Here is a 125,025-nt window from a genome sequence, read left to right on the forward strand (position 1 = left end):
ACAACAGGAAACACGATGGAGGGATGACAGAGACACACAGAAAGAGGGGTGAGAGGAGTGGAACTGGGTGAAAAAAGAGGGAGTCACCTTGGGAGGGACAACAAGAAACATGGCTGTTCTGTCAGTCTTAAAGATGACTCAGCTGTATTATATTTAAGGCCCTGGAGTGCAGTTTATTTGCTGTGGACCTACATGTATGTGTGCATGTGATTGCGGTAGCTTGCCACTGTGGCTGGCCAGTGCAGATTTTTGTGAAAGGACAGCCGACACGCAGAGTCCAACTGAGCATATTAACGTTATAAAGCTAATGACCAAAAAACACACAGCAGTAGCACTTCCCAGTTTGATGGCTGTGTGTGTGTGTGCTCAATATAATAACACAGATTGAAGTTTCTAGAACAAAACTAAAATTGGCTCGGTCACAGCACCACCTGCTGGACAGTTAGCAGACTGCCGTTGTCATTCCCTGATTTGGCCACAGGGGGCAGCACAGCGCCACTGCAATAAACTCACTAATGTTTACTTCCGGTGGTAGCTTTACTTCGACAAACGAGGGAAAGTTCAAACAAAAAACCTTTTTCCCTAAGCAGCTATGTAATGTCTAATAAAATGTCTCACCCACTTTCTTTATCAGATAGATGGATCCAGGAAAACAACGAGTTAGTAAACAAATGGAAGGTAAGTAGTTAGCTGTTGTGTGTCTAACGTTACTCTTTTCAGCGGTTTATGTTTGCATCTGAACTTACATCATCATGAAATGCAATAACGGTAACTTAACATTATATAAATATGTTTATGCTTATGAATTGGTCAAGAGATACTGATTCCTTGTTAATGTTAAATGTATACTTTTGGAATCTAATGACATCCTGCAGAATATTATCTTATTAGAGGTCGAACAAGCATTCACATCTTTTAATCTTTCTTTAGTAACGTTAAATATGGCAATACCACACTATAAAAAAGTCCTGTTTTACTTAACTTAAATACAGAAGTACTGACAGAAAAATGTACTTCAAATATTAAAAGTAAAAGTTACGTTAAACATTATGCAGAATGGCTCCTCAACTTGGTATTATACTGGATTATTATTACAGATGCATTGACATGTAAGCAGCATTTTAATGCAGTAACTAGCTTATTTTAACTGATTGTTTTGTTTGTAATTTTTTTCAAGAGGCAACTTATACTAAACTATATCTAATAAATGCTGTAGTTTAAAAAGTACCATATATCCATATTTTAGCAATGTGAAATAGTATAAATTGTAATGTAAAAGTCCAGTACTTAAGTACTTTCCTGTTTGCTTTCACTACACTGTTTCAGCATCAAGAAGGAGGAGGAGATGCCTTGGACAGAGACCAGATCCTGACCCATCTGAGAGCGTGTTCCTCAGAGTTTCACAAACTTTTAAGGAAAATTCAAGGTGCTCCATCTCCTTCATAATACAAAGGCTTTATACATTAAGGCGAAGAGCTCAGTTATTACCTTTTATGCATCTTCTGTGTCCCTGCTTTCCTTTCCCAATGTCCTTCTCCTGCAGGTATCCCTCCTCTTGCAGACCACACACAGTTGGAGCTGACAGTGGTATACAATGCCTGTGTGTCCTCTGCAGCTCAGTCGCAGTTCTCAGAAGCTGAGCTGCTCCTCACACAAGCCACAGAGAGAGGTATGCCTACACTGGGAAATTATGAGAAAACCATAGATGTAGATGAAGATGCCATACGTCCAGTTTGAATGTTTGCTCCACTCTGACTTTTACTGCTTGCTCTTGTTCCCTGCAGTTCTACAGGTGACAGGACATGACCCTGTTGCTTCAGACCATCCTGTGTTTTGGAGAACACTTCTCAAATCAGTGGAAAGCACAGCTTTGAATTCCTGTGTACTTTACCTTCTCTGTCTGCAGTGGGCAATATGGCTTGCCACTTGCCAGCTGAAAACTATTCAGGGATTCCAGGTAATCCTGTTTGTGTGCTCCACCATATTTTAAAAGTAACTATGTTGCATCTAGTTTGTTTAGGCTAATTAGATGGCTGTTATTTAGCCTGTAGTGTGGACCAAACCAAGAGTCCTCCTAAAACAGTGGTTTGTGAACTCCACCATGGTTTGTTTGTTATGTAACCAACCAGAAGGTTACATTATAGATTAAAAAGATATTTTACTCGTCATGTTCAGGCAGTGTTATCTCCTTCATCTTCTCTCATGACCCTTCTTTGTTATTTATAAGACAAATGACTCTAAATGACATTAAATACTATCAAGTGACAAGCGACAAACTTTCTTTAAAACAATTCAAGTGCAATTTCCCCCAATATCTATTTTTCTGTCTCTGCCAGAACATTAAATGTATTTTTGCAGGCATTCTACTGTCACCAATTGTGTGGGATAGTACAGGCCTGATTTTGTGTTTGTTGTTGTTGTGGATATGACTATAAAAAAATATAAGTACACTGTAAAACTATATTGCATGTTTTCCCTCGATGCAGGATGAGTTGTTCTCTTTGTCTGAGACACTATCTGCTGGAGTTAGAGATGACATGAAGATGAAGAGCGAGGCAGGAGGAAACATTCCACTCCTGTTGATGAACCCAAGAAGGCTTGTTGAATTACTACAGATCTGTACTTTCATTGTCCAAGGTCAGCAACCTTCATGTTTTTTTGTTGATGTATGTTGAAGGACAAGTTCACCAGACTTAAATATTGTGTAAAGCTTAAGTGTAGAGTAAATGTCTTGATTATTGCTCTGTGCTTTCTATTTCACCTTGATATAATCTTTTCCTTTTTCTGCACGTGTGCCAAAAAAAGAGTACAGGAGCAGACAAACTCACTAGTACAGAAAAATATCTAAATCCAAACTGATATATTTGAATGTATTGATTTTTTAAAATAGATGTGAGTAAATTGCGGTTGCATGCTCCCAGAGTCAGTATTGGTGAGTAGGTCATAGGTTCCTAAAAAGTAAATTTAGAAATATTTATTTAAACTGAACAGAGATGTGTGGCAGTGATGTATAAACAGACTTCTGAAGCTTGTAGTATAATCCTCTGTTTGTTTCATTAAGGTGCAGAAAGCTTGAGTGAGGGTCGGAGTTCAGACGCGCTGACTGGTCTGCAGACAGCTTCTTCCCTGCCTGCTCCCAGAACTCTAATAGCATACACACACCTCCTCTCAGGCTCTTGCCTTACCCATATGGTACACATGCAGACAGAGTCTACATGTACAAACACAAAACCAGGCACAACAGCTTGGAGCATTTGCATGCAGTGAGAACATGTGTGTTTGCATTTGTCTCCAGAGCCGCCCTCAGATGGCATTGCAGTGTTACCGGAAGGCACTAGAGACAGACTCCCAGTGTGTATGTTCTCTGTATCAAAGCATGCTCATTTACAGACAGCTGGGCAACACCCAGGCTGAGATACAAGCTCTTCGTTTGCTGCACTCAGTGAGTAACACAAGTACAAGACACTATATAAAGGGAAGGAGGGAAAAATTAGCTAAATTTCTGTGATATGTGTCTTGTAGATGTAGATAAATACTTTTTATTGTTAAAACAAATCTTGTCCTTTGTTCTACTTTGTTCTAATAGAGTAGCAGGTGAGCCAAAGAGTATATTTGGGCCACACATTCATGTAAGTGTAGGCCTGCGTACTGATACATGAAACCTGTCTTGGCCCACAGACTTTGATGTTGCCCTCTGCCACAGAGCCTGCTCTGGCTACTACTGATCTCCTCTCCCCGTCCTTACTGCTCTGCAGCCAATCGCTGAGCTACCTGCTCTCAGTTCCCTCTGCCCTCTCTGTCCTTCACAATCTGGCCCTGAAGTGTGTGCTCCATGGGAGGTGAGAAGACCAGCGTAGAGCTCAAATTTTCTGTCTTTTTCCGGCACCGGACCACTACTAAAAACCCGAAAGCATAAATGGAAATGAGAATAGTACCAGACACATAGTGCACACTGTAGTTGTTAAATGGGTGCCTTCGTTGTTTCTTCAGGTTGTCAGAGGGTGTGGAATGTTATTTAGACCTGCTGGCTGCTCTTCACTCAGAGGATCAACATGGAGTAAGACTGAAAACACTGACAGACACGCAGGATAATATAACAACTCTTTGGATATATTTTTTGTGAGAAACCATGATGTGTTTGGCCCAGGGAAAAATATTTCCGTAACATGTTAATTGACATGTATTTGCTGTATGTCTCAGGTGCAAGCTGAGGTCCCTCCCCTTCCCAAATTGCCCGAGCTTTACCTGGAGGCTGGCGCTGCCTTGCTCATGGCTCGCCGGCCTGCTGACTGCATGGCGCTGTGCGATGAAGTCATCAGCACGACACTGGAGCTGCTGCCAGAGAAGTTGGTGTTGGAAGAGCCAGAGGAGAAGAGTGAGGCCGAGACCAGGGCTGTGTGTTCAGAAGGTGAAGATAGGGTGGGGATGCTGCTCTGGGTCGGGGCTGCCTACCTCCTCCAAGGTCACTGCCACACTCACCTGACGGACTGGAAACAAGCTGTGACTCATTACACAAGGTCTTTAAGATAAAATTTGCTTTGTTTCTGTCATCAGTTTTTTGTGATTATAAACAAACATATAAGATTGTACTCTGCATTACAGGTGTATCAACCTGCTGGTGAAGGTGCGCTTTAAAAAGAGAGGTGAGTACTTTTCTGACTTTTTTGATGCTTTACAGAGAAACTGTAAAGCTACTGTGACTGTGCATTATGTTCTGTGGATTGTTTGATTACAGGTTTCCCACCACAGATCCCCAGTGCAGATATGGTTAGCAAGCAGGAAACAGATGTGTATATCCTCCAGAGGCTGAAGGGACTTTCTCTAGCTGGTAGGGGCATCAGCTTCACCCAGACAGACCAACTGAGAGAGGCACTGAGAGACCTCCAGCTCAGCCTGCAGGCATTTCCAGGTATACAGACACCACAGCTGTAACGTAATGATATATAAAGCAGAGCTTGAAGCTAATTTTTCTGCAGCAGCTTGGTCATTTAAGGCAATTTAAGGTCAGTCATATGCACTTTTTGCCTGTTCTTGGGCATTATGAACAACAATGTTTGGGCAGTGTTTTTCTGTGTTTTTCCACATCTTATCTTTGAGGTTTTTACAGCCAGCACCTACAGTCTTGTTCATGTATGAGCAAAGAACGGTATCAATTTGACATGAATGTACCATAGAACTGTAGTGAATCGGTTCTTGGCTTGCATGGTCCCACTATGTCATCATGCTGAATGTGCTGTCTCAGACTGTGTGAGTGCAGGCCTGTGGTGTGGTGAAGTGCTATGGAGGCTTGGCAGGAGACGGGAGGCAGCAGCTTGTTGGGAAAAGACCTGGAGTGTCACCACACAACCCTCAGTAGAGTAAGACAATGTCATTCTTATATTCACCGTCTTCTCTGGGTTTTACAGCAGAATGCAAACATTCACTAGCCATTTGGCCGGTGCACAAAAAAAATTAATTTTGCACCCTGGTCTCAGGTGACCGTGTCACATGTGTACAGCTCTAAACCCGTGTGTGAATGTGCCCAAAACCCACTGTGGGGTAGTGGGCTTTGATTGTACAAGCCACACTCAGAGGTAGTTAGGAACCCATGTGACCATGCACTGTGTAGAGTGGGGTGAACACAGATGTATCCCCGACCACACTAAATGATTTTGTTCTCAACTTGATGTGCAAATAGCATGACACATCTCTCAAAAACAGTCGATATACCTATTCTAAAGACACTTTTCTATTAATTTAAATTACAGCTAAACAATGAAGCATCTAGTATTGCATATTGTTGTTTCACCTGATTGTTGTTGGTATGCAGGGAAAATTTCATTACCAGGTAAATCAAATATATCATTTATTTTGCCCAACCAACATTTTTAATTTATCCACCACATTCCACCTTATAGATTGATAAAATACCTACAGTATATATTAATAAGAAACCTCGAGCTATTTCAACTGTAAGCTTGCACCTGGGGCATCAACGAATGACTATTATAATATTTCTAGCTGTTTGGTCATGATGCACATGTGAAAATGTGCTTTTTTCCCCCACAGATTTACTCAAATGTAAACAGGGATGTTAAATCTTATCACACATGTTACTCAAAATGTATTCTGATGCCATGTATGACCTGCTGTCTGTCTTCATTGGATCTATACACAATCTTGGTAAATGCTAATTTAAGATACTAGGTATGAACAGGGTATTTCTCAAAGAAAATACATTTGGTCGGTTGTTGCTATTGGTGGAGCACATTTACTATGCTCTCCTTCTAACTCGAAAATGCCATCTGTGTTGCAGGAGTCTTTGTCTGTACCTGCAGGAACCACAGTCTTGCCCTTTGTTGGACTCCACTGAGCTGCGCCACAGAATACAGGAACTTGGTCCTACCATGTCAGCCTAGAGAGGGACAAAAGAAGAATACCCTATCACTTACTGAGCAGGATCAACTTTCTCTGGCTTGTGAACTGAAACCCATACCCACAACAAACATACATCTACTGGGACAGTAAAATAAAGCATCTTGAACGGGCTTACAGTGTTTGAGGCTGAGAATGAACACAGTGTGCCGGTGGTTTAGTCATTAAATGATGAAAAATTATTAAAAATAGTTAAATAATAAAGTTGCAATGAGGGTCTAAACTGGCTTATAGAAAATAAAATGTGTATTTTGGCCAGGCAAAGGTAATCAAGACGATCAAGATGCTTTTCAAAATAAAGCAAAATAAATTCTACTTCAGAAGATACACACCATCAACTGTTGCTGCCTATTTATACCGATGATGTATGGAGTGCTTTTACAAATAAATCTCAAATTAATTAGGACTTTTCTTTACACAAGTGCTGTTATTTTAAAGGGCAAAATATCAATTTCATGTTTCTGTGATTCTTCAATATCAACGCGGGACACGTTAATTGGATAGCAGAGGTTTGGTTATACGCTTAAATGACCAATAAGAGAAAAGTTGCTGAAAGTAGGAACGGCCCACTCGTGTAAATATTCTCGGTAACGTCAGACTCCAGATAATTTCATTGGTTGCCGAATTTGATGGACAACCCCCAGCCAATCAGAACGACGAATGCATCCAGCTCATGGTATAATTGTATAGAAGAGCACGGAAACCGCTGCTCTTTCGTGTGAATCACAGGCAACGTTGAGTAACGAGAACCGGTTAAGCCTATTAAACATTTAGCTAGAATTTGTTTATTTATTAATAGTAATTCAGGTGGACGACCATGGCCTCGGGAGGGGAGTAAGTAGAAATATCTTTAAGTTCTATTAAAAGGCATTTTTTACACAATGGCTATCAGCAAATGCCCTTTAACTGGCCAACGTCAGCCCAGAATACATTCGTTTACAAAAGTTAGCTTGATTGCTAATGCATTACCTAGTTTGCTAGCAGGAGCGCTAATGGGGTCAGTTACTTCAGCCTCCGCACTTCAGGCCGTTGCTTGAATAACCTAACATTGCAAATTCACTGACAATTAAGTACAATGCCGATGAATTATTGACTGTTGTCACCCACACGGTTGTCGTTGACCATATAACGGTACTGAGTTAGCTATGTGACAGCCACTTGACAAAGCGCAGTCATCGCTGTCGTGTTTCAATGCTAACGTTAGCTTAGCAACAGTGTCAAGGCCAAAACCATCCACCATCACAAGATCTTCACCATTGGCCTGTCCGCCGACATCAGCCGATCTTTAGAGTTGGCTTTAATTTTTAAAAGGAACAGAGAAACGTATACAAGTAACAAACAACATATACTTAGACAATAGGCTCACGTAACGGTTACACGAAAGAAAACTGTAACGTTCGTCACCAGGTGGCTAACTTCATGGCGAGCTGTCACCTAAGCTAGGCTAGGCTAGCAGCCTTAAGCTATTCATTCTAAACGATTGACTGTTGTGAAATAATAAATTTCCTCATCTGTTTAAGATGCAGCTCATGCGTACGTTGGCAGCTAATGTATTTAAAGTCACGATAGAAGTGTAACGTCACTATTTCGGTCGAGGATCTTAGCTAGCTAACAAAGTTTTTTTTTTTTTTTTTTTTCTAATTCTTTTGCTGTGTCATCTGGGCTCGCTTTCTTGCCTGGCAGCTAAAATGCTAGCGTTAGCATGCTAACAACATGAAAGGAAAACTACAAATCCTGCTCCAGAGTTTTCTTGAAACTTGTGGCAATTTGAATCTTAACCTTAACTACTGGTCAGTGTTTCCGTGTATGCTGAATGTACACATGATTGTTAGTATTATTTATGGGTATCGTTTAACGTCAATATAACTGGCAAACCTGTTTTCTTGTGCTGAAAACGTTACATATTTATTCTTCGAGTTAACGTTAATATTAATAATAATGTAGGCACATGAACACTAGAAAACTTGGATTCTAGAAGTGACTAATGCCCGATCATGTATGATATATAAATTCATTTGCTTTTCTTATTGCCAGATGGGCTTATATATTAACAAATGCTTACAATACTCAATCATTTTATAACTAGCAATACAAAACACAAACTGTCAATAGCAAGAGTGCTCATGGCTGAGTACTAAGTGTGCCTGATCTTTCTTCAGACACTTATCTTGGGTTATTATGTGGGTAAGGAATTCACTATATTGACCTCCTGAACACAGAAAGCTGTCCTCCAAGGGGTGTTTAATGACAGGGTGTTTTCCAGTTCCCTGAAGATGTACCAGAGAAACAAAACCAGAAACCATGAGAAATTTCACTTTGTCACAGAGCACCTCAACTGCTTGGTTTTACTTTCAGATTTAATGAAGTTAACAAACCTAACATAAATCTGCTTGTGATATGGTGAGATTTTAATGGTTTCTGTACTTATTAATTTGAGTTGCTTGGTTATTAAAGGACCTGCATGAGACCTTTTTGAAGATGGACACTAAGAAGTATTGTTTGACGTACAACTTATCTTTTTCTAAACATAGATCCAAAAATGATGATCTAGCCACTGCAATTCTGAAACAGAAGAACAGACCCAACAGACTGATTGTTGATGAATCCATCAATGAAGACAACAGCGTGGTCTCCCTCTCTCAGGTAGAGATTTATAAAGTTCATGCATGGCTGATTCTAAATTATAATCCCTGTGATCTCTTAAAAGATCAGATCTTTGGATATATTTTTCATCCTGATTATTTTAAAAGTGATAACACTGAGATTCACAATAACTTTTCCTCTTAAGACCAAGATGGACGAGCTGCAGCTCTTCCGTGGAGATACAGTACTGATGAAGGGAAAGAAGAGGCGGGAGACTGTGTGCATCGTGCTGTCTGACGACACCTGTTCCGATGAAAAGGTTCGCATGAACAGGGTGGTCCGCAACAATCTGAGGGTCCGCCTGGGTGATGTCATCAGGTAGGGAAAAGCACTCACTCATCTTAAATTCTTTCCACGGCCCTTTTGTAAAAATAAAAAGTGGTATTAAGTTTAATATCTCCTTCAGCATTCAGCCATGTCCTGATGTGAAGTATGGAAAGAGGATCCACGTCCTCCCAATAGATGACACAGTAGAGGGAATTACTGGCAACCTGTTTGAGGTCTATCTAAAGCCATACTTTCTTGAGGCTTACAGGCCAATCCGCAAAGGTGAATACAAATTTCCATTTCTGAAATATTTCATTTTGCCTGGCTGATCTTTTTCAATGTATAATGTGCAGCTCTGTTAGAGTGGTAACATTAACATTGTTTTCTTTTACCTTGTGAAGGTGATATTTTCCTCGTCAGAGGAGGCATGCGTGCTGTGGAGTTCAAGGTGGTAGAGACTGATCCCTCTCCCTACTGCATCGTTGCTCCTGATACAGTCATCCACTGTGAGGGAGAGCCAATCAGGAGAGAGGTGGGTAGCAGGTGCACACACAGTGAATGGATTAACATTCAACAAAATAAACTGCATTGAAATTTGGACATCTTGCTTTTAAACATGCAGGATGAGGAAGAGTCCCTGAACGAGGTGGGCTATGATGACATTGGAGGAGTGAGGAAGCAGTTAGCTCAGATCAAGGAGATGGTGGAGCTGCCTCTTAGACACCCTGCACTGTTCAAGGCCATAGGAGTCAAGGTAAGGCACCCTTTTTAATCGGAGTGGAGGAACAAGCAAATGTGTCAGTTTCAAGTGTTGAATCACAAGAGTAAAGCACAAAGTAAACACACTCCCTCACAACATATGTTTGCTGCTCTTGGTGGTGTTTTGACTTTCAGCTTGTGTAATGATGTAGGCTTTAATTGTGGAGGAATTCAGTCTGTCATTATTTATCTTGCTATAAATTTAAATACATTTGTAGGTTCTGATTTTTAAAAAAAAGTTTTCCCCCCATTTTTAGCCTCCACGTGGAATCTTGCTGTATGGACCTCCTGGAACCGGAAAGACCTTGATTGCTAGAGCCGTAGCCAATGAAACTGGAGCTTTCTTCTTCCTGATTAATGGTGTGAATACCATTTATATTTATCTTGTAGACACACTTATTCCATAGGCCATTTTATAATACTGGGTCCCTGATGGCATTATCTTGCATTTGCTCTTTTGTAATTCTTTTTTTTTGCGGGGGGGGGGGTTGGTTAGAAGTATTTATTAGATCAGTGGTTGCTGGGAAATACCTTGAAGAACATATTACCTTTAGTGACATGATTAGCTGAGCTAGCTAGCTGCAGGGGGTGCAGCTCACATTTTGTACAGAGATGAGAGCTGTCCCATCTCCTAGAATACAAGTTCAGTTGGTGAGATTTTAATTTATGGTTAATACACTATTTCACTTGTAGTTTTGCCATGCATGTACTTTACGCATTGGATTCAATCTCAGACATGAATGCCTCTGTTACTAGAGTGTTTAGATGGAACAGGGTTTATCTTGTGATTCATAAATTATTTGAATATAGTATATGCTGTGAGGTTATGGTTTCCTATTAAATCAAAGTGTTTGGCCCTCCCTTTTAGGTCCTGAGATAATGAGTAAGCTGGCAGGAGAGAGTGAAAGTAACCTGAGAAAGGCCTTCGAGGAAGCAGAGAAGAACGCTCCTGCCATCATCTTTATCGACGAGCTTGATGCAATCGCTCCTAAGAGAGAGAAGGTGAGTGGGAAGAGAAATAAAACTAATGGATAGTTGAGTAACAGTACAGTGTTTGTGATAAATGTCCAGACCTAGGAAAGTTTTAAAATTGCACAAAGTGTAGTCTGTGATGTATAATTTCTTAATGTTTTGGTATTTCCTTCTGAACAATACTCCTTCACACATTGATTTTAAAATATAAATCGGTAAAATTTAATCAGCTTATCGGGGCTTTGTCCAGTCATTAGATGACAGTGATATCACAAAGGACTCAAATTCAGTCAATACACTGTCAAGATAAGTGTGAAAGTGAATTGTTTTTTTATTTTTTTTTATTTTGTAGACCCATGGTGAGGTGGAGAGGCGCATTGTTTCTCAGCTGCTGACTCTTATGGATGGCCTGAAACAGAGAGCTCATGTCATTGTTATGGCTGCCACCAACAGACCCAACAGCATTGACCCAGCTCTCAGGAGATTTGGTAAGTTATCTCTTTTGTGATCAGTCACTGCAGCGGTAAGTCTATGCATTAAGTAGAAAATACTACTAGTAAACTCTTAAACCAGCAATTCACAAAATATTAAAGAAATGTAATTCATTCAACCCAGGTCTTATTGTTGTATTTGCATTGTTCCAGTTGGTTATGTTGAACGCATAAATTATTAGACAATGCCGCATCACATGTGTTCTCCTGATATTAGTTCTTTTTTAAATATTGGAGCAAACACTACCAGTAGGTAGTCAATTTTGTCTTGTGGCCTGTAATGTTTAGTATAATAATCGGAGACTATCGCTGCTCTGCTTGCATGGCTCACTAAAGCAGGTTGTCATATCACTGATTAGAAAATGCTGGCTGCTGTTTATTGTGTGGGCTCTGTGGTTCACCAGTGGGCCAGTATTGGGGCATTAAGGTTTGGTGATGGGATGTTTCTGACAGTCTGGGCTTGGAATTGGATTTCGCTTATTCATCAAATGATTTGTAAAATGTAAACTGTTACTTTTGCAACTCATATACTGGACTAGGCAAGAAGGCCCTGCCAGCTCTGCTCTTAAATTATCTAGAAGTGTGTCTTATTGCTCTTGGTTTCATTGGAACTAATAATTGTGTTTTAAACCCTCACCACCTCCAGGGCGTTTTGATAGGGAAGTTGACATCGGCATCCCTGACGCCACCGGCAGATTAGAGATTCTTCAGATTCACACCAAAAACATGAAGCTGGCTGACGATGTTGACTTGGAACAGGTCTGTACGCAATTTTCCTGCAGTCACGTGACACAACAAAGCAGTGTGTTGAGCGGTGGAGTCATGTGGTGGTGGTTTACATTTATTCATTTAGCTGATGTTTTTGTCCAAAGCGATTTTGAAATTGCTAAGTATGTCAGAGGTCGCACACCTCTGGAGCAACTAGGGGTTAAATATCTTGCTTGGGTACACATTGGTAGATGTGTCACAGTGGGGAATTGAACCCAGGTCTCTCATAACAAAGGCATGTGTCTTATCCACTGTCCCAACACCACCCCTTGTTGTTGGCTGTAACTTGAAAGTAAAACTACACAGTTTTTGCTTACATGGCGCACCTATTTTGACATTTAACATTAAATTGTTACATTCTGTCAGAATATAAAAAATGAAGGGACGTAAACTTACAGAGGACTGTCATCTTGACCATATTGTGTAGCATTTTGTTTGATTTGCAATTCTACATGGCTGAAATTCATTTATTAACTAACAGTAAATTAAGAGATATAGATATATATATTATTTATAATGCATCATATTTAGAGTTACTTCATTACAGTGTTCATGGTTATACTTAATGAAGGTGTATTGTTTGGGATACTGGACCATAAAGTATCGTTGTGCTCTCTATCGTTTATGTAGGTGGCCAATGAGACCCATGGACATGTGGGTGCTGATCTGGCTGCGCTCTGCTCTGAAGCTGCCCTGCAGGCCATCAGGAAGAAGATGGACCTGATTGACCTAGAGGATGAGACCATTGACGCTGAAGTCATGAACTCACTTGCTGTCACTATGGATGACTTCAAGGTAAGAACTGTATTATTTGGTATATTGTCTTATAATGGCCTTCTGAGCCCTTATTAACTTGGTAAACATTGTCCTGCAGTGGGCCCTGAGCCAGAGCAACCCATCTGCACTGAGAGAGACGGTGGTTGAGGTTCCCAACATCACCTGGGAGGACATTGGCGGTCTGGATGATGTCAAGAGGGAGCTGCAGGAGTTGGTGCAGGTATGAACTTCTCTCAGAACTAACATCATAATGGAAACTGATCCATCACAAATGAGTGTACTCATACTGTGCCGCCCCCCCTTAAATTCAGTACCCAGTGGAACACCCAGACAAGTTCCTGAAGTTCGGCATGACCCCATCCAAGGGTGTGCTGTTCTATGGCCCCCCTGGTTGTGGTAAGACTCTGCTGGCCAAAGCCATCGCCAATGAGTGCCAGGCAAATTTCATCTCTATCAAAGGACCTGAGCTGCTCACCATGTGGTTTGGAGAGTCTGAGGCCAATGTCAGAGAGATCTTTGACAAGGTGAGAATTTTGTGAGGGTGTCTGTCACATAACTTGGGTGCGTAGAAGACTGAACTAGAAATATTGTACATTTAATCTGCAGAACAACACATGGTTTATGTTTTGCAACTATTTTCACTCTACAGAATTAATTTCTTTGTTTTGTAAGACCCTATGTGTTGTGATTTGTATTTTTGTCTGTGTGATGTTTCCAGGCTCGTCAAGCTGCCCCATGCGTTCTCTTCTTTGACGAGCTGGACTCCATAGCCAAGGCCCGTGGCGGCAATGTGGGAGACGGTGGTGGAGCAGCCGACCGTGTCATCAACCAGATCCTGACAGAGATGGATGGAATGTCCAGCAAGAAGAACGTCTTCATCATCGGCGCCACAAACAGACCAGACATTATCGACCCTGCCATCCTGAGACCTGGCCGTCTGGATCAGCTCATCTATATCCCCCTCCCCGACGAGAAGAGCAGGATGAGCATCCTGAAAGCCAACCTCCGCAAGAGCCCCATCAGCAAGGTGACAGTGCTACTACTTGTTTTTACACTAACAGACCTACGACTTGGTCATAGTTTCTCAGTTTGTTTTTAGTTTATTTTTTTATAATGGTTTGTGTTCAAGCCTTTTACTTTCTGTTATTAGTAGTCAGATTAACTGTCCTTACGATACTCAGAGTTAAAAAATGTCAGATTTGCTTTATGTAACTTGACGATGCCCTGTAGAAGGATGGTGCAAAACAAATATTTTGTAATTTCTTTGTTGATAGGATGTGGACGTGGACTACCTGGCAAAGATGACCAATGGCTTCTCTGGAGCGGATCTTACAGAGATCTGCCAACGGGCGTGTAAGCTGGCCATCCGAGAGAGCATCGAGAATGAGATCCGCAGAGAGAGGGAGAGGCAGACCAACCCGTCAGCTATGGTCAGTGCTTGTTCTGCCCGTTTTTATTCACTTTTCCGCATCTGCGCACACCTGCTCTGCTGCTTCAGATGTTTTTCATGCTAATGACACGCTCATATTTTTTTTTTTTCCCCTCATAGGAGGTGGAAGAGGATGATCCTGTGCCAGAGATCAGGAAGGACCACTTTGAAGAGGCAATGCGATTTGCTCGCCGCTCCGTCAGTGACAATGACATTCGCAAATATGAGATGTTTGCTCAGACACTGCAGCAGAGCCGTGGCTTTGGCAGCTTCAGGTACATTTCTGACGTTTTGTATTAGCACAAGTGTGCTGTGTGGATTAGTATTCTTTCTCCATTCAGCTTCTCTGCTAATAAACTTCTGTTCTGATTGGTAGCCATACTAGAGCAGACCTATATTGGCGCTGATTGGGCAAGTCTTCTGTCTACAGACATAAGACATGATCTTCATGTTTAAAAAGATGTTTGTAGAATGCATTTTCCTAGAATCACTGACTGCAGAAGATCCAGTTATTGCTTCACACCTCAAAGTACTAAAGTTGCCAGAAGCACCAGTTGCCGTGTCATTTGAAAATACCCCCACCACCACCTTTAAAAATGGTAAAATGACTCCTTTCTCTTTCAGGTTTCCCTCTAGTGCTGCAGGTGGCAGTGGTCCAAGCCATGGCTCAGGAGGAACTGGCAGTGGTCCGGTGTTCAATGAAGATAACGATGACGACCTTTATGGATAAATGTACACTGCCCCACAGTGGTCAGTACTGGGATCACACCTGTACAAATTCTCACCAGATTCCACATTTTTAGGACTTTGTGCTTCTTTCATGTGTTCCTTTTTTTTTGTATGACTTCCCTTGGAGAAAGCATGTAGCCGCTTGGTTTGCCCTGGCTTTGATGTGGGTGGGGGTAAGGGAACTGGAAGGTGAGTGAGTGATGCAGATTGGGGGAGGGGGGGGGCATTATTGAGTGGCCTCATTCTCAGTATATCACAACCAACATGAATGGCTTTAGTGATGGGATTCTATGCTAGACTATAAGAAAGGAGAGGAAAAAAAAAAACATATTGCTAATGACTTCCTTTTTTTTTTTTTTTTTTTTTTTTTAAATAAACAGTAGCATATAATGTATTACAAATTTGTCAAGGTTATGTTGTTGAAAATAAAATCTCACGAAATTGAAATATTATTGGTGTCTGAAGCTTTATTGATACAGAGTTAATGTACATTCTGTCTGACACAGGGTATTTGTAATCCTCTAAGTGCATTTTAGGTATAGTTAAAGATGATTAACTACTCATAGAACTATTTTATTGGTGCAAGTTTGAAATTTCAGTGTGTTGCAGACAAGTTTGTGTGTGTATATAGAAATGGTCTAAGTTTGTCTAAAGAATTTAAACAAGAAAAATGTAGCTGTAGCAATATGACGAGCAACAGTCTTTTCTTTTTTTTTTTTTTTTTTTTTTTTTTTTTACAATTAGCCATTTAAATCTGTGACACTGAAAAGGGTTTTTAAAGGATAATTTGGTCTGTGTTCAGAAGTGCAACATATAAGCTCTGATGGCAGCGCTGCTGCAGTGATTCTGAGGATTTACCCCTGAAAGATTGTTCACTCTGAAATATGCAAACACCATGTAATCAAAGCTGACATTGAGAGGCAGTTCTTTTACTGACCACATGGTGTCAGTAAGAAGGAACTTTTTTCTTTTTTTCTTCAGTGTAATCTCCGTAAAGAAGGGACTCGACAAACATGTTTTAAGCAAGAAATGTAGGCGCTTTACACATTAACAATACATGTTGATCACATTTGAGTCCATTGAGGAATTTAGTTTCTTCTGGTTTATATACAACAGAGAAAATTACATCAGGACGTCCAGTCCAACTCTCCAGGAAAGCTTATCCCTTGCTCATATCAGCGATTCCTAGAGATCTAAAATGGGCTGATGTTTCATCAGTGAGTCTACAGCAGTTGAGTTAATTTTGGACTCACACGGCTGCTGTACATGTAAAAGCTCAAGTCATTGATATTATATGGGCACTGCTTGGGAAAAAAGTCCTGTTAAAATCTTGAGGCGTCATAAGATCAGTGACTCATCTCGACTGTTGGGATGATGAAGCGCTTGTTGCGGTTGAATGATTCGATCAGCTTCATGTCGTCTTCTGACAGGGAAAAATCAAATAGTTGCAAGTTCTGCTGGATCCTGGAGGGCGTCACGCTTTTCGGGATACACACAACTCCCCTCTGCACATGCCACCTGCCAAAGGGACACCAAAACAGTTATCAAAGAGGTCAGGGTTTGGTTCTGATTGTGTGCATCACTTACTTGACTGGCTGTACATTTACATTTACTCATTTGGCAGACGCTTTTATCCAAAGCGACTTACATTTGAGGAACAACATACAAGCATCAACAGAGCATCAAATACAGATCTACAACTGACAATACATACTAGTAAGAGCAGCAATAAGTACTAGTAAGAGCTCATAGTACATATCACATCAATGGGGTAAATACCTAGGGAAGGAAGTAAGAGTTAACAAAAAAGTGCAATCAATACAAGATAATTGTAGGGGACAGAAGAAGAAGAGCACAGGACGTGCATGTTAGAGGTCAGGAGTTAGAGGTGTTATAAGAGGAAGTGTTCTCGGAAGAGATGAGTTTTCAAGAGCTTCTTGAAGTTAGATTTTTAGATACATTTGAGTTTACAAATTACTTTGAAGTTGAAGGTTTTGTGTCGTACCTGAGATGATCTGGGCTGGTGTTTTCTGGTATCTCTGGGCGATACCTCCCAGTCGAGGATCCTGGAGCAGACTTGGTTCATCAGGAGAGGCCCAGGGTCTGTCCCCGCTGCCTAGAGGACTTAAGGCTGTCACACAAACTGCCACTGACCTGAGGCAGAGGTTTATGTATGGTTACTGACACAATGGCGACGATGTGTGGTGGAAATGGAAAATAAATAGCATTTGATAATGTGGTAAATTTACTTTGACCAACAGTGAGACAGGAGATCTGCTTGAGACAAATAAGGATGGCATTCCACCTGTGGCACAGTTTGAATTGAATGAAAGTTTTGCCTATTTCTGATAAACACACACTATTGTCAATAAAACCTTATTAATTGTATGTATTTTGGCCTATGAGAAAGCCACATTGTACCTGGTTCACCAGAGGTGCGTGTTTGGCCATTCTGATGATGTCATCAACCTGCCTGGCGTTGAAGTTGGACAGCCCTATCGCTTTGACCAGACCTTTGTCCACAAGGCTCTCCACAGCTGCCCAAATATCTCTGTAGTGTGTGTCAGAGTAACAAATCTTCCATCTTCCTGTCGAGGCATCAGCTCCTTTCCCCGCCTAAAACATCCACATACAGAAAGGCCGCTTCAGCTAAGTGATACAGGCCTATGTCATTTCACATTTATCCAAACTATGACAACAGCTGCTCAGTGGAATGCCATGGGCCAGTGCATAAGGTACAGGTCCAAATAGGACAGATGGACCAGGTGGACCAGGTGGACCAGACTGGTCCTGCATGCTTCCTCCACATCCTCTGGGTCATGTTTGGTGTTCCACAGTTTAGATGTTACAAAAACCTCCTTATGACGCAGAGCCTGGAGGGGAAAGGAGTATGTTCAATTTGGGAAAATACCCAACAGTTAAAGGCAGTTTGAAGTACATGCTTAAATCAGAGACAGAGCATTCCAGGTGTATCATGAAAATGTTTCAGCAATGCTAGACAGACCCGTAGGAGTGTCACCCTACACTTTACTCTCCTTCTAGATTTTGGCAACCATAACCCAGATTGTGTAATAAACAATTCCAACCTCAACCCCTTTGTTAATCCTAAACCTAAAGCTATCCATATTCCAGTTTCCAAACCAAAAATGAACCACATCTTAGATACAGAATATCTGCACTGATGTTGACTCTGTTTGAGCATTTTTTTTAATGTTTGTATTTTATAGAGTCAGTGGAGAAAAAATATATGGGAGATGCAGCAAAAGGTCCCTAGCTGGACTCAAACTGCGGATGTTGCAGTCCTTGGTGCACGGCTTAACCCCTAAACCCACAGGGGCGCCCCTGTTGACTCAGTTTGACTCTTGTGAGCTCTGAATGAAGGCTCATCTCAGTAGACTTGTTGTTGATGAGTCATAGCCAGTTATTAGTGAACTGATTATCAACATTAAGCTATGTAAATTAAGTTGGAAAAAAAAAATTAACTCAAGGTCCACTTTCTTGCTTGCTCTGGAGCATTTAACCATACAGCATGGTCTTCATCAGCAAATAAAGTTTACTCATCTCGCTACAGTTACTCAGTCATGTAACAGTAGATGTTCAAAATGCTCAGAATAAAGGAAAAGTTTGAATCTCTGCAGTTCCAGGACAACTAAGCAAATTGCATGTACTGATGAAAACTGTGTTATAGTTGAAAGCACCAGAGCAAGCAAGTAAGAGGGTCTTGAGTTAATGTTGTTTTGTCCATTGCTTGTTTCCAAAGTCAAGAATGGGCTTTCAAAATGAATGTCTAATTCAAGCTTAACCAGAGTTTCTCACCTTCCCAGGACCGACCCTGACAGCCAGAGCCTCTTCCACCTCCTGTTCATTGCCATACGCAGCACAGTCAATGTGTCTATACCTGCAGTCTAAAGCTGCCAACACTGCCTGCTTCACTTGAGGACACAGACACATCCAACCTTTTATTTATTTATTTGTTATTATTGAACAATTTCCATGAATTTTGCCTGTGTAAGGGTTCTACCTGTCCAGGAGCGCACTTCCATGTGCCTAGTCCGACCGAGGTTATCCTCTGCCCTGTCGAGAGAGAAACGAAGGTGCTCATGTTTCAACTCTGAGGACCTGACGGAGGAAAGACAGTGACAGTGAGACGTGTTTGAGATGTTCACATGTAGACTCCTATGGAACCAGAACCGGTCATCATGACTAACTAAGCCCTAATACTTTGTCACTGATTCACATTCACATCTGAATTCATTAACTCCTACACTACAGCACGGGTTGTGTGTGTATTTGGTGACCTGCTTTTTCTTACTCGTTTTTTCACTCTCTGCGAAAAGTGTTCTCAAAAAACAGTGTGTTTCAGTGGAAATATAAACCCTCTGTGAACCCAGCCTTATTGCCAGAAATAGCTGATACAGGTATATGGCATTAGTCACAGTGTGGTGCTACTGCAGCACATCTCAGAGCCTTCCCATGGTTCTCTAATTGTCTGCTATATCCTTACCATGTCATGAATGCACACACAACTCATGAAACACTGCTGTTGTTTCACACGATCTCGTAACACAGATCACCCGCCCTGACTGCCTCCTGAACCAGCAGCAGCACAGAGGGTAATTGACTAATGCTCTAACGCAGTCTGAAAATGGTACAGAGATTAAACATAAAGGGAATTAAAGTCTCTTTATCTTTCAGCCTCTTTATTTTTCTTACCTGGGATCACTCTGGTAGATGCGATCAGCTAAGGGTAGCTGTCCGTAACGACTTTGAGTTGCAAATGAAGGCAGACGTTGACCTCAGCCTGTCAGTCTGATGGAAAATGTCCAAACTCCACTTGCCAAAATAGCTCACAGTTAAACATACATTACCAACGTTTGATCACAGGAGTCGTTTTCTAAGATCTGATAGCAGATCAGTCACATTAATATATCTGTTTTGTTGCTTATTGATTTCACAGTATGATGTTTACATGAGAGACCTGGTTGTTCATATACACATGGCCCCATTTGTATGTATGCTTTCCATTATTAGTGATCAATGTGCATGTGAACATAACTCCTTAAGGTGAAAATCTGAGGTGTACACCACACCAATGTCAAACTCAGATAGCTGATCCTTCTTAGAAGAGAAAATCAAATGACACAGTTAAGTTCACACATTTGGTTTATTTGTTGCCATTTCGAAAAGATCATAAATATTGTCAAATGCACACAAGCAGTGACAGTCTTTCAGCAGCACATGTGCATTCTGGTTATAGCCACAGTCCAGCGTCCCCAGAGGCTCTGAGAGGCAGGACGCGCTCACACACTCAGACAAGTCATTCAAGTCTCCCCCATCCTTTCATAGTTTTGTCAGTATCTTTTATTACATAAAAGTGCATTTATCAACATTTTGCATTCAAACATTTCCCCTTACATATGATATATATGACTGTCTGCAGAAACCATACTCATACAGTACATCTCATCATTGCTGCAAATCTACAGGAGGAGCTGAACAGAGTTTTCAGAGCCCCCTGCAGCTGAGACAAAACAGCTGCAGCAATATTACAAAACCTGTTTCCTAAACAGGGTTTTCTACTTGAAAAAAATCAGATGTAAAGTTCAATGTACAGATGTTACTGAGGAAAGAAGCAGATATCAAATCACAAACTGTGGACTCCATGTAAACCAAAAAGTAGACCCCGAGGGTTGTCTGTTTTTGGCACTGCTCATAGTAGCACCGAGACATTGCCTTCAAATGGCACAAGAGAAAGCAGAATATACACAACAAAGCTGGGTTTCCCAGAGAAAACTCAACTATTTACTATGAACTTCAGATTAATCTAGTGCTTACATTCCTCTGGGAAATCCAACCTGCACTTGTACGGCACTTTACAGGGAAACATTGGCAAAGTTTTGTATCAAATCTCTCCCTAAAAATGTCCTTACTTACATACAGTACAATATGGTGATTGACTTTACATTGCTTACTTAACTGTATTCCAACATCACCAGCTCCCAGTGGTAATGTCTGACACAGCATAGGGCATTGTCTGTTGTGCACTTAACATGGCTAGTTGTATTACAGTATGACCTGTTTGTGTGTGCATGTTCACGTATGTGGTATGACACCGGGCTAAGGCACCTACATGTCCCTCAGATAGTGAGCCAGGCTATTCATTTCAGAGCAGCCATGCAGCTCTGCAGGGAAAGCACCCATATATTGTGCAGATTGTATTATCCAAGCTTACACTGCTGTTACAGTATGTGATTGTCATTCCCAGATTTTCCAATGCTGCTGAGATATGCTATTATTATTTGGAGAAATGCAGGACTTTTAGTGCGCTTTGACAATGTGCACGCATCAGAATACAACTGATTTTAGGGGAGACAGATCTTACCAAACAGTAAACGGCCTAGACTTTAAGCACAATGCTTTATGAGACTGAAAACAAGAGAAGAGCAGGTAGCGGGGGGAATTATGTTAAAACCGGGGTTTGCAATGAACACACTGAAGCTGCTGGTACACTCAAGGTTAAAATAAATAATCCTATTTGAAACCTTCTTTGAAAAAAAAAGAAAATCCTACAAAAAATGTTTCTTTTAAAAAATATCTCACGCTTCATCCTATCACAAAAATACAAGGATCAGAGAGTTGGACAGCATATAAAACCACTGATAAATCCGTAAAAAACAGAGTTAAGAAAAGACGATCCGGTAAAAGCCACGATTGTGCTGAGCCCATCCGCAGCACCGCTCCACTGCTCGGGTGCTTGTGTGCGTGCTTGGGCCAAAAGACAAAACAAACACAAATAATTACATCCTGATACTGCCATTTATCTTGGAATTCTTCCCTCATCCTCCCACTGCAAAGTCCCTACAAACAATGGCGTCTGTTTAATGCTGCGTGTATTAACACAGGACATGGCGACTGGAAGTGGAAACTACAATGAGGGTCAAAATATGGGAGAAGCAGTATTAATGGTTGGTTTTCTGGGTTTCGGCCATTTAGTCAGGAGTGTGCGGTGGTGGAGGGGTTCAAAGGGAATCTTCCTATGACTGGGGGAGGTGTTGTCTGATAATCTCTCTGGACTGAGGGGGGATCCTGTCAGGAAAACGGACAGAAAAGTCCACAATAAGGTCACCGCGCTGTGACGGGTTCTTGGGAAAAGGCAGGCCTTCCCCTCTGAGTCGCTTCACCGTCCCTGGCTTGATGATGTCATGACAGGGGAGCGATATGATGCGGTTTTCCAGAGTGGGAATGCTAACTGTGCAGCCACACAATGCCTGGAGGAAAAGAGAGGAAAGGAGATTGAGAGGGTTAATTTCTTTATTAGGAAAGGAATAGCAAAGCCATGAATATCTCAATGAGTTAATGTTTCCATGAACTAAAAACTTTAGTTTATCTCCCCTCAGTAAGTCATCCTAACAAGTCAAGCTTCTATGTGTTTTCTGTGTGTGTTCATCCTGTTTGTGGGTGTGTGAGAGAGAGAGAGATAGGAAGAGACGAGAAGTAGGCCTTACTGGCAAATTGTTTTAGTATCGACTACAGCGCTGTGGGGTATTAAGAACAGCATTTGGAAAAGGAACAAACTGCCAAACATGAATTGGCAGTGGAAAAGTTTTTGTGTCTGTGTGTGTCTAGGTGGAAGGGGTGTGTGTGTCAGTGTTGGGGCGGGGGGGGGAGGCTACACATTGCACAGGGGACTAATTTTAGCAACAGTCTCATAGCTGGGGCTAATGAAGTGAGGCAGGAATCGGCTGAGCACTTAAATAGTTGGAGGGCTTGTCAGATGGGCTGGCAGGACGAAGAGAGAGAACACACACACACACACACACACACACACACACACACACACACACACACACACACACACACACACACACACACACACACACACACACACACACACACACACACACACACACACACACACACACACACACACACACACTAAGCCTCACCTCCTTATCACAGTGCCTGATGAATCCAGTCAGAGCGTACAGAGCGCTAAACTAAACATGGAGACCTGTGGTTATCACGACTTCACAGGCTTTCCAGTGAGCATCACTTGCCAGATTTGTGCTGAATAAAAATAACTATTTAAATCCAAAAACTTTGTGAATGAACATCCTGGTGAATAAAATACTTTACTTATATAATGCATTTCCAAGCAACTGTTACAAAATGACTTACTACACAAAATGAAGCCAGTGAATAAATAACAAAAAGGTGTGGAGGAAGGAAGATGGAGAACTATTGTCAATGATCAATAATTTACTAGGTGAAAGGGTTTAGGTCAAAAAAGTAAGAAAAAAAGAAACTGAACAATAACTTGGAGACCTATAAAATTACCCAGGGATAACAAAAGGTGGCCTATTTTAAAAGGATGATAAAGGAGCGTCTTGGTTGTCAAAGAGTTTGGGACAGTGACCATGTACTTGGGACGACTTGGCTGAAGACCTTTGTTCCATGTGACCCCCCCCCCCCCTTTTGCTACCCTCATTTAATGTTAGTTCTTTGCTATACACTCTTACAAAGTCAAAAATGACCACACAATTGCTTATACACTGTGATATAGGCCTACTGTAGCTACCTTGACTTTGTCCAGCACAGCTTTTCAATAATTGTGTGAATACTGGTCAAAGCATTTGTTGCTATTTGAGTCCAGCCAGCTCGTCTCCTCTTCAGCCACGATGGTGACTTTGGGAGGCTGTACTTAACCACAGGGGTGTGTTAAGCTAAATGCTAATGTAACCATGCTAACATGCCTTACAATGACGCCGCAAATCAAATTTTTTAGCAGGTATTAATATATTGTTATCATCATAGTTTCACATGTTAACATGTTAACATTTAGCACTAAACACAAGGTGCAGCTGAGGCTGATGAAGATGTCTTGAGTTTTACAGGTAGGCCTATTTGGTCATAAACCAAAGTACTGGATAAATTTTTATTTTGACCTGATGATGGTGCTGGATGAAAAGTCAGGATATCAGCGAAGTTATATCGATACTCCAGCAAATGAAGAGATAAATTATTTCTGTGATATTAGGGACTATTAAAAAGACTTAAAAGAAAGAAGTAGACTAAAATATAAATGCTCTTTTTAGAAAGGAATTCATGCTGAGAACCTATGCTTAGCGGTGTCATTAAACTATATGCGACTGAAGGCAGTCTTTTTGATGGAAAGGCAACTAGCCCCTCATGATGTAATACACTTCACTGACACGTGCTTAACCTCTAACACCAAGACCATTTCATTCCGTGGCCAATGCTGTATTAAGACTGGACTGGAAGCTGGATTTTCTTGTCTTATCTGGTGTGGTTTTTTTAACAAACAGGGATGGACATGTGGACAGTTGAAGTTCAGTCAAGCAGAGCAGCTGCTTCAGGAGACAGTTTTCCAGCCATGACATCAGCCTCCTTTTACCCATTACATATTTTAGAAGGTGATTTAACCTATCACGGTGACGGAGACTAGTGCTCATCCAGTTGTTATCAACACTTCCATTCACTAACACAAGTTTTACACACAGAAACAGCTCGGCACACACTGCAGCTGATCTGAGGGCTCAGCTCACTGCATAACCCTCAGCTCAAACAACATAGCTGTAGAAACTGACAAAAACACACACATAAACTTTGATTTTGCAATATTTGTGTGAATGGTCTGTAGATTTACATTATCTAGGTCCATATGCTAACTGTTGTAACTCTACAGTTATTATCTGATTTTTTGCTGAAGTTGTTGTATTTAATTGAACTGTGGTCAACTCAGCTAAAGTTAGCACTAGTGTTTGAGTACTTGAAACCGGTCTTAAGACCACTTTTTGATGGTCTTGGTCTCATCTCGGTCTCGACCGCATTTGTACTCGGTCTTGTCACGGTCTCGGACATTGAAGACTCGGGATTATATTTCAGACCATAACTTTGGGAATATCAATAAATTGGTTTTGAATTGTCTGATGTATTTGTTAACATCCTAACTTTGATTGGATGTAAAACTTATTGCTTAAAATGAAACCAATAACGCTGATTAAAAATGTGTTGTTACTGTTAACGACTGTCACCCCTCCCCGCAATGGTAAGCGTGGAAAAGGAGTGTTGAATAAAGATGCTTACGTTGATTTCAGCTCTAAGTGTTTGTATTTGGGTGTTTTAATGGGAATGTGGATCTTTCAGATCAATTTGAGAAGTACGTATGATCTCGTTCCACGTTTCATTGTGTGTCATGTAATGTGGGGAAGAAGTCTTGGCCTTGACTCTGTCTCGCCCTCCCTCGGTCTCGGTCTCTATAAACTCTGGTCTTGGTCTTGACTTGGTCTCGGTTTGGGCGGTCTTGACTACAACACTAGTTAGCACCTATGTGTGTTTGAACGTGGGTTTTGCTGTTGGGCTGAGTGCAGTGGTGACAGGGGCTTGAAATGCACTGCCACAGATGATACCAGCACAATGCAGAGACATCATTAATGCCAAAAAGAGCCAACCAATAGATCCAGGTATAGGTCGGTTTCAGGGAAATCAATGTGTCAAAATCATGTTCAGCTCTCCAACTGCTTCTGACTGCGGTCACAGTGAAGACATTGCAGAGCCAAAAGCGTTGCCACTAGCAGGGTCTCCCAGCAGTTTAGAGTGTGGCGAAACAAGGTTGGCGGCACTAAATGCAGCTGCTCATCAGGGCATGCTTCAGGCAGTAAACAAATTGAGCAACTAAATAGTAGATAAATCATTCAGCAGTCAAAAAACACGACAAGATCAAATAACTACCTGCTAAAGAAATGCATTTCCAAATATCATTAAGTCTTAGCCTTCCTCTTCTGTTTTTGTACTTTAGAATGAGCACCAGCCAACAGAAGCAATCATGCTTGCATGTAACTGGTGCTGTGTTTTCACTGCAGCATCTTCAGGGAAGCAGAGTAGAGTGGAGCAGTGGAATATGAGCTCTTATTTGCTTTGGATACTGAATCATCTGACCCACTTCCCTAATATTCCCCGGATACCCACCCGCCCCCATCCACATCTCCTCTTCTCTTCCCCATCCCGTTTTTGGCTGCATCAGACTTAAGTCTCTTATCTGGCTGCTGTAAGGGCAGAGGACTTAGCTGTGGGAGTTCTGCAGTGCTAACTTGATCATAGTGCAGGTTTGATCAAGTACCATCTCTTGCTTCTTAACAAACTGTAATGTGCTCTCTACTAGGTTGCCTTCATAGCTGTGTGCAGGCAGCCTTGTTTTCCCGGTGATTTGCTTCTGTGGAGGTTTATGAGAGTCAGTGCTGCTTTTAGAGGAAAACTGTTCAGAACTGGCTTGAGTAGAGTACAAACAACTCCCCTGACATCTCCAACTCTTTGAGAACACCTGTTATTAAGCTAACCATGTAGAGTGCAGGCCAGTGAGCGGATGCTCTATTAGAAACATTAAAGCTTGTGTAATTCACAGACGGAGCAGAGCTGTGCTGGACCCATTGCCCTCGTAGGAACTGCTAATTAAATGTCCTGCCAGTCGCAGTAATAACAGCCTGGATTGTCACCACTGTCACACTACAATCCATCTTTAACTGAGTGTGTTTGCAAACACGCTTGAAGATGCAAGAGTGTGTACGCTGGCGTGCATGTTTATGCCCGTGTGTAGCTTTATGTGTGCCGGTCACACAAGGACAACACATTCCTGCTGCTTCTCTCGCACTGCAGTGAAAGAGACTCTGCTCACTGATCCTGTCCTCCAGCAACATACACACTCACTCCTCAATACGTTTTCTATGACCACCCAGCCAGGGCTTAAATTACAGTCACACCTCTCCACCTCATCCACTGTTCGCCCGAGAAAGTGTGAAAAAAGGGGCAATTTTTTAGATATTCATCCATACTTTGCAGCTCCACTGGGAATCAAACATCAGCAGCATTATCCACTCATCTACATGCAGAAACATGACAAAGATAAGAACTAAAGATAGACAGAAAAGCAGAGAGTAAGACAGAAGAGAGAGAGGTTAGTTGAAAAGGGACAGACACACCTCTTTTAGACTGATCTTGCAGTTATAAATTATATTGGAACCGTCTCTCTTGAAGTGGGGGTGCCCTTTGTCTTTAAGCACAAAGGCTATGTCGGCAGGAATGTTCTCAGGGGTCTCGTCCCCTTCCTTTGGGAAGGTGATCTTGGTTCCCTCCTTCCAGCCCTTCTTGATGACTATGTTGAGGATCTTGTCCTCTGTCCTCATGCTCCGCCCATCCGGGTTCAACCTGCGGCGGGTGATCTTCATGCGCTTGGTACAGCCGTGGAAGATCTCCTCCAGTGAGACCTTCAGCTCGTGGACCACTGGAGGGTCCTGTTGCTTTCGCCCAGTGCCCAGGCGCTCTGACGGCGCCCCCCTCCTCCTGCGGCCCTCCCCTGGGAAGCCGTTGTTCATCCCCCCTGGAAAGCCAAACTGTCTCCCAAAATGAGCGAAGGGGTCATCCTCATCTACATCCATGTCCTGCTCTGTGTCGTGGTCGTTGTGGAACGAGAAACCATTGGAGCGGCTGTGGCTGCGGTTGGAGCCAAAAAACATGTCGAAGGGGTTGGAGCCACCAAAAAAGGAGGCGAAAGTGGCGTGGGGGTCTCCATGGAAGGTGTAGTGGTATGTTGAGCTGCCAGGGGCACCTGAAGAGCTGCTGCCTCCTGTCTTCAAACCTGAGAGAGAAAAAAGAGAGAAGAACGTGAGATCTCATATGCACATGCACACTTAAACACCCACCAGCTGAAACATATGAACTCAGATCCCAGAAACAGGACTCTGTTCAGAAAAGTCCACGTGTGGGTTACAGCAGAAAGAAGAGTGGAGCCCACGTGGGTGGGAAAAATCCCACAGCATCACTGATCTTCCAACAGGGCTAGTGGTGGAGGAACTCATGAAATACCAGGTCACTCCATCCAACACACTCGCACAAATACACACACACCTTTTCAACAGAGACACATGCACAAAACACCCACAAACTACAGCTGCTATTCATATCTCAACCACGTAATGATCTTAAGCCATCTGTCTGTCAGCTAACACACACTACACTAGCAGCTGAGGTAGACAATAAGGTATTAGAGCTTGTAAGTGTTGCTGGCACTAAAGACAACAATCACACACATGTTCCTGCACACAAACATGAAAACATGGAAGAGACACAGTATTGTTACTTCAGAGGCTGAAGCCCGCCACAGACATCCACTGCGATATTAGATGCTGAGTCTGTTCCTGAGCTATTTCAGTAACAACTTAATACATTATAACGCCTGTTTAACAAGGCCTCCTCTGCCTGCACTCTCTGACTGCTTTCACTCAGTGATCCTACACAGACACAGACAGATAGGATCAAACCCAGACATGAACCCCCTCTCCCTTCTCCTCACCTTCCTCTCCTAGCTGATCGTAGACGACCCTCTTCTTGGGGTCGCTGAGTACCTCATAGGCCTCCGCAATCTCCTTGAACTTCTCCTCAGCATTTGCATCTTTGTTCTTGTCAGGGTGGAAGCGCAGTGCCATGCGCCGGTAGGCCTTTTTGATCTCCTCCTCGTTGGAGCCCTTGGGGATGCCCAGGGTCTTGTAGTAGTCCTTCCCCATAGCTGCACACACGCATACACTTTATGGATTGGGAATCCCTTCTTAAGCTCTGGCCGTGGTCGGTCACTGGTGAGATACAGGGCTACTGTTAGTCTTATAATGCTCCTCCCAGGCGGATGCTGGCCAGAGCAACCGACTATATATGTCCTGGCAGAGGTGCAGAGTGCACTCAAGTGTTCAAGTGTTCCTTCAGGGCTTTACTGTGAAGTCTATTTAGTGATAGTTGGAAATGGGAACACAGAGTGCTGGTTTTACTAAGTGTTTCTATGGGAATGTAGCTGCTGTGCTGTTGGAGTCAGGCAGTGTGCAGAGGAATCCCCTTCATCCCCTTGCTTTATCAAAGGGCTTCTCACTATCAGATCAGCCAGACGGGTGAATACAATACCTGGCATACTTTATTTCCAATGCCCTTAGCCTATGTTGTGCTACATTGATAGAATTTACTGACTTTTAGCTGATCATAGTGATGCCCCAAGATCTGCTGTGTTAAACCAGCTGGGCAGAAACGCACAGCATGTGAGACAGAAGAAACCCCTTCACTGAGACACTGCGGTGCCTCTGAACAGGACACAATGATCCTCTGTTTGACATAGAGATCACATAAGTGGGCGAATATCTATGATATAACCTAGTGATATTCTGCTGCTTATTTGCTGCTTTAGACAAAGAAATAGGCTTACAGTTCGAGAGACCCGAATCCTAAATTTACACCAACAATTTATACCATCATTTACACCAATAATTGGGTTATACAGACTATAAAGGTGAGATATTTTCCAAATTAGCCCATACAATGAAAATAAAATATTTGTGTCAGAAAGCCAAATTCAAAAACGTTTCAGGAGATCGGGGAGCTACGCGAATAAAAAAGGAAAAGGAAAATGCAGAAAAGGAAAAAGAAATAAAAAATACAAATCCTACCAGAATGCTCAGCAATTTATAAGGACTAGGCTATCATGGTCCGGCTTCAGTCTCCCTCTCTTTCCTTCCCTCCCCGGTGTTATCTGCCTGCCTGCCGCTCCGGGCACTGGTGGGTCCTTTTAAATTGACGTCAGGACGCCGGGAGGATCACAGGCTCTGAAATAACCGGTGACCAAACATTGAGGTGCAGCTGACGTTTCACTGGAAAACCTCGGACAACGACGACAACTGCCCATACAGCCAGCCATAAACCTACATCCACCACGTAACTGCAGCTTGTGCGCGCAGAAATCACCGCTAACGGGATTTGGAGAGAAAACAAAAAGCGCAGAAAGTTCATAAATCATAATCTTGCTGTGACTGTGATAATATGATATTATTTAAAAACCATACTCTATTCACTTATTTCACACTAGGCCAATGAGGCTGTGATGCGAGGTTAAACAACTCAATTTAAGTCGACTCCATTCGTGATCATGATCTAGTCTGACCTCTGCAGGATAAAATCTGCCAATTAAGTCAGTTTTCGCGTAAAAATCCATTAAAAGACGTGCTCCCTTACCGTGCCCGCTGCCTTATGTCCAAACCTGGTCCTGTCGGCGTCTAAAAACCCGTTTGCAGTCTGGAGAGCAAACCCAGCCCTCTCAAGCAGCAGCCAGCAGCAGGGCTCTTTGTTCAAGGTCTGCTCACAAGCACACACAGACACAGAGTCACAATTAGGGTGAAGTTTGACTGAAGAATTTGCATTAGAAACTGACCAGTAGAATTGCTTTAATTCTCTGCTCTTGCAAGATTCACCAGTCTAAGCAGGCATGTGGTTCCAGTGCGGGGAAACAGAGTCATATTTGGGGAGAGAGAGAGACACACACAGAGAGAGAGAGAGACATAGAGAGGGAGTCCTGATAGCTGACAGAATAACAATCACCTGATAAAAACTGCGTGTGTGTGCGTGATCGTGTAGTCGTGCCTGAAGTGCGTTGCTATAAACACTGCTGAGTCATGCGATGACTCCATACACGCAGCATTTTTATATCTTCTATGTTTGTGAAGATTGATTCAGTCGCATCCCACTTCCCCCAACACCAAACCATAAAATTAACCCTATCTTTAACCCTAACCTGAACTCTAAATGTGCACAGTCCCCCAAAATAACCCACACTGCCCTCAACCCTGACCTTAGTCTAATGACTTGTCCTTAATAGCCTACAAGACCTCACCCCAACTCTCCAACAGTAACCCTGAGATCAAACCCAGAGATGCTGTCAGACATCAACAATCACTTACAAATACCCCAACTAACACCAAACCTTGATCCACAAGTGGATTATGCTTGGGGGGGGGGGGGGGGGGGGGGGGGGGGGGGGTCTGGGGCAAAAAACAGTCCTCCCATATCTGTGCAGTGTGTTTATTAAACACAAATCAACATAGGAATATTTAACACATATGCAGAAAACAAAAAAATAATGAAAGTCTTAAAACTATATTTAACCCTCTTTAAGGCCTCAAGATTAGACAGTAAAGCCCTTATCATGTCAGCTGATATTGTCCTTCAGTGGTGCATATTCCCAAACAAATATTCAATTAAAATATTCCAAAACAGTTACAAAGTAAGACAGGACGCAGAGGCAGTTGCTTGCTTTGTCTGGGTGGTAATCCCACCTTGCTCTGCCCCTAATTACATCTTAATACTACACCTCAGTCAGCCCAACTATACATTCAACAGTAACCCTGACCTCTTGGCCGAATCACCCTTCCCACAATACAGATCTAAACCAACATTAACTTTCTCTGTGCTCTCAGTGGAGGCTTATGTTGGTCTTCCACTGTAGGGCGATTTGGTTCTTGCAACAAACTAAGCTCACAGAATCTCCTGAAGGCCAAACATTCCTTCCTGACTTCACCACTGTTCTCAGTCCAGAGCAGATCGACAAGCAGCCTACCCAGCGATCTAAAAATCACATGCAACACCACCGGTGTAGGTCTGAGTCATTATTGATGACTTCTACCGTTAAGTGCACCGAAAGGTACACTCAGCGGGGCGACGCGCTTCTGCTCTGCTAGGTCAACGCGAAAGGGAGAAAAATAAAGACTCATTTAAGCTTGAGTCATCGCTCCCCACCGGACTGGCGAGGAGGTGCGAGAAAAGTGGGTGTTCTCAATGGAGGAGTCTGTCTGACACACACATGCATACCCTCATCTGAATGTACTCACAAACGCACACACACACACTCAACAGACAAAACAATGGAAGCACGTAGAAGTCAGTGTGTTGCAGAGCTGTGGAGGAGAATGTGGAGAGACATTTCCTGTGTGCCCAGCTGACTGTGTGCGTATGTGTGTGTTTTGGCAGCAGGGAGGGACTTGTGCAGTGCAGCTGTCCCCAGAAGAGCAACTGGTCAGCAGTGGGGTGTTATACTCTGCTCAGCCTGTGACGGACACTGTACCATGTTGAAATCCACTGCAATGCACTGACGGAAACATTTGGTTAAAATGCCATCTGAAATCTGCATCCGCGTGTGCCAAGAGTACACACAAGTGGTACAATAAACATGCTCATTACCGTCAGAGGTTCTCTCACAACCAGTCAGATTTCAAAGAATACAATCACATTTTTGCTAATTGCACACTGTGTTTTCACGCCTTTATCCTAATTGCCAATGATGACCGAGGGGAGCTGATCCACGTGCTGCTCCGATGCTGAGTGTGCACTGAAACAGTCTAGGAACAACTATTCCTGACCTGATGCTGGGTTTCCATGGTGACACAGGAATCTGCCAGACAGTGAAGTGTCTGCCAGGAATACTCAGTCTCAGCAATGGGTCCTCTCAGCACGTGTATATGTATATAGTTGTGGGAGAGTGCACGGGGTGAGTAAAGGAAGAAGAGATGTCTAACGAGGCTAAAGGTTGAGAGCAAACGGTCACATAAATATCGACTTCTTCCGTGTACTCCACCACCTGACACCTGAGCCGAGAGACGGGAGAACAGAAGGTAGATTAGATGGCGAGAGAACACAGACGCCGAATGCACCGGAGGCCATTTTCCAGTGCGAAGAGGAGGCGGCAACGAGCGTCTGTAAGCATCTCCCACTTCTCTCACAGCCTCAGAACACCCCGTCCTGTAACCATAGAGACCACCGTCGCCTGAAGAGAGGTTTTCTCCCAGACAGACGTGGTGGTGTCAAATAAGGATGCTGGATGTACTTGTGCACACAAAAGCACACAGCTCAATTTAAAAACCTTGAATCTTTTTGTCTCTCTCACTGTTTTTTTTATTTTTTTATATACAGTTTGACTCATAAAGCAGCGTCCCACTGAGATTGTGACCTGTCCAGGGAGTAAAGGTCAGTCTTTCCACTCCTAGAGGCTGCATGTAATTCATATGGTCCCCAATCATTGAATTGGTAAATACCCACTGTGAGACTTTCAGATTCCTTTATTGAACATAGTCTTGTCTCCTTTGTGCAGCCCAGCTCTGTAGCTCCCTCCTCCAGCAGCCCTCCAGACCCATTCCTGATCACTGACTCATAAAAAAATGCTTTTGACATTAACAGTCGCCACATAACACAGGCAATAAGGGAAGCTCCAGGCTGCAGAAGTGCAGCACGATTATTATTGAGATGGCACAGAGCAACAGAAGTGGTGAGCAGAAACGGGTAATTACAATGTGAAAACTGTCTTGGATGTACCATACAGTCTGGAGGTCTGGTAAATTTGAATTACAATCTACCTTTGTCCTAAAATCACCAATTTGTACCACCATTTGTGTATAGAAGTCCAACAATATGACGCCCCTACTCGTATTACAGTGCACAATACTTTATAAGGAAGCCAAATGGAGTGGGACAATGTAAGTGGTACTCAGTGTGTCCTCTAGTACGTGTCCTTTTCAGAAACAGATGAAAGAACCAGAGTACATGGTCAAGAAGATTTAAGAAGCTTAGCAAACAAAAATAACATCTCTTTGGCAGAAACAAGGAAAGCACTTTTGGCTGGATGTAAAAATGAAGCTGGCAAATGTTGTTAATAAACATAATCACTTTACACAGGCGGCCACTGTATTCAACTGAATGAGTAGAGTAGTTACTATTTTTAGATTCTAGCTAGATGCTAGCATCAAACGCTGATTTAAGGATTTGTATCAAGCATTGAACCCTGTCTACCAGCTTTCCTGGTATGTTCTCCACCCCATTTTGAGAAGGTACTACTAAACATATTAGATCTGTCCTTGAACTTCCTCCCAATAATCTGTGGACCCTTCATTAGATTCCACATACAGGTTAAAGTCACACCTAAAGCCCACTGTTTAATTCTGCTTCAATAAATATGTGCAACGTCCTCTCAAATCAAGAATAGAACAGATGTGTTTAAAACCAACAGGCAAGTTATATAAAAAGCAACAAGGCATAACATGAGAGAAGACAGCAAAGTGCAAGTAAAGATCAGAGGTTAGAATGAAACATTTCTTATCCATCTGACTTGTTTTAGGACTCTTCATTGAACATAGCCAATTGAAAGGTATTTTTCACAAATGCACAGCGAGCTCTGATGAGCAGTCAGTTCCAGTCAAAGCCCTCGCTGATATAAAAGCACGGATTCAGTACCAGTGGCATTACTTGAGAATGTGCTCCAGAAAGATTTTCTTTGTGCAGAACAGAGGTTTACTGTCACTCTGTTTGCCACAAAAGACTAATGTCCTCCCGAATCTCCAGCACGAGTGTCATGTGCTGGTTAGTGGATAATGTGTAGGTATCTGAGGTCAGGGTAGAGGAGGTTGGCTAGCAGGGCCAGCAGTCGGGGTCCGTCTCTGAGAGAGTGTCCTGGGTAGCGGATGAACTGGACAGCTTTATTCACAGAGTCCTCTAACTCTGCATACTGCTTGTTGCTGGGCATGGCCTCCAGCATCCCCAACGTCTGCGTCCACAGAAAAGACAAGAAATCCAAGTTATTTTTAGGAGATAATTGCAAACTAGAAAAACACTGTATTTTTGTTGCGTACTTGCTGTGCTTTGGCAGAGAGCTGCAAGTCACTGGTGGGTTGGAGTCGAAGCTCGGCCTCTGATGGGACCTGGACTGACAAGAATGCTGCCAGACTGCGTACCACAACCCTGAACCTGGATATACAGCAGGCATGCATTAACAGGTGGTTTATTAACAATGATACATTTATTTCACTTTATCTGGCCTACAAGTGTTTTGATTAGCCAATATGCGAGACACAAATGTGAGATTACCTATTAGAAACAGGAGACCTCTTCCCCAGGCCTATAGCTCCTAACAGCCCAGAGTTCAGTCTTTCTTCTCCCAGCTGAAGCAGCCTGGTTTGCAACCTCAACAGACCCATGACAACTCCTGACACTTCAGTCTGGCCTGCCTGCGGCTGCAGCTGCTCCGCTGCCAGATTTAGCGCTTTGTGCCACCAAAGAAACAGCTTGGCTTCATCGCCTGGACCACTGGACACACACACACACAAAAAAAACAAGTTATCTATAAAACACTCTATAAAATGATACAGCATCTATAAAAAACTCACAAACGATATGGTGACATGCTTAATGGACTTTTAAAAGCCATGACAGGCAACCAAATGAGCGGTCAAACCTTGGGAAGACCTGACTGGTCCATGTGTTAATTAGAGCCAGAGTCCTCCTCTCATTGGCTGATGTGTCTTCAGTGTTGAGGCGCTGCAGGATGAAGGCATACAGCGTCAGGAAGCTGCAACCTGATTGACTCTCAGAGAGGAATTCATCCACCGTGAGCTCAGGCACCTGCAGCGATGCCAAAACAGGACCCCAACCAACAGACTCCTCCTCAGCTAAAATGAAAAACAATAGAAAAAAAAAGTGAATTCTTGATATGACATTAAACTTATCGATACTATATGGAGACATTTAAAGGACTAAACCAACGTTTTGGGAAATCAGTCAACTTACAACTTGTATGAGAAAGGACTTGCAGTAAAGAAATAAAAAAACTCTGGATATAAACATCTATCTTATTTAAGACAATAGTAGTTTATGTATATGTGCCTGGGTGGATGTCCACAGGACAGAGATACAGTAACTGCCAGAGTGGAACACTTTACTTTAACTATACAAGCTGACAAGTTACAAGAAAAGTACTAAGGGAGGAGAGAAAAAGAGAGGGATGGAAGGAGAGAGAGGGGGGGGAGGCAGCCTACATAATATACACACAGAGGTACAGACAGTAAGGGTGATGTTGCTATAGACTAAATGAAAAATGGTATAGATATGTATTGTAGTCTTAATGATAATAATCGTAATGTTAATGATTATAATAATAATAACAACAATAGGACTAGTAACAATAATTGTTGTAGCAGAGGATGTCGAGTAGGAACATGGGGGTAGCAGGTGACCCGCAGCCAGAGACCCAGACTCCACAGCTCCAGAGCCAGAAACACCTGCAGGAAGTTATAGGAAAAGAGAGGAGAGGGACGAGAAAGCACAAGACTACCGGAAAGGGGAGAAGTTGTCTTAGTAACATGCAATAATGGGAAGAGATTGCATACAGAGGGAGAGAAAGTAGAGGAGAGAGGAGCTCATGCTGCTGTAGGCCTAGACTGCCAGGGGATTTCCTATGATGCACTAACTAAGGGATGGTAACTAGATAAATGAGTATCATCTGCATAACAATGAAAGTTTATGGAATATTTCCTGATAATATTGCCTAAGGGAAGCATATATAAAGTGAAGAGGATTGGTCCGAGGACAGATCCTTGAGGAACTCCATGACTAACTCTGGCGTGCATGGAGGACTCATCGTTAACATGCAACTGCTTTCTCCAGGAACTTAGAGAGAAATGGAAGTCAGATGTAAGGGGTTAGATATAGGTCTATAGTTGGCTAAAACATCCGGATCAAGTTTGGGCTTTTTCAGAAGAGGTTTAATTACAGCTACTTTAAAGTACTGTGGTACATAGCCTGTTGATAGAGATAGATTGATCATATCTAGTATAGAAGTGCTGACTAAGGGTAAAACTTCCTTAAGCAGCCTAGTCGGGATGGGGTCTAAGAGGCAGGTTGATGGTTTAGATGAAGAAATTATTGAAGTTAGTTGGTAAAGATTGAGGGAAGCAAAGCAGTCTAAACATATATCTGGTTCTACAGCTGTTTCTAAGGTTCCTGAGTTTAGAGATAAGTCGGTGGCAGTTGAGGGCAGGTCTTGGTGAATTTTGGTTGTAATAGCTAGAATTTTATCATTAAAGAAGCTCATGAAGTCGTAACTACTGAGAGCTATGGGAATACTTGGCTCAATAGAGCTGTGACTCTCTGTCAGCCTGGCTACAGTGCTGAAAAGAAACCTGGGGTTGTTCCTATTTTCCTCTATTAATGACGAGTAGTACGCTGCTCTGGCATTACGGAGAGCCTTCCTATAATTATTAAGACTATCTTGCCAAATTAAACGAAAATTTTCCAGTTTGGTGGAACGCCAATTCCTCTCAAGTTTCCGCGATATTTGCTTTAATTTGCGAGTTTCAGTATTATACCATGGAGCTAACCATCTTTGTTTTAGCTACATCACTGCCAGACAGACGTCTTGTATAGAAATCCTCAGTTAAATAAAATGGTTGCCACACCCCCCTCCCCCCCCCTCCCTTCAAACTGTTACTTTGGTTACCGTGGTTGAAGTACGCTGTAATGCATGCCTCCATGATGCGCGTCATGTGCCGTACTGATGCAAGACAGCGGCAGCAAGCCGTGAGAAGGGGCAGAATAGGAAAGCCCCTCCCCTTCCTGTCCAGCCAAGTAATGACATGAGCAGCCAGTGCCTCGCCTGTTGAGACACCTACTCCATTCAACAAAACCAGAGCATCGCTGAACAGACTGCAGAACGCCATGTGCCTCTGCTCCAAACCCGTCTCTGTAGAGGAAAAAGGAGGAAGTGTTACAACCGAGGTAATTAAAAAATAATTTATTACTGATGGTTGGTAATGTTGTTGAGGACGACGGTGAGGACAACTCACCTGGTGCGTTGAATGTGACAACGCTCTCCAGGAGCGTCTCCAGCTGAGCCTCCAGTCTGCTGAGGCTGATGCTGCCTCCTTGATCCAGAGTCACTAAAGACTGCACACACCAGCGCACATACTCTCCAACCTTCAGCGTCTCCTCCTGACAGATGGAAAAGTAACACAGATTATGTTTTATTTGCGTGGTTAATGCTATATAGAAATAGAAACATAAATAAATACATAACTTCATAATTAATAATACATCAAACATATTATAAAATATATTTTAACAAGCAGAGTACTAGTTAGCAGAATGTTGACATTGTCTCATAAGTACGATTTAGGCATTATTTGGATTCTCTCAATTAATATTTAAGCATTTAAAATTTATCAATTACTAATGGGGTATATAGTTTATCTTATCCAAAAAGACGGGTTTTTTTTACAGAAAGGAAGTAATGGTTGTCAAGCCTCACTGAAAGGTGACTTAGGTGAAGTAAAATGTGTTACCAACTAAATATTTCATATATTTGCTATAAGTTTCATGTTTTTTGTTGGCATGAATGAATGTAATTTCCACAGCTTTTCATGCATATGTTTGCTATAATTAGAAGAATGCGTGTGTCAACAAGACTATTTTTAGGAATGGTAAAGAACTGGTAAAATAAAAGAGAAAACACATTGCTGGATCTTAGAGCGGCCCTGTGTACAGTATAGCTTGGAAGAACTGTTGTGTAAAAAAAGTGTCTTTTGCCGTCAACAGCAACTGTAAGGATTTAATGTGTTACATTTATGTAATTTGGCTGAATGATACAGAGCTGGCAAAGAAATAGGAATTGTTTAAGTCTAAATGTGGATGTTCCAAGCCTCCCACTTTTACACAAGAAGTACATGCCTGGGGCAGATTTAGGAGACACATGAATTCTTATATTCTCCATCATTAGGGATCCTCTGTATAAGAGAGCTGTTCCTATCTGGTATCTACAGTCACCCTAAAATGGACTCCCATTAAATCTCAGCTGTCAGATTTTATTCATTAATTTATGACGTTATGAATGCATGTAGTGACAAATTTATGAAAAAAAATTCTGATATACTGCACATTTGCTAAATCATCAGTGGGTATGTTCTGTGATACATTTCTTGGCTTGAAACTGACTGATGGGGCTGCTGCCTACAACATACAGGACTTTAAGTTTGAGAGATTAAACCAACATTAATGTACTGTAGCTACAACTCGATCTAGACCTTAAGAGGTTCACAATACCTTAATAAATCTGGAATTTGACAAAATAAACAGTACTGTATTATCTCACCCTGTGTGGAACTTCATTAGGGCAGGGGTGGAGCCCAGCAGCGCTACGCAGTGATTTCAGCAGCAGTTGAGGCGCAGAATCAGCATTGAGCAGCAAGGAGGGAGGGTAATGGGTGCTGACATATCCCAGAATGCCCTGGTATGAGGACATGTCCAGCTGGTGCCAGGGCAGAGAGGTGGACTGGACCAATAGACTGAGTAGAGGGGAGTCCTTGAGGTTGAGGAGGAGAAAAATTATGAATGACAGACGGGGCAAAAAGTCTGACCCTGATATGAACCCAAAATATTCTGGACTTACCTGTTGACTCAGGATTTGTTCCTCCTTTGCCAGAAAAACTAGCATGTATAGTAGATAGACTAACATGGTGTGCGACTCCTTCTGAGTAGCCATATGCGGTAGAGTTGGATATGTTGTAGAGGCAGGGGGCGTTTGTAAATGGTCACTCAGGACGCTGACCCAGTTAACTTCACATAACACCTCTCCAAGAAAGAGGAAGCAGCTCTTGGGACTTCCTCGCTCCACCTGCAGGCACCAGGAAGGCGAGAAAATAAACAAAAATCCAGTCTGTCAAGACACAGAACTACAAAAAGATCGCATTTCTTGGGTTTCAACTGACTGTTGTCAGAATATTGATTACAACTAATAATACACTATATGTCAGACTCCTACTTAATATAAGCTACACATTTATGGCTAAATTGATAATCCAGTTACCTTGAATGTAATCAGAATATCCCAACTATAAATCCAGTGTATCTCATTTAATTTGGGAAACCTTGATAAAGAAAAAGCAGGGAATGATAGATATGTTCTGAAAATACTCACTGCTGCAGAAATAAATGAGTATATGGTTTGCCTTTCCTTTACCTCCTTCTGCTTACTTCTCTCCCTTTTTTGGTACGTTTTACCACTCATGGATAAGCAATACTTATCAGTCTTGGGGATTTGTTTTTTGTTTTTATGACTTTATATTTTTTTAATCTGTGCAGATTCTGTATTGTAGCCTCAGTGGGACATGGGAGCTTGTTTCCAGGAATAGGATGTTGACACTAAAATTACAAGATGTCAGGCTAATAATAGGAGCTAGGGGCCAAGGACCACGGTCTCAAATGAACAAGCTCCCCTGTGTCATGCATGTCTAGACCAGCGTGCAGTATTGGGGGTCTGAGTCGGAGGGCGCAGTGTCTCACATTGAAGAGCTGCTCCATTAGCTGAGTGTCAGGGTGCAGGTGTCTCCAGAGTAGGCTGCGGAGATATGTGTGGTACAGGTAGAGAAGGTACTCCGGCGTACGGGGAGAGGTGCAGCTCTCGCAGTACTGCATCATACACAGCCACAGTGCACCTCTCTGTCCCGGGAGCAGACGATCTGCAACATCCACACACACCCAAAGTTTTAAATAACTGTAACAAAGTGTAGCAAACACTCACTCAATGTCTGAACACAGGACTGCTGAGAACCCACCTCTGAATTTGTGATGCATTGTGTCAGTAAGCTGAGCGTACAGGCCAACCAGACATCCTGCCGCACTCGCATCTGTCTCCAGCCAGGGGTAACACTTGAGGTTACTGAGACAAAGAGACACTGATATTGACATTCTCTCATTTTTGTTTCTTCACCCTGGAAATTACTAAACTGCCCTCTCTGTGTATCGACTAGGAGAATCACAGTACAAACCTCTGACCACATGAGAGACATTACTGTGACATCTAATGTTTGATTTTCTCTCTGAGCGGTGTTGTGTTTGTGGTTTATTTTGTGCAATGTATAGTGTTTATTTTGTGCAATGTATAGTGTGCTTTAGAGATTTAAAAAAAATTGCCACTGTTGGTTCAGTTAGGTAATACGACTACTATCTACCCATCTGGTACGCTGCTGCCACTGCCAGGGACAAGGGCAGGCTGCAGCGCATCATTCGCTCTGCAGAGAAGGTGATTGGCTGCAATCTTCCTTCTCTTCTGGACCTGTACACCTCGAGGACTCTGAGGCGAGCAGGAAAGATGGCAGCTGACTCCTCCCACCCCGGACACAAACTGTTTCAGACTCTCCCCTCTGGCAGGAGGCTGCGGTCCATCAGGACCAAAACCTCTCGCCACAAAAACAGTTTCTTCCCGTCTGCAACTAGCCTCATTATCAAGGCCCGGGTCCCCTACCTTGCAAATGATACAAATGTCTCTGCACATGTAAATACTGTTTCATCTCATGTCGGGCACAGACCTGGCACGTCGCACATATTTGTTGTTGATTGTTGATCTTTGTTGTTGTATATTTTTATGTTGTCAGTTTATATATTTATATATACACAATATTCTCTTCCGTTGCGTTACTTCTGCACGGCACAGACCCAGAACAATGCACATGTATATATCTGCAACGTTGTTCTTCTATTCCATATTAATATATTTCTACATTTATTTATGTTGACTGTATGTTTGTCTAAGTGTAGCACCTTATCACCACAGCAAATTCCTCGTATAATGCGTAAAACACTACTTGGCAATAAAGCTCCTTCTGATTCTGACTACAACACTATAAGAATCTGCTATCCACCTGCAAAAAGAAGCAAAGTTACATTGGGGAAATAAAATAAAAATAAATCAAGCTTGCAGAATGTGATTTTTTTTTTTTTTATCTGCTGCCTTCTCTGGAGTCTGCTCACATCGGTTTCACCTCAGCCTCACTGACAACAGTTCCCCACTATCTAAAACCAATGATTGGCTGACAGCTGGGGGTATGCCATTCTTACCCGCCATCATCGGTGTCCAGAGGAAAGATCCAAGGCTTAAATAACTTCACAGTCTTACTATGTAGGTCCTGCAGAGCTGTAAGAGTACAAGATACATTTCACTTTCATAACAAAAAAAGCATATGCACAAATGAACTGAATTGTCTTATGAACCCAAGTATTACTATTCTCAAGATGTTACCTTTCATTATTTTGCTGCTGCCCACTGGCTCTCTGGCACAGCTGCTGAACTTCGTGTTGATTAGACAACAAATCAAATGTTCCCAGAAGGAAACAACCTCACTGATGTAGGGAGTCCAGGCTGAGTAGAGTCCGAAGCTGCGGAGGTCTGGCTTAGTGAGCCGGCTCCGCAGGAAGTAATCGCTCAGCCAATCGACTGTCTCCTCCACCTGTTAGCAACAAAGAATATTTACCAATCTTACCGGTGGCACATATGACATGCTAGCTATTATCAGATAAAGAGGTTTGAATCTATTAACAACAACTCCAATGTTAGCTACCTGCTGAGGGGAGAGGCTGATGGGGGACCTGTAGGGAGAAGCTGGGAGTCCGACAGCACGGCCAGATACATCAGTGGTGCTGAGGGCTTGTTCCGCTTTGTTCTTGGTATTGCGGGATGGAGGTAAGCAGCCAATCACTCGCAGAGTCACCTTCCAGCACTCTGGACTCAGTAACTGGCTTGAGGAGCCTGATGAGGTTAAACAGTGCCTTTGATTGTTAAAGAAGTTGCAAATCAAACAGCTAAATCCAGCAAATTTTGAAATACAAATACAATATCAGATCTTTAGCCCCTCATTTGGAATAATTTTAATCTCACGGAGCATTTAACAATAAACCTAAATTCTGTTGTGATAAACTTGTGTATACACTAACGCTACACTCTCCACAGTCTTTCAACTCACATCTCATTCAGTGGATTGATGGAATTATTCAACAAACTTCAGATTTGTTAATTAATTAATTTCATCTTTTGTTGGTGGGAAGATGAGTAGGAGGCGTTCTTTCAGAAGGATGAATGTGTTTTGATGAATCACTTGAATGAGCAAAAGAGGTGTTTTTAAACGAGTCCTTGATCCTGAGTACATTACCAGGCAATATGTAACAAAAAATTAAAAGCTGTTGTTCAATGTGACAGATTGAACATCTCTGCAAGTTGGTTTTCATTCTGTATTAGTGTGTCGTCCAGTGTGGTCTTTCATTATGTGATGTTGTATTGGCAATTGTGCAAGGGAGATGTAAAACATGGGTATTGGTGATGATTAAAACACACACACACACACACACTTACTGGTCATAAGCAGACGCAGGCAGTCACTGTAGTGATCAGGGAAATGGTGGCGTAAAAGCCAAGTCCAGTGTTTGGTAAAAAGGTGAAAAGGCGTGAGAAGTTCAGGTTCTGGGTCTTGGCCGCATACGCAGAGAGCTCCGTGGACCAACTCCAGCAAACGAGTCCTCTCCGAAAACACAGGATGGGCTTCATTCAGCCACTGGGACAAGTCAAACTACAGAGGGAGAGGGAGAAGTGGTTACTGTACCTGGACTGCTTTAGGTGAATATCGTTGTTCTCCAGTGTGTTGCATTTGTGTCTAGTCCAACCTTTGTGAGCAGCATGAAAATGACATCAGCACTGTCAAGGTGTAAGGATGTCACCACGTCTTGGTAGAGAAAGACGAGCTGATTGGGTGCCGCGTTGGGAGTGAAGAAGGGGGAAATGAGTGGGCAAAGACGCCTCTCCTCCAGGATGGTCTTCAGGACACGGCGACATTCCTCTGCATTGCCCTGAATAAACACCTAGAAACAAAACAAGAAAGTACAATGCCAGTCTATTAATTTAAGGAGTGTACAGAAATTGTAATGAGAGTGAACAGGCTCCTTTTAACAATCATTTATGTCAAACTTGGTCACAGCAGTGTCTTATTTAATCCCTGAGCAGCAGTGTTTCTGATGCAGGTTAACAGAAGTGAAGGACTTAACTTTGTTTGAGCAATAAAGCTAAACAATGGTTGATTTAAATCTTGTACTGCTATATGTGTGTGCACCTGTCCCAGGATCTCCACACATGACGAAAGGTACTGGCGAGTTGGGGGATGTCGCAGTGTGTCTTCACACACATAGGAGACCACCTGGTAGAAGGCAGACACGCCAACATGCTGCACTGCTGGTGATTTCTGTGCCTTGTACATATTCACCAGAGCCCTGAGAACATAACGACAGTTTTTCTTATATTTATTGTGATGTGGATCATATTTTTTATTTCCGTAGCTCTGTCTGTCTGTTTGTACTGACGTGATAAAGTTCTCGGTGTGGACAGCAGCCTGGGCCAGGCTTTGAGGTGGAGGAGCCATGGAGTCGGTTTGAAGCTTCTTGATGTCTCTGCACAGTGAAGTTATCTGAGTCTGCACTGCCTCCTGTCTCTGGACACGCTCACACTATGCGGTTACAGAGACAGCACACAAACAAAATATACATCACGGTAAAGAAAAAAAAAAAAAGGCACAAAAATGAGGCTAGTATGCCGTTTAAATGCTCGTACTGTGACAGTGATGTTTGCAGGTCCCTGGCATGGCTGCCCACCCTTCCCTTTACACTCCAGGGCCATGGTGACTTGCTCTGGTTGGTTCTTATACAGTAAAGGAAGGTTCTCTAGCAGCTCCTGCTCCATCGCCACCTGGTGGGCTTCGCGTGCCACTGCAATCCTGACACCAAGAGAAACAAGTATTTCGCATCAGTGCATAGCATTGCAAATGTTTTGATGCGTGTGTTTGTGTGAGTAAACAAGTGAGTGCATTCCTGTGTATACGTGTGTGGACTGTGTGCCACTGATGATATGGAAATGTTTAAATGTTTGTGTGATCTCCGTATACCTGGCCTGGTCCTGCAGGATGCTGAGGTCGTGCCGTACCAGTTCAACAGCAGCTTTAGAGTCAGTGAGGCAGGTGGTGGGAACTTCAGCTACCGGAGCCTTTTGTTGCTGCAGCTCTGGAGCTGGACGAGGAACGGGGTGCTTCATCAGATTGGAGAGGATACGCTCCCTTGCTGCAAACAGAGAGATACAATGCACATTAAACTGGTGAAAAACAAAAGGAACAAGTAAAAATTTTCATGTAAATAAAAAGAAATTGTGGGTAAAATTACTAATAATAATTATTATTTGTGTTTGTGTAATATTATTAATACTCCTTTCTACAGTGCATATCTAGAGGACTTGAACTACTACTATATTTATGAATTTGTGTGCATTTATTTATCAGACTTTTACATTTACTACTACATGTCTGCTGAAGACCTTTTACTTAATCATTGGGATCTACAGTGTCAATTTCAGCTGTGTACCATTGTTGAGGCTAGTGTAGTCAATGAAGCCGGGGTTTGGGGCCTGCAAAAAGGTTGGCTCACTCTGCACCTTTTCCCACAGAGACAGAACCTCTTTCTCATCATACTGCAGGCGCTCCTGGTCCACATACTCCAGCCACAGTTCCTACAGCAAAACACGTCAACACAAATGTATGAGCTACACGATTTAACACACTACAATGAGATTTGAGAATCCTGTACCATACTAAACACACATGAAGACAAACCCACCTGCTGCCGCTGCATGAGCTGTGCCAGTCGGTGCGGTTCATACTCGGGAGGGAGAGAGGGAAGGTACACTTCTTGCTTCTGCAGAGTCTCATCATCCAACCACATAGCAAATACACCAAATAACCTGTTCGCAACCAATCAGCTGATATCTTAGAGACTATTAACACACTCATGGCTGCTACTACCTGCCAAACAACAGAAAGGAATGCATCTGAAAGCATCAGTGACCTACCTGACCAGCTCTGTGTGTAGCTGAGGAGAAGTGAGGTAAGGAGGGCAGGGATTGTCTGGGCTTTCGTCGCCCTGGCTGTCTGATGAAGGCGTGTGTGGTGGGGGCACCCTGAGGGCCTGGCTGGCAACATGGTGGAAGTCAGACACCTCCTGTGTTCTCTGTCTCAGGTCTCTGAGTAAAGCAGCCTGAGAGGAGGTCTGGAAGAATCTTCGGCCGATACATCCAGCTGCAGCCAGCCTGGCAGACAATGCATACAAAGAGACACCTTCACATGGACTCCGCCTATTTTCTGGTTTTTCTGACTGGGTATAGTAACGCGTGTGCATCGTACCCAAACTCAGGTCCTGCCTGTCTGAGGTAAAGCTGAAGGAACTTTTGCCAGACCAGAGGAAGGAGGGGGTGGTCAGGAGGCGTGGCTAAGGCCTGACATGCCCAGCGGTACACCTGCAGCCGCTGCAGAGATGGTGCTACCGGCAGCTTCAGCCTCTGTTGCGCCTTCTGGCTCAGACACAGACACACTGTTAACACCATCTACGTACAGCATTCAGGATTATGAACCAGACTACTAAACACCCACTACCATGCCATGACTTTGTAACTACCCTGTAAATGCAGTGGGTTTGTGTTTATATAATTTTGCACTGTATGACATTTGACTAAAGCTGTGCAACATTTTGTCCCCCACTTACTGTGTCCTTTATTGTGAAATGTCTTGTCTCGTCTCAGTGCTAAGTGATATTTAACGCTTGCAGTAATCCTGACATTGCCACCTCAACAAATGTTTAACTTTTTTTGTATGTCTGTATACCTTTAAGGCTTGTTCTGGGGAACTGTTGGCCTCTGACAGGAGCTCATGTTCAACACAGAGCCTCAGCTGAGAATCTTCCTCAAACACGCCTTCCATGTTCAGCACCAGCCAGGCGAACCAAACCTACAAACACGTAGACAACAGCAAGTCTGTAAGGAGTGAGAACTTTAACAATCTGATTAAAAGTACTTGCACATACCGTTGGTGCTTTGGGGATCCTTACCTCAACACTCAGGGATTGGCCCTCTATGAATGAGGGCGTGGCATTTCCAGCAATCCAGCCAACCAGAGAAGAGAGCAGACCCCGATCGCCGTGGTAACCCAAGGCATTCTGCAGGAGGTATGAAAATATACAACTATTGTTGGTGTCACTGCAGCCTTCGCTTATTCATAATTTTGAACGACACTTAAAGCTTAATGGGTTTTAATATTAGGTGACTATGCAGCATCCCTAATCATCAAGCTCTTGCCCTTACTGTAATGTGAACTCATTGTTCTTTCTCTGCAAATAGTTGTATTATTTTTCTCTATTCTTTTATTATTCTTATATAACGTGCATTTTTTAAATTCCACATTTATATATTTTAACATTTATTTATGTCAACTGTATGTTTGTCTACATGTCAACCTTATCACCAAAGCAAATTTCTCATATGTGTAAAACACTACTTGGAAATAAAGGTCCTTCTGATTCAGATTCTGATTAGATATGAATGTAATATTTATCTTTGTAATACAAATGAAGGCAGTGTGCAGTGCTACATTCAGCATCTGCACCTGTGAGACTATAACAGTACCTAAATAATTCAAACCTCCAACACAACTGAGTAAATACCTTGTGCTGCTGGTAAAGAAGTTTCTGCACGCATTCCTCCTGATGGTGTTTAAATGCAGCACAGCATATCTGATCCATGAGGAACAGGACTGTTTTGTCCCGGTACCACAGGTTCTGCTGAGTTAAAAGCCCGACCCAAAACTCCAGGACTGCTGCAACACCGACACGACTGGGCTGTGAACTCTCCACCACATGACTCTAGAAGATATAACGTACACATTAATACATGTCCTCTTTAGAGAAGATGAATCGGCTAAAACAAATTATAGTCATTTAACAAGATGATTTTGCTTAAAATTTTGAGCCATCTTTGTTTTTGTTTTTACAGATTTTGTGGAAATTGGTTAAAAGGTGCAAATAAGCCCCATGCAGTTAATTTTGTGTACCAGGGTTTTAATATTTAATTAAAATGCTTTTCCTTTTAAATACTTGCTTATGATATTTTTGACACCTACATGGATACACAAAGTAAAGATTTTGCTGTCTGTTTCTAAATATCTTCCATATGTACTAATTCTTATGGTAATTTTCCATTTTTCTAGCCACTATAAGAATCGTGGATGTTAACAACATTCTGTGATGGCTGAAGACCTGAAATACATCTTTATAATAAAAGCTTGGTTGTGACGAACCTGAATGACACTGTTCAGCAGTCGGACATTGTCTCCATAGGTGGTCCCTGTGAGGAGTGGTGCTACCCGGTGAGTGACCTGCTGTGTCACACCTTGAGGGCACACGCTGTCGTACTGCAAGAACAGCTGGATACAACTTACAAACCTGCCATACAACAGAGGGACAACAGTAGAGACACGAGTAAATTTATATGTTAGAGATATAGTAGCTGCTATATCAATCTTTCTTTCTGGTCTTTTATAGGCTGGGTGAGAAGGACGTCTCTTTCTTACTGAGAGTTTTTGAGAAGGTAGAAGCTGAGAGGGTAGGTAGGGGGTAGGATGTTGTCCAGCAGATGCACAGCAGCTCTCAAGTGGTGAGATTGAATCAGAGTCTTCAACAACCCAACTCCATCTGTACAAAAGTGTTCCAGGCTGTAAAAATATACAGAAAGACTTTATTCAAATTCTACATATAAATCAACCATAAGTATCAAGCATATTGTACATATTGTAAACACAAACCTATGTCCCACTGTTGTCATTGCAATGGACAGGTAGCATCCAATAGGTATGCCTGCTTTTACAGCCCTGATAACAGAGTGCATGCTGGGAGCGTGTGTAAGCTCTGGAGGTGGGTTGGACGTCAAAGCAGGAACCGACCAGGCTCCTTTAGGGTTCTGGGCATTGCTATGGAGCTTCAGCCTTAGCAAAAGTTGCCATGCCCACTGACTGAAGGATGCTTCAGGAGATACACCCAAACGAAGGACGCTGGCAATGTAAGACACCTAAAGGGAGGAAGTTAGAGAGAGAGATGGAAAAACACACAAAATAATGTTGGATCCAGTGATGAACCCACGGTGGTTCACGCTAAACGTCTATAGCAAAGAGTGGATGTGTCACCTGTTTGATTCCCTCTGATATGAGGCCACTGTATGGTTTGTCAGTAAGGTACTTCTGATAGGCTTCAGCCACCAGCAGAGCCACTTCACTGTGGAGAGATGAAGACAGGGCCAAGGAGCCATCCTGCAAGAGAAATCAGGTTTAGTGACACAAGTACTCAATGTACACAATGTACTCAAGATATCTGTACACATGACTTTTTAATGCATCAAAGACTACCTCTGCGTAACCCCAGTTCAGACCCTCCAGTATGACACAAGCCAGCCGGTTCTCCACGGCAGACAGGGGATGCTGGAGCAACCAGGCTCCAATGACACATATTTCCTCTGGCCGGGGCCGCCACAGACTCAGAGGCAGCTCTTTGCACAAGTACAGAGCCACCTAACACACACGTAAAAAAAAAAAAAAAACTCTGCCACAGATATTTTCCCATTCAATGTAGAAAGAACATGCAGTTAGAAGCATAAAATTAAAATCTTAATAGAATGGCAATACCAACCATTCCTACATTTTGTATGGTCTCTCTCAGTCTCTCCAGGAGCACAGAGATAACGTAGGGATGGACTGTAGCTATGGCAGCCAGCAACTCCCTCCCCACTTTAGAGTAAGTTTCTCTGGTAGTCACACTCACATAAGACACCTGAAGCATAAATAAGAAAAGAGATGTCAAAGAACAACATAGGTACTATATGTTTTTTTTAAACCAAGGGACTAGGGTGATGAATCTTTAATCAGTGTTAAATAGCCTTGAAACTTTATGATTTCTCTATGTGACCCTCCTAAGTATTTTCATATTAGTTTATTCATTTGGTCTACATATAATTTGAGTAATGCAGTTGCTTTGTTTGCCATCTAAATGACTCGACATCTTATACATTGTTATACACTTCTAGTATATTTCCCTCTGCATATCCTTTTCATACCTGGTAAATCAGCAGAGTAATGGTTGTGATGAATGCGGGGTCTGAGTGTTGAGTCTGTGTGGCCATGTGTGCTAGTGCGGTGAGGAGGGAGATGCCATCAGAGCTGTTCACATCACACAGCCATTGCTCAAACTTCTCTTGGTGCTCTGGGTCTGTAACAGACAAATAAAACAAGATAAGAGGATGGCAACTGTCACCACCAGACTGAGAATAATAATAATAATAATAATAAGGCCCCTGTTTTTGAACCTGGTTTTAAATTTTCAATGCAAGAGATGCACCAAATGTCTTATAAACTGAGTTTAAGTGGTTTGAGAAAAGTTCAATTCAAAAGTTTTAGGGAGGATTTTAAAACTGCTTTAAAAATGTGTTTAAGATGCATTCAGCTTTCAATATGATGATGAAACTGTGGGTGCCACATCCAACCATTGTTACAGTGCCAATACTAGTTAAATGTTTTATGTTTAGGTAGATGACGTGTGCAGGGTAAGAGCATATACCTCTAAGAGCCTGAATGCAGGAGTGTGTGTCAGTAGCAGTGCCGACTGTTTCCAGTCCTGCTGTTTCTGCGCACTGCATTACATAAAGGACCCTCCACAGCATAGAGCTGGACAGAGTCCCATATGGCATCTCGGACATAAACAACCAGATGCCCAACCTGTGAGAGAGGACCACAGAAAATAAAAGTAATGCCCATAAAATAAATAATTTCCAGTTAGAAACGTATGGCCAATTCCTCACCTTTTGTTTCTGAGCACATGTAAAACAGCTCTAAGAAAGAGATGGTCGTATTCCAGCTGTAGTTTGTCCAAAGACAGAGAGTGTGAGTTGGTTTCAGCAGCACCAGTTAAACTCACATACTGGGCCCAGTGATCACTGACATAACACACTGTGATTCTGAGGACAAAGGGAGAAGACAACATTGTGAATATTTATTGTTATATACTGTAAACATATATATTTTATACTGGTGCACTGACCGTATGATGTGTCCTATTCGTTTGACTAGCTGTCTGTATCGTGCCCTGTCGTAGGTTTGCAGTCCAAGAGCGAGAATTTCAATGAGTGAGGAAGCAAAACCAAAAACACGCATCATCTTCTGACTGGAACTGGCCGGAGGATCATACACACCTGGATCGAAAGTGGTGTGTCACTTCATGCAGTGAGTGATACAAATCAACAGACAGAAGGACAGTCACACTCCCTTACCCTGCTTGCTCATCCCCAGCATGTGTGAATAGAGCTGCTGGAAGGGGAACTGGGTGAGCAGCGAGATCAGATCCTCCTCACAGAGCAACAACCAGCTGCTGTCTGGGTCCTCATCCTAAACACAGAAAGGAGAGAAGGCAATGACCACATACTCTTTTAAAGTTTATATATATATATATATATATATATGAGATTCTGAACATTTATAGCAGCAAACTACTATTTGCTATTTAAGATATAGTGAAGTAATGGCACCCTGAGCAGAGAGTGGCATCATGCTCCCTCTGTCTGTGCTCTTATCACAGCCTCTCTGTGCATTGTTTATACCGCTCGTCCGGCCCAGAGTGCATGTGAATCCTTCAATGGGAAAATGAGGAGAGTGTGAGGAGAGCGATAGAACGACGTTTTTAAGGTTGTTTTTCCTGACCAAACCAGAGATGGTGATTGTTGGAATAGTGGAAAGACTTTATTTAGTGTCTGACAGGTTTGAATGAAGTGTGTTTTACGAGTATCTGCAAGGTAAAATTACTGTTTTTCTGGTGGGCTGTGGCGCCCATTTGTTTTGGACTAAGATGCTGGTGCTCTACTGTAATATTTAGTGGGTGTGAATGTTGCATGCAGCACCTTTAAGAGAATGAGTAATTACAGATCTGTTAGATCAGATCTTTAACAGATCTTTAAAGCAAGATGCAAATGAGATGCTTCTTAGTTTTTATAAATGGTAATAAGACCATTGTATCAAAAACATTATGTAACACTTAAATTACAGTATCTTTAAATGTTACTGCTTTGCAAAATAATATGCTTCTTGAAGTTTCTCAAAACATAGTGACACATTAGTACTGACAGCAATTGTGGTTTTAAGCCTAATCAAGCAAAGCTAAATCAAGTTTTCAACTTGCACTCACGTAGACTGGTTAATTGCTTTTTCCTTTCACTTTTCCATCCCATAGACACACCTGAAACATACTAACTTACCCATATTTTTTTAAAGGCAACTCTTTGTTTTGTGTAAGTTTTGTTTCTTTTCTTCAAACACAGTCATTGTCTCCTTTCACATACCTCTTCTCCCCCTTCATCCACCAGTGTCCAGTTGCCAGACTCAGGTCCAGAAGCTGCTGAGCTCTGGCTCTCACATGGCTTCAGATGTCCCAGAAACTCTGCACGGTGTCTGAGGCAAAACATAGAAGCCACTGGTTAGAGATGTGAGGTTGTTTGACCTTGAAAGGATGACATGGATTCTCATGGAAAACCAAAGACATTAAGCCAGAGCGTACAGTTCACAGACAGCAGGTAAGAAAGAGTAATCGCTAAAGGGGTTCCTATATTTACCTGGCAGGTGACATTAGGATGGCCAGAGCTTGCATGAATTGCTGCACTCCACATGTGTTCCTCCAAACTTGGATCTGAGGCAGAAATTGGGAAGAAAACTCCAGTTTTTTTGTACAACCATGACAACAATAAATCAAATGCCGTGTTCCTAACTAACCTGAAGGAAAGGTGCAGCCCACTTGCCAACCCCGGCAGAACAGCACAGAAGATGGCATAGCAGGTACAGGTGCTCTCCTGACCCTCCAACATGCAAGAGGACAGCCACCTATTGAGTAAACCAGACCCATGTTAGAAACACAACAACAAAATACCTCGACCAACATGGAGTAAGAAAAGTGGTACAGTGTGTGTGTGTGTGCGTGTGTATACCAATCTCTCCAGCCAGTGATGGATGTCTGTTTGGAACTGTGCGTCATCCAGGACTCTACGTGTGAAGCTAAACAGGACGCTGATAGCCTCTTTCAAGGGTTGGAGAGAACAGGGCTGTGTTTGGCTGCTGGAACAATCTGATAACAAAAACATAAGTAAAACTGATGTAGGGTGTGTACTTAATATTATTATTATGCATGCTGTTGGTAACAGGCAGTTTAGGGCCATTTCAATTTAATAACAATGTGTAAGTGTCTCACCTTTTAGTAGACGATACAAGTATGATTCCACCTGAAGGCGTGACAGCAGGGCAGTGTACGCATGTAGCGCCACCTTTTGATGGAGCAGCTCACTGCGAGCTTCAAACAGTTTCCTCAGCTCAGCCAGCACACTCTGACTGAACTCTGCCTGCTGGAAGCGATGGTACCCACACACCTTAGACTGATCTGCACACACACCCTGTAAGAAAGAAATTGTATTAAAAGTGTCATTACAGAAGAGGACCATTACTTAATAGTTTTCTCTACACACTTTGCTGCTTTTTTTTTTAAAACTACCACACCTGAAGTGTAAGCTGTTCATCTCTGAAGCTCCAGAGACGATTCTGTGTGCTCTTGCAATCAGAGGACTGTGTATGCAGCTGTGTGTGTGACTGGGTCAGCTGTCTACGACAGCGCCAGTAGTTATGCAGCAGTTCGGTCAATTCATGGTTCTCCTGCCGGGCTAGAGCACAGAACTGGGCAGCACACACTTCAACACCCTCTAACCAAGCTCGCAAACCTCCGCCTGGCTCCCAGGTACTCAGCTGCTCCAGTGAGAAAGACTGCAGAAGAAAGACATGAGGTAAGAGAGTTTATTTCATATATTAATGAATGCAAATATGTTAGGGCACGATGAATGTAGTCACATAATAACTATGTTATTATCTGGATCTGGGCAATATTAACAAAATCAAATATTACAATATTTGTACATTCATGTTTATATGGATGGATATGGGTGACAAGTACACTAGGGGCAATTGTTATTATAATGTTAGCTTGTCAATGTTATTTTACTCATGATCTAAATACAAATTACCTGCATAACATTACCTTAATTTCTGGAGCTGTCTTGGGTAATTCTGGGTAGAGTTTGCTGCTTGAAAGTTCAGCTACAGACTCCAGAGGCTGCAAATTTAGAGGGGAAGATTCCTGCTCAGGAAGTGCCAACACTGCAGGTCCCTTTTCCCTATTCTTCACAGCTTCTTCACACAGCTGTAGCATGGGGACTTCCTCTAGTGTTGGAAGAGATGGGTAAAGTGCAGGGGCACTCGGGGCATTTGGGATCTGAAACTGAGTAATAACACAAGGCTCCTTCCATTTCTGTGTGTCTTTTACCAACTCGGTGGTCTGTGCTGCAAGTTTAAGCTCAACCAATTGATCTGCCACTCCGCCATCCTCCTCTATTAACTCTGATAGATGCACTGTAGCCTGTGACGTCAGAGTTGACTGTAAAGTATTAGTTGACCCTGATGTGGATAATTTATGTGATGAGGAGGTCTGCTGTTCCTCAGAGGGTAGATCTGATGGCTGTGCTGTGGTCTCAGGGGGCTGAACAAGGTCCTGCAGCACCTCCTCTGGCTCCTGATATGGAAGACTGAGGGGGATGTCTGTGAAGCCAGAAGTGGAGACCTCATCACAGACAGCGGAGGGAGCTGTGGCTCTCTTGTCTTCCTCTGCCTGCTTTTGCTTTCTGACCAGCTGAAAACATAAAACAATCACAAATAAAATAACATTTTCTTTCTTCACTGAGCTGTCCAGTCTCTGCTGCCCTAGGTTTCTCAATGTAATAAAGGCATGTGACTACGCAACAAACACTATGATGAACGTGGCAAAAAAGTATGATGTCTCAGCAAAGTGTACCAGTGATTACTTTTGTCATTTCAAATCAAACTTTTTGGACCCTAGACTTCCACGTTTTGCAGTCTCCTCCCAACTTCTGACCACATACAAGTATGCTGGATTAGATACTCTAAATCGTCAACAGTGGGGAGGAGTGTGTTGGTAACCATCTGGAAATACCCTCTCTGCCTCAAGAACAATATTTTTTAGACCTTCCACCAAAGGTAAGAGCGGAAGAAGGCGAAGAAGGACTGACTCGGTTTAATTACCTGAGATTTTCCGCTGTTTTTTGCCTTGGTCTTCTTTGGTCTTACAGCCTCCATCTTTAGTGTCTGCTCACACCAGCCTTTTCCACAGGTGTCTGCTGGTAAAAAGGATGCTGAACGTCTGAAAACGAACAGTCCTAATGTAAACTAGACACACACAAACAGCAACCATACGCTGGAAAAGCTAGCGATGTGATACGCAGCTAGTAACTGGCTGTGTTGCGAAGACTAACACTTGTCACCGATTGTAAACAAAACACTCAGGTATGGCCCGTCGAGAAAAGTCGCAGGAAAAGGACAGCAAAGCAACGACTAGCATGTCTCCTAGCGTAGACATAAAATCCATAGCATACATTTTATTTAAACAAAACCAGCGCATGCTTTAATTTCCGATTAAACTACTTAACCTGTACTACACTACTGAAGACGCTCGACCACTGCTAAGCTAAGCTAACGCCTAGCTGTGTACTTGTTACGCTGCCTTTCTCCTCAGTAATTTATTCAGCAGCGGCTCTGAGTTCCACATTGTCACTCAAATGATCAAAATAAGATTTAAACAAGTCGAAGCAAGTGACATGTGACAATAACCCTGTGACAGCTATGTCTGCGGGTCCGCTGTCATTTGTTTTGTTTAGTCCAGGAACTCAGCGATCACAATCTTTGATCACGTGACTACTCCACCCCTCTACGGAAAGTCAGAGAGCCCAAATTGTATCTTAGGCTCGCACGCACACACACACACACACACACACACACACACACACACACACACACACAAAAGTCATAACTTTAAGGTCCCAGAGAGAAATGACTTGAGTGTTTAGTTAGTCTTGCAGATCACTCTAGTAGTAAACTTATGCTTAGTACTGTAAACCAGCCTTCTCCAGTTTAGAGTTGTTTTAATGAAAATGAACTCAAAAGTTAATCTATTCTGTGATCTGGTGTCATGGTTGTTCACTCCAATCTGAACTAAGGTGATCATTCAAGAAAGATAGCCCACAAAATAATAGGTTACCTAAGTACATTACAATTAATACATTCTCAATCATGTATTCTGTAATGGATCATGCTTTTGTGTGCCTTACAATTTCCAACAAAGCACAGGCAGGTCATGAGTAACAAACAAATATTTATTTACAAAATGTACAATGATATCTTAAAGATTTCCCTTTAAATGTAGGCTATTAATTTCCTTGATACGTACAGACATAAAAGCTACTCACTGATATTTGTCAAATAAATGTGTGTCACACTCCTAACAGACTCTCTGTCTCATAGCATCCAGCCAACATGTCACAGACACGTAAGTCGGTATTCTGTGTTTCCATTGAGAAAGTAGAAACGACAGATGACATGCTAGACAGAGAAGGAGACAGGAAGAGTGAAGCATAGAGGAGTACTGACTGAGTTGCTGGTATGTGAAGCAGTTTGTAAGCTATATCATTTAAAAAGACTACTTAATTGAACATACATAAAAACTAAGGCATTAAAGTACAATGCTCTTCATACAAAAATAGATAGATGGTCACTGCTACATTTCAACTAAACTTCCTGCTGATTGATATAAATCATTTGAATGCTGTATTTCTTGTGGTTACAGATGCATCTTTATGTATAGTCACAAAAGAGTGTTAATATGGTCAGAGTATTATTAATACACAAATTAACACATTTGTACAACTCTCGCAGTTACCGAACTCTTACAAAACCTAAAGACCATGACCATGATGGATATTTTCTTTTTCTCCCAAAGAGATATCACATTTTGAGTGGCAGACTTTTAGCTTATTCACAGAGTCAAATGACAACTTTTATTGTCTGTCCTGTGCTTTCTGCTTCAGTCTATCCAAAGGTATTTAAAGGCACATAAGTCTGCTGTGAGCACGTTGAAGGACTGTTGGAGGGTGTGTGTTTGCCAGAGGTTTGACGGACTGTTTGCTTTGTGTCTTTATGGAGGGTTGGTGAAGGACTGCAGGGTGGGGTTATCTGGATTTCTGTGCCCTGGCTGCGTAATGTGTGTAAAGGAAGTTGTTCTAGCTTGTATGTGTGACTTAGCACCTGGTTGAAAGCCTCAGGTGTGTGGTGAATGCAAGCCTGACTCAGAGCCAAGCTGAGGATCTCTGTCTTCTCCTTGTAGAAGCGCAGCTCTGTGCCTCGGCGCCGGGCTAACACCAGCTCCCTCTGTGCCACCTGCAGCTCCTCCCCGAGTCGCCCAGGTGACCTCTGCTCCCGCCCGAGCCAATCCAGAGCCAAGCTGCTGCGCATGTACTCATCAAGTCCTCGCTGGGAGTAATATGAAATCACACTCTGAGGGGGAGAAAGACAATAAGCAATCATCATTATGTAGCAGCAGAGATACTGATATTTTATCAAAGTTCTTGGCAAGATCTGCACCTGTCGAGAGCACTGCCTTTCCCTCAGAGCCTTCAGTGTCCCGTTCCAGTGCAATAACTGAAAAACTGTCATCATCTCCTATAGAGAGAAATAGAGGTGGAGAAAGTGGTTGAGCATGAAACAGACGTGCAAACCCATAAGTAATGACTTCAATAACAAACCCAAAGATGCAGCTCTGTGTACGTATGTCTGACAAAGATAACATATTATGTGCATATTTCTTGAACCCACGCCTAAACTGTGGATGAATGGTTTGAAAGGATATTGTAAATCTTTATGCAGCAGGTAGGTTTCACCCTGATTTATAAAACAGTGTCAGTGACATTAGTGTTAAACAGAGAAAGTCCATACATTAACTGAAATTGATCCAGTGAGACAAACATGGAAAATATGACACGTACTTTGTCTGGGGGTTGAAGTCCATGTTGGCCTGTTTACTCTGTTTCCAGCTGTACATCTGCCCTATGCTACTTGTTCATCTGCCTCTCTACAAAACTGTCCGATGAATCCTCCATTGACTGTGTGCAGAAATTATATTGACTGAGGCATAGATATGGTTTATGCTGTGTGTGCAGAGATTTGAATAAATACATTTCAATGTCTGTGTATGTACGTGTGCGCACAGATGGGAGTGTGTGTATTACTTGGAAGCTCTTCATCTCTACGAGCCATGCTTTAGCAGGATAATGAACCCATTTCCTCCTACTAATAGCCCTCTGTCTGCAGACATATGCTTATTTACACAAAGACAGAAATATTAGGTGTTGCATACCATGCTCTGGGACTAAAGAGGCAAAAACACAGCTAGGGGTGTAATGATAACAATGGAGGGTAGAATTACCAAACAGTGCTTGTGATTTTTGTTATGTCTGGCTTAATAATTCCTAATTATGTAAAATGAGACTGCTTTAATTTGTGGTCCAAATACACTTATTTAAGATCCTTTAGTGCAAAGTAATACTTCACAAACCCTGGAGCCTTTGAAGCAAATAGATCTTTCACACGATTACCACATGACCCCACATGATTTATGAGCACAGTTACAAGAAAAACTGCATTTTGCCATTAGGCCTTAGCTTTGTTTTACCTGGAACTCCAGCATGGTCCTTCCCATGTAGGAGTGGAGCAGCAAACTGTAGGTCCCTATACTGGTGCTTGAATCACATGAATCTTCTATAGAGACCTTTGGAGAGAAAACAGTGCAGGTCAGCATTCATGTTGGGACTAAACACTCTCCTGCTGTGTCATTCCTATAGTCTGGCTTGTAACAAGGTGTGTTAATGTGTGTCTGCACTGGCTCACACTCACAGCACTGTCTGTGGCTGCCTGCTGCAAACTCTGAGTGATGAACTGAGGGTTGATGCGCCGACACGGCAGCTCGTTTACAAGCGAGTTCATCAGAGCCACACGGGCTGCATCCCTCCGAGCCTCTGCCTGAGTGTCACACACCTGGGGATGAGGAGATGATGAACGTGAAGGATTTAAAATGTCAAAAAAAAAGAGCACAAAAAGAGAGGGAAAAGATGTGACGGTCTGCTGATGACCCAAATTCTGTAATTGGGCACCCACTCTTAGTTCCATTTTGATGATTTTACACTTCATTGTAGCTTATCACGGGATCTGAACTCAAATCACCAATGAGATTAGGACATTAGAGGCATTCACACATAACCAATCACATGCCTCCTCTGAGCTGTGGGTTGCTGTCTGGGTCACAATGAGCCCTTTGAGAGGCATTTTGGAATTTAAATGGAACAACATCAATTTAAAACAACCTTTCAATACACACACTTTTGTGTGTGATTGTGTGTTTATTCCCACTGAATGGCCTTCAAGTTTTTCTTGTAAAGCCCTTACCTCTGAATGTGACTTAGTTTGATTATTTGGCTATTTTACTTCATAGTTTAGATAAGAGCTATTTAGTGTTGCTGCAGCCAAATGAAGAGAAGCATTTACAGATTAAAAACTACAATTACCATCTTACCAACTGTATGTGTAGTAACTAATATTTCATTTGAAACCGCCACACTAGCCATTCCCACAGAATAACAAACTGTAAGTGGATGGCGTGCTTTTATTGTATTAATAAGTGAATTTACAGTTTCCACTCTCTCTGCAATTTAACCATCAAGACAGAAACATCACTTTCATCATGTATCTTAAAAATACCAGCATTTAGCTTACGTTTGGTCAGGTATGTGTACTCACTTCATCATTGTGATATTTCCAACTGCACTTGAAGGATAACAGTGTACGTTCTCATTGACACAGTGCAGGCATGTTAGATTAACTAGCAAGTGTAGACATCATGCCAGACAGCACTGATGATGATAAACACACCTTAAAATTGCCAAAGCAGCTTCCTCCAGGCAGGGTGACGTAGCAGACATATGGTGGACCAGGGGAAGGTGCAGACTCGTACAGCAGCAAGCTCTCTGTCTGGATGGCTGCGTCCCCAACAGAACCATCTGATTCACTGGAGGAACCATTTAATGGACTCATCTGCCTCTGCTCCCAGAAGTTATGGAGCATGGCAACTACATTCACTGCACACATATAGGAAGGACAAATGTCAAATGAAGACTGACAGTACTGAAAACATGCGTGACCACAACAGAACAGAAAGTTTTGGAGTGTAAATGGATGGGCATTTATCAGTTGTGATTGACTTTTAATATGTAAAACATTTTGATAACTCTTATGTGTTATCATCAGAAGTGAAAGGTTTCTTTTAGCCTCACTCTGAGAACATATGTAAATATGTGAATAAATGTTAACCTAAATATCCAAGCCAGACAATGTTTATTTAAGTAGAATTAGGAGCTGTAAGCACCACCCCATAACTTATAAAAATCAGCATTTTGTAACCCTTCGAGCATTTTGTGATCCTGTAATAAGTTTAAACCTTTCCTGTGTCCTTCACTGTGTGCCAAACAATTCACTTCAGCTCAGTCTTTGGCAGCAGGGATAAATTGGCTGTCACTTGCTGTAAGCATATTTTGCAGGAAATATAACAAAGTTTTGATAAAACAGTGACTTGCTGTCCTGTTTTATTTTTAATGCATCAATGTATGGTCAGTAGTTAACACAGATGTCAGTTGTAACAGTTTGATTCTTATACCTGAAACAAAGATGTGTCTATTTCCTGTTGAAACTAACATTTCTAAGAAGTTTCTCTCAAAGTTTCTCAGTTACTCACAGTCTTTGGGGCTGGTGTCAGTCTCGCTCTGTGACAGGTATGACATGATGCTCTCCTCCATTTTCACTTTACTCATCCTGTTCCAGCGTTTACTTCCACAGCGGCCTCACATTCAGGCCACTTTTGTCATCAAAATAGCACACATGGCCCTAGAAATGAGCAACCACCACCGTCATTGCAGCTCGATATGGGAACATCATAAGGAATAAACTCAAAATCTGAAACCCCCTCCACTCTTTTCATTTCTCCACCTCCTAAACCCCATTTCTCCCCTCCTCCTCCTCTCCTGTGTGAACATCTCAACAGGGTTTTTCTTTTGAAGCGGACCACCTTTGTCACCATCGCTGCCAATTAGCTCAACGGGCCCCTCACTCTTTCTACACATGCACACACACACACAGAGGTGCAAAGCTGGAATGCTGAGCCCCTCCCCTCGGGCTGTGCAGCTGCCTAATCCCTGAACAGACCCGGAAAGTTAAAGACCAGCACAAAGTTGCCAAATTGAACCACAAACGGCACAATGTCCATCTTGAGAAACAGGAATAATATGAATTGTTGTGTAGAAAACCTGGTACATTACTGGGTGCTGCTTTTTCTATGAAATACCCTCACCATCTAGGATCTACCCAACATGTAGTGTCTAAGATGTGTGGGGGTGGGATACTTTTGACTTCACACACTAGTTTAAGCCCACGGAGGCCAGACTCTGAGCTCCATTCAGCCTCTTCAATATGAATGGCCATTGTTCAAGTCCGAATTCACCCGCACTCTGAAAGCCTCCTACACTTAATTGAACCAAATTCTGAGAAAGAAGTGGTTTCCTGGCTCCCAACTCTCATCTTTTACATGTCATGCCTCACTCCATATCAAGTCTTGTCAGTGTGACACAGCCAAGAGGTGTGGGTCTATTTCCTGCACCTTTTTACATTGAATGTATTGGCGTGTTCAGGCGCATTTATGTTCCCACACACTTGTGCCAGGCTCAACTTTTTTTTGATCGGTTGCTCGGAGGGTTGAGGTAGCAATCTATTCAAATTACCATAATAGTTGAAGCTCTCCGAACCAGTGGAGTTCAGCATAAATAAAATTTCTTTTGTGGCCATCTTGGAGGTTGATGTGAGTATCAATTAAAAAGAATGCACTCACTTGACAAGTAAACACTTTTGGCATAGGTGCATAAAAAAAAAAAACTATTTAATTTTACTCATTCGTTAAACCATGTTAAACTGGTCATGATTGGCCAGTTTAGCGATGAATAAACAGAGAAAAACACACAATGTTTAAATGGTTTATTATCAAACGGCTTCATTATAGTAATTAGTTGATATATACATTAGACTGTACGTTGAACATCATGGTTCATTAAAGTTCAATTAGAAAAGTAGTAAGAAGTTTCATCACTCTTCTCTCGTGTAACAGTTGAGTAGTTGCGCTCTCTCTTGCTGAATTCTTCCATCAACTATCACCTGTTTCCAACTCTCCAGACAAAAGAGCAGAGGAACCATACAGCGTGCATGTTAATCAAACAAAAAGCATGTTGCAATTCTGTTTGTTCATCACTGCAGTTCCATTTATCCCCAGAAGGAGGCGCTCTCCAGACTAGACTTGATGTTATTTTGGTTCTCTCTCCTGGATTTGGTCACCAAGTTGGCCTCTCCCTTCTGTAGACGTCTCCTCTGTGCTGCCTTCTGCTGTTTGCTGAGCTGCTTCCGCACCTTCTGACGGACTACCTCCTGCAGCACACACAAACAAAAACGACAGCAGGTTGCAACAGATGAATGTCTGTGTTATGGTGTCTCTAGGTCACACTCAGTGCAAACACTATGTGAAAGCTCTTGAGCAACATCTACAGGACATTCCAGTTTTTCTCCAAAACTGTGTATTAGGACTGCTACAGTGAAATGGTGAAATTTCCAAATTGTAATCCTTTGAAGTGATCACCTTAATCAGAGTGTTTGTATTTCGTAATCGCACTGTATTAGTGTGGCTCACTGTCCCCTTCACCCTGTGCGTGTCTGTGTTTTACTTACTGGTGGTATGGTAGAGCAGCTCCCTATGCTGCCCATTGTGGCCTCACTATCCGTCCTCCTCCTACTGTGTTCTGCCATGTGTAGAAGACTGTCTGAGTCTCTGCAGGAGAAAACAGAGAAAAAAAATCAGTTGCTATTACGAGACATTTTTCAACAAAGCACAAATTCATTGTTGGGGTGATTTTTAACAACCCTGCGTACAATGACACAAATTATGCCTTATTTTTGTCAAATTCAAAATCATTTAATGTCATTTATCAAGGTTAGAGGCATTCCTATTAACAGACCTACATTTGTTTGTTTGCTCTGTAGGTGGAGTGTTCAAACTTCATCATCTTATCAATTGTGCTTTATTTTTGATAATGGATTATTTCAACTTTCCATTGTGTTTACCTGAAGGGTTTGAAGTCTTTGTTGGAGGTAGAAAGGTCTGCGAGCTCTGGACACTCATCCTCTGCCTCATTCAACTCTTCCTCCAAGTCCTTCTCTGTCTCTTCATCACTTCTAGGAGCAGGTGCTGTCTCAGTCTCTGTTCGTTCTTCCTCTTTTTCACTCTTGTTGTCCTCATCTTGTATGTCTGCATGTGTGTCGCTGACTTTCAGACCTTCGAGTTCCTGCATTGCATGCTTATATTCCTCCATGTTGACGCTGTCTTCTTCTTCTTCTACTTCCTCGTCTGTTGCCTCTGCATCATCGCTCTCCCCCTCGTCATCTTCCTCTCCCTCAGGTCCAGCTGGGTGTAGCAATGCACCATCTCTCTCCAGGTCTCTGGTGAAGCCGCTAGCTGAGACTTCGACATCTAGAGAGCAAGTCCGCCTGTAGAAATAACAGTGACACCAAATCATATCTTTAAATTAATGTAGTAAAGCAAGACAATTAACAATGCAAAATGTCATTTTTCTAAATGTTGGGACAAATACTGAACAAAGTAAATAAAATAAGAAACAGAGAAGACAATGTGAGAAGTTTTTCCATGGTTACACAAAAAAGTTTACTGTATGTATTTAAAACATAATTTTCATTATACTTCAGGGGTTTTATCATAACTAAAACTGATTCATTTGAGCAGTTACCTGATGTCTTTAAAGGTTGGGTAGAGCTCGCTCTCGTAATTGTATCGTTTTGCAAAGAAATCTCTGATACACTTCACATCTCTGTCAAAATACCTATAAACAAAGTTTGGAAAAGTGAGCAACAGTTAAATCGTTTTGTTTGCTTTATACATTTTTAGCTGTTCAGTCATTTTCAATTTTATTACAGAGACACCAACCATTCAGCATTAGCATGTGAGGTGGACACCATTTGAGGGAAGTCAATCATAGTTATGTGGTCCTGGTCATCCAACATAAGGTTGAACTCGTTAAAGTCTCCATGAATCAGGCCATGATTGGCCAGTTTAACGATGAGCTCCATGAACTCATTGTATAGGGATGGTGGATCCTGCAGCTCATGCACCTGACACCTGAGAGAAAGACAATATTAAAATGACAAATAATAAAAGGAACAAAGAGTAGGAAGCATGTACTATTACTAGTGTTATATATTAAGCAAGAAAGATTGATGGCTTCTTTACATACAGTGGATATCCATTGATGAGCTCCATCACTACAGCATGTCGGTTATAGTCCACAGGTTTGGGAACTGGAAAGCCTCGATCATACAATACCTGAAAAATTAGGAGGTGACTCAAAACATGCACCACAAAAAACTGGATTCCTACAGAACATCTTGTGAATTGCTGGTGACATTTTCTTTCTATTCCACATTACTTAATACTTTCTGTGATTCGTTCCATTACCTTCATGTAGGCAAACTCCTTCATGGCAGAAAGGCGAGAGAGGTACAGCCAGGACATGTTCTTTCTGTGTTTGTGGTAATCCCTCTTGTTCTTCAAGTTCCTGAAGGAGGTGCGACCCAATCTGTGAAGCTTCAGAGCGTACTGCTCCCCGTTTGGACTTGCAACGATGTATATATCTACAGGAGTTGAAAACAAATAAGTATTTGTATGAACAAGAGTGGATGAGTTTCTAGCAGCCTGGAAACCTGACAGAGAACAGATGCCATTGACATCAACACCTAGGGAATCGGTCCACAGTTCGTTCCTGCTGAGTTAAGCTATGTTTTTTTGAAACACTACAGTTAAATAACACTTCTTAGGATGTCTTTATGGCTATGGATACAGTTGGGTCCGAACTCTGCACTTTTAAGGGGGCTGACCAAATTACTCTGGTACCACTGAGTACTTACTCACATTAGATCAATTAGTGTCAAATGTCAGTACTTTGAGAATGGGTCGTGTTGTGAATTCAAAGAAATCTTGATGAAATTCGTTATGAGGCTCTAGAAAAATCCCACCTAGTTTATCAACACACGGGCGTCTGAAATGTCTCTGCAATATTCTTGTATTTACTTTCAGATCAGCCTTTTTCTACCGTCAACGAGTTCGCGGAGCTCCATAATCAGTGCTATTCTTCAATAAAAACAAATCGACACAAAATCATCTGAGGATATTTGGACCTATTTGTACAGTGTATCAGTTTGAAATACTGCATAGAGGAACAATACAAGCAGAAACAGCCACAGTGAGTTGTTTGATAAAGAGCTGAAGACGACAGGCTCTTTCAGCAAACAGCACACCTCCAACAGGTAGCCTAAATAACTTATTATAACTTATTATTAATTTTTTATTGTTCTTTCAAGTTACACAACTAAATGTTCTAAATAAATAATGTTGAAATGGAGAGGTATGGACTACATTATGTATTACTGTTTTCTTACCTGACTCTTTCCCCACACCCATCTGGTTGCCAACAGAAATGACCACTTCTCTGGCGCACAAGGTCTTCAGAGCCAAGTAGTCATATCCTCCATAGTTCAGCCTGTAACCCTGCACAGCTGAAATACACACACACACACGTCAGATTAAAAAAATAAACCTACATGTCCCATCTCTACCAGGACTGGTGCAAGCATTCCTGAGAGTTTTCTTACTCTTTGTGCGTTCATAGACCACGAGTTTGTGTTTGACAAGCTCTCGGAGGACCTTGTTGCAGCCGCCGTGTTTGAGGCTAGCGATGGAGGATACAAGACTCACTGGAACAATCTCATGGTTCTTCATCCCCATTTCAACCTGTGTGAGGGGAAGTGCACAGGAAGAAACATAGAAGAGTGCTGGCAGTGTTACAACGGCTGCAGAGATGAAAGATAAACTGACATGAAATTAACACTAGGGTCTGGGATTGTGGTTCTATTGACGATATCACATTGAACAGGTATTCCACTGCTGTTACATATGAGGGTCAGTTTATTGGTCCTGTAGGAGGCACTAACGTTATTTTACCCACAGCAACCACAACATATAATAAAGCAACTGTTGATAAGCTGCGGAGAACACTGGTTGATATATGTACTTGATGTAACGTTAGCTCACGCTGTGTTGTGCTGCTATTATTATAACAAACCGACCAAAGCTAGCCTAGCACAGGCTAACTCAGCTGGGACAGAACAGCTAACGTTAGCTCGCTACTTACTGCTGTGAGGACCCGGAAGTCATCTCGAGTTAAGTATCTCAACACCACGACGTTCAGCTTCCCCATGTTTCAACCGGTTAGTTTGTTTATTATTACTGTTACTTCTTAAGCTCGGTTGTTGGCATTTTCAGTAAACACACGTGCAGGCGGATGGTTGAGGAACGGAGAAAGCGTCACTTCAGGTTTACGCTTGACGTCATCTAGACGTGTACCCGGAACACAACCACAACCCACACTATTTTGCACAACCTATGTTAAGAAAGTCTGAGAGTAGACTATTAATAAAATGATTTCAGTAATATTAATTAATATATATATAACATCATGTATGCAGTAGTGCAACATTTATTATCACCTTGTGGCGAAGGGCTGAAATGCAGGAGATATTTTCAACACAACATAGACATTTTAACTTGACATACACAAGTGTAACTGATCACATGATTAATTTCATTAATTACTGGAGCCATAATGTATTCCACCTGTGCTTTCCTGCTATGCCTGCTGTTAAAAAGGTCTGTTGTGCTTTGTCCCCAATGTCATTCTACAAACTAATTTCTACAGTGCCTACAGTTTGTAGTATAGCTACAATAAAATCCACTTACCAATGTGTACTAACAGAACCACAATACAAAACAACATGTGCACTGACCAATGTCAAGCAATCTGTGTATTAGGAATGCCACTGCCAAGAGATTTACAGTAATAATAATGTTTTTTTTCCTTTTCCTCAACTTTCAAAACCTTTCTTGTTTCACCACCAGCATGTTATACATGTTGTGCATCTGTGAACAATACCATTTAATCACATTATGGGACAACAGTGTTAATGAACACCCCCCACAAAAATGAAGTCATTTAGTTTACATACTGACTTTTTTTTGTCACTTTTTGAATGTGAACACACAACATTTTTAAAACCGTCAAAGCATTTCTGTGTTGTATGGAACAGCTGCAGTCAAATATTAAAGCCACTTTCCATTGTACACCCACAGAGGTGTTTTCACTAGTTGTCTGATTAGACCTCTTCTCAGTACTGTGTTGGTGTGTATTAAACTGTGCTTGACTGACATCTAAAGTACCTCACTCTCTTCATGTTGCACCAGTTGCGGTGGGGCAATGTAATCTTTTATGTGAGAGCATATATTTAGGTGACATTAGGTAATTCTCCACATAGCATCAACCAACTGCAACCTGAGCAGAGATCTAATCAGCCAGATTAACTGAAAACACCTCTGTGATGGGCAGAGCTGTTTTAATCAAAAACACTACTTCACTAGCCAGATATGTCAGAAAATGTGGATAAAATTACTGGTTAACAGTGGAATAGTTTTCACATTTTCACAGTGGACATTTTGACATGTCACAGTAGGACAGCAGAGGTGTAAATAATAAAATGATGGCTCCATTTAGCTGCTTTAGTTTCAGACTCCTAGAATTGTGCATGCTAGCTCACTGACACACAACCATTGTTAATGTTATTAGTAACACTGGTGCTTTTCCTACTATGACAAAAAGTCACAAAGTCTGCTGTGAGAAAGGCCTATTATAAGTGTAAGTTCCAGCTGGGTTCCTGTTCTGCCCAATTCATGGTAAGCAACATGAAATTACAAGGAAATTACTAAAAATGTGTGTTTTGTAAACTAAATAACTGAATAAACAGATAAATTACTTGTAATTTATAAGTACGGGTTGTTGGCTGCAGGCAGAGTCACAAGTCACAGTGGGATAATCACAGGTGTCAATAATGTAATTAATGTTGGATGAATTCCATGTAGTTGCTTCAGTTTCATGGTCCTTGCATTGTGCATGCTGGCTTACTGCCACACTGTCATGACTTACATGCCTCACATGAACAGAACTAGTAATTAGTAATACCTGTGCTTTTGCTACTATAACAAGTCTGCTGTGAAAAAGTATTGTGGATCCAAATGTGTTGTGGAGTGTATACGATATTTGGGTGTGTTGCGTGGATGTTTGGATATGTTCTATACCTATTGCTATTTATTGTGAAAGTACTGGATACTATTTATTTTATGGTGTGTTGATTTATTGTGTAGTTTTGTAATCAGGATAGATCAGCAGTACTGTGAGTCCAATATGAGTATCCCTTCCGGGACAATAATGTAAACCCTATCGCATCATAAAAAAAATAAAAAAGTGATGTTACAAGGAAACACTGCATCATCCCAGTGAAATTTGAATGTCAGATGTGTGTGTGTGTGAGAGATGGAGACAGCTACACTTTCTCACCTCTTGTCCTAAATATAAAACCCGAGTTCAAATTATAATCAGAAACTCCCCTACTTACTGAGGGAAATGCATAAATGCCAAATCATTGCAGCAAAATGTATCTCCTCATGCCACGAACTGAGAACAACCAGTAGAAACTCTACTACTAGACTAGACTAATAAATAAACTAAATAATTGTACAAGGTAAATTTATTTGTCACAATACAACAGGTTGTAGAATGAAATTGAGTTGTAACTCCCTTCTGCTACGTAGCAAATAAAATACATTACCATAAAAGCAAATACAAAAACAGTAAACAGAAAAAAATCTATAGTCAGTGAAGCAGTGCTGAGGATGAATATGAGTTTAAAAGAAAGCACACCATCTTTTCAATGTAAGATTTAGTTTGTAGTAATTTTATCTGTCTTTCTTTTGTTTTTTAAATGTCATTTTATTGTTTATTATTTATATAAAAATTTGTTTTATTGTTTATATGTGAATTTGTGCTTTGGCAACGTTGTTTACCTAAACGTTTATGGCAATAAAGCTAACTGAAATGATATGAAATGAGAGAGAGAGAGGGAGAGAGTTAAACAGAGATTTACTGGTAGGTTTCTGTTGCCATAGCAGCTGGATTCTGTGCATTCCACCAGCAGGTAGGTTCTAAACAGTGTGTGCGTGTGCGTGTGTGAGCGTGTGTGTGTGTGAGCGTGTGCGTGTGCGTGTGTGTGTGTGTGTGTTTACTCAGGACAGCCCTGTGACAGACACCACTCTGTTCTGCTCCCAGCACTCATGCACACACACACACACGCACACGTAGAGCGAGCACTCCACTTCCACAGGCTGTGTTGACTCAGTGGAATTCCTCCATTGGTTTATTTAACATTCTGTGGTTTAGCAAGTGCCTGCGTCCAAAGACAGGCCAGGCCTGAAGTGTGTGTGTGTGTGTGTGTGTGTTAGTGTGTGTGCATGTGTGTGTGTGTGTGCAACTAAACAACATGTGCACACATTTTTTGCAAGTTTTGTGTAATATTACTGCAGAGCCTCCAATTGATTTGGCTCATTTATTAGTAATCAAGTTACTCCACAACATCGGAAGACAAATGTGTGCAGAAAGTGAGAAAATGAGCTCTGTGTGAGTCACTGTGTGTCTGTAAGTGCTCTGCAGGTCTCATGAATGTTTGTTTCAAACAGTTATTCACACTCTGGGCACTGCGTCATGCTTGTTTTCTGTGTCTATGACCACTCAGTGCTACTGTCTGTTAACTTGTGTCACTCTGGTGTGCTGTATGCATTAACAGCTCCAGCAGGTGTGTCTTGGGAGGTAAAATATACATCCGTAGCCTACTTTATATACATGTTACAGAAAGCCAGCGTTGGCAGTGACACATTACAATACAATGCAGTCTAATACAACACCACCACAAACTAGCCCTCAAAATGACCACAGAGTCAAAGTAGCATGTTTCTAACACAGCTTCTACAAGAATTTAACATCGGAAAACTTACTATGTTAGTATGTATTACAGGGCTATTGCAGTAGCCTATGGATTAGGTTTTACACAGCTCCACCCCACTGTATAATGTAGCACTGAAAAACTTTAGGGGCAAATGACTTTAAAAATTTCTTTGCAATTCTTCATTTGGGAGCTAGATGGCACTGTGACACAGGTGGATTGCTGTAGCTGCCAAGCTGCTGTCTTTTGTCTCAGAGACCATTGTTATCTCTGGTTTAAGTCAAGTGCTTAAAACAGAAAAATCTTCCTCCTGTATCTGCACCTGGCCTTTTGTCTGAACTAAAGTGTCTTTGTGATATCAGGCAGACATGGTTTTTCAGACAGGGTCAGGTTGAGTGCAAGAGGGCAGTATTATTGATTGTTCCGTGTTGAACACTGAACCCCTGGATTTGTTATTTCACCATGTTGCTCTGTCCCATATTGTCAAAAACTATCATAGACGTGTTCAGCTGAAGATCTTCACTGCAATTCCCCTATTGACTCTGAAGCATGATGATGATAACATTTAATTTACCATTTCAATAGATGCAATCAAATTAGCAGACAACACCAAGTCCGTCATGCTTTCAAAAGCAATGAGATATATGGGAAGAATGAACAATGAGTATACCGTATGCTACTTATTATTCTGCAGTCTTTATCAAAGATTTTTTTTTATTCTTAATAGGATACTTCATGAAAGTCATTGGACGCACATTTCTGTGTTTTAACCACATACATATTTTCCTATTCACCTCGTCTCTATTCTTCTAACTCCTCATTCCATGCTGAAGGCAAATGGGAGCACATGATAACACTCTATCTTAAATGGATAACAGTAATAATAGACCAACTCTGATTCTGATTAGATTATCAAATCATATCATCCCGTAACTCAGTTTCTCGTAGGAATTCTTTTAATATTCTACTGCTACAATAGCATGAATACTTTTAAATTAGGTTTTAATGTTTTAGAGTCTAGGTAGTAGTCTGTAGAGATATGAGTGATTCGGCTGATAGTCTGGATATGTTTTTTGCTGATAAAACTTGTGGTTTGCTCCACTGGCTCTCAGCAGCTGCAGATTGAGAGCCTTAAGGCAGAATCTCTTGTTAAACAGCCTATGACAGACAGGCGCAGTCGTCTGTTTCACTGAGTCTGGACAGTTACACACAAGCACAGACCAGAGTGACCGATGGTGTGTTAGTCGAGCTGGGCCAGGAGTGTAGAGGGAGAGTGTGGACCTGTCTGTGTGAGTGGAATTATCTGGAACGTGGCGGAACGGCCATTCCTGCGTGCCCGTGCACACAAGCACACACACACACACACACGTTCACTAACACATGGTGAGATTTTATCTTCTTTCCAGATGTGTGCGAGGAAACTTTTTGCCGTGCTTCAACACAAAGAAGCTCTCTATCCAGTCTTCTTATCACTCCATATTGCCTATAGATTTTAATACAACTGATTAAAAAGAGGCCAAAATGTTCTGGGACAGATTCTTCTTCACCTTGTGTGTTTCTGTTAGCCCTAATGTGTGCCCACTGGTCCTCAGACATTTACTTCTGTGCACATAGGGCTGAATATCCTCAATGGACCTGTAGTAAATCAGGATCCTTTGATTAGAAATTAATGAGCCACTCGTTAGCGTAAGATGAAAGTGAGAGCTGGATAGGTCAAAGGGATGAAAGGAGCTTTGCAGTACTGACTGAAGTGAAGTGATCTGTACAATTGATGTACACATAGTGTATCAAAGCTATCAGCCCTTCCCCCTATTATTTCATTGACATGAAGGAAGAAATTACACATAATGTTTTAATAATGCATGAAAGCTTAAAGCTGGAGTGCAGAACTTTTACAAATAAATGAACTTCTGTTACATTCAAGGCCTTGCCAAATGAGTTCAAACAATGCTGATTAAGACCATAACCGCCAGGTAACTCTCTCTATACTCAGCGGTATGCCAGAGTTTTTAAATCTGGTGTCTGTGGTGATATTCCTGCACTAGCGAACCAGTAATGATGCGTTTTATGTCAACCAGCAATGATTGGTTTGCCAGAGCTGAAGTGGGAAGCAACCAAGAGCCAGAGAGCTCCTTAATCTACCTTGGCTGTGTTGGAAAATGTGAATGGTTGATTTGTTATTGTTTATTTTGTTTATTATGATTGTATAATTTGGTTTAATATGCCTTGGCAACATTGTATTGTATGCTGTTGTTCCACTAAAGCCACTTGAATTGAAATAGAACGGAGATAGCACAACTCTCTCTCACTCTACATGGCTCTGGAGCAACAGTAGTGGGAAAACCATAACCAATTCTGATGCTCAGATAAAATGTAAAGGAAATTGTAAAAAAAAAAATCTGTGTTCAGAAGACGGATGACAGTCAAAAAAAAGAAAGATGGTGGATGGCGTGGACAAACATGGATAACATTGTTGTTGCTTTTCCTTGCTAAAAGCACTGAGAGAATAGAAGGGACTGAGGGCAGACACGACACAGATGTTGCGCTTCTGCTCTTGGATAGGTTGGCATTTGTAAAATAATTGGAGTAGGCTGGAGTAGCTATCACATATACCCTACCTAAATAATAGATTATTGTCTTTGAACTGGAAATTTCTCTGTATTTTTGTAACACGAGCTCACCAGTAGGCAATCATCATGTATGCGTCAACGACATTTGTGTAATTACTCTCACTGCCAGAATGGGATGGGAAACAAAAGTTCAGCAAAGTTTTCCTCCAGTTTTGCAGGTTTGAAAAGTGGTAGCAGATCTACCACCACCCAATCCTAAATTGATCCCCAGCATCTATGTAGCTGCTTCACGTACATGCAGCAGAGAAAACTTATCTGGCATCTTACCAGCAAAACCAGCAAATATTTGAACATGTAATGCATATTTATAAAAAGATATGTACTATTTTCAGAGGGCCAAGATATTTTTATTTTAAAGGGTTGTTTGTGTCAGTAGCGTCTCTTGGATTGTGAATTTCCTTTATGGTGTTGCTGAAGAGTGGGTTCATGGGAGACCTGGCCCCATCAGCCCACAGAGGATGTCTGCTCCACAAACCGATCTGAATCATTTTGAGGGTAATACACATACACATCGAAGCACGCACTCATAGTGTCACACCGTTAAATTGCTTTCTTGTTGTTCTCCAGCGTTAAGCTTCAGGGAGAGAATGCTAAATTGAGGCAGGAATTGGAGAAGCTTAGTTAAGTCTCCAACAACAAGCGTGGGCTTTGTTCCTAGGGTATCATTGCTGTGCCTTTAGCCAGCTGCTGTGTGTTTGGAAACATCAAATTTGATTAGATCAGAGCAGAAGAGAGGAGATCTACTTACTCTGCCTGTTCTGCTGCAAGTCTCCTAAACAATAATCTGCTCTCAGGTGCCGATACAAGCAGCAAGTAAACGATGGGCCTGAGGAGAAATATGAGGAGGGAATGCATAAACTGTTCCAAGCCCAGCTGATACAGCTTGAGAGACAGACAGACACACACACACACAAACACACACACAAAATGCTATTTTCCTAAATTAACCAAATAGTTATCTCTTTCTGAAGTTTTAGCTTTTAGAGTATTGTTGCGGTGTGGGTGAGGAGAAAGCCCTGATCACCACCATCACACAATGAGGTTTAGACACATCATAAATATGATGCATTTCGGAGAATGTTTCGGCACAAACTGTATGCAGGATGTGCAACAAGAATACAGGTGCTTTGCTATTATTAGCCACATATAAGATATAAAGACAGAGAGAGTTTAATATACGCACAAATGTATAAAATGGATGGACACAGATCACTTTATAGTATATACACCTACATTTTAACTCCATGGCTTTGTGAATATTTATCACACTGTTTGTGTATATGTTTGTGCTCTTGCAGTTTAGGTGGATGAGTGTGTGTAACAATACACAAAGTGAGGTATTATTTAACTGTCTCTGAGCCAACTAGACTGGCTGACTTGTGCTCCACTCTCAGGTGGGCAGGTTGGCACTGCACAGCAATAACAAGGTGCTGTGAGGGAAGGTTTGCATAAAGATAAAGACTAGCTGGCAGTACAGTGTGTACATGGTGCTACATCCTGTTTTACTGCTATTCTAAAAAGTTTTAAAATTGTGTGCACTTTAATTTGCAAATGCATTGTGTGGTCAAGCCCTACTAATTAATGTCTGTAGGGATCTGTGTGTGCATGACCAGCAAGATGGACTTTGCTTTTAGTCTCAGTGGCACATGCCCAACCCCCCAAAATGTTAGAAATCATGATTATTTTTTATTTATTTACTTAATGTCATTAAGTAAATAAATAGTGTGAAAGTGTTTTTCTTGCACTTACCTTAAGTTTTTGAGCTTCAGAGTGAGGATATTGTAAAGTAGCGCCATTTTGGCTAATCCTCACATCTTTAAGTGGCTTCTCCAAGGTTTGGGTTTAAGGTTTTGATTAGGTTTATTTTTAAGATTTGTTCCTTACAGGGAGTTACATACTCAAACTATTACTGGGCCGGGCACAGTGACTTCTTTGAGTCTTGTCATCACATTGAGGTTACAAGGCAACCAGCAGAGATTCCAGGAAGTCCCTGTGCTAACCCAAGAAATAGTCCCAGCACGTAACTCCTCCTAAAATCATAAAGGTTGCGTAGTGTATGTGGTGATGAGGGATAAGTAACTGATTCGGTCAATACAGTGTCCTCACATCAAGACAAATCTGTGTTTGTGTGTGTGTTTGTGCACACACATGTACGTGCATGTGTGTATGTGCAAGTATGAGTTATGTAACATAGGCCCCAGCCAGATAATAACGTGCCACAGTGATAGAGAATGCTGCTAACTAACAGCAGTTCTCAGATGATCCTCTCCATCACACACACACACACGAACACTGACAAACACACACACACACACACACACACACATAACCCTCGCTTGTCAGACCCTTGTAATGGGATCACTGAGGGATTGGTCCTGTATCAGTCACAGCGCAGGTGCCAATGTGTACTCACACACAAAGATACAACCACCTCCACACACAATCACACACACATTTCGTCTAGAGGCTGAACATGGCTATGTATCACTCGAACAGGAAAGCTGCTCTTTATCTCAGAGGTTGCCGTTATTCAGGCCATCAGATAGCAGCTACATCTTGAATGTGTGTGTGTGTGCACATATGTGTATGTATATGTTCAATGTGCACACATTTGAGTGTATCTGTGTGTCTAGTTTAATGGCATTAACTCCTGCAAGCGTGAAATAAGACAGTCTTTCGCTATCTGTCTTTAAGAGCAGGGCTGAGAGAGTAGAGTGGCTGAAATGAACTGATGGATCATGCAGGCTTCCAGTCAGATGAGCCTATTAACTCTAATAGAAACTGTACTGGTGTTAGTAGAGAGACATTTTGCAATGGACCACAAGATGTAATTTGGTTGCATATTATTTTCAAAAGGAGCACATCTCTCTGCTCATTTCAAAATCTTTAGGCCACTTGTTTAGTGTTTGGGAAAATGACACTAGTAGTCACCAGGGAGTCAGCTAATCAAATGCATGTCAGCACACAGTTTTATTGTATTTTCCTATTACATCTGGTGTAGATCAATATGTAGTAGGCTTCATATTGCTGAAAGGAAGGCATTTTGTGTGAAGTTCTTTTGCATTTGTAGAAAATGTAAACACATGCTAGTTAAATTCCATAAATTCAAACAAATGCTGGGAAAAATCTTCTGGATGTCCTGACAGCAGTCTTGGCTGACGATCAATGAGATTACTTCATAAAACCCTGAACATGTTGTCTAAACCTCGCCTGCAGGTCAGTGGGCATGGTAACTGTGATAACTGCCAGAGATAGCAGATATCAGACTATCACACAAAATCTGAAAAGCAGATGTTTTTTTCCCTGTCTGGTACTTTTGAATCCCACTTGTTTTGTCCAAATCAGTCTTCCAGTTCTGCATGAGCTGTTGCCTTGGTACACACACACACACACACACACACACACACACACACACACACACACACACACACACATACATGCACGGTTTACACACAAGCATCAAGACTGTGCATCACAGTAATCACACTGCAAGGGATGCCGGGTAATTTGGTTAAAGATGTCAGGAACGTAAATCACCTCCAATCAGTCTTGCTCTCTCATTGGTCAATCTTCCATAAGAACGTCACTCGTTGGCCCTCTGTAGGTCTGCTCAGCTGTTGCTCACCAGGACACATCAGGTACGAGACGTAATTCAAACTCCAGTCTGAAAATCAAAACAGAAATGACATAACTTGATATAATTGACACATTAACTTCCAACTTCATATTTCTACACTTGTTTATACATATTTAACAAACAAGATGGAACCTGTTAACTAGTGGATCCAACACAGAATCCAGAGCTTTAGAGGTGCTAGTACATGGCTTTTGTTACCTTTGGCCGTCGCCCTCTTGGTCTTTTGGAACCAGAAGTAACTGTTTTTGGACCAGAGGGTGGAGTTAGCTAGCTTGGTTAGTGCTGAGCATTAACTGGGATATTAACTGGGATGCTAATTTTGGCTAGTTGAAACAAAATGTACTTACCGGAAAAAAACACAAACAGCCAACTACTTGGAGTGTCTTTTAGTACAACCAAACCCTGAACAAGACATTTCTAGGCAACCAAAATGTTACAATTAACTTTCATGTACTGAAAACACATTGTGAAAGTGTCAAATCTCTTTGACACAACCACAGATGTAACTCAAATATCAAGTTCACAGCTATTTAAATGTTATGTAATGTAAATAAGAGTTCAGTTGATCGGTACCCCACACCAAACCCAGTCCTCCTCCCTCAGCAGTATACCCATCTTTGGTCATCACATTGCCCTGTCTACCTCTGTTACAAACCTCGGAGTCAGACTTGACTCAAATCTCACATTTGACACCCACATCCACCACCTTTGTAAGGTCTCCTTCCTCCACCTCAAAAACATCGCCAAACTCTGCCCCTCCCTCTCCCAACCGGATGCTGAGAAGTTGATGCCCATGCCTTCATCTCCTCCAGGTTGGACTACTTTAATGCCCTCCTCGTCAGGATCCCTGGCAGGAGCCTGCAAAAGCTCCAGCATATTCAGAACTGTGAGGAGGCGCAAATACGATCATATCACTCCGGTCCTGAAATCCCTCCACTGGCTGGCTGCCCATTCAACACAGAATCCAGTACAAAATCTGTCTCCTCACCCATCAGTGCATACATGGAACTGCCCCTGCCTACATCAGTGAACTCCTCACCCCACACACCGCCTCACGAAACCTCCGCTCCTCCACCTCTACCTACTGCCTGCACCAACCAAGGACTAAACATCGCCCTGGCCCCTGGCATCGCCCTGGCCTCCAGCACCACTGTGAGGAATCTTGGAGTTATCTTTGATCAGGACATGTCGTTTAAGTCTCACATTAAGCAAATTTCAAGGACCGCCTTTTTTCACCTACGTAATATTGCGAAAATCAGGAACATCTTGTCTAAAAATGATGCAGAAAAACTAGTCCATGCATTTGTTACTTCTAGGCTGGATTACTGCAATTCCTTATTATCAGGCTGCTCGAAAAAGTCTGTTAAGACTCTTCAGCTGATCCAGAATGCTGCAGCACGTGTTCTGACAGGAACCAGGAAAAGAGATCATATTTCTCCTGTCTTTGCTTCTTTGCATTGGCTTCCAGTAAAATCCAGAATAGAATTTAATTCATTCATTCATTCATTCATTCTTCTTACCTACAAAGCTCTTAATGGTCAGGCACCATCTTATTAAGAGCTCATAGTACCTTACTACCCCACCAGAGCATTGCGCTCTCAGAATGCAGGGTTACTTGTGGTTCCTAGAGTCTCCAAAAGTAGACTAGGAGCCAGAGCGTTCAGCTATCAAGCCCCTCTCCTGTGGAACCAGGTTCCAGTTTGGGTTCAGGAGGCAGACACCATCTCCACATTTAAGAGTAGGCTTAAGACTTTCCTCTCTGATAAAGCTTATAGTTAGGGCTGGCTCAGGTTAGTCCTGAACCATCCCTTAGTTATGCTGCTATAGGCCTAGACTGCCGGGGGATTTCCCATGATGCACTGAGCTCCTCTCTCCTCTACTTTCTCTCCCTCTGTATGCAACCTCATCCCATTATTGTATGTTACTAACACAACTTCTCCCCTTTCTGGTAGTCTTGTGCTTTCTCGTCCCTCTCCTCTCTCCTCCTATCACTTCCTGCAGGTTTTCTGGCTCTGGAGCTGTGGAGTCTGGATCTGTGGCTGCGGGTCACCTGCTGCCCCCGTGTTCCTACTCGACACCCTCTGCTGCAACGACTATTGTTACTAGTCCTATTGTTATTATTGTTATTATAATCATTAACATTACGACTGTTACCATTAACACTACTATAAATATCTGTACCATTTTTCATTCAGGATATAGCAACATCACCTTTACTGTCTGTACCTCTGTGTGTGTATATTATGTAGGCTGCCTCCCTCCCCTCTCTCTCTCCTTCCATCCCTCTCTCTCTCTCTCTCTCTCTCTCTCTCTCTCTCTCTCTCCTTCACCCCAACCGGTTGAGGCAGATGGCCGCCCACCCTGAGCCATGGTTGTGCTCGAGGTTTCTGCCTCTTAAAAGGAAGTTTTTCCTTGCCTCTGTCGCCTAGTGCTTGCTCTTTGTGGGAACTGTTGGGCTTCTGTAAATATCATCACAGAGTACGGTCTAGACCTGCTCTTTTATGAAAAGCGCTGTGAGATAACTGTTGTTGTGATTTGGCGCTATATAAATAAAATTGAATTGAATTGAATTGAATTAAACTCTCCACTATGAGAGACAGGGCTTTCCAGGCAGTCGCCCCACGGCTCTGGAATGCCCTCTCAGAGACTCTAAGGGCCCCACAAACTGTGGAGGTTTTTAAGAAGGGCCTAAAGACATTCCTATTTCAAAAGGCCTTTCAACACTCATGATTTTAACTTTATTTTTGTGGTGTTTTATTGCTATTTGTTGATTTTGTTATATTTTGGGAACTGTACAGTAGCCCTGCTACTGTAGAACTTTGAGATTTCGTTGAAATGTAAAGTGCATTATTAATAAAAATGTATTATTATTAATATGCCTCTATCCTGATTGACGGTTTCATCAGCCGTGGTTTCAACTTGTCAATCACAAGGTAGCCATGCCCTAAAGCATAGCCTACCCTGTTTTATAGTCGATTTTACTCTGGACCATAATTTACAAAATGAACATCATGCTATATTGAAAAAGATTTGAAACTAGCAAGTGGTACAATGAACTCATTAGGAAAGTGTTTACTGAGGTAATGAATCAAGTGAGAAGTAGGTTCATTTTGCCTTGCTGGCCGTTAGAAAGAATGCAGGTTTAAGGTTTCACTTTTCAGATCCGGAGGTTGCTGACTTGTGCTAAGCTAAGCCTACTGCCTGCTGGCTGTAGCTTCATATTTAACGTACAGACATGAGTGTGGTATCAATCTTCTACAAGTATCTATCTCTCGACAAGAAAATGAATAAACATATTCTAAAAATATTTAACTATTTTTTGAAAACTTTTCCGTTCCTTAGAAAGTGGGCGGCTCATTGCCTGACTAGCAGTTTTGATCATGCAGGCAACAACAAAGTGTAGCAGAGCAGTCAAGGAAACCTACATCACAGTAAAAAAAAAATCACTGTGCATGTGGTTTAATTGCTGTCACCTTAGCTGCTGTAAGAGGAAATTTTTTATTCGGTTTCAAATACATTTTCACCCTTTTTAAAGAACAGCGATAACTTTGCAAAGCAGTTAGCCTTAGTTAGATGCAAAAATTGAATAAAATTAAAAAATTAAATGTACTCTCTGGCATATGTTTCGCATTATAAAATTCAGGTGGTGGAAAAGTTTCAACCCCTGATTGTAGCATATATTTCGGTCTCTGCTCTGTAATGGGATGGTGGGTGAAGGCTTGTCACCTGTGCACACACACACACACACACACACACCTAAACAAACGCACACACATGCTCACGCTTATACAGACATACTTTAGATGTTCAGGGCTTTGATTTTCTCCAGTCTGCACTACAGGGTAGACAGCTAGAGATCTTCAAACAATGCCTGGATAACGCTCTGACACCCTCACTGCATATCTAGTGCTAATGATTACTTGTTAAGTACAACACACACACACACACACACACACACACACACACACAAACACACACACATAGGCATGAGCTCAGAATTAATGATTCTGTGAAGGCAGCACATCTCAGAGCATTTTCCATTTGCTCTCTCTCCCCTCAGGCAAGGACCTTCATCACACCACTGACCATTGATTGGGACGATACACAGCATTAATAAATTAAAAGAGCACATGTAGAGAGAAGGAACACACACACACACACACACACACACACAGGTAGAAATATGTATGACATTCCCAAGTCTGAGAATGACGAGAATGTCAAACTGTGGTAGTGAGTGTTTGCTTTCGTGGACAGGGGCAGTGCAGGAGATGGACAGTGAAAGGAGCATACAAATTAACAGCCACCCACGGGGAAAATCATCCCACCTTGGTTGTTTACTGTACAGGGTCCGCTCTGTGTGAGACTGCGGTTCTCAGTAAATATTCCTGGTATGTGTGTATGTGGTGTGTATCCTTCGGGGAGGGGGTACTACATGGTGTGGCAGAAACGCTGCGAAAGAAGAGATGCTGTGTTTGTGTGTGCGCTCCCTGTCCAGGTGGATGTATTCTGGGTCAGGCTGTTTGTCAGAGCTGAGACCAGATCGATGTGGCTCTAATCTAAGGCAGTATGATGTGATTGATCACCTCATATTCTGAGGCCCTTCACATAGACCCCCACCGGGTGTGACGGACACACACGCACACACATAAGCACATAACACACACTATGGTCAGTTCACCCAAGCAAAGGAACAGATTGGGATGAAATGAAATAAGAGCAGATTGGTTTTGCAGGGAACAATGCTGGACAGTCCAAGAGGGTCAGGAAAGATGATGGGAGCACAAAATGTTCATTGATACCATCTTTCATGTGGGAGATGTCGGTGTGTGTGTGTGTGTGTGTGTGTGTGTGTGTGTGTGTTTTTCTGAAATTGGTTTTCCTTAGCTGCATTAACTGTGCTATTTTTTGTCTGCTCCCCACCCCCAGCCCCACCCCACCCCAGACGTCTGGGTGTGTGTTAATGGACACACGAGAGTGCACGATGTTGACAAGATGTTTGTTTTTGTAAAATCGAGGAACACAGATGAGAAAACCGTTCCGTCTGAGAGGCTGGAGGAGTGTGTTGAATGAGGAGAAATGCTTGTGTGTGGCAGGGTGTTTGCATAATTTTCCATGTTTGAAATGTTTATGACACCTGTAGGCTATTTTATAGTGAATCTGCTCATAAGTGAATGAAATTAGATAGTGATGTGTGCATGTAATTATGGGTATTTCTGTGAGTTGCCAAAATTACTGTGTGTGGGTGTATGTGTTTCTTGTTTATTTGCTCTGTCTGTGTGTATGTGTGTGTGTGTGTGTGTTTTAGCATGTGCCTCTATATTTGTGTGTGTTTTACACACTTTTTTTGTTTGTTTTACACTCCTCATTGACATTCATGGTGTCAGGAACCTCATTTGAACTGCTGGTAACAGGCTTTGCTGGTTGTTTGCCTGCTGGGCTGTACTGCCTCGTCTCTTCTGAGAACTAACCTATTGTTCGAAAATTCACTGCATCGAGTCCTCCTCATTTTTACTGAGGATCGAAGCCCTCATATTTTCAACACTTTAATTAAATGCAAACTTTAATTATTAACATGTTGATACCAAAAAAAAAGCACTAAGCAATATTCATCTGCACATTGATCTGGGTCTGCAAAGGCCTACAGCTTCTAGGTCTATGAACTCTTATTGTTACATATTTTCCTTCAAGCAATAGTTTGACATTTTGGAAAGTATTATTCGCTTTTTTGCTGAGAGTTAACTGAGAAGGTTGATACCACTCTTATGAGGCTATAGACTGCTGCTGTTTAGCTTAGTGTATCTTAGCGTAAAGACTGGAAACAGGGGCAAACAGATACAGATACGCATCCTGGAAAACCTGGAATACATTTGACCAATTTTCCAGTCGTGGAAAACATATGGAATATATGAGAAAAAGTCAAATGTCCTGGAAAATCATGTGTGGTCCTGGAAAGTTATTTAAACATCAAGCTGTGGCAATGGCTGTGCAGAAGTGGATCAGCAGCTCCTTGAGGTTGAGCTCCCTGAGCTGGCACAGGAAGTACATCCTCTGCTGGGCCTTCTTGATGATGGTGTTAGTGTTGGGCTCCCACTTTGTAACACACCCCTTAATCATGTCACATAGTAGCACAGGTTGGATGACATTAATTCAAGTGACCAAAACTCAATAATGTAAGTTGCGTTATCCTCCAAGGTATGATGTGATCCAAGTGTACAACAAGTTCTGTGCAGTCTATGTGACTATTTCTTTGAGGGAGCAGTGACTACACGGCAACCAATGGGGACTCCATGAAATACTTCTGGACATAACCTCTTGCAACCCCTTGTAATGTGTTATTTTTACACTTCCGTTTATGTACAGATTAAAAAACGTGCCGGCGGTGAGGGTGGATTTTGTTCCCTTTGGACAGAAGCAGGCTACCTGTTTTAAGATCTTATGCTAAGCTTTTCGATAACGATAAGTGTATTTCCAAAAAATGTCAAACTACTACTTTAATGTTAATGTTAATAACCTGTAAAAAGAAAGCCAGGTTGCATTTGTTGTTGCATGTGATTGTGTTCAGGTGAGCACAGTCCAAGGCCACACTATGTCGTCTGTATTATCACTACAAAACAGTCGAACACACACTTGGATGTGTGTTAAGATCGGACAGGGAGGGTCAGCCTCCATGTAGTGAGTCCATTTGCAAATTGTGTCAACTGGGTTTTGTTTCTGTTCATTGTTAGCTGAAGATTTAATGGAAATCATGTTACACGATTGACACTTTTCATCTTTCCTTATAGAACTAAGTGGAGTCTTTTCTGTTATTTAAACAGATTCTGTGAAATACAGCACCACAAGAATCCGATCACAACTCAGGTTTCAGGTCCAGTCCTTGAGATGGACTGTGAGCGCCTCCTAGCCTAAATACATATCTCTCTGTCTGCCCTGTAGCTGCACAAACCTGCACCCTCTTAGCCTCACAGGGCCACACTTACCACATGCAAACACACAACTGAACACAGATAAGGCCACTCTGCTGGATTTATTGCAGGTAGTTTCACTCGCCAAGTGTGTGAACCACTCCCTGTCTGTCCTCCACTTTCTCTCTTTGTCTGTTACTCCCCTCTTCCCCCATTTTGGACCTGCCTCCATGGCTCCATATTGTCGTTTTATCTCTCTCCCATTTCTCCCAAACCCATCCGTCACTCTGCCTCCATTGCACCATGGGAAGAGGACAGTCCTTCATGTTGTGCCCAGGTTTGCCTCTCTGAAGTAGCTGTGTGTATGTGTGTGTTTGTGTGCTTGCATGAGGGCATGAAAGACAGAGGGAGCATCTGAAAACACCATTACAGAGCAGGTGTCCTTCCATCTGTGCTGATCACAGTTAACTTTTTCCTCTCTCCCTGAGTCTGTCACTCTCTGTCTCACACACACTGTCCTCACATGACACACATTTACATAAAGACATTTGTTACAGGGCAGCATGACATTACGTACTGAAAATGAGCAAATGCGAAAATGAGTAAAAGCAAAGGAAAAATGGGACAGAGCAGAAAGAGGAGAGGCGGTGTTAAAGAGGAGGAATACAAAGGGAAAGCCAGAAGGAGGGACAGGCTTAGGGGGCAGAGAGATAAGGGAAGAAAGAACAAAGACAAAAAAGGATGCTACGGGGAGAAAAATAACCAGTGTTTACAGAGACTTAGATAAAAAGGAACAACAAAGAGGTGTTATGTGAAAGTAGAAACTAGAATTTGGTGTGTAAATATTAAGAGAAAGGAGGAGTAGGAGAATAGAATTGTGGCAGAGCCATTGGTTAGGCCACCGCTGCTGATATACATGCCATGCAGTGTTTGATGTTTGTGTGCACATCTCAGGAGAGCCAGAGGAGCCTATATAGTTCAAATTCACCATTAAAACATGTCTGAGGGCTGCAGGAGGCAGCTGAGCCTCTCTCAGGGGAGAAAAGCTCACTGCCCGGATGGATGAAGGGATTTTATGAATGTTTACGCGGACGTATGGAAGGATGAATGTTAGTCAGATGGACAGACTGATGTATAGATAGAGATGCCTACCTGTAGAATGGATGGAAAAGAGCCTGTTGACTTAATATTACACTTCAAAAAAGAAGTCAGTGTGGTGAGTTCAGAGTGATAATTTTTCAGCCCTGTCAAAATATCTGTCATTCACAATGCTGCAATTTCAGGACCAAACAACAATGTTCACTGTGGCAGCACGGTCACATGATGCATAACTGAGCATGAAAGTGGCAGTCCATGTTTTGTGGTGATAAGTGGTCCCTGCTGAGTTATTTATTTTGCATTGCACTTCCTTGAGATAAGTACATTTTGCCGCAGTGACTCTATTCTCTGCATTTTCAGTTTCTTTATGTGGTAAGTCAAGGTTTTTCTGTCTGTCGTGACATGTTGGTCATCAGTAATTATACTGAATGCCCATTTTCCCTTATATTATTCTGCTGCTGCTGTAATTACATATTAATTTCAAAGATCTACCTGTACAAGAACAGCAGGTACAATACAATAATTGGCAAACAGATCTTAAATTTGTATAATTTTTTTTAAGGTTGTAGATCTAACTGGATAAACAGTGCTGCCTTTGGGCTTTGGGGAAGAGGCTTATAAATTGCATCTCAACCTTTACTTCCACATCCTCTATTTCTTATGTATTTCGTATAAGTGACATCTTTGTTTTTCTGGACGACTGAACTGATTATGTCGATGGGGATGAAGGTCCTTCTGTCTAACAGCCACATGACCTGCTTTCCCCATCCTTCGTGCGCACCCACATGTATATGACCAAGCCTATTGTATTGGCACTAATAATGTTTGTAATGACATATTGACATTTATTCACTCCCACCTCCTCTTCTTTGACATTTGAATTGGTGTTATCAGATAACTCTGATATATGTACAATGTCTCCTCTGATTTAAAGATTTCAGCCGAGGCACTTAAATGCCTCCTGTCATAATTTGAAGCAAACCAGTCAGAGAGACTGTTGGGGCTCTGGCTGCTTCCCATGAAGTTCAATATGACTTGATGTTGAATTTTGTTGAATATGTTTGATAAATGCTTTGACCAGTGGGCTTGTTTATGTCTTTTGAATGGTTGAAGTTGTGACTGCGAGTAGGACTTGCAGCCTCAGCTGGTTTAGTGGTAGAGGGACAGCATTTCAGAGCGCTGATCCACCTGGGAGCACTGAGAAAAGCTGCACATGCGCATTGGCCACACAAGCAACCACAATTACAATGACCCCCACCCCCAACAATGACAGCCAGGCACTTGACCCACTTCTTTGCCTATGTGTAAAAGGGTGCAAAAGTCTCTCCTACACTCACCAACCACACTGTTCCTGTAACCTCAGAGCATTACGGCGCTACACGTGCAACTCATCTCAGAATTGTGTCTGACATCTCAAGACTCCCAGCAGCTCTGGGTCACCCAGAGGCCGGCCAATCAGAGGGCTTGTAGTAAAGTCCTCGCCAGACCCCCCTGGCAGAACCAAGCAGCATAACAGTGTATCATCTTAATCAGACAGACATCTGGAGAGAGTGAGTCTGGAGCTCCTACACTCATCCGCCCTGCCTCTGTGGTTTATGAATGGGGTAAATATCTGTTATGGTTGCCCCTTATGTCTAACACAACACCTTATTTAACCTGAATTATCACACGCTCAAGGGAGCAAAGGGGTACATAAGAGTGAAGTCTCATTGTCTCTCTGTCTTTCTTCCTCAGAGGTGATTTAAGGAAACGAGCAGCACTTAGAAGCTATGAGCTCTGGAGTCAGATGTCTGGATGTATCAGCTCAACCATGCGTGTGTGTTGTGTGTATTTACATGTGTGTGTGTCTCTGTGTATGATTGAGTGCGTAATTCTGTGTGATGTACTGTAGCAGGCACCTGCTGCTGCACTTTTATGGGATTGACCTCACAGACACACTCTCCCTGCGCTCTTCAGGCGCAGGTTTAGTGCACTCAGTATGCTGGTGGTAGTGAGATGGAGAAATGGTCCATGCAGCCTGAAGCTGAACTGTTTTATTTGCCACCCTTATGCAAACAGGTTCCCTTGTTCACTGTTACAGGCACTGGTTGTTCTATTTTGGTGACTAAAAAGGCAGTGAGATGCTTTTAAAATGGTATTTGTTTAACTTGTATTGTTATTTGAAGGGTTTCTTGAAAGAATACACTACAGGTTTAACATTGCACTCCTATAACATGGTCAGACTCATGACAAACAGTTTTGAAAAATGTTTAAAAAAGTAATGCTGCAGAAACAGAGATACGTATATATATTCCATGCATTCTTCTTCCTCATCAAAACTCATAATGCTACTTAACCTCCGACAGTTTGGTAGGAGATTCAGGTGTATAAAGGCTCATAGTGACTAGCTTTGAGCCGCTAGCCTCAAGCAGAGATGAGGAGCGGGCTATAGAGCTCTGGTGGGGTCCGCTTTTTTCTAACTTCACACTGTTTCATTTTCAGACTCGTAGTCTTCATACCCAAGTACAAGACCCAACATCACTTGAGGCAATTTATCAGATTTCACACAGCTCTCTCTGGAAACACAAAAAGCTTTTTTTTGCACATATGCAGAAGTACTCTCCCAGACCTGAAAACACACTTTGATGTGTAAAATCAATTCCCCTTTAATGAAAGTTGCATTAGGACATTATTTGGTCTTATTGGTGTTTGACAGTGATTGTGCATTTGTTTGCATTTGCCAGTGTTTTCATATGTGGAGAAACTTTAATAAGAACATTTGTCAGGAACATTTGCCCTGCAGCAACCACTTGGGACCAATCATTGCAATTAAAAATTCCATTATGGGGGAGAAAAAATGTATTGCTGGAATCTAATGGGAAGTTAATTAATTACACATTTTTATAACAGCAGCTCAAAACTGAACAAGATAAGCTTTGAAATAAGCACATTTATTTTAAAATGCTGTATCATTCCTCTATGTTTCATAAAAAATAGAACCAGTAGCTTTTAATGCACAGCTAGAACAGATCAGTCCCCACTGCTCAGTGTTGGCAACTAACACATTCAGTCTTTGTAATTGGCTAGACATCGTCTTGTTTGCAAGTATTTTTCATTGCGGTTTCTTATTGACATGAACAACATTGTGTAATTGTTTGTTTATCTCCATTTGTAAGCCTTCCCAAAAGCTAATAGAGCCAATTTGGTGTCAGTTTCCTTTTCAAATGTCAGTCAGTCAGACTGTCTCTCAGTGGATCAGACAGACAACAGTGGCATGTTTCTCCTGCTCTGCTCTCGAGATGTGCCACCTGGAATGTAACACTGTCCTCGTTTAGCCCATCTGCCTCCCCGAGCCTCTTCTATACTCCTTCAGTTCCCTCCTATCACCTCAATCTTTTATCCAAACCCACTTTACCTCCTCTTGTGTCCCTTACTTTCCTTTCCTTTCCTCCCCTTAAATTCTCCCCGTCTTCCTCCCGTTCTTCCACTGCCTATCTCCTCTTCCCCTTGTTGTCTGGGACTCTTTCAGTTTATATCGCTGTCTTCCGTCTGACAGCCTCAGAATGAAAACAAAAGAGAGGGAAGAAGATGGAGGGAGAGAGATAAAACAGCAAAAAGCCAAGTGAAGTCATACTTTCAGCCTCGCTGCTTTTTTATACGTACTCTTCCTTACTTTGCTGTCCTCTCTTTTGCTTAATGTTTGAAAGAGCTTTTATCCCACAAATACTCTATGCTCTCATGAATAACACATGAGCATCAGTGGCAAACTCTCTCCCTTTTGCTTCATACCCACCCCATTCTGCTCTTTGTAAAACACACACACACACTATTACACACGCTTTACTCACAGATGGCCTGGTCCAGGTCATTTCCTCTGTGGATGGTGGATAACTGGATTGTGGTCTGTTGTGTTCTGTTGCTCTGACAGATCTGTTTATGGACAGAAAAAGGCAAAAACACAACCAGCTAATAATCTGTACAGTGTGTGTTTGTGTGTGTGTGTGTGTATAAGTCTTCGTGAACTTTTACGTCTGCAGCAACAGAACTCCTACTGATGAGCACACTGCGCCTACAGTTCAGTAATAGTGGTGGTAGTTAATAGCATATCAACCACCTTGTGACAGTATAATGTTTAGTTAATGTGTTTAGCAGATTATTCCATTAGGCTCTCTGTGTTTTGCCGAGAAGGCATAATGGTGTTATTTCTCATTTCTGTCACTGTGTGTGGTTACCATTTTTTCATGCTTTATGTGCACACAGTCATCCATGCACATTATATTACTCTGCTGAAAAAGCTATTTCCCCATCAAGACTGATAGAGTTTCCAGTGAAACTGCTAGCGCTGTGTCATTTTGCAGAAAATGTTTCATCCTCTGAAAAGTAAATGTGCTATATGCATGCAGTTCCCCAGCAGGATGCTTGTATCCATAAAACACTTTTTGAAGCTTGAAGGGAGTTATTTGGGTGTGGTTGTACACTCTTTTGTCATTTTCTGTAGTGTTTTGTAAGGCTAGAAAGTGGGGTTTCTTGTCATTTAAACACCTGACGATTACATTACAGTGTCCCTTTCCAAAATATTTACCTACACACAGCATGAGCAAAATTGTTATTTTTACAGTACACGCCTACTCATGGAAGCTACCTTGGCATCTTGGCATTGAAACGTAACATCTGGAAAAGGCAGACTTTATGTTTAGATTTAGCTTGTAGCAGGTGTATATTTCTATATATATTTGTGTGGTAGATCCAGGTCTGGCTGTGGAAGTTAGTGTTGCACGAAAATAACCAAGTTGGCCAATTAACTGCGCGTGAAGTCATCAGCCCACACAGCCCTGTTGCAATTTTAATACCCCCATACTTCAAAATAAACACATACAGGCACATGCACACCCATACACACACTACACGTCTCCAAACTAAACAAACCATTAAAGTTAACTATCCTTCCCCAGGGTGTCGTCTGTCGGGAGGTGCTGAAACATAACATATTTCATGTTTTTGACTTAAGCTGTCAGTCAGCTGCCAGCTTTACTGTGAACTGCACCGTTCCAGTCTGAGATCATGGATCAACCGACAGGCAGGGAGACACAAAGACGGACAGGTTGGCGCTGGTGGAGATTTTCTCTTTTATAATTTAAACAGGGAAGGTGGCATGCTGTGAAAAACTAATTTAGACATCATAACGCCACTGCTTAAAATCAGTTTAGCTGTAATTAGAGGGGTGGACACCTAGTTATTGTAGCTCCATTTCCTTTGTTATTCGCCTGACATGGCTCGATGGATGCTGAAAAGATAACCCATCCCATTCAGGGATGGCGTTTGTGTCAGTGGATATGTCGTGTGCCAGGTGGGGACAGGACTAGTTGAATTCAGATTGATTACTATTTGTCCTCTGAGCACCTGCTTAAACCCAGTCCTATGTTTGAGCTGCATTACAAATGCATACGTAGTGTTTAGAGTGGCACAGAGCTCCTTTCATATGGAGATGCGTCTGACGAAACCAGGCCTCGACCTGCCACTGCCTATCTGATACAGCATTACACCCACAGCTGCCCCCTCCGTCTTTAATGTATCCCTTATGCCTTCCTCTCCTCCTCCACCGTTTGGCTCTTCATCTTTGTGTCTTCTCCACATAACATAATAACCCTTAACAATATGCACTGCAGAGGAAGTTCTATAAATAGTGATGACAGTGATGCTGTCCCAGTTGTTTGCCTTTGTTTGTAGCCTAGATACTAAATTAACAATTCTAAATTCAGGGAATATGAATAGGCCTGTGTGCTAAAGGACTGAAATGTAAATGCATTGTACGGAGAAAATGAGAAGAAAAGACATCCCAGATAGCAGGGGCCACCACGTTTTTCTGGTCTGCCAGCAGATAAATGTTGATGAATGTCAGTGAGGCTCATTGTTTGGCTGCCATGGGAGCTTTAGGCGACTCATCATGTATGTCACTGTGTGTGTGTTAATTATATGCACGCTCTGAGCTCCAGTCTGATTGTCAGTCTGACGTGTGCTCACCTTTGTCTGAGGGAGGAGGGAGGATGGGAGAGGAGGAGAGAAGAAGGAGAGCAGTGGGAGCATGAGAGAGACAAAGATTTGGAAGAAGTTTAAGAGGATGCGGGAGGCTCTGATCAAGCTTTTGTCAGAGATCTGTGTGTGTGTGTGTCAGACAGAACAAGGGGAACAAGCCTTGCCATGACAAGATATCCGTTGCTTAGCAGGTGCAGACTGACCTGCCACATGTTGTCCCCCCACCTTCATCTCTCTGTTTTTTTATTCCATCTCTCCCCTCTGCCAAACAAAGGCAAGGAAGTCTGTTTCTATTGTTGTGAAGCTGAACAAAGACACAGGATGAAACACTCTTCCGTAATAGCACTGACTTTTATGTGCACAGTACTTCAAAAGACATTGGCAACACAATTGCTACTATAATTTTTCTTTCCATATATATTCATTCTATTTATATATAGGGCGCTGTCAAATAATATGTGCTGCATTTTATTATTTATTTTTTATTTTTTAACTGAGCCAGATGGTTTTAACGATGCAAGGTTGCACTGGCTTCTATTTGATATTTCCACTATCTAAAAGCACCTAAACTGAACATATAGACAGTCGATACATATATTTGCCACACCACACACAAGAACACACACAAACTCACTCAAAGATCAACCATTGATCTTCTCTTTCTCCCCTGCCTGGGCAATTATCTCCCTAATTATTCAGAATCCATCTTCTTCTCAGTGTAAGCCATCAACCAGGAAACTCGTGTGTATGTGCATGTGTGTTTGTGCGTGTGCTTCTATCGGTGTTCATGTCTAGGTGTGTGAGGATGTGTCGCAGGGTGGGACAGAAACTGTTTCCCTAATTGCTTAAAAAAGACAGGGAGCCTGCTCTGGCTGACATTTGCTCGCACCCTGCAAACAGCAGCCTGCAGTGTAAATCAGGCACCGGTGTATGCACAGGCCTCTCTGCCAGACATGTACACACACACACACACACACAAGCACAGGACCACCCCACGGACAATATGTCAAACCTGTCATATTTAGAGAGCCATTAAGGAAGAGTCAGCACCGCGGCTCTTATTAATGATGTCACTGTGGACAGTATGTCGTATTAATGATGTCACAGCAAGAAGTGAGTTACAGCAGCGGTCGTTCATCAGACTGTGTGGGTGTGTGAGTGTAGAGTGGATAGAAGAGGGGTGGAGCAGTGCTTCATTTGTAACACGGTCCGACCTTGATGCCTGGGAATGAACGATGGGGGAAGGGAGGAGAGTCGGGGGAGGAGGAGGGACAGAGAGGTGTAACATCTCTTTGTCATCACTCCTCTCTTGTGGTTTTCCACTCGGCCCTGACGCGCTGCTCGGTGGTGCTTATAGTAGCACAACCTCGCTTTGTGTACATGTGTCGGAGCGGCTGTCTTTTCCGTGTGTGTGTGTGTGTGTATATACAGGCTCAGACACCAGAACAACACCGGAACATTCCTCTGACATGACCAGGATTACAACGTGTAGTCAGGCGGAGAGAGGGAAAGACAGAATAAATAAAAGTGTGAGAGAGGAGAGGTTAATCAGTGAGTGTGAATATAAGATTATCTTATTACTGGCTGTAAGGTGGTGATGCTGCATGCGCACCACATCAATTACAGCCGAGGCAGAAGAGCAAATATTCTTACTCCATAAAATGTTTTTTACCAGACACAAAAGCTTTTTCCGTAGATATTCTGGACTCTATAAGTGATGTCAGAGCTTTACGTGAAGCTGAAGCAGTTCAGAGGAGTTTAGAGAGGACACAGGTCAGGTTACTGTGTTTGCATGTGTGTGTGTAGGTCTATATGTGTATGTTTGAGAGGTGGTGCTGACTGCACTATTCCACGCCACACCAGGGTTGGATTAGTGTGAACAAACACAATTTACAGTGATTTATGCCTTGACTCATGAGGACAAGGTTACAGAGAGGGCTACCTTTTGTTGCTTTGCACAAGCTGGACAATAGATGTGTACACATTTTTTCTCCCTCTTTCTTTTTCTCCTCTTCCCCCTCTCACCTTGCCTCACCTCTGCTTTTTATTTTGCCACTTTTATAAAAATTCAATATCCTTCTCTTGGGGAAAAAATGCTGCTGTGTGTACAAGAGAAGTGATGTTCTTCCTACTGTGTGTGTGTGATTGCCTCGAAGTCTCACTGGGGCCCAGAACCCCTGCTGGCAAGAGTATTAGCATCTGGAAAACACTGTGTGTGTGTGTGTGTGTGTGTGTGTGTGTGTGTGTGTGTGTGTGTGTGTGTGTGTGTGTGTGTGTGTGTGTCCTGCAGCCTCAGACTAATGATGTTTTTGACCTGCTCTTTGTCTTGAAACAAAGAGGTGCTTGTGGCCATGCTCTTCTCGGTCACATATATAATACACACTTATTAAAGAGACCGCTCTGTGTGCTAGAGTGTGTAATGTGTGTGTATGTGTTTTTGACAGCTGCGTCCATGTCTTCATTGAGATGTACTGAAATTATTTGGGATGCTTGTGTCTGAAGGAGCTCTTCAAACAACCCCAGCCCTTTCAAATCATCCCTGCTTTAGTGTGCGTGTGTGTGTATGTGTTTGTGTTTTTGCATGTGTGTGTGAGAGAGCGAGAGGGTGTGTACGTGTATTAATGCATGAAACTAGTCTGGGGATGTAATCTCCATACGTGATGACTTCAGAGTGCAGACACATTTTGAGGTAATTATCTCTATTGGTCAATGCTACCCTTGCACACGCACACAAACACACACACACACGCACACCTCCATGTGAATGGGTATATGTGCTTCAATTATCACCAAAGTCACAGTGCTCTGTGCTCACACAAACCAGAGCTGGAAATATCGTAGCAAACAGCTTTGGACAAACAGAGATGTGGACACACTTCCAGTCTCATTCACACATTTAGCGAGTGAACCGCACACACACACACACACACACACACATCAGCTGACAGTAAAGTAAATACAGCTATATATAATGTCAGATATGACTTGCTTATCAGGCGTCAGGCAGTCCACAGACTCTCCACTCTGTCAAGGTAAAACAGTATGAATAAAATCAAAATAAAGAGTCTTGTTTCCATAAAGCAGTTGAATGTGGCAGGCGTTGTAGTGTATTAAGTACCAAACCTAATATTAGCAAGTGAATTTGTGTAGCCGCTTCATGAACTTAGTGGTTAAATGTTAAAGCTGTGAAGACCAAAATTCTCACACGTTGCTTATAGTCTACAGAATCGGACCCTACAGGAATTTGTGATTGAATCACCCACAAATTCATCCTGTAAAGTACTGTATGTGACATCTTGCAATTTGTTTACATTTTTGAATATAACATTGCTTCCAGGTTTTCAACAATGGTCAACCAGGAAGAAAGGTTACCAGTTCCACGCATCACTGCATAAATTAATCATTTTCAAAAACATACATAAACCAAAGTTAAATACAAATCAGTCTTCTTTGGAACTGTAGTGGGAGGACTAATTTCCTAGAGTTTCTCTTCTCAGTCAACTCTTGCTGCCAGGGTATGTATTGCATGTATTGCTCATTCCAAGCTCATTATGTTGACCTTTGTCAGTTACTAAAATGCAACCATAATACCAAAACTAACCATTTAGTTTATGGAGCTAGTTGGCAGCACTTCATGTTATTTTAAGGAAGCAATAAGGTTATCTTACAGACACAACTGGCTTTATTATATCATGCGCCATGTGGAATTACTTGGTAACAATATGTTGTTAATTTAATCCTGATAAAATAGACACATGTTGAACTTTATATTAATTTCTCCTCACAAGTCTCATATACTCGTAAGGATGATCTGAATGGTTCTGTTGCAGCGGATGTAAGGCAGCAACATATGGAACACAGCTGAGGTGTAATTAACCTGTAACCTACTGAAATCATATCTTTTGATTGGAGGAGATCATGATGCTGTTGCTTTTCTCCTGTTGGATTCAACAGTTTGAGTTAGAGGGAGAGCACAGAACATAGGAGCTGACCCACAAATGTGCAAAACTGAGTCTCATAGCCGTGCAGCTTGGTGTTAATAATGACTTGGGCATGGTTATTGTTTTGCAGTATCTCTTTTCTGTTATATCTGTAGCTCCAAAACTTTTATTGAATGATAGATTGTAGAATTGATTATCATCAGCACACTATGAGGGAACTCTGTTGTGCACTATTCTTGCACATAGTATATATTTCACTGTACAAGACTGCCAGACTTAGGTGTACACATTTCAAAAAGATTAATCAAGTAATTTTGGTGTTTGGCTTACCAGCCAAGAATTCCAGTATGTCAATCCCTTAAAACTGTTATACGCAACTAAAATGAGCTAAAGTCGACTATTTGATGGATTTCCCCTTGTGTCCAAAGGCAGTTCTTCTTCCACATCAGCACTGTAATTTGTGCCATATTATTAAAAAATAAATAAAGACATGCAAATTCTGCAGGTTACTGTCTCCTTCATTCTGGGACTAATTTATGCTCCAGAAAGCTTCCATTTGTTAAAAGATGAAGTGTTGGTTTGGCACTACGGGGTGCAGGGGGTTCTAAAGCAAATATAATCACCCTTACACACACACATACACACATACCCCCTGCACACTGCTGCGTACAATAGTAGGTAGTGAGGGTTATCTTCAGTCCCAGATGGGCGACTAACCGCCATACCCTAAAAAATACTATGTACTCTGAGTGAGTGTGTGTGTGTGAATGCGTGTCTTCCTTTCCCTCCATCTCCCTTGCTGTCTTTCTCCCTCTCTCTGCAGGGGTTGACAGAGGACAGAATGTGTTGCTGAGCAGTGGACTTCAGCAACTGTGCGGAAATCTGTGTGTGTCTATATGTGTAGTCAGGGATAGCTATGGGAAAGGATTAGGACAGATTTAGACAGGCTTTGTTTAATAAGCAGCACAACGGCTGCTCCGGATGGGAAACCACCCAACTCCAAACACACACAGACACACATACAAAGACACCACATACAGGAAAGACACCAATAGGCTAAAAAAGCTTGGTCCTTGATTTTGTTATGGTGGAAGCTGGGCTGTGGTTAAGTGATGTATTTGTGTGTGTGTGTGTGTGTGTGTGTGTGTGTGTGTGTGTGTGTGTGTGTGTGTGTGTGTGTGTGGTGTGTGTGTGTGTGTGTGTGTGTGTGTGTGTGTGTGTGTGTGTGTGTGTGTGTGTGTTGAGGTTCTGTTCCAGGGATTGGGGTCCCTGGCTGTGGTAATGGGACCGATGGAGCTGAAAGCGAGGGATGAACCAAGGGATAAAAGATGGATAAAGTAAAGGATGGAACTGTGCACATTGCCCAAGGAGCTTTGTACTGATTGGCTAACAGTGACCGCATGTGTGTGTACGCATATGTGTGTGTGTGTGTGGGTGCACATGTGTGTATGTATCCCTGCAGATGTGAACAGCTTAGCGATTTTCTCAGCGGACCAATTAGATGAAGGGAGTTTAGTCCCCATGTGTGAAAGCCTCCTCCTGGTAATAGGAGCTTGATTAGTGGCTGTATTAACTGTGTTTTAGCCTATGTGACTGTGTGTGTGTGTGTGTGTGTGTGTGTGTGCATTTGTGTGTACCCACTTCTGTGTGTGTAAGAGGAAGATTAAATGTGGCTTCCAGTGAATTGTGCTTGCTTGTGTGTGGGTATATCTGTATGTCCGAGACTAGTCAGTGAAGTGAGGCTAATTCAGCTAAGGCAACCCCAAAGAGCTGAATCCCATCTCTCTACCTAATACATGCAAATGGGTTCCTACTGTGCTCATCACAACAGAGATTTTACCATCAGAACATTGTTTCCCAACTAGATCAGTGGGATCAGACAGGCAGAGATGTGGAGCTGAAGGCGAAGAAAGACTTCAACTAGCGTATTTCTTGCAACAAGCGCTATTATTCCATTTAGGCGTGGTGTTAGAACCAACAGCTCTGGTAATGGAGAGAGAGATGATGAGAGTGTGAGGTGGCGAGTGGGAAAGAGGGAAGGAGCAGAACAGAATGATAAAGACGGAGAGGGCAAGAGGAGAGAGGTGAGGCCTGCTTCTGAGCACCACTCCTGGGAGCCTAAATGCTTCCTCATCAGTAAACAGTGAATAATTCATCTAGTTACCATAGAGAGCACACTCCCACGCACACAAACACACACACACACACACACACACACACACACACACACACACACACACACACACACACACACACACACACACACACACACATCTGCATGTGCAAGAACACACACGAGCACAGCAAAAATCATATTCATGTCACAGACAGGCCATTTCTACAGCAGACAGACAGCCCTGTCCAGTGTGGAGCTTTTATTATTCACTAGCTTATGAACTCTGCGGGACCCTTCACTCTTTGACTGTCTGCACGTGTGTGTGTATTTGTGTGTGTTCGTGTGTGCATTTGTTGCATGTAGGAGTTTCATTTTTCTGCATCTGTAAAGGTGAAAAGGAGGACAGAGAAGAGAGGCACGCAACAATCCCCTAACCGTAACCCTGAGGCATGCACACACACACACACACACACACACACACACACACAAAAACACACACACATGGAAATGGCTCAAACAGATGATGGAGCGTTGACTGCTCTGGTTTTATCCCAGGAACAAATATACAGTTCCCCATTTCTCAGGACCTCTTGTGTTTATTACTGCGAATAAACTATCGATTCAGGGGAGTATAAGTTACAGAAACACACATTTCTCATATATGCACATACATAAACAAACACACCTCTTTGATACACACTGTCATTCACACACAGACAGCAGAGAGGCGGCGTGAGAGGATTCCTTCCACGCTCACATACCTTCCTTCCAGTTCCAACCCGTGTGTTTAATTCATATTTGTCATGTATAATAACTGGATGTCTTAGCGGAATACTGCTGCGTGCTGCGGAATAAAAGAACAATATTTTATTTCATTTCCATAACTCCAGCCTGTGAATTATTATTATGCTAATGTTGTCAGGGAGCCACTGCCACTGTGAGCTACGGTGCCAGCCTTGCTTTTTTATAAACTGAAAGGAAAACACAGTGAAACACAGTAAGTGGCAGAATAATCAATGGTAAACTGTTTACAAAAGCGGCCCGCGTTGCAGTTCGCTCTCATTATTTGATCACAGCAGTATTTCACATTTAAAACGAAACCAAATATGAAGCAGAGGGCTGCGACATGGTAATGAGGTACAAGAGGAGGAAATGGGTTTTGTCTCTGGGTAATTTCAGCCCTGGCTGTGTCTGTGTGTGTGTTGTGTAAGATGACTGATGTGTCTGACCATAACCTCTGAACTAGAATGCTATGGACACCTGTCTTCCCACGCAAGATCCTCCAGGACCCTCCAGGTCAATGCAGGCCTGATTTATTAGACCCCAAAGGCTCCCTCTCCCTCTCTCTTGCTTTCTCTGTCTGTCTCATACTCTGCCTCTTTCTCTCTCTCACTCTCTGACACACACACATACTCACAAACACAGACAATCCTCATCCTGAAGGGCCATAGAGAGAAAAAGAAAGAAATGGCTCCTGTCATTTTTCCTCTTTTAACTGGGGCTCTGCAGCGGCCTCTGTCACAGAGCCCCCGAGGGGAGGACATCAAACAAAGGAAAAACCTTTCACACTTTATTGTCTTTTACCACAGAGAGCTCATATCTCTTTTCTCACTCCCTCGCTCTGTCTTCCCTCTTTTTTAACACTTCTCTCATATTCCTCCCATTCATCTTCTTTCATGTTTTCCCTCAGCCTTTGTACATCTCTTTCTATATCTATATTTTATAAAGTTTGACATTTTGACAATACCCTTTGAGTGTGCCAGCTTGTCAAAAATACAGAGAGGGCAAAGAGGGTGAAAAAAAGGGGAGGGGAGTAGGAGAGAGACTGCAGAGCAGGAGATTGACATTTTGAGTTGGAGAGGAGAGACAGACGACTGAATCTAAATAGCACATTACACATAACACCTACATTTCCACCAAATAGTACTTCAAGCATCACACAACAATAAAACACAAGACTATTCAAAGACGGAATTGAATCACGTTGATGTTGCTCATGTTAGTTTGTCATATTTCTTTCTTTTCAAGGTTTTCTCATGCTCACATATACTCAGGCGCTTAAACTTCAACAAATGACATGAGAAATGGGTTTCCGCACTGTAACGTACGCTCACCTAATGCACACAATTTCTTGCAAGGTCACAGTTGACCACATGTGATATACTGTACATGTTCCCTTCTAAAATGTATGTGTTTATGTGCAGTTTCTCCCAAACTGAAGCTGATTCACAGGAGACGGACCTTCAGAGAAGGTCTTACTGTCCCGCAGAATATTTGCCAGACATATCCTGGACTCTGGCATTAGCCTTTTACTGCTTTTAAGTTTCCACACATGGAGCTATTTAAAGTATTTCAGTAAAATTAATATTTTATAAGCAGGGATACAGAGGAAAGCAAATTGTTCTGCTAGAAGTTACAGGGAAAAAATTCCCAAGAAAATAAAATTTATCCTGCTGTGAATGAGCAGTCTTGGGCAAGCTACTTGTAAATATGTAATAACAAATGTATGAAATACCTTTCAACCTAGTTTCATCAAAGGTGCCCTTAAGCAACCCCAAATCATCCACACCAACAGGTCATAGTTTCTGTATTCAACACATATAGAAAAAAGTATTTGAATTGACTGACTGTTACAATAAGATTTAGCTTAACATGGCTACTGCTCACAGCACAACAGAAGTCCCACACAGGGCCCTCACAGTGAAACAGCGGGGGTCACATACCCCCTTCAAATCACCTGAAAGTAGGCTAACTAATTGCTAATGTTTGTAGTTTGCCAGATTTGTTTCCTATCCAGGTAGCTGGCGGGCTGCCATCTTAGTCTTGTTTCAAAAACACAGGCAGACCTTTGGAAATTGGTTAAAAATCTCTTCCATCATTCATTCAGATGCTTAGAAGAGTCTAATGGTAAGTGTTTTAAAATGACCTTCTGGGTTTTCCAAACATCCCTGGTTAATTATCTTTTAGAAACCCATGGTTACCTATGTGACTTGAAGGTTTGCTAATACACTAGAGGCACAAACTGGAGCTAACCTGTACCAGACCAGTTCCTCTGTTGAATGCAGCGAGACCAACCTGATATCAACCCTCCATCAAACTCCTGGTAAGACACTGAACAAGCCGACCCCCAAAATGTTGAAGTAAAAGAGCATTACCAGGATTACTGTTATGCAGTTGATGTATTTGAAAATGTAATACCTTACAATACTTTTTTCTGAAAAAAGTAATCAAAATACAGCCAGTGAGAGAGTGAGTGACTAGTTTATTCTACTCTACTACTCTCTACTGCCTTTCTGTTCCTTATAGTTTAACTCATCTGTTTTTCATAAATTTCGTAAATGAATGCAAAACTCTGCAACTTCAACTGTAAATCAGACAATTGGGGCTTCTCGTCATACTGTAACTCCAACTAGTGATAAAAGGCATGACTGTTTTGGCAGTGATACACTAGAGCATTTTCATGAAGAAATAATACTGATAGTAATTTTGGTTTAGAACAGAAATACCACTGGATGTGAGTCTTCATAATTCACTCTGTAGGACACGCTAGTATTTTCATTTTACCCTGATTTTAGCTGCAGTATCATAAACCTTTCAGATTGAATCAGATTTTAAAGAGAACAAAAAGTTTCAGATGGATAGTTTCTGATTTTTGTGTCAAAACATAGACAGAATAGTAATGATTATCTGGAAGTAACAAGTCAAATAGAGCAGCTTATTAAACTTTGATAAAGCTTAGTAAATCTTACATCATGATACTGTGTCTTTGTAGCTTTTGGAAAAGAAGCGTATTCATGCTTTTATTAATAATGTAAAACAACTGTCCTAGGATAATAAAATACTGTGAAACTATTATTAAATAGAGTTCCCTTGATGTTACTCCCAGATGTATTAGAGTATGTGACTGTGTGTCTTTGTGTGTGAGTGCGCACACCACAAATGCAAAGTTACAGAAAGACACACGAGACACAGTTGGTTGCATTTTTACTGACAGACTAGCTTTTCACATAGCACACATACACTCACATACCAACCACATGAGCCAAAGCAGTAGTTATACAAAGTATGTCACACACACACATTCAGTAGGACCAGGGCAGAGGTCAAAACAAATGGCTTAGAGCAACCTTCATCTGAGGTAACTGTTTCCCTGTGGGCTTCCTGCCCTTTTGCAGCCAGCAGAATTTCTCTGAGAGAAGACGCTCGCGGCGTCATTATTTTCATCTTCCATGCAGGAGACGCAGCGCTTCAGGAAGCAAATGGCTTGACACAGCTGGTATCTTCTGATCTGAGTTGGGGGTAGGCTAATCAATACCACTGAGGGAGATCAATCCTGCTGTGTGTCTCTCAGTGGTTTTCATATTGTGTGTATGTATGCGTTTGTCATTTCCCAGGTGGTCACTGTTGAAGCTGTTATAAAACCTAATGGGAGACCTCCTGACCATGGCTGTCGAAAGCTACAATCTGCCCAAACACTGATTTTGAAGCACAATTTGATGGGCTGTTTGAGACTGGACACACACAGTCTGTGTGTCTGTCTGTGTGAGTTTGCATTTGTGTGTTTTTGTCCTTGTGAGTTGTGCATTTGTACGTGTGGGGGAATGTGTTTATGCGCACATTTGTGTGTGTGTGTGTGTGTGAGAGAGTTGTACCCAGGTGCACCGCCTGAAGGTTGGTGGGGTGAGAGGAGGTTGTGTGTGTGTGTGTGTGTGTGAAGGGATGACAGGGTGTGTCAGGAGGATTCTTCTCCCAAAATCCCAGAACACGAAATAAGGTCAAATTCAAAATATGTGTCAGAGGGGAAAAACTGAGAAAAAAGAAGCAAGCTGGAAGGTATTTTTATGTAAATTATGATTCCACTGAATTAGAAATGTAGAATTGAAACTGCAATTTTCAGTTTTTGTTGATGTGATGGACATGCATTGATAATACTGCATACACTCCTTCCATTGTGCGTTGATTGGAGTAGCTCTGTCCTCAGGAAGAATATTTTTTGTGTGTTTTGTTTATTGTTTTCATGGATCAGCAATAGAAGCCTCCAGAAATTGACTGTCCACAGGGGCTGAAATGTTTGTCACTTACCGCAGTTTCTTTTGCACAGATGCAACGACGTGAATCAAACATTAAACAGTGTTTTTCTGAACACGACTGTAAAACCTTGTGTGGGTCTGACTCTTGCCAAACTTTAAATTTGTACAGAGCAACACATATGGGCTTAAAGGAACATTTTGCAAACCCTTGCTTTCAAGACATGGATCTGCTTTAGCCAAAATGTATCTTTGTTTTTATGATTTCATAATAAAAAGGCATAAAGTTTGCACAACAATATCTCTTTAGCAGAAGGTAGAGATGATAATGAGACATTATTTAAATGAGACAAAGTGAGTGAGACAGAGTAGAGAGACACCTGCAAGGCCCTTCCACTCCTCAGCTCCGTTATTCTGTTTAGCCCTCTGGTGACTGGGCGTGTGTGGGTGTGAATACGAGCTTGTAAAATAACAGGAGAGCAGCTACACACACACACACACACACACACATATGCAGACACAATGGTGTCTGACTATTTCTCAACACTCAGGCCTTGAGGAAAGCAGGATAAATCATGTGTGCAAACATTTGGTTTGCAGCCCGAGGTTCCATCTGAATAAGCCATCAGTTGGATCTGTGTGACGTGTGAGCATGTATGGGTCTGTCTTTGCCTTATATCTTATTTTATTTGTGCAGATATATGAACCCTAAGCTTATGTTTTTCCCCGAGCTTGTCATAAAACATAGAAAAGATCCTCTTAAAATGTAGAAGCTTTTAAGAAACCTGAGGGAGATGAAAGGAGGGAGTGTGTGCTGTTAGTGTTAGCTTGTCATTTCAGTGGGATAATAAGTAATAGTACGTGATGTGAAACAGTGGGTGAAAAAATATGCAAATTATGCATGAAACAAAATTTCAAACTTTCTTCTCTAAATCCGCTGGTGACCCCAGTAGTTAAACTCTCATTGGCCCAGATTTTACTTCTTGATATTACATGTGTAACAAATCTGTCTCTATTAATTAGTTCTTATTATCATACTGCACCATGCTGATAAATGGTCAGTCATCAACGCTAATTTCTGTGGTCATTTTTTAAACAGAGATAAATGAGAAAATCAGACGTGAAAATTATGCCTGATGGATGATTTCTTTTGAACTTTGATCGTGGAGCCATGTGCTACTTTCATTAAACTGGGCTGCTTTCATCTCTCGTAACATAAACATCAAACACGCATTTTCAGTTCGGTGGTGTGGTTGATAAACAATATTTTATGACTTGGGGTCCATCCCTGTCCCTGCTGACCAGTTATTTGTGTAGATTTCATTCCATATTCTGCTGCTGAACCAGTTTTTGCTGAATTACAATGCATTTTTTATTATGCAAATATTCATTTGAAACATTTTGAGTGTTTTTTTATTGGCCTAGATTATACAACTAATTTGATTTCCACAGTTGTTTCAGGATATTTCTAGCTCTAACAGCCAGATTGTTGGTAAATGAGTCTTGGACGCTGCACCCCACCCTTCACCCGGCCTGGGTGGGCCTGTCAGCAGGGTGCCAAGCAGGGTGTCTGTGGCCAGTGATGTGAATTGACATGCTGTTTAAAAATGGATCTGTCTAAATTATTCAGTCTGTTATTTTAGTGTCAGCAATTGCCGGTGATGTCTGGTTGTCACGGAAACATAGTCCCATGATCCTGAGCCCACAGCTGAGTCCCCGGAAGAAAAAAGGGAGAAAGAGAAGCAGTGTACCAGCCTGATCATTTCCACAGTAAATGAGGTGAAAGTAAACACTGTCACTCCAAGTCAAATGTGTATAAAAAAATGTCTTTCTAGAGAGAGAGATAGAGAGAGAGAGAAAGAGACTATTTTATGTGACTCCTAGTATTGAGACAGGGGCCACAAAAATGATATAAAAGGTTATAGTGTATTCTGCCATACAATACTTGTCAGGAACTGATGAATACATACAGGCGGTTCTTTGGCTCTGTCTTTCTCTCTCTCTCACTGGAGGATGTGGATCAAACGCACACACAAATAGGATGGGTCCCAGGCTGTGTCGGTCAGGCTTTATGGATCTCCAGTGAGACATGAACACATGGAACAGTCATCTAGCTTCCAGCTGCTGGTGTGGAGTTTCTCTCCATCTCCCACTGAGGTCCTGTCTGTGATGAGAGGCTGCATCTGGGGGCTGGTACTTCACTCATTGGACACTTCTGCAAGGAAAACCTCACTGTCAGTATGCTCTCCATGTGCATTTGTCTGCATGTGTGTGTGTGTGTGTTTGTGTGTCTGCAGTAAACATTTCTTTTGTGAGCCGTCATGCTGTCCAGGCAGAGAAACGGCTGTGAGAACAGCTGGGGAATCAGACGCTTATTCTCTCTTCTACCTAAACGCCGGGATTTACACACTAGCCGAAAGCCCAGACATTGTTTTGGAGCCAAGATGAACATGCATATGCATGCAATCATGCACACACACACAAAGGACTTCCACTTGCACAGATTGCATCATACATTTCAGGTCATTTCATCATCTGTTAGTCATTTTTCATCCGGAGCTCTTCACCTTAAACAAACAACCATAATACACTCATTGATTTATTCAGAAAGACAAAGAGAGGAAGAGAAGGAAAGTCTCTTGTGCACAAATTGGTTCCTGTTCAAGCAGCTTACATCTGATGTAATATGCTACCTACTGCTTGAGTTCATAAGACCCTCACTCAGCAGCATTTTAAGCCCTATTTAACCAGACAAATGGACAAACTCAGCACTGATCATTTCTTCCATAAGCAGGCACACACAGATACTGTGTATAATCACAATGGGAGCTGTCCAGTAAAACCAGTGTACAGCATGTTGAGATGTCTGTCGAAGCACAAAGAGGAAATCTCTATACACAGATGACTGCATGTGGAGGCAGAATCTGTAGGCAAGGGATAAGTTCAGATTTCTGTTTGTAGTCTGAGTGGTATTGACTAATCACGCCTGAGCAGGCTTTAGTTGAATGCAGGTAAACAGTCCGTTTGGTGAGCAAAAGAGCTGGAACACACTGGCTGAAATACAATCTTGGAGCCCATTGTCTATCGTCTGATGACGATTTAGCTTTTTTGTTAATCTTGAAACCCTAGAGATTATGTTTTTATTATGTTTTTCACTGTCAGAGCCACGTTCCAAGATTACTAACTCTAAAGACTGTAAACAATGACTGGCGCATGGAAGAGGAAGTCTTGGCTTGGATATTGTTGTCCAGATATCTTTTGGCTACACCCGATGCCCCGAAACATTGACTGTTGCCCCCATAGGCTAAATCATCTACATTGACGATAGCCGTTGGGTTGCGAGACTGGCAACACGGTGATGTGACACTTTAGTTCCCTTTAAAAGATTGTTTCTTAAGTGTTGTACAACACTAGGATGATAGGCTGCTGTGTTATAGTCCCAATTTGAAATTTAAATCTGAATCAAACATTCAGTCACATTTACACTTATCACTTGAGATGCTGTGTGCCACAAAGCACAGGACTTAATGCCAGTCAGGATATGTTAATTCCCGCAGCAGCCATTTGGAGACACGCAGCCTGCTGTCTTCACAGCGTGACTCCAAATCCCACCGTCCCTATTGTGCTTTCATCCCTACCTGTCAGCAGATGAGAGCTCTATACACCTGCAGCAACCTGTGTTGGTGTGTGTATGTTTGTGTATGTTTGCGTGTGCCCACTGAAGAGCTTGCTGTGCAAGCATATTCGCAGCCAGCATTTCTGACAAGCCTAATGAATCTCCAGAGAACCACTACCTGCCAGCTCTCTCTTGTTCTGTCTTGTCTTCATTGTTCTCTCACTCACTATTTTCTCTTTCTTGTTTTCTTTCCTCCTGCTCTTCCCCTCTTGCCGTTTGTCTGCCTAAACCGAAGCTGTCTCTGTCAGTGTGGTGGATTTTGCCTCCATCAGCTAACAAGCTTCCCTTATCTGTTCTGGGTACACATCTTACACATCCCAATTAACCCCCAAGGAAGTAAATGGTCCAAGAGAGACCTTGCTGTAATTTATTATGTGGATTACATGAACTTCTTTCACTCCTATGCCAATTGATGCTCAAACTTCTGCTGTGTGTGACGAGGAACCTCTTTCCAGAGAAGAGGCTTTAATTGTACTTACCCATGCTGTATTAGTCATGCCTCAGCTCGGCTTGTCTATCCAAAATCCATTACCTATGCCTGAGGAGGCCTTGTTAGTCCAAAATTGACTGCTAATTACACAACATTATGATACATAGGCCTCATCTTGCTGTAATCACAGTAATTAAGGAAAGGAAGTCGGCCTACATGAGCAGGGAGGCAGAAGAACCACGACTGTGGAGAACAAAAGATTCAAATTCTATATCCTATCCTAGCATCCACCTTAAACGTCCTTCAAAATACACATGCGTTAATGTGCGCGCACACACACACACACACACACACACACATATATATGTATCTCACACGTCAGTTAGAAAGTTGTGACTGCATCACTGATCTGTTGCCTCGCATGAACTGAGGGGGAGCGTGCACACACAGAGCATGAGTAATGAAACGCTTCACACTCATTTGGCTTTTGCACTTCAAATGAGATTGGCACGGCGCAGCGTCTAAAACACAACCATTAGATCTATAATGACTCCACAGCCTACTCCCCGGAGTAGGACTGTCTACACACACACACACACACATACACACACACAAACACACACACACACACATACAGCACCCTCCCAGCCCCCCAAATAGTCTATGTATTATGCATTTCACCCATCTGCCACTCTGTGAGCACTCTATCCCAAGGGGAAGAGAGGGGAGGAGAGGGGGAGGAGAAGAGAGGGAGGAAATCACAGCTGGATGCAGGAGAGACAGAGAGGCTGTGAGCTCCCTCCCCTTCCCTCTCCCTCTCTCTCTCCATCTGTATATCTGTCAGGTTGCTGGAATGTGAGGGGCTCACCTATGTTTGGGCTTCTTCCTCACAGACAGGTATGAGCATATGGCTCTGGAGTATGAGTGATTTATAGACGCCCATACCTTCTCGCTCTCTCTCTCTCTCTGTCTCTCTCTCACTCCATGTGTGTTTACAACTGGAGGTTGTGGATGGCCCAGCAGTAGACGGAAGCTGACCATCTGTAGCCGCAAGACTCAAAATATCTGTGAAGCTTCAGTGTGTGTAAGCATGTAACCTGCTTGTGTGCGTGTGGGTGTGTATGTGTGCGAGAGAGAGACAGAGAGAAAGAGAAAGGGAGGCGTCTGTTTGTGTAATGTGATCACAGTAGCAGAAAGCAATGTTTAAGTAGATGAACAATTATCACCAGCACTACATTCCTTATCAGATGTACATGCTTGAAAATGTCCCAGTTTCTGCAAGTGACGCACTCATGTTTACACATAAAGGCGCTTCTTATTACCAAAATGAGTTAGTAGAATCACAAGGCTTCTGCTTATTTACCACAATGTTAGCTGGCAAACTGAGTGACAAAACAAGTTTCACTGCAGAGCGAGCTGGAGGCGAGAAGGGAGCAGTTTTAATAGTGTGTCTTTGTCTCACAGCTGCCAAACATTCACCGTGACCCAGACCAAACTGCAACCCCATGATCCTCATCTGCCCTATTACATCCTTCAGCTGTTTCCTTCTTACTGCTCTGTGTGTGTGTGTGTGTGTGTGTGTGTGTGTGTGTGTGTGTTTGCCCGGAGAAAACAGAGGATTCGTTGTCACTGTGCTGTCTGATGCAGCTGTGTGTGCTTCAGATGTTTTTACACAAAGAAGGATGAAATGATAGATGAGGCAAATGAAGGGGGAGAGGAAGAGGATGGAGACAAAGATGATGAAGAGAGTGGAAAAACAATGTATGAATTTATCAAATGTGTGTGTGTTTTTTTACTTCTGCTTTCCCCACACTTGACTTTTGTGGCAAATTATTTATTGTGTATTGTGTTTTTTTCTGTAAGCAATGATGCAGTTAAAACAGGAAAGTGTCCCTGTGGAGTGACACCTTAGATGACAGGTGTGTTACTAAACTTATTCTATACAAAACGTAGTATTCATAAAAAAGTATTCATATCCTTTAATCCCTACACAAGTCTCACTTGAATAAAAGTACAAAAAGTTGAATCAACACCTCTCTAAAAACAGTTTAAAAAAAACTGAATATTACAACCTTCCTGAAGGAAGGATTTATTGCGAAGCTGTTAAATTAAACTGCATTAGTACACTGTGTGTGTATTTTGTTGAGTTGTGTAATCAATGACAATGCAACATATTTTATTAGCTGATCTTAGGTTTCTACGTAAAATCAAATCTGTGAGGTAACCAGTGATTTAAGATGTGAAAATATAAATCTAGTGGTGTAAAAAGCTTGTATTTCCGTCTTAAATGTAGTAGAAGTATAAAATATTTACAATTACCTGTACTTTGTTCATTTACTTAAGCACTGTACTTGAGTAAATTCACTTAGTTATTTTTCATTAATGTATATAATGTTTATATATATATAAACAAGCAGCGATAATGAGAGAAGGAAGAACAGCACGATTAGAGAAAATAAAGGAAGGAGAGGGCAGAAGTGTGTTTGGAGAAATGGAACAGAAAGCACTATCATGATTATGTGTTATATATTCTCTCCTCTGTTTCTATTTTAAACTGTAGTGTCATGATAGTATTTTGGGTTTGCGCCAGTACCAGTCAATCAATGCACATCAACAGGCCACTCTGGGGGAAAAAAGAGACTGGGTTTGAGAGTGTAAGAAGAGAAGGATCACTGTGATAATCTGCTTCTGTGGCCTGTGTTAAAGGATTCCTCTCCCACTGATCTGAGCTCTCTGGTGACGCTACGTTTCTCTTCAGAGTTTCAAAAGATATACTGACCCCAAGATGAGCGATCTGGCTTTCCCACTCTGACACTTTCTGCACAGAAGCAACTGAAACCAGCCCCACTCACTATCTTCTCTTTGTAACCGTGAAGTGAATGTGCAGACACAGGAGGTCTGATAAGGCCTACTCAAGTACAACACAACAAGACTTTGGCCGGGGAGAGAAACAGCTATCAAACAGGCTATTATAGGATTGGGTTTCCACGCGCATTACAAGAGGCTTTGATACCTGGATTTTATCTTTTATGTTATCGTCTCACATCAGTAATATAAACACTCACACAGACACACACACCTGCAGGCTCTACTTACCTTTACCACCCATCTGTGAGTCAGGAATTGCGTGTGTGTGTTGTGGTGGCTGGCACTGAAAACGAGTGAGACAGAATAACTTGATATTATGTGTGCAGTGGTGGAATGTAACCAAGGACACTTATACTTTTTTTCCCATTTAATGCTACTTCATAGTTCTACTCCAATACAACTTCAGAGGGAATATTGTACTTTTACTCCCTTTTTAATAGCTGCAGTTACCAAATACTGTAAGATTTTCTGTACAAAATATGATCCTCTTTAAAATCATGATGCATATGTTCCCTGCAAAAATCTGTTTCTTGTGAAGTCATTTGAGTCTGTAACTGGCTCCTCACCAATTTTATCAAAACATATTTTGAAAAATCCACCACAGCAGTAAGAATGTTCCAGCTTTCCATGCAAATCAATTTGTTTCAGGTATTTTCTAAGATTAAGTTTGGTTTTCCATAATTCTAGCGCCACTATGCACTTTACTTGTTTTAAGTTATTAAAGTTCATTAGAATTAATAAGAAGTTGCAATACCGTCACTGCACTAACATGATTTGTTATTTTTGTTTTAAGAAAATAAGGGTTTTAAGACTCAGCTATATACAGAACAGTTTTGGAAAATGCTACTTACACATTATTAATCCAGTAGTATAACATGTATTTTTTCATAACACTATGACATTGTCCATTCTATGGTACTTTCACTTTTAATTTTGTTCAAAACACTTCCTCACTTTTACTTAAGTAAAATTTGAATACCGGGCTTCTACAGAGTAGTTTAACGTTTTTGTACAGCTTTTGTACTGTGTGCGTGTGCGTGTGAGAGAGAGAGAGAGAGAGAGACAGATTATTAGAGATTTATTGCAACATCTTATCTTTCAGATAAGAAGTATGGCCTTTGACATGTTTGCAACAAACTCTCAACACTTACACACTCTGGCACACTCACACATGCATACACAGGTGTACATGGAGTTGCGAGAGCCATTTGTTGAATGACGGGCTGTTTGGAGTTGGGGTAGGGTGAGGTGGAGAGAGGTAGAAGTGGAGAAGAGAGGCAGAGGTGTGGCGGTGAAGACAAGCTGTACGTTCAGAAACAGACTGTCTTTGTGCTTGAGGCGCAGTGAGTGAATGCATGTCTAACCAGGCAGAACAGCTCGGTTGAGGTGTGTGTGTGTGTGTGTGTGTGTGTGTGTGTGCAGGAGGGTGAGTTAGTTTCAGCATCTCCAGGTCTCAGCTGTGGTGTAATTGATTAAATGAATTAGTATGAAATGCAGAATTAAACTCCTTGAATAGCGTCATATGTTATCTAGGGTTACATCTGTGTGTCTATGTAGGCGGATGTGTGATTAGAATTAAATATGAAATTAGTCTTGATAAATAGCACCACACACACATAATTAAATTAACCACTCTGTGTTCAGATGTGTTAGCATAAATGAAATGTTCACCTCGTGTGTTTCATCCTGCAGAGGGGTGGCAGGTTGGTCAGAGAAGCTGTCTTAAAAGGCTGCTTGTTTAATTTCTGTCATTGTTTGGTGTCCAGGACGTACAGCTGGATGGCAAATTAAAGTAAAAAGATGCATAAAATGTCTTAGAAAGGTGTTGGGCCACCACAAGCCAGCACACATTCTCCATGTCTCTGGACCTCTACTGGAGGGATGAACACCATTCTTCTAAAAGATATTCCCTGATTTAGTGGGCCAGATCAGTCTGTAACAGAAAATTACTTGGGCCGGAATGACTGCCAGTATTACTGGGGAGATCACTGGTTTCTCAGCTAAGAGGCTTTGTGTAGCAGGGAGATGGGTGAAGTCTTGCTTTTGCACTTGTCCCACGAGCAGTGCTAATTTCACCTCAAAAGCTTATGTGGGAATACATGTCAAATATTAGTTTCTCCTTGCCTTGGAGTTGCAATATGAGGCCCTTGAACATTTCTGTCACATCTGTTAAATAGAATAAAAAATAGGCTAGGTTCCGTTTCCATTCTGTGTCGATCAGTTCTGGGACAGTTTTGCCCTTTGTCAGAAGAAAGGCATTGATTTTGGGTAGGGCTCATAAAAATGCCTCAAAGCTCTGCCGTTTAACCATCAGACTTCTGTGTGGTAAAGCACATCTCCATGAGCAGACTCTGCCTGGGAGAGAAAAGCTTGGAACTGCCTGTGTTTAAGTCTGTTTGCTCTGAAGAAGTTTATACATTACACCATCACCTTCATGACAGATTCCCACTTCAGAACTTCGCAGTACAGTGAGACAAGACCTCTTTTTTCCATTTATCTATTCAAGCATCCTATGACTCCCCTCAACGCAACAACCTTACTAGGAGCCCCGGCAGCCCTGATGCTGGCCAGCTTAGACCAGCCTAAATCCGGCTCTCCCATTGGTTGGCACACTTTATCAAAAATAACCTCCCCTGTCATGGTACCTTTGAAACTTTGTAGGATGAAGAAAAATAAGCACCTGTCCTGTATCCTGCAGGTTATTACTCTCATCCAGTGCTAATGTAAAAAAATTAAATTCTTCACTTTCTCCTGCAGCTGGGCATATACATTATCCCCCATTTCTTCAATTCATCTGGTGATTGTACTTGCGGACAGACTCACTGCATTTAAGACCGCTTTCGTATGGCGGCACAACTCCTCCGCAACAGCATTCATACATTTCTTGATGAACTCACCAATGAGTTTGGCTACCTGAAATCCAAGTCAACTGGATTACTGGTTCAACTGGGCTTGGCCTACAAACACAGCCGATTCTGCTTTTTAGCTTAGACACTTTGCCTGCTCTCACAGTGTTTTCTTTGAACACAGACACTATTTCTTGACAGATGAGACAAACAGCATCACATTTCTTTGCATTGAACAAAAACAGCATCACTTGTTCACTGTTTGTTAAATACCTTGCATCCTGAATCAACATTTCTCTTTCCCAAACGTTTGGCCATTTTGTTGTATCTTTGAATTTTCTTGCTGGCTCGCCTGCACCTGCCATAGGTCAGTATCATGAGCTGATCACGATGGAACATTATGTTGAATATACCATTCTGTTCGTGTGTGAAACTACCTAATAATTAGGCTACCTTTACAATTACAGAAAATAATTAAGGGACATTTTTAATAGTTAATAGTTGAGGGAAATTTTAGTTTGAAAGCCAACCTTTATTATCAAATACAGATGATTAAAACATGTATTTAAAATGTAGTTTTCAAAATATATAGTCCAAAATCTCTCATAGGTAGATCGACATAGAAATAACAGCAAAGCAAGAGAGCGAGCAGAGAGAGGGGAAATGACATGCAAAAACGGATCCCGACCAGATGTGATTCATGGCCTTAACCCCTATAAATCAACAGGGTGCTCAAACTTAAGCAAAAGTAGTACAACAATGAAAATACTCCACTACATGTAAAGGACCTGCAATCAAAATGTTTACTTAATTGAAAGTATACAAATATTAGCAGCAAAAACCCTACTACTTTTTGTGCTATTGGGAAGTTGAATCTAAAACAATGCATTTCATGAACTGATTGTGGGTTTCATCTGAAAAATAACTAGTAACTAGCTGTATATAATGTATATGTACATGCATGTAATATTTGCCTCTAAATCATAGTGGAGTAGAAGTATAAAGCAGCATCAAATGGAAATACTTGAGTAAACTGCAAAAACCTTAAAACTGTACTAATTTACCATTCACAGCCAACCTTTGTGGCCTGTACAGCAGTTGTTTCTTTTACTTTCTCACCTATTTGTATGTTAACCTCTTTCAGGCCTGCTCTAAAGGCACAAACTATATACACATTCATACACTACAATACAACATCTGACAAGATTTGACTCAAGGACACACACACACACACACACACACACACATCCACTGGTGAGATCAGAGGCTTCTTTCTGGCACAAACAGGAAACTAATATAATCTAATATCTGTCTGAGTTGCACACATCATCTCCTCTGGCCACATTTACTGTTAAATCCTCATGAGCTTCACAGTGACTGTGTGTGTTTATTTTACCGACACAATCAGGGAACGAGTGGCGACGACCAAACTTATGGCCTGGCAGTGACGTGAGTGTATATACTGTAGTTGAGTCATGTCAGAGTCACACTACCTGGCTATGACACACAGCAAATAAAATATCAGCCACAGAGAAGCGACACACACACACATACTGACATATATTCACACATACGCACATACACATAACAAGTTCAACCAGGGTGTGTAAACCTGTCCAACTCCACAACCTTTAGTTGAAAAAGGCAGTTTGGATCAGGCTCAACTTTTTGACGATATCATTTTAAAATGCGACAGCTACCCATTTGCTGTGGGTGTGAAGTTATTCATTTATGAGTTATAGTTCTAGGTGGAGGGAACAATAACGATAGCAAAGGTTCAGGCTGTTTTGCATACCGTATTTGGCTGTGTATGCAGTGTTCAGTGTCTGTCATTATGGCTGGGGGGGTGTTTACACTATCTTCTCACCTTGTACCTTCTGTACTTTTGTTCTTCTGACTTTACAGATTTATGATCGCTACAATGTGAACAGTTTAGGGTCTGTTTGTTGTTATGTGTGTGGACTGGTTTGTGTCACAGAGGCGCTCCCTTCACATTGTGTTCTGTTCTGTTTCTGTTCTCTGTTCTGTGCTTTTTGCCAATAAAGTGAGCAGAGATACAAACTCATCCTCAGACGTCCACAGAGGAGGGTTGGTGAACAATGCTTTCCATCTGCTACATAATTATTTGAAATAAAGTTGAAAGTGTGATGTTTAATTCCTGGAGGGTTTCATCAGAAAACATTAGGCCTAAACAAGAAATCAAACACAGAGTTGGCAACTGGATAGTGATTACCCACCAATTAGAAACATTTCTCCCAGAAAGAACATTCCAGCACATTTGGTCAGTGGATGAAAGAAAGCAAAGGCTTGATGCAGCAGACTAATATCTTAAAAAACAGGGAACTGTCCTGCATTAAAAATTACAGCAAGTATGGAGAATTGCAAGTCTAAATATACTCCTCAGATTATGCCATTATTTTGGGTGTAATTTTTACAACGCTAGATTGCTTATCAGAAACACTTAAAAAATCTTCATTGTCAAACATATAGTCTATGTTGATCTGCACTGGATATAAAACGTCTTGATTTTGTGGGTTTAGGCTGATGCAGATGTTCTTTATCGCATTTCCCTCTACAAATTCACAAGAAACAGATTTGTGATGGTATGTCATGTTGCTCCTCAGAAACGATTTATTTAGGTTTTTATTCATCTGTCTGGGAACGGGATGTCATTATAAAAACTATTACAGTTTGCAAAGCTAATTTACATATCCACCGCAGGTTCTCACCGCACCCTTTTTTTCTATGACAACTCTCAGGCACTTAAGTAGCCTATGTTTCCTTTTGTTGTTTAGGTGGATGGACTATTATTATTATTATTATTATTATTATTATTATACAGTAGAAATGAAAACAGGAGGGAAAAAACTATTAAGGCCTATAAAGAAATAGCCTATGGTGATCTCTTAAGCTCTGGTTTAGGTAGGTATTTTTAGGTAGGAAGGTATTTTATTCGGCAGCCTTTTCACGCTGCCGAATAAAATACCTTCGGTACACACAATGATTTAATGGCATCTTACCAAGGTTTTACAACTTTTATCTCTGGCCTCTTCATTACTTTGTAGACTGCTCTCACACTCCGTGTGTGTATGAGTCGCGGTAGGCGGGTTTTCCGCCAGCAGGGTTTGGTTGATTCTCTATTGATTTGTTAGAGGGGCGGAGGAGGAGGAGGAGGAGGAGGAGGAGAAAGTGAAAGGGGAGGAGTGGAAGAGAAAGCCCGGCCTGGTGACGAAGAGAGATGTGATTGTGCGTGTTTGGGACGAGAGAGGAGAGCACGGAGTGATCACAAATCAAGGCACAAGTCCGACCGCGAAGGGAGCGCACTTCAATCACGTGGGGTGTGGGTTTGTGCAGGGGAAAAGTAAAAGTGTCGTCGGAGTGACTTCTGCACGTACTTTGTTTTCCTCCTCTCTTTGCCTTTCCACCACCTCCGCCCTGCATTCCGCGGAGCAGCTGTGTTTTCATGCCCCTGCGCACCCGAGGAGGAGAGGAAGGAGAGAAGAGTGAGGAGGAAGAAGAAGAAGAAGAAGAAGAAGAAGAAGAAGTGAGAAGGCCTGGACACCACCCCTCCTCGTCCTTTGGAGGTCTGTCCACTCTCCCCTCCTGGCCCTGCATGGACGGGGATGGGGAGAGCCGGATGCTGTTGCCGCGGGGCTGAGCGCCTCGCCTCCCCGTCTCTAGTGCGCCGCTTCCGGCCACTGCTGCTGCTGATCATCGCTCTCTGCTGTGGTGCTCACATAGGTAACTACCTACACTTCAACACTGCAAAACTAGTCTGTCCCTCCGTCATAACCGCAACTTATCTGCAATTTTACGCACTTTGTTATCCAATTTCACACTTATTGCCGTGCGCTGCACCAACTATAACCACGGTAACAACATTTATTTTAAGTATGCTACATTTAGCTGTAATCAGGTAGACATTATTAGTTATTAAGCGTTTGTAATGATTGTGTGGCCGATCCTTGTGTTGGGCCCAGTGCTGCCTGACAATGGCTCTCTCTCCAGCGGCAGTGCTGCAGTCTGAGCACGGATCGAGTTTCTCCTCCTCTCTCCTGGGCCGTCATTCTCCTGTCTGCCCCTTAATGGCTCATGGAGGAGGGGAAGAGAAGGGAAGAGAAGGTGGCTACTTTTCCTGGTGTCCATATATAACAGATTACAGCTTTCCTCAAAGAACAATATTGGAGAAAAAACAGAATCTATCAGCATACATCAGGTCATACCAACTTAGGATCAGGGCTTTACTGTGTCGTAAATCTGACTAGATCTATTGCAGGATAAATTTTATGTTCAGCCGGATTATGCAAATTCATAAAATGCATCATAAGAAATAGTTTGAAGTGATTACAGTTACACAAGGGGGACTCTTTAAATGAAAAACCATAAAGTAATCCATGTCTGACCAGCAATCTCTTTGATTTATGGTTATTTGTTAGCCATAAGCCAAATGATGGACAAAAATTAAAACCAAGAATTCAAACAAAAGAAGAGTCTGTTCATTGAAAGGTTAATAAGGTGTTTGTAAGGACTATTGACAAAAAACCCACAATATGACTCTGTGGCTGTACAGAGGTCATGTTTTACTGCATTGCTTGTTGGTTTTAAATTCAGTTGGTTAAGTTTTGGTAGAAACATACATTTTTCATTTGGTGCAAAAAGCAGCATAAGATCCTCTTACCAGAAACCAGCTTTTTTTGTCTGTGTGTGTTGCTGTGTGTGCAAGGGGGTCGGCTGTTGTGGCGGCTGTCTGTTGAGCAGTCACACCTCCAGTAATTAGTTTAACACGGCCCAGGCAGCGGGACAAAACCGCCTCTGCGCGCAGCCTGGTGGGAACAGAGAGACCTACTTCACGTTAAAGACCCTCTTGGCACCTTCTGCTACATGTGCGTCACCTGGAAAGAATGTGTATTATTTAGTCTGTTTAGCCAAACAATGTTTTATTTGTTAGAACTTGTACATTTCAAGGTATTCAGACATATTTCACTGTCGCTCCGTCAGCTCCATGTGTCTGCTTAGATAGGGAGGCCGGAATGTCTGAATTGTTGACTATTGTTTCCCCTCCCGAGTGTCTACTTGAGAGAGAGAAAGAGTGCATGCTGTAGTGAGCTCCTGTAAAGCTTTCTTGTGTGATTTGAGCTCAGTGTGTGAGAGAGTGTGCACAACAAGGTGATCAATAAGCACTTCACAAGCCATTCCCTCGGTTGAGAGATGATCCCAGTAGATCCTTTACTGATCTCCGGAGATCAGAGAAGTTGGAGGAGGCTGTCGGATAGGGAGACAAAGAATCAATAACAAAGAATAAACCAAGCCTGAGAGATTCAGCTGGTGGATCTTTTGACCTCTGCCTGATTTTAGAGAGGGTGCCTCAGGATGCGGGGAAGAGAGATAACTTGGGGGCGAGGAGACCGGCCAGGGAATCAGACTGAGAGGGCTGAAGGCTGAGAACTGAATAGTGATATATCAGAATAGTGCTGATGAAGGGAAATGACTTGAGCTGGGGGGAAAATGAGCAGTTGAATTGGCTTGAGAGAAAAGAAAAGATGGAGTGAAAAAGAGAGGTTAATATTCTGATATGACATGCAGTGGTGTGGGCATTGCTGGCTGTTTTATTGTGTCTATGTTAGAGACTCACCCTAGGGGATAAAAGAAACTAGACTCTGTAAATGTTGAATGACCCTCGTACATCAGTTCCTTACATGAGGAGTTCCTTATTCTCTTCAATTCAGTATTCATCTCCTCGGCTCAACTTACCACAAATTGCTTATTTATATTCATAGATTGGATTCTCTTTTGAAAGTACAGCTATGCAAGCTTAGAAAAACGTGCTTAGGGGGACGGCTGTACAAATCGGAGATCATGGGGGAGCCTTGATGAACAAAACATCAAAATTGTGCTTTAATATTGATCCAGAATGTTAATTAATTAATTAATTATCATCTCTAAATCCTCTCTTTGCTGGATTCATTCACAGGCAGGCACGAGTGCAGGGTTAGCACAGTGGGAGCTGGTGTGAAACTTCAGCAGATGCTTGTTGTCAGAAAGGTTTTAACCTTTATATAAGTCAGTGATTTGAACACAAGTCCTTTAGTTACAGCGTCGACTCCCTTCTCGCTGTGTCACCCTGCTGGGAAAATGTCAGTGAATGAGTGCTTTTGTGTGTTTTTTAGAGCAGTTCATGATTCTGATACCCTTCGAAAGAGAATAAACCCACTCTGATTAGATTGGGAGCGGTATTTAGGCACTGCAGGGCAGATAGGAGGTAGAGAACGAGGCTGTTGGTGCACCAGTCAAAGACACAGTGTGTCCTCAGTGCTCAGACCGTCTGTACAGTGGTGGTTAGCATTGAAGACAGCCTGTGTGTGTGTGTGTGTGTGTTTATGTCTGTGGGTTGGTGTCAGTATTTAACAGGCAAGAGAGACATTCTGAAGTGTGGTGTGAGTGGGGGTCTGTACCTGCACCCTGATTTGTAAAACTCAGAGCACTACTGCCCCCAAATGGTGGCACCCAACTCCTTCATGCCCCATAATCAAATAAATGTACAAAGAAGAACTGGAATGTGCTGTTTGCTTGTGTGTTATTGTGTTAGTGGAAATGTATGGTTGTTAGGTGATGGTGTGAAATTAAGGTAATCTGTTGACGTCAGTAAAAAAAAACATGTACCTTCTGCTTTTGCTTGGCTATAAGGAGATCATACCACCATCTGGAGATTACTGACTGTGCATTTAACAGAAACACAAACAGCATTCTTTCTAAAATAGCTGTGTGTGTGTGTGTGTGTGTGTGTGTGTGTGTGTGTGTGTGTGTGTGTGTGTGTGTGTGTGTGTGTTTGTGCGGCTGCCCATACACTGCAGAGCCTCTCTCTGGCCTAATCTAATAGGAGCATGCTGTGACTGATGCATTAGGTCTGGTCTCTAATCTCTCGCTTGCTCTAACTCCCTCTCTCTCTGATGATCTATGATATAAAAGGATGGTTTGACCCTTGTTACATTCAGAAAATGTAGCAATATTTAAAACATCAGGGACAGTTTCGGACCAAGAATGGGTATACAAGGACAGAATAATTAGTCTGCTGGATGCATTTCCTCTGTTGCTCATAGTTAAAGCTGTAAACAAACATTAAAGTGACCACATTTGAAGTTATGTTTAATAAATGTTGCATTTTTTATTTTCTCTCTGGTAAAGCTACACAGAAACACAAATACCCTCAAAAATGAACCACAGAATTTCATTATAAGCCTTACAAAGTCATAGTAGTATGTCTGTTTGCACAGCACACCTTGTATTGTCTTGCTCTCTTTGTCTATAATGTTATGTGCTCCCTGGCTATATAAGCAGTATTATCTCACTCATTGTGATAAAACGTTTTTTATCTTTTCTCTCTGGCTGCTCTTTGGTTTATTACACTTCAGGTTTATTACACTCGCAGAGCTGCACTGGTCATTGTTCAAGACTTTCAACTAGCGGCCGGTCCTTTTTCCAATTTTATTAGATTGGATTGTAACAGGCTGGTAGCATTGTGTGTTTAAGTTCAAAGCTGTCTACACACAATAACCTTCTGTCTTCTGTGTGTTAAATCCAGCTCTCAGTGTAGTACATACCTGCATTATCTGACACATGATAATCTTTAAAGCTGTTATAGCTGGTCACATATCACTACTACTGTTTCTGTTATAACATCACTGTGCTAACAGTATTTCTGCATCTCTCTCTCTCTGTCCTCTCCAGGTCATTGCCAGGTAGCCACCCCTCAGTGCCGTATCCAGAAGTGCACCACCGACTTTGTCTCCCTGACCTCCCACCTGACGCCAGCCGTGGATGGCTTTCACACTGAGTTTTGCAAGGCTTTACGTGCGTACTCGGCCTGCACCCAGAGGACGGCCAAGTCCTGCCGGGGGAACCTTGTCTTCCACTCGGCTGTGCTGGGCATCTCCGACCTCATGAGCCAGAGGAATTGCTCTAGAGACGGGCCCACTTCCTCCACGCACCCCGAAGTAGTCCATGAGCCCTGCAACTACCACAGTCGCACCCAGCACGCCCACACACACTCCCACGGGCATGCACACACACACTCCCATGCTCACAGCCACAGCCACTCTCGGCCTTCGTACCTGTTCTGCGGGCTGTTCGGGGACCCACACTTGAGGACGTTTAAGGACAGCTTCCAGACTTGTAAGGTAGAGGGGGCATGGCCCCTCATCGATAATGACTATCTGTCAGTACAGGTCACTAATGTTCCAGTGGTACCTGGTTCCAGTGCCACAGCAACCAATAAGGTGAGAAAAGGACTATTATAAAGGGAAGCAAAGAGAAATGGGGTCTAATTTCCTGTTATTAAGGCTGAAAGAGTTCCCTAAGTGAGAGCAGCTGGTGTAATCTAGTTTATTTCTGTGTGTGTGTGTGTGTGTGTGTGTGTGTGTTAGAGAGAGGAACATTTTCTATAATGACATCTAAGTTGCTTTTCATATACATATATATATATATATATGTATGTGCCTCGGTGTAACAAATGTTATCAATGTGAGGCTGGAAAACACCCTTGCACTTCTTGCCCTACTATTCTCTCTCTGTCTGTCTCCTTCTCTGTGTCTCTTGTGTTTCTTTCTCCTGTGACTGAAGCCGTGTTGGAAACATAACTTGGTTAATGGCTGCATATAGCCTGACCTCTAATAACATGGAGTGAGATGTGTGAAAGGACCTTCTGTTTACTTATGTGTGTGTTTGCAAGTATTTGTGTGCGTGTGTGTCTCATAAGTGGCACTCCTTGCACTCAGCTTAAAGCACTGTGTGTTAAAGGGCCTTATCCCTTAATGATAAAAAAGACACACACACACCACCAAATGGATGACGAGCCACACAAGGTGATCTTTGTGGTGTTAAAGAAGCTTTGTTGATGTTTCCCCCGATGATCTGCCCTCTCTAGCTTAGTCGATAGCTTTAATTATTAAAACACATACACACCCATGCATACACTTAGTCACACACTGGCAGAAACACACGCACACACACACATTAAGCAAATAGTAGGGTTGCTACACTGTGGAGCTATAGATTTGACCTTGTGTCAGAGGTGGGGCAAGTTATTAGTCACGATTATTAGGGACACACACACTCTTACACACACACACACACACACACACACACACACACATTAACAGCCCTCCAGGCTTAATGGCCTGCCAGGCCTCATTCCTCATGGCTGTCATGTGAACAAAGCAGCCATTCACCGGAACTATGATGCTAGTGCTAACCGTAATGTTCACACCACACCCTGCATCCAGCACTGCCTCCACTCACCACTGGAGGTGTGTGTGTGTGTGTGTGTGTGGTGTGTGTGGTGTGTGTGTGTGTGTGTGTGTGTGTGTGTGTGTGTGTGTGTGTGTGTGTGCATGTGTCAGCATGTTTGCATAGCTGTGTCAAATTGCAACTTGTTAAAAAGTAATTTAGTCATTTCTTAAATGTAGTGTGATGAGAGTCAATAACCTGTGTAACGGGATTAATGGTTTAGTCTATGAATTGTCAGAAAATAGTGAAGGTTTCAGTTTTATCCAACCAAAAGATACAACAACACGAAACAGAGAAAAACAGCAAATCGTCAACAAAGAAACATTTTTAGTAGCTGCTGATTAATTTCTGTAGATCAACTAATAAATTAATTGGTGCTGCATTTATTTTTATTATTGATTGTTTCATGATGTAAGGATTATTTTCTCAGTTAACTGGTTAACCCTTTACTAAAAATAGTGAAAAATAACCGTGAAACATATTTAATTGCTTATCATATATGACAAAGAAAAGCTGCAAATCATCACACTCGAGTGGCTGAAAATAGCTGAAGATTCATTTTCTTTCAATTGACTAATCGATTAATTGACTAATTGATTCTGCTCCACTCTTCTCCCTGATGAAAGTTGAGCTGGTACTATATCTACAAAATTGACCTGGTAACTGTGAACTCTATACTTGCATTTTAAAATTGTTCATCCATTGAACATGTAAAATGTCTCTACATCTTACCCGATGCTCCCTCTCTCCCTCGCTCCAGATCACCATCATCTTCAAGCCCTATGAGGGTTGTACAGACCAGAGGGTTTACCAGGCCGTCACAGACAACCTCCCTGCTGCCTTTGATGATGGAACTGTGAGCAGTGGAGACCCGATCCACACTTCTGCAAGTGCAGACGGTACAACTGGGAAGGTCCGAGCTCTGTGGATCTCTGAGCGCAGCCCGGGGCACCATGTGGAGCTGCACGCTGGCTACATCGGTGTAACTGTAATCGTTCGCCAGCTGGGCCACTACCTGACCCTGGCAGTACGGATCCCTGAGGAGCTGGCTCAGGCCTATGATGCCACCCAGGACCTGCAGCTCTGTCTGAACGGCTGCCCCAGCGGAGAACGAATTGACCAAGCAGGGCACCTTCCCCTGCCCCTCTCCCCACTCGGCCTACAGCTTCAACAGCTGCGTCGGCCTAGCTACTCCTCACAGACACAAGCATCCCCCTACGCTGCCATGCAGGTTTTTGGTGTGGAGGGGGCGAAGGAACGCTGCAGGGAGCAGCTGGAGGTGCAGGACATTTACTTCCACTCCTGCGTGTTTGATCTCCTGACCACCGGGGATGCTAACTTCACAGTGGCGGCGTACAGCGCGCTGAAGGACATGGAGAGTCTCCACCCTCACCGGGATAGATGGAGGATCTACCCTCGCGGCTCTGCCACCTCTACCTTCCACTTTGCTTCTCAACCTATCAGATGGCTCACTCTGCTCCTGCTGTGTGCCCTCAGCGGGGCCTTGATGTAAGAGCTGGAGAGGGAGTCTTTGTGTGTGTGTGTGTGCACTAGAAAGAGAGTTTTATGAGTTTCTTTGCTGAGCACTGATACTGAGCACTGATTCCTCTCTCATGTAGAGAGGAAACAGCTGTCTGGACAGTTACTGGGAACCTGTGTTTTTGTAGAAGAGGTGGCAGACCTCCCAGTGGGCACAGGAGTTGGCAACACTAATTGCATCTTACCTGGCAGATTCAGCCCTCTGGGGAATAACACAGGAGATGTGATGATGGCTTTTGCAGTCTGTCTTCATTTTTGGCTAGGACCCTTGACAATGACACAAATGTACCTGTGTGGGTGAATTGAGTGTGTGGATATACACTCCAAACTGTAAATAGCTTGTCTTCAGTGCACAATGTAATGGCGTAGTTTGTTTTTTTAAATTCATTAAATGTGATCTTTCTTTAATGCCTCAGACAGAGGATGTTTGTTTTTAACAGAAGCACTTTATTTAGTTTTTTTTTTTAATAAATCCACATCAGTGTTTCTTCTTCTCACTTACTGTCCTCCACCAAAGTCTCAGAAAGCTCACATTTTGGAGACCATCTATAATTAGATTTTTGAGCCTTTCAAAGTAAAAAGTAAGTCTGTCAAATAGAAGGAGCTGCCATTTTTGTTAAAATGCATCGTTCTTCCAGTAGCTGATTTGACTCAGCGTGTCATTTTAAGTCAGTCAATGTGAGTTGTTCTCTTTTGAATGTATTATAATTATTGTCACAGCAAATGCCATCAGTACAGTAGTTTTGTTGCTGTATGAATTTGTTGTTTTTTATCAGTCCTGATTTCAAATATGTGTGTGTCTGTGTGTTTGTGTGTGTGAATGTATGAATGTGTGTGTGTGTGTGTGTGTGTGTGTGGCTGTGTCAGTGTTTTTTGTTTTTTACTAGTTGGTGACATGCTTGGATGTTTTTTTTTTATTTCCTCTGAGATTCATGTTGGAGGTATTCCCACCTTGCCAGGAGGCTGTGATGATACTGGCTCATGTATGTTGCTCACTGCATTCTTGTGTTAATTTCCGCCAAAGACAGATACTGTATGGTTTTGATGAACAAAGGAAATCATAACTCACCACCAAACCAGCACCCATCTACCCCTCACACTCTCTCTCCCCTGTTTCAGAAGTTGCTACTGTAGACTGTTTTACTCCTACTGCCAGAATTGATGAGCTGCTCCTTACTGGGATACGTGTAAGATACTGGAGTGTAGACAAAACACTGCAAATCACTGAGAAAACTTTACCACACTGTCTGCTGAGTTAAGCGCTCCAGCAGTGTGTTGTGGGAAATGTATTTGATACCTGATAGAAATGCCAACCCTTAGGACTATGAGCCTTTTTAACATGAAACATTCTGTGTAATTGTGCCCCATTTGGTTGGCCATATAAACTTAATCTCAGTTTTGACATTGTGATCTCTTACATCATGTGTGAGTGTCAGTTTGGTAAAGAGTGGCGGGTCAATGTTGAAATATTTACTTATTAACTTATTTATGAACGTAGTGTCCTGTAGAGGAAGTTAAGCTCCATATTCTTGCTGTTGGATAATAATTTAAAAAATGTCAGATGTGATTGTACTGCCACTTAGTGGTGCTCTGTTGCTATGTCAGTGTGTTACTCAAGGCGTTCAAAAAAACGAGGAAAAAACTGTGTGCAAGTGTTTTATTTAAGAAATAATAAAGTCAAAATGGTCCAAGCTTACTTCCTGTTTCTTAATGTCGCAGACATTTGAAAAGGCAAAATAAGGATGCGAAATTATTTGTAAACTTCCAAAAACCTTACACCAAGTTTTCCCCATAATATTTTTAATAATTCAAGGAACTAATAATTAAACAAGAGTAAGAATACACACGGCTCACACACATATATACAACAGTATGTGCACGAACCCATCTGTCTGAGGTTAGGTTTTGATCAGATACCAGGCTTGGCCTCACAAACACAATCTGTCTTCAACTGCCACAATTGACAACACCTGGGATGTCAATGACAAAAGGCTGAAAAAGGAGCAGCATAGGTTTGTAGCATTTGAGACCTGTTACTCCTGTGAGCTTGACAGTGGGTCTATTCCAATCCAAACTTCAGTAAAGGACCAAGGACAAAGCGAACGACAAGGATGTACTACGCTCAGCTTATTCCAGTGCAGAAATGTGCAGAAGTTCCCCTCTCTGGGTTGATTTTCTTTTCAAGGTCACACGGTGCATCAGAAGCCCTCTGTTTCCAACCATCTAAAAGTCAAATACATTGTTACAATCTTTGAAACAATATGAGTTAAAACAAATTTTTTACACTCAGCACAATGAAGGTGAGTGAAAACTTTTTACTATTTTTTCATTGCTGGCACTTTAGTCCAAATAAAGCACACAAACTCATCCTCTTACCACTTAATAACAACGTAAGTGGTCATCAAAGAGTTAAAGACGATGATCTTCATGAGAAGCAGTCTCATAACCAGGACAACAACTGTGTTTGTCCACAGACCAACATCTGGAGATCAAACCACACAGACCAACATAAGTTACAACATGAACCACAGGGAGTTTTAAAAAACTGTTTGCACACAATTAAAATGTACCTTCTGTCTCTTCATATTCATAGCAGATGTTGGCTTGATGATCTGAAATTATACAAATATATTAAAAGTGTAAAATAAAAATAAGTTACCTTTATGTGTAGAAATAACAACCAAATTTAAGATTCTGGTATACTCACACGATCAGCTAATTTCCTACCTGACGAGGTGGTGTGGTGTTTCCTGATGACTTTTGAGTGTCGTCTGTGACTCACAGAGCAACTGTACGATGGCCAGTCACTGGTTGCCACTGTGATGATTGCCACAGCGCTGTGGCCGCGATTCTTCCTGTTTACAGCAACGCTGTATGGTGAGCTGGACATGTGGCCTTCTGACTGTGACGTCCACCTGACCTCTAGGTGGCCTCTCCTGAAGTCACTCACCATACAGATCAGCAGGGTCCAGCCCAGCCGTTCCCCTGACAGGTGGACTGGAGGGGCCAGAGATGCAAGCACATCACCCTCTACCCCTCCTGCAAGATAATGGAGGACAACATGAGGATGATCACATTTTAACAAAGAGACATATGAAATGGGCAGAAGTCTTGGTTCTCTAACAGGAGGCTATGCTTTTTTGTTCAAACACAACATTGCAATGAAGTACAGAAAATCTATAGTAGTTGTAATTATGATTTGGCTTAAAAATGACATGTTTGCTGTTTGGCTTATAAGAAAAGAAAAAATAAATACATAAAGTATAACAGTTCATAATTACATTTTTCATGCATTTAACATCGTTGCCAGATACAACTACAAATGTGTGCTGCAGTCTTAAAAGCTAATCAATCTTTGTGAGTTTCATGTAGTACCTCCAGTAGAAGGAGTCAATATTACACAAAAACCTGAGGAGAGGGTTTGTATGTTGTACAGATTT

At 42.1% G+C, this 125,025-nt stretch overlaps 8 protein-coding genes across 10 annotated transcripts; 3 read left to right on the top strand and 5 right to left on the bottom strand.

The window, feature by feature from the left end:
- Positions 1 to 521: 521 nt before the first annotated feature.
- fancg (FA complementation group G) lies at positions 522 to 6,820 on the top strand. Its single transcript, XM_038704219.1, has 14 exons — positions 522 to 678; positions 1,327 to 1,426; positions 1,544 to 1,669; positions 1,785 to 1,957; positions 2,487 to 2,637; positions 3,062 to 3,192; positions 3,296 to 3,442; positions 3,679 to 3,839; positions 3,991 to 4,057; positions 4,201 to 4,517; positions 4,603 to 4,643; positions 4,736 to 4,909; positions 5,243 to 5,357; positions 6,296 to 6,820. The coding sequence occupies exons 1-14, from the start codon at positions 598 to 600 to the stop codon at positions 6,396 to 6,398; spliced, it is 1,887 nt and encodes a 628-aa protein (XP_038560147.1). The 5' UTR covers positions 522 to 597; the 3' UTR covers positions 6,399 to 6,820.
- Positions 6,821 to 7,093: 273 nt separating this feature from the next.
- Positions 7,094 to 15,626, top strand: LOC119892113 (valosin containing protein). Its single transcript, XM_038704218.1, has 17 exons — positions 7,094 to 7,248; positions 8,946 to 9,057; positions 9,203 to 9,375; positions 9,464 to 9,606; positions 9,726 to 9,856; positions 9,947 to 10,078; positions 10,341 to 10,443; positions 10,952 to 11,085; positions 11,408 to 11,543; positions 12,193 to 12,305; positions 12,945 to 13,109; positions 13,189 to 13,311; positions 13,403 to 13,615; positions 13,810 to 14,118; positions 14,366 to 14,521; positions 14,641 to 14,795; positions 15,145 to 15,626. The coding sequence occupies exons 1-17, from the start codon at positions 7,232 to 7,234 to the stop codon at positions 15,248 to 15,250; spliced, it is 2,421 nt and encodes an 806-aa protein (XP_038560146.1). The 5' UTR covers positions 7,094 to 7,231; the 3' UTR covers positions 15,251 to 15,626.
- Positions 15,627 to 16,589: 963 nt separating this feature from the next.
- akr1a1a (aldo-keto reductase family 1, member A1a (aldehyde reductase)) lies at positions 16,590 to 19,351 on the bottom strand. Its single transcript, XM_038704220.1, is given in 8 exon segments — positions 16,590 to 16,771; positions 17,258 to 17,403; positions 17,505 to 17,554; positions 17,671 to 17,828; positions 17,831 to 17,865; positions 17,959 to 18,122; positions 19,066 to 19,186; positions 19,275 to 19,351. Coding segments are annotated over 8 exon segments (927 nt in total). The 3' UTR covers positions 16,590 to 16,595.
- Positions 19,352 to 20,394: 1,043 nt separating this feature from the next.
- dnajb5 (DnaJ heat shock protein family (Hsp40) member B5) lies at positions 20,395 to 30,766 on the bottom strand. 2 transcript variants are annotated; one of them, XM_038704223.1, is made up of 4 exons: positions 30,310 to 30,766; positions 28,616 to 28,892; positions 27,246 to 27,901; positions 20,395 to 22,517 (listed from the first exon to the last, which is right to left on the bottom strand). In XM_038704223.1, the coding sequence occupies exons 2-4, from the start codon at positions 28,824 to 28,826 to the stop codon at positions 22,284 to 22,286; spliced, it is 1,101 nt and encodes a 366-aa protein (XP_038560151.1). In that variant the 5' UTR covers positions 28,827 to 28,892; positions 30,310 to 30,766; the 3' UTR covers positions 20,395 to 22,283. The 2 variants fall into 2 exon arrangements, with proteins under 2 accessions (XP_038560151.1, XP_038560150.1); XM_038704222.1 differs by lacking the exon at positions 30,310 to 30,766 and adding an exon at positions 29,748 to 30,008.
- Positions 30,767 to 33,164: 2,398 nt separating this feature from the next.
- epg5 (ectopic P-granules autophagy protein 5 homolog (C. elegans)) lies at positions 33,165 to 55,407 on the bottom strand. The gene is made up of 45 exons (XM_038704224.1): positions 54,738 to 55,407; positions 53,680 to 54,327; positions 53,148 to 53,408; positions 52,846 to 53,044; positions 52,586 to 52,722; positions 52,374 to 52,481; positions 52,217 to 52,290; positions 51,947 to 52,055; positions 50,885 to 50,999; positions 50,656 to 50,806; positions 50,417 to 50,572; positions 50,176 to 50,333; positions 49,676 to 49,827; positions 49,252 to 49,392; positions 48,972 to 49,133; positions 48,753 to 48,875; positions 48,375 to 48,637; positions 48,144 to 48,284; positions 47,871 to 48,015; positions 47,239 to 47,436; positions 46,627 to 46,734; positions 46,404 to 46,526; positions 45,927 to 46,093; positions 45,596 to 45,832; positions 45,364 to 45,487; positions 45,112 to 45,256; positions 44,643 to 44,814; positions 44,312 to 44,474; positions 44,065 to 44,207; positions 43,818 to 43,974; positions 43,375 to 43,569; positions 43,067 to 43,280; positions 42,279 to 42,466; positions 41,960 to 42,167; positions 41,779 to 41,854; positions 40,497 to 40,600; positions 40,225 to 40,400; positions 39,332 to 39,556; positions 39,035 to 39,244; positions 37,734 to 37,878; positions 37,388 to 37,630; positions 35,348 to 35,561; positions 34,981 to 35,199; positions 34,746 to 34,860; positions 33,165 to 34,660 (listed from the first exon to the last, which is right to left on the bottom strand). Exons 1-45 carry the CDS (start codon positions 54,789 to 54,791, stop codon positions 34,478 to 34,480), a joined length of 7,749 nt encoding a protein of 2,582 aa, XP_038560152.1. The 5' UTR covers positions 54,792 to 55,407; the 3' UTR covers positions 33,165 to 34,477.
- A 461-nt stretch (positions 55,408 to 55,868) lies between these two features.
- Positions 55,869 to 60,525, bottom strand: LOC119892118 (protein limb expression 1-like). Of its 2 annotated transcripts, XM_038704226.1 has the most exons (6): positions 60,328 to 60,525; positions 59,469 to 59,674; positions 58,437 to 58,577; positions 58,216 to 58,311; positions 57,129 to 57,206; positions 55,869 to 57,041 (listed from the first exon to the last, which is right to left on the bottom strand). In XM_038704226.1, exons 1-6 carry the CDS (start codon positions 60,401 to 60,403, stop codon positions 56,577 to 56,579), a joined length of 1,062 nt encoding a protein of 353 aa, XP_038560154.1. In that variant the 5' UTR covers positions 60,404 to 60,525; the 3' UTR covers positions 55,869 to 56,576. The 2 variants fall into 2 exon arrangements, with proteins under 2 accessions (XP_038560154.1, XP_038560153.1); XM_038704225.1 differs by having other exon boundaries at positions 55,869 to 57,206.
- Positions 60,526 to 61,601: 1,076 nt separating this feature from the next.
- riok2 (RIO kinase 2 (yeast)) lies at positions 61,602 to 66,065 on the bottom strand. Its single transcript, XM_038704159.1, has 10 exons — positions 65,888 to 66,065; positions 65,349 to 65,487; positions 65,136 to 65,252; positions 64,156 to 64,331; positions 63,935 to 64,023; positions 63,628 to 63,819; positions 63,431 to 63,523; positions 62,751 to 63,173; positions 62,358 to 62,457; positions 61,602 to 62,060 (listed from the first exon to the last, which is right to left on the bottom strand). Exons 1-10 carry the CDS (start codon positions 65,951 to 65,953, stop codon positions 61,899 to 61,901), a joined length of 1,557 nt encoding a protein of 518 aa, XP_038560087.1. The 5' UTR covers positions 65,954 to 66,065; the 3' UTR covers positions 61,602 to 61,898.
- A 47,941-nt stretch (positions 66,066 to 114,006) lies between these two features.
- Positions 114,007 to 123,276, top strand: rgmb (repulsive guidance molecule BMP co-receptor b). The gene is made up of 3 exons (XM_038704405.1): positions 114,007 to 114,505; positions 118,490 to 119,037; positions 120,807 to 123,276. Exons 1-3 carry the CDS (start codon positions 114,388 to 114,390, stop codon positions 121,557 to 121,559), a joined length of 1,419 nt encoding a protein of 472 aa, XP_038560333.1. The 5' UTR covers positions 114,007 to 114,387; the 3' UTR covers positions 121,560 to 123,276.
- Positions 123,277 to 125,025: the final 1,749 nt, after the last annotated feature.

This window comes from Micropterus salmoides, unplaced genomic scaffold (assembly GCF_014851395.1).
Source record: "Micropterus salmoides isolate LMB-PRFRI ecotype aquatic unplaced genomic scaffold, ASM1485139v1 Ms_hic_scaffold_7, whole genome shotgun sequence".
NCBI lineage: Eukaryota > Metazoa > Chordata > Actinopteri > Centrarchiformes > Centrarchidae > Micropterus > Micropterus salmoides.

What these genes read in the sequence shown, in the direction of transcription:
- fancg (XM_038704219.1), top strand. Translation starts at nt 598, where the DNA reads ATGTCTAATAAAATGTCTCACCCACTTTCTTTATCAGATAGATGGATC. An exon ending in CTCTTCGTTTGCTGCACTCA is followed by an intron (nt 3,443 to 3,678) that starts GTGAGTAACACA and finishes CTTGGCCCACAG; the next exon opens with ACTTTGATGTTGCCCTCTGC. An exon ending in CAGCCTGCAGGCATTTCCAG is followed by an intron (nt 4,910 to 5,242) that starts GTATACAGACAC and finishes GTGCTGTCTCAG; the next exon opens with ACTGTGTGAGTGCAGGCCTG.
- LOC119892113 (XM_038704218.1), top strand. An exon ending in GAGAGCCAATCAGGAGAGAG is followed by an intron (nt 9,857 to 9,946) that starts GTGGGTAGCAGG and finishes TTAAACATGCAG; the next exon opens with GATGAGGAAGAGTCCCTGAA. An exon ending in ACGATGTTGACTTGGAACAG is followed by an intron (nt 12,306 to 12,944) that starts GTCTGTACGCAA and finishes TCGTTTATGTAG; the next exon opens with GTGGCCAATGAGACCCATGG.
- dnajb5 (XM_038704223.1), bottom strand. Translation starts at nt 28,826, where the DNA reads ATGGGGAAGGACTACTACAAGACCCTGGGCATCCCCAAGGGCTCCAAC. An exon ending in CGATCAGCTAGGAGAGGAAG is followed by an intron (nt 27,902 to 28,615) that starts GTGAGGAGAAGG and finishes TTTCTCTCTCAG; the next exon opens with GTTTGAAGACAGGAGGCAGC. An exon ending in GCAAGATCAGTCTAAAAGAG is followed by an intron (nt 22,518 to 27,245) that starts GTGTGTCTGTCC and finishes CTTTTCCTCCAG; the next exon opens with GCATTGTGTGGCTGCACAGT.
- epg5 (XM_038704224.1), bottom strand. Translation starts at nt 54,791, where the DNA reads ATGGAGGCTGTAAGACCAAAGAAGACCAAGGCAAAAAACAGCGGAAAA. An exon ending in ATGACAACAGTGGGACATAG is followed by an intron (nt 48,285 to 48,374) that starts GTTTGTGTTTAC and finishes ATATTTTTACAG; the next exon opens with CCTGGAACACTTTTGTACAG. An exon ending in TTTTCATGCTGCTCACAAAG is followed by an intron (nt 43,281 to 43,374) that starts GTTGGACTAGAC and finishes CTCCCTCTGTAG; the next exon opens with TTTGACTTGTCCCAGTGGCT.
- LOC119892118 (XM_038704225.1), bottom strand. Translation starts at nt 60,403, where the DNA reads ATGAGTAAAGTGAAAATGGAGGAGAGCATCATGTCATACCTGTCACAG. An exon ending in TGACACCAGCCCCAAAGACT is followed by an intron (nt 59,675 to 60,327) that starts GTGAGTAACTGA and finishes ATATGTGTGCAG; the next exon opens with TGAATGTAGTTGCCATGCTC. An exon ending in GGACCATGCTGGAGTTCCAG is followed by an intron (nt 57,207 to 58,215) that starts GTAAAACAAAGC and finishes TTCTCTCTATAG; the next exon opens with GAGATGATGACAGTTTTTCA.
- riok2 (XM_038704159.1), bottom strand. Translation starts at nt 65,953, where the DNA reads ATGGGGAAGCTGAACGTCGTGGTGTTGAGATACTTAACTCGAGATGAC. An exon ending in CTCATCAATGGATATCCACT is followed by an intron (nt 63,820 to 63,934) that starts GTATGTAAAGAA and finishes TCTTTCTCTCAG; the next exon opens with GTGTCAGGTGCATGAGCTGC. An exon ending in CCAACCTTTAAAGACATCAG is followed by an intron (nt 63,174 to 63,430) that starts GTAACTGCTCAA and finishes TTATTTCTACAG; the next exon opens with GCGGACTTGCTCTCTAGATG.
- rgmb (XM_038704405.1), top strand. Translation starts at nt 114,388, where the DNA reads ATGGGGAGAGCCGGATGCTGTTGCCGCGGGGCTGAGCGCCTCGCCTCC. An exon ending in CTGCTGTGGTGCTCACATAG is followed by an intron (nt 114,506 to 118,489) that starts GTAACTACCTAC and finishes TGTCCTCTCCAG; the next exon opens with GTCATTGCCAGGTAGCCACC. An exon ending in GTGCCACAGCAACCAATAAG is followed by an intron (nt 119,038 to 120,806) that starts GTGAGAAAAGGA and finishes CCCTCGCTCCAG; the next exon opens with ATCACCATCATCTTCAAGCC.